This window comes from Periplaneta americana, chromosome 13, assembly GCF_040183065.1.
Source record: "Periplaneta americana isolate PAMFEO1 chromosome 13, P.americana_PAMFEO1_priV1, whole genome shotgun sequence".
Classification (NCBI taxonomy): Eukaryota; Metazoa; Arthropoda; class Insecta; order Blattodea; family Blattidae; genus Periplaneta; species Periplaneta americana.
In genome coordinates, this window is record NC_091129.1 from 86694755 (window position 1) to 86838933 (window position 144179).

The 144179-nt window shown below is 34.5% G+C and overlaps 2 protein-coding genes across 2 annotated transcripts; both read left to right on the plus strand.

Annotated features, from left to right (window-relative positions):
- Nucleotides 1-9112: 9112 nt before the first annotated feature.
- On the plus strand, nt 9113-77032 carry LOC138712087 (sodium-coupled monocarboxylate transporter 1-like). The gene is made up of 13 exons (XM_069843481.1): nt 9113-9248; nt 21041-21256; nt 28431-28590; nt 34933-35050; nt 37407-37474; nt 41183-41337; nt 46820-46960; nt 49350-49458; nt 54821-54930; nt 59165-59348; nt 62622-62708; nt 62792-62946; nt 71596-77032. Exons 2-13 carry the CDS (start codon nt 21042-21044, stop codon nt 71870-71872), a joined length of 1779 nt encoding a protein of 592 aa, XP_069699582.1. The 5' UTR covers nt 9113-9248; nt 21041; the 3' UTR covers nt 71873-77032.
- Nucleotides 77033-87723: 10691 nt separating this feature from the next.
- LOC138712088 (sodium-coupled monocarboxylate transporter 1-like) lies at nt 87724-142898 on the plus strand. The gene is made up of 13 exons (XM_069843482.1): nt 87724-88106; nt 97720-97943; nt 98476-98635; nt 101415-101532; nt 103820-103887; nt 104973-105124; nt 107660-107800; nt 110983-111091; nt 111779-111888; nt 124859-125042; nt 130423-130509; nt 132840-132997; nt 141683-142898. Exons 2-13 carry the CDS (start codon nt 97726-97728, stop codon nt 141918-141920), a joined length of 1743 nt encoding a protein of 580 aa, XP_069699583.1. The 5' UTR covers nt 87724-88106; nt 97720-97725; the 3' UTR covers nt 141921-142898.
- The last annotated feature ends 1281 nt before the right edge of the window (nt 142899-144179 follow it).

A 144179-nucleotide genomic window follows, 5' to 3' on the forward strand; every position in this document is an offset into this window, starting at 1 on the left:
TGTTATATTCGTTGGAAACCTTGTTCAATATAGCGGAACACATCAATGTATATAATACTTGGTGTTGAGTAAATAATGGATTTAATATAGCTCTGTAACTAAATACCAATCAGGTTCTAATCAGCCCACCGTGAAGAATAGACAATAAGTCCTCTATGACCAATTCAATTACACAGAAATCAATTGCCTAGTTCGTTGGCAACAATGTTCAAAAACAAGTCTATCAAAACCAATTTAATGACATGGGAATCAAAGTCTAATTCATTGGAAACCTTGTTCAACAAGAGTATTTCATCAATTCAATAATTATATGAGAATCAATTATCTAATTGTTCGGAAAATATTCTCTACAATTTGGAGTGTTTTCGCTTTCTCAAATTATGTCGAGCCCTTTCAGTCACGAGTTATGTTTTTGTTTGGAAAACTATACCGGTAATTATTTTTGTTCTTTACCCCTTTTTAAGTTTTTCAGAATTGCCCACAGTGTCATTTTTACAGCATGATGCCTGGATTTCCAGATATGAACTGTCCATTTGAGAGGACTCGCTCTCAACAACTCATTGTCCATGAAGCGGCATTGAAATTGCTGTTCTCTGTAGAGGACGCAGTGGATGAAAGGGTTAACAATGCATTTAAAATGATTTGCAAGTAAAATATTAATAAATTCAAGTTAACGGATCTTGGAGATCCTGTAATAAATGTAGGCTAATTTGGTTTATCTCATCGAATTTATTGACAACTTTGCTCAAAATATTGTTATAGGATTTAAATACAGAGTGTTACAAAACTCCACACTCAAACTTCTAGGGATGATAGAGGAAGTCCAAAACAAAGATTTTTTTATATCTCCTGCGGTACACATTGCCTGAGTTGCTCTAAGCTGTTCCTCTTGACATCCGACGTCGCACGTGGTACCAGCACGATGGCGCAACCCTTCATTTCTCTCTTCAAGTTCAAGAGCATTTACGTTGCATATTCGGTGAACATTGGATTGGCCGGGGTGGACCGATTGTATGGCCTGCTCGTTCTCCTGACCTTACCCCACTCGATTTTTTTCTGTGGGGAAATTTAAAGAGTTTAGTGTATGAAACGACAATTGTGTCAGAGGAGGACCTCGTTGCTCAGATTCTTGTAGCTGACATCAACATGGAGTATTTCATCATATGGGAGACGCATTATCACGTCGTCGTACATAATTGAAGCAGGAGGCCGCACGTTTGAACAATACCTGTAAACAAAATGTCACCAAAACCATTTTAAATGGTTACCACACTCTCAATGTCTATCAGCAATGTCCGAGTCCGAAGGTGATGACTGACATAACTATTGCTTTCCGACCTATGGTTATATAACACAAAAAAATTTGTTTTGGGCTCCTCTACCATCCCTAGACGTTTTAGTGTGGTGTTTGTTAATACCCTGAATTTGAATTTACTATTCAATAAATACTGGATTTAAGAAGAGCTAAAAATATGAAAAAGAGAATTCAGGTGCGATGAGCTTGCAGATCACACACCCTACTTATTTGGAAATCGCGCTTCGAATTCATTGACTACTTTGTTCGAAACTTTGTCGGAGTATTTCCAAGTTTTAAATTGATGTTAAGTATATAACATAACATAAGATAACATACATGTAGAATAAGATAACTTACAGACAGGCCTACACATTGAGCATATTTAGATTCAGGAAACATTCAGAAGAGAGTAGTTGTCATAATCAATCTACTTATTCGGGAATCACTTGTCGAATTCGTTGGCCACTTTGTCAAACATGTTGGTAGAAAATTTCAGTGTTTTCATAATTCGTATTGATAGAGAACGGAGGACTACAATAGCCCACTAGTGCAGGGGTTCTCAAACTGTGCGTCCCGACGCCATGGTAGGTCACGGGCTTTTTCTGGAGCGTGGAGAAACTAAAATCAAAGAGTATAATGTATAATGAAGTGCAATATGCACATTTTCAGTACATATACATATTTATTTTATTCTAATGCTGTGTCTTTAAATTTAAAATATTACAAGCTAGTAATATGAAATATTATTTTCTTAAAAATAAAAATAAAATCATCAAATCCAATTTCATTTTTTTTTTGTACAGGAGCATGGCGTCGTAAGGAAAATGTGACATGTCAAGAGAGACGTGGTCTAAAAAAGTTTAAGAACTTCTGCGCTGGTGAAAATAAGAACTTCCGAAGAGTTAGCAGGGCATACGTTGAGTCTTCCTCAACCAAATCTCGGTTTACAATCACGAGACATTAAATCAGAAATATTACTTCTGAGAAAAAGGCGTATGTGTTGTACCTACTGCTTGTGTATAACTTAGAATCAGAAAATAAAATACACTTAAAGAGAAACAACTTATTCGAAATAAGAATATTTTCAGGATTCAGTTTTGTTAGAAGAAAAGCAGCCTTTTCTCCGAAATAATATTTTTGACTTGATTTGTTCTGCTCGTAAACCAACGAAATAATTGTTTAAAATGGTTTGCACATTTATTGGAACTTTGCTTAACATGTTATCAGAACATTTAAGATTTCTCAGCTGGTGTTCAGTAAAGAGATTTAAGGTGACTTGAGGACCATACAGTGAGTTCAAGAGAGATAAATTTATTTCGATCAGAACTGAAAGCTTTCCTTGCAAAACTACAAAAATGAAACGAATCTATATTCAGCATACACTAAATGCGACGTTCAAATCAACTCACTCTTCATTCACCAACTGTTTCAGATTTTGTCTTTAAAATTTCACTATGATTACTCTATTCGTACTATTCTTCTAGCGAGAATAACAGGCAGAATTAAAATTTTATCAATTATTCTACCCATACAATAATACTGAATTCTATTTTTTGATTCTACCACAGCTCAAGAATTCTAATCGGTCAAAAGAACATTGTGAACCCTGAGAATAATAACCATAGCATGCCGTAAATATATTTAGGAGAATTTAAGAATAAAATTATATCGGTAATTTAAAATTACTTTAAATCAGGAATCCACAATGGACTGGATTCCGCACGTTACGAAACATGCTGTGCAACGTTCCACAGTTGCAGTGTTTGCAGCGTAGCATTCACGGCTACAAACGTAGACAAATTAATTTAGATTCTCAGCAGGGGGTACAGATTTATTTGTCTTCAATTCGGACCTGGAGTACGTATACATAACGCTTGCTCTTTCATATCAGCAGGTGGTCTCACGATGCACTGAATCTTGACAAGAGAGTTCCTTATATTTGAAACCCCAGCGTTTGTTAAACATCCTTACATAACTACTAAATTATTTAGTGTTCTGACCAAGGGCAGATCTTTCATTGCAAACCCAGCTTTCTCCAGGCTTTCATATTTTCTGCCTTCCTCTTTGTCTTCTCATATGATCCATATATCTTAATGTCGTCTATCACCTGATATCTTCTTCTGCCCCGAACGTTTCTCCCGTTCATCATTCCTTCCAGTCCATCCTTCAATAGGCATTTTCTTCTCAGCCAGTGACTCAACCAATTCCTTCTCCTCTTCGTGACCAGCTTCAGCATCATTCTTTCTTTACTTACTCTTTCCAACACAGCTTCATTTCTGTCTGTTCACTTCACACGTTCCATTCTTCTCCACATCCACATTTCAAATGCTTCTATTCGTTTCTCTTCACTTCGTCGTAACGTCCATGTTTCTGTCCATACAATGCCACATCCCATACAAAGCACTTCACTAATCTCTTCTTCAGTTCTTTTTCCAGAGGTCCGCAGAAGATATTCCTTTTTCTAGTAAACCCTTCCTTGGTCACTGCTATTCTCCTTTCGACTTCTTGGCAGCAGCTCATGTTACTGCGTATAGTACATCCTAAGTATTTGAAGCTTTCCCCTTGCTCTACTACCTCATTTAGAATTCTCAAGTTTATCTTCTGTATTTTTTCTTCCTATGACCATGCTCGTCTTATTTACATTTATCTTCATCCCATACTCCTCACAGCTGTTATTTAGCCCCTGTAGCATAGGGGTTAATAAATAAAATAATATAAGGCGCCGTCAACTGGGAAGACTTTGTCTACCCTGAGGTGACTCTGTCCACCCTTATTAGGTGACTCTGTCATACATTACAAAAAAAATAAAGTGGCGCTATCTCACATTTGTTTCAATGAGACAGGTTAATAATGCTTGATTCCAGTATAAACTAGTTTCAGTATCGAAATTAGATTGGAATTTATAATTCCACATCGGTTCACAGTCGCTAACAAGCAAACATTCTGATGGACGCAGATAAAGAAGTTAAATTTTTTCTTTCACCATGTTAATAATGTAAAAAGAAGTTCTTATACAAATTTTGGCCACTAGACCGCAATTACAAAGCCGTCGGGAAAGTGATTTTTCCTGGGACCGTTTACAGAAAAAAACACAATTCATGGAAAGATTTATTGAAACAGATACAGAAATTATTGAGCTATTTGTCAATATATTCCCACCGGAATTGCGACATTTGTCATACCATGGGATCAATTTTTGTATTCTTGTGTGGTAGACGTCAGCCGCCTGGGATCGGAACCACCGTTTGACAACCGTCTCCACATCTCTGTCGATCCTATATATAATAAATGTATCAATTTCGGTGGGGAATATGTTGAAAAATAGCTCAACAATTGCTGTGTCTGTTCCAATAAATTTTTCCAATAAAATTGTGTTTTCCTTCTGTTAACGGCCCTTGGCGAACTTATTTTTTACGGCCCTCGTAATTGCGATCGAGTGGCCAAAATTTGTATAAGCACTTCTTTTGACATTATTAGCACGGTGAAAGAAAAAAATGTAACTTTTTTACCTGTCCCCATCAGAATGTTTGCTTGTAAGGGGTAAGATGTGTGTGGCAGAAGATGGTGGCATTTTAGACCCTTGTCTTCAAGCAATGCTTTCCACCTGAGAGGTCATTGGACTAACCCCCTCCGCTTACCACTTGCGCGAAGGACTTGTTTCGTCTCCTATACTCTACAGATTCCAGAAACGCGCTATAGGACTTGTATACTTTTTTATCTAAGATCTAGGCATTCCAGCATGACATTTATGAGCTGCGGGTGAATTCCGCTAGGGACCGGAAATTTACCTGTTCTCAGTTAACTTTATTACTTAATGAACCTGACCTTATTTCTTAATTTAGTAATCATGAGTGACACTGTTCTCTAAACATTCCTTTTAACCCATATGTTATGAAATATAAAATGGAATATACGTAATAGAACAACTGCATTCTATTTAGAGACGAATGAAGTTGTCGGGAGATAAGATAAGTATTTCATTTCATCATGACAGCTAGTATTTCGAAAATTTCTGATCCACGAGTGATGCAATGTTACGTACAATACAAATATGTAGTACTAGCTTAACATACAGACCAAGTCAAAAGTTTAATCATTCTACGGATTTCATAATTCAAATTAAATATCCTTAGTCTTAATGTTATACAGGGACATTCTAAAACTTTTTGCAAACTCTAACATTAATAAAACATAATATACATGGTAATTCAAAAGGATTTGCTATCCCTTACGGAGCTTATTTCCGAAGACATTCTGAGCAAAATATGTCATAAATGAACATTTGTCCTAATATCAATATTTTCAGAATTACAATAACTTGAATTTCTTTGTAAAATACCATTATTCTTGAGTTTTAAGGGTAAAAGAATATTACAGATAAAGAATGAAGTATTCAGGAGTATCATTTCTTTAATTTGCTAGTATTCTGAACCTAAAAATGTGTTGTGAGTCCATAATTCCTTCGTACAGATTTTTTTTTAACTGCAAAATTATATTTTCTTACACATTTATCACAACAATTGTTACAAATCACGCCAGTCTTGTAAATTCTTTAAGACTGTACATTCGGATGCATAATTAAACTGTAAGGAATCAAGTTCATAAAGTCGTGTGATTTGTAACAATTCTTATAATAAGTACGTAAGAATGATAACATTTTAGTTAAAAGTTGAAAAAGCAATTAACAACACATTTTTAACTTCAGAACACTAGCCAATTAAAGAAATGACACTTCTGAATAGTTTATTCTCTATTTGTAATACGTTTTACCATTAAAACTGAAAAAAAAAAAAATGTATTTACTAACAACTTCAAATCAATGTACGGTAACTTTTAAAATATTGAGCTTAGAACAAATGTTTATATGACTTCTTTTTTTTTTTTTTGCTCAGAACGTCTTCGAAAATAAGCTCCACAAGTGACGGTAAATTCTCGTGACTCACCCTGTATATCATGTATTTGCTTGCAGTAATACAATGGATGAAGGTGCAGGATTTGGTCAGTTGACTGAGTGTTCATTTTCAAGTTGTTCCTGTGTAAATGGTCTCGTGGCCATTCTGGACAAATGTAATTTCGCACAATTCAATCGAAATACCTATTCTTTACAGATTAGACCTACATAAAAATCAACTACTCATAACTCAACGTGGATACAAACAACGAAGTATAGATACTGCCTTTAGTTAGTTCCAATGCTAACCACTAATAGCGCTACTGAAATGAGAAACAAAATGTTGATATTCACAGCTGCAGAAAGAGCCGTGTGTGTTTCTGTTTCACTAACAACTACTGTTTTGGACCTACAAAGGTACCTACTTGCGATCTATACTTCGTTCCATAATGTCTGACGGCAGAAGTAAACCAGCAGAGGAGGAGAGCAGTATAATTGCTACTCCACGCTTGTCTTGAAGTGGGGCAGTGGAAGAACGCTTCAAACCGCCCAACTTCAAGTCAAGAGCGGAATGAGACCTCTGTCATTGGTCGAATAGCAATTTATCCTCTGCTTCTCTGCCGACAATATTTACATCTCCTATCAGACATTATGAAACGAAGTAGGCTATAGATAACATAAACTTCTGGAAAATAAAGCTGTTGCCTGGCCTTGCTATTAAACCTTTGTTCTCCTTGTCCTTTACATTCACGAATAGTACATTAATTTGTAAAGCCACATCAGAAATGCTCTATATAATCTGACAAAATCTGATCCAGAGAAATATTAATATACTTTTCTGTATATAGAGAAAACAGTGCGATTTTTTGTGTACTACAAATTCAATTTATACATCAACCTATAAAATGAATTTTATCACAGAACGAAAAACCGCGTCGCAATTTCTCAGAGAAATAATAGCTTGAGACAATTGTCACAGATTCAGATTCCTGCCTCGGATATACAGATCTTTAAGCCATGCTATCGTGACATCATGAATGCATCTAATGGAATGCAAGTGTCATGTTCAATCTACGACGTGCTAGTCTCATCGTTTTTTTACATACATATAGTAGGCCTACTAATCAGCAAAAAAGAATCATCGTCTGTGGTTTAGTGGTAACTCGGGTGTACGTAATGTTGGATATACAGGGTGATTGACGAGGATTTACCGTCCTTTATGGAGATTATTTCTGAACACATTTTGAGCAAAAACTGCCATATTAACATAGTTCCTATTCTCAACATTTTCAGAGTTACAATAATTTAAAGTTAGTTGTAAAATACGTTTTTTCTTTAGTTTGAAGGTATAATACAACTAGAGAATTAACCATTCAGAAGTATCATTTCTTTAATTGGTAAGTACTATGACGCTAAAAATGTGCTGTGAACTCCTTAGTTGCTTCGTACAGACATCTTTTTCTATTTTTAACTAGAAAATTACAGTATTCTTACGCACTTATCACAATAATTATTACAAATCACACCACTTCCACCGACTTAATTATTTGCAATTAATATTTCGTCCTAATTTACAGTATTGGAGAGTTTACAACACATTTTAAAAAATGTCGCCATCCGCTTGAGTACACTTGGTTGCACGCTTGTGAACGGCACTCGTCACTCTACGTAACTGCATATGGCTATGTTTGATTTCCGTAGCGCTCGCGCTGGCTGCTGACTGCACGCTGACCAAGATCACGCGTTCACAGGAATTCGTTCCTATAACGGAACGTAACTCTGTAAATATTGAGAATAGGACTCTAGTTTATATGATATTTTTTGCTCATAATGTCTTTGGAAATGCGCTCCGTAAAGGACTGTAAATCTTCGTGAATCATCCTGCATATGTCCAGTATAATAATAATAATAATAATAATAATAATAATAATAATAATAATAATAATAATAAAAAGGTAAAAAGGTAAAGGTATCCCCGTAACATGCCATGAAGGCACTTGGGGGGCATGGAGGTAGAGCCCCATGCTTTCCATGACCTCGGCACTAGAATGAGGTGGTGTGGTCGGCACCACGCTCTGACCGCCTTTTACCCCCGGGAAAGACCCGGTACTCAATTTTATAGGAGGCTGAGTGAACCTCGGGGCCGTTCTGAAAGTTTGGCAACGAGAAAAAATCCTGTCACCACCTGGGATCGAACCACGGACCTTCCAGTCGTAGCCAGCTAATAATAATAATAATAATAATAATAATAATAATAATAATAATAATAATATATCTGAATACATCCAAGAATACTGTAACAATAAATACTTTATTAAATTGATATTAGTGAAATAAAGGCTATATATTAATTTATAACCTTATGGCGATAAAGGCTATAACATGACTCCCATTCGGAAAGAAACAGACCTGAGGGTCCAGTGTAATAGATTTAGAGCACATAAAGAACTCTGTCATTCGTAGTAGATTCTAGGTAAAATTGATAAGCTATTTCTCGTCCACTTTTAATTATGACGATGTGGCCTAGATTTCAGCGAGGAGTTTCGTTCTCTTCATTGGGATTTGGGTTCGCACAAAGCTTCCTCTTATTATTTGTTGGGTTTTTTTTCAATTTTTTCCAACTGTAGTACGAATATCAGGTAAAACTTTGAAGGACATTTGAACTCAATTCGCCAAAATACCATCCAGCTAATAGCAATATGGACCACGACTATATAACTAGTCAGTTGATTCAGCGTTGTTAAATAACCAGTGAGAACTTAAATAGCATTTTAAATAATGATAAGTTAATTTTCCAAACTTTCTCTCATGAATGTACAACGTACTTTGTACTTTCTTAAGAAACGTAAGTACTTAAAATTGCTATATTCATTACGTAAGGGAATTTAAATAAGTTTTCCATTGCGTATATTGTGTCAGCATAATACAAACGAAATTCATGTGAACCATTATTAATATTTCATTTGTGGAGAGAGATATCTCAAGGCAGCTCATTCTATTGTTTGTATTTCTAAAACTTTACATTGTTATTATAAACGGATCAAGAACACAAAGAAAACAGTAAGTATTAAAAAGTGAAGAAAATAAAATATATCTGCTAGAAATATTTTGATCCTAAAAGTTAAAAAATCCACTTTGTACGTCATGAAGGCGCTTGGGAGATACGGCAGTGAAGCTCAACGTTTTCTTGACCTCGACACCATACACCCATCGCCTATTAATCTCAGGTTGAATGACCAGACGTCCTTATTTTCGCGGACATGTCCTCATTTTTATGTGTCTGTCCTCCGTCCGCGAACAAATTTTTAATTTTCCAAAATGTCCTCTTTCTTACATTGATACTTCACAGTTTGCAATGTGTGCCATAAGGATAGTCTTTGCTCTTTTCGATGTATAGCATTAAGTTGGCATTGCTGTTGTTTTAATCAAGTCGAAAATTATCAACAACACAGATCAATTCCTTCTACATCAGACCTTCTCAACCTGGTGCTCTTTTAATGACGTTTGATGTTCTCGTTATGCGAGTAAAAATGTTCTCGCGAGCACGAACGATCATGAGGTCTTTCTTTCAATGTAAACTTTGTTATACGAGTCAGAAGAAATAATGTTCCTATCCAGCCATTATACTATTTTAACGTCCTAATACGCCTTTGCGTATTTCATTATGCATAACCCTTTTAAATTAAGTGTGGACCTAGTCAGAAAAATCAAGATTATCCATGAGAATAATATGGCTTTTCGTGAGGAACTGAATTGATAGATCTCCAATCCTTTTTAACGCTGAAATATTTGCTTTAAAAGGAGAAATTCATAGTCTTTCGGAAGCGAAGACATAAAAAGATTCCAAATATTTCGGAGTGTTTCTCTCAAATGTCTAGCTTTGTTCGGCACGACTTACCTATACGAAAAAACGTTCTCAGTTATGAAATATCTTAAGGGTATATGTACGTGAACGACCACAAATGCTATCAGAAAATGCAGGCTCTAAATTTCTAAAATTTGATAAGGAAATGAACTCACAATTGGACAAAAATTACAAGGTACTACAACAAGACTTATTAGAACTTAAATATCTGATAAAGGTATAAAAATGTTACTAATAATATTTTTTTACAATTCACTTTTTACTTTAAATTAAATTTTCCAAAATGTGAAAATTTTTACACATTATTTCATAACTCCACAACCATTAGAGATAGAATTCTGAAATTTTGTACACTGATTTAACATGTGTTTATGCAAAAGATAGACTACAATAATGCCCATTTCTTTGAAAATAGAAAAATTAAGTCACGAAACATTATGTAAATTTTAATATATTTTATATAGGACAAATAAAAATTAATTGCATTAAAATAAACAACTCTACATGTCTGAGAGTAGTCTGCGTTTCAGAAATAAGTGTTTATTACATGCAGGAAAAATAATAATGCTGTCAGAGAGACCATAACAATGTTATGGCTACCAAATGATGTAACTTCAGAATTTTTTTTTCTTTTTTCATATTTTGATAAAACTGGTTTGAAAAATATTATTAGTAACCTTTTTTATACTTATATCAGATATTTAAGTTCTAATACATCTTGTTGTGGTACTTTGTAATTTATGTCGAATTGTGAGTTCATTTTCTTATAAAATTTTAGAAATTTAGAGCATGGACTTTCTGATAATATTTGTGGTCGTTCACGTACATATACCCTTAAGAACAAATCACGATTAATTTATTTGTCTTCTCTTTGGACATCCTGAAATTTTGAATAACATATAAGTTCAAGTATGTCATTACTCTTGTGAGTGTTTTAAAAATTTATGTTTTACTTCTTATTTCATTTATGTATATATTTACATATTAAACCTATTCGACGTCATGGTGCTCGCTCTCTTATTATTATGTGTAGGCGGTGTTCACAATCTTAAAAAGTTTGAGAACTCCTGTTCTACATTGTGGTTTGAAGTAGGCTATTCTTATTTATTCTTACTCCTAACTTCTTCTTTGAACCTTAAATATATTTCTATAATCAAAGTTGAGACAAGTGAAGTACTACCAACTTTGGCACATTGTGCGTCATTCTTATTTATTACTATTAATTGTTAATTGTTCAATTTCCGGTTCTCTTATGTTAAGCTGTCGGCCTTCGAGTTCCGACTTCTGTTCGTCTGGCTATTTTGGTGGATTGTGCTTTGGCTTGAAGCACGTGGCGTTGTTCTGTTTATTTTTATATTACAATTGCTATTATTTTGAGTAAGTGAGTGTTTTCATTAATTTCATCTCAATGGACAGATGAACGTAATAGGTTGACAATTGAATCTATTAAAGGTCTGTTAATAATGCAATACAATTTTAAGGAATAGGCCTAATGCTGTTTGAACAGTAAAACAGGAGCAACAGTAACAAATATAAATGACACTCGGGAGGAAATTAAACGCAGAATAAATATGGGAAATGCCTGTTATTATTCGGTTGAGAAGCTTTTGTCATCTAGTCTGTTGTCAAAAAATCTGAAAGAATTTATAAAACAGTTATATTACTGGTTGTTCTGTATGGTTGTGAAACTTGGATTCTCATTTTGAGAGAGGAACAAAGATTACCGGTCTTTGAGAATAAGGTTCTTAGGGAAATATTTGGGGCTAAAAGGGATGAAGTTACAGAAGAATGGAGAAAGTTACACAACGCAGAGCTGCACGCATTGTATTCTTCACCTGACTTAATTAGGAACATTAAATCCAGACGTTTGAGATGGGCAGGGCATGTAGCACGTATGGGCTAATCCAGAAATGCATATAGAGTGTTAGTTGGGAGGCCGGAGGAAAAAGACCTTTGGGGAGGCCGAGACGTAGGTTGGAGGATAATATTAAAATGGATTTGAGGAAGGTGGGATATGATGCTAGAGACTGGATTAATCTTGCACAGGATAGGGACCGATGGCGGGCTTATGTGAGGGCGGCAGTGAAACTCCGGGTTCCTTAAAAGCCATTTGTAAATAAGTAAGTCAGTAAGTAAATAATGCTGTTAGAATTTTTATAAAATGCTTTTGAACAAACCTAAACTCCTGCAAGGAATTTCATCCTCAGGGAAATATCTGTGAACTTACTATATTTTACAAGCAATTCTCTAACTATTATAATGTTTCTTTGCAAATTTTGTAATAGCTTTTCTCTCAACATCTAGATTCATTTTCAGCTTAGTTGTTATTAGTTTTCTTTTTTATGATGCTTTGCGGTGTTTTGTTTTTATCTACTTATAAAACTTTGGCCTTAGATTATAATATCATAATATGTATGAGTTCATAGGCCACATTATGGAAGGTGAGAGAGATTCAGCAGGCTTACACCAAAAACAGACTCTTTTGATTGCTAACATCTGTAATTTGTGTAAATGTTCAAAATTTCTTATTCATATTTATAACTGTTATTAATATACAACAAAATTACTAAACTTTAGCGGTGCTATTCATAGACATTTCGCTAGCCCGCGCTACGAGCGTGCTAAACTAGCCCCAGCTATCGACTGGCAGGATTCATATCATATCGTATCATATCATATCATATCATATCATATCATATCATATCATATCATATCATATCATATCATATCATATCATATCATATCATATCATATCATATCATATCATATCATATCATATCATTTATCATATCATATCATATCGCTAACTCTGGTTTATGAATAAAAAAACGTTAGTTCGCTGATCATCCACCGGAAGCCCGCGCTAAGAATGTCTATGAATATGGCCCTAGATCTTTGTTATATATCATTTCTTCGCTGCTTCCATTAGGCATGTCCTCGTTTTTTCTACAATGTCCTCATTTCCCACCCTGCTACCCTCTTTTTCATGTCGGTGGATCTAGTCACTCTAATCCTGGAAAAAAATCGATACTTAATTTGTTAGGAGTTTGAGTGAAACTCAAACATTATTATTATTATTATTATTATCATTATCATTATTATTATTATTATTATTATTATTATTATTATTATTTCTCGAATTTTTGGCAATTCTTTTTGACAAAATATATGATAGGGTTGTATTTTATATTTAACATGACTTTGTAGAATAATGAAATAGACTCAAAATTTAAATATTATAAACATCTAGTTAGACTTCTGATCGAAGTTCTGGCTGAGATTATTTTAGTTATTATTATCAGGCAGTAATTTCCTACTAGGTTCTCATCATTTAGCCAATTATCATGACAATTCCAATTCTTTCCTTTTCTACAAGATTTACCACGTTGATCAACTTTACATATAATAAAAAATGATGGACCTTTGTTATTCGCTTGTTTTAGATTGTGTTCTACCAATGACTATTGGATCTAGAGCGATCTTTATTTACAATAGGGATAAACATATATCTAATACACTTATCTCTCACAATTATTATTCACTTAAGTCATGTCATACAGACACAATATGTAAATACGTGAAAAATGTTTTTAATCATTTCTTTTATTTTAAGACGTGGAGAATTATTGCAGTAAAAATCAATAAAACTTCGCATAAAAATACACACCTTTACATATTTCAGAAAGAACGAAAAATTAATGTTTCATGAATAGGTCTACATGAAAAATTTGTCGATTTACTTGAATATGGTATTTTTAAGTAACACTAAGAATTAAACATTTAAAATATATATTAAATATATTTACTCATCCAGAAAACTAGAGTGCAACTATTTTTTAAAGACAACAACGGAAAATTTTCGTCGATTATGTAGCTCTTTAATAATAATAACAATAATAATAATAATAATAATAATAATAATAATAATTTTATTGTTCATGCTTACTTAATATACGTTCAATTTAATATACATACATTCAGTAATTCGTTCACCTTTCAACTACGAGATAGCAGCACCAGTACTAGTTCTATTGATTCATGTTTATGTCTTCACACAATTATTTCAACTGGTGCAACTTTTCAATGATATTTGGGCACATGAAACATTATCAAAGTGTTTTGAGAACAACATTTATAATACCCATATATAAAAAGCAGACAAAGATATATGCTGCTATTACAGAGTTACTAGAAAAAATTCTTGTAGTAACAACCTCCAGGCTACAAGCAGCTCTTTGAAAAGAAAAATTAAAACAATTAATGGAAGAAACAATTAGTGAAATAAAATGTGGATTGAGAAAAGATCGTTCATATGTAGATGTCATATTTAGGCTTTAATTAAACACATATTTAATTAAAAAAGGGAAGAAATTGTTTGCGGATTATGAAAAAAAAACATACTATCGAGTTCAAGGAATATTAAAAACAATTTAGAAAATTTTCAAGTCCCCAATACCTCATTAAATATAATAAAAAGTTTATTTGCTACTATATTAATCGAAATTAAATTAAATAAAGATTAAACCATGTATGTATTTTGGAGTTAAACAAAGATTTAGAGAAGACTGTGGTCTCTCTCCACTCCTATGTATTATCTATGTGTTGGGTTTATACAGAAAGACTGGTTTACTACGGAACAACCGCCATTACAGGGTAAGGACAATGCAACCTTAACAATCATATATTAATATTGGTAATTGTTCAGTCCGACATGAACATTTTTGAGGACATAGAGACTATATCTTTTTATTAGTCACTTCATATATTTATTAATTTGATTCATAGTATTCTGCCCACGGCCAGGTCTTTCATTTCAAACCCAGCATTCTCCAATCTTTCCTATTTTCTGTCTTCATCTTAGTAGTCGCACATGATCCATATATCTTAATGTCGTCTATCATCTGATATCTTCTTCTGCCCAGAACTCTTCTCCCGTTCACCATTCCTTTCAGTGCATTCTCCTCCTCAACCAGTGACCCAACCAATTCCTTCTTCTCTCTCTGATAAGTTTCAGCATCATTCTTCCTTTACCCGCTCTTTCTAACGCAGCTTCATTTGTTATTTTGTCTGTCCATTTCACACGATCCATTTGTTTTCCATATCCACATTTCAAATTATTTTAGTTGCTGCTATTCACTTCGTCGTAATGCCCCCATACAATGCCACACTCCACAAGTAGAACTTCTATAGTCTCTTCATTAGTCCACATAAGGTGTTTTTTTTCTATTAAAAGCTTCCTTTGCTATTACTGTCCTCATTTTGTCTTCCTGGCAGCAGCTCATGTTACTGCTTATATTACTATTCCCCAAATAGGCCTATTTGAAGCTGTCCACTTGCTCTACCGCCTCATTTAGAATTCGCACGTTTACCTTCTTTATTTCTCTTCCGATAACCATGGTCTTCGTCTTGTTTGCATTTATCTTCATCCCATACTGCTCACAACTGTCATGCAGCTCCTGTACCATATCCCTTAGTACGTTTAGAGTACGTACCAGGAATCCTGACAACTTGTATTTACGTCAAAATCTTTAAATGTATTTATTTTGCACCATCACATTGGATTCTTTGCATTTCGTATAATGATAAAGAGGAAAAAAATACTGTTTGCGACAAAACACGATATTTACAGTATCAGAATTATCTCCGTGCAGCACACGCAGTGTTATTTGCATACATATCTTCTATTCTTGTTTTTCTACACGATAATTAATGAAGGAAAGATTGGAAGCTATTTGGAGTGATATTAAACCAAATTAACACTCATACCTAGAGTAAATATTATGACATCATTAGGATATAAAATGGAGTTATAGTACCACTACCAAATCAGAATTACATATTGTCTTTAAGGCACAATATTACTGCCGAAATTATTATCCTTGTATAGGCTTTATGCACTTGTTGGAATGAGATTGCTTTGGAGTCATAGTCATCTTATTCAAATACATAACGCGCAAAGTTCACGAGATATGTTGAAGGAATTTATATTGCCCATTAAGGAATTTTTGGACTAAAAACAACACAGACCACCTCTTTTGTATAAGCATTAAAAAATGAAAGGTCCCTCTTCCGATTCCTCGTTACATTCATTTTATATTTCAAGAGCATCGTGTCTGAAACAGGATCCAACCGGCATCGTGTGGATGCGATCACCTGTCGACAGGTGTATGGCTACGTAGAACCACGTATAGGCGCGATCACCTGTCAACAATTGCACAGCTTTACTATGCTGAATATCTTTACGAAGAATTACGTGTGAGTGTGATCAACTGCCAACAGGTGCAAAGCTTTACTATGCTGAATATTTTACTTAGAACTAAGTGTAGATGTGATTACTTGTCAACAGTTGCACATCGGTTGAGCTTTTCGGACTTCTTCCATTGCTAATATTCAAAAATTGTAGCACAACGTTTCGAAGAATGGATCTCTCTTCGTCGTCAGGTGAAAACCCACTGTGGGGATCGTTACAAACAGCTAGCCTGTCTGACTGATCCATCTGGCTAGCTGTTTGTAACGATCCCCACAGTAGGTTTTCACCTGACGACGAAGAGAGATTTACTTTTCGAAACGTTGTGCTACAGTTTTTGAAAATTAGCAATATAAAAAGTCCAAATAGCTCAACAATTGAACAATTCACCGTTGTTCTCCCCCCCCCTTCAGCGTCAGCACGTAGAGCTGAAAACTCGGGTTCGAGTCCCGTGCCGGAGAGAATTTTTCTCCGTTCCACCCATCCTTCATTATATGATAATGTAGAATTATTGCACGGAAATATATGTACTTCGGTACATCACAATAATATGATATCCGTAAATAATCACATCACCTAGTGATTTAACAAGGCGCTCATTCCGTCGGATCCCGACCACTTAGTCACTCGTAATGAGTGCACCTCTGTACATAGTGAGTTGGACATTGTGCCACTGTCACACATCTGTGACAGCGCAGGAGGGTTCACCATTAAAGGGAAATTAAGAGGGGAAACTTTAACTGAGTGGATTCAATCCGGCATCGGAACTGGAATCCGGTGTGGCTTAGTGGATAAAGCGTTAGTACGTAGAGCAGAAAACCCGGGTTCGAGTCCCGGTGCCGGAGAGAATTTTTCTCCGCTCCACCCATCCTTCATCATGTGCTGCATGTGCACCTAGAAACGTATGGGTGCGATCACCTGTCGACAGATGCATGGCTTTACTGGTCATTCTGAAAAAGTATAACTAAGTAAACACAGATTCATCAAGAAAAATAAATTGATAACATTAAAGTATAAATTTTGAAAACGAATTATCTCCTGAGGTATTTAAAATTCCACATATTAAAATCGCTCTAGCCCTCAGTAGTGTTACATTATTTTGGAATAGATCTGTACAGTACCTAATTGTTGTGGATGTTTATTATTTTGCGTTATTTCTTGTACGTACTATAGACATGTCTGTGTAACTGGCTCAAGTATCATTTAACACATCTTCATATTTGTAGAACCCGGTATACCCATTTTGAGCAGTTGGATATTTCGCTCTTGGATAGAACTGTTGGCGCGCTAATTAAATATCTCGTTACTTCTGCGAGCCTTGTCAAAGGACCGAAAGTTAATTGACATTCCTTCGGTCTTTCTACGTCATCCGTGACCATTTCAACTGTATTTGTAACAGGAAACGTCCTTCCCTTTCAAACGGTTACGTAGCAACCTCTGTAAAGGCAGACTTCTCAAGTTCTATTTCTATACTCCCGTATGAGTATCAAATATATAACACGGACAACTCTATTTACCAAACGACTGTTGTAGCTTTCTTGTGTTCTCTATTCAATTATTTTGTCCCAATTAAATTTTTCTCTTTATATATTTTTTCTCTTCATGCTACATTCTATATTCTTTGTTTATTAAAAATATGTTTCTTTTAAATTACTATTTTATTTTCTCCTGTTTTTATACTTCATCTCAAAGTTTTTCTTATATAATTTCGTTCATTGTATTTATTTAGTTAATATTTCCCTTTCGATTTAATTTTCTAACACAGAACTATGTTTTTCCTCGAGTATGAATCTTTCGGATGTCCCAAAAAGTGCAAAATTTGATATGCTTACTGATCGGAAACTGTAAGATCTATGTTAATTATTTATTTACAGTTGTATAGAGGACACATATCGCTTCTTAACAATATGTAAATAGATTAGACCGGATAGTCTTTCTGCATACCAACAGAGAAAAATCATCTCATCATTACCTTCACTCCATTGTTTAGGCATCATTCTCTGTTCCGACTTCACTGTAGCCTAATCCTTTCATCTCAGGCCTATGTATGATCTGCCTGTATATCTTTTACCCAAAGGTCTGTAATTGAAGATTTATTTTGGAAGTCTTGTGTCATCCATCCTGTCTAAATGTTGCAGCTATTTGAATCTGTATGGCTTCATTTATTGCAATTGCTTTGAATTTCTTCTCTGATTATATCGTTATTTATGTGGTCTAATAAAGTGCATTCCTTTGTTCTTCTCAAATATTTCATCTCTCATGCTTGTATCGAGAAAAATTGTAACACAAATAAAACCATTAGGTCTACCCTTATGGCAGTAGCGTTGATGCCACCAGTAATGTATTCATTTCTTAAAGAATTTCATTTCTTTATTCCTGACCCAAGTTATGTTTCTATTGCAACATTGATCAAATGGTATGACCGAACTGTACTTACTGTATTATGTTAGTGAACTCATCCTCATTTGTTTTTATATTTTAAATTTCTGCGACTAGGAGAAATGGCGGTGCACAACTTCTAATCACTAAACTGTGCACCAATATGCCTGGGTTAAACCCCAAATCTCTCCGCAATTCATATGAAGAGAAAGCATGTCACTGTTGATAGTGATTCGTTCATTGGATTGGGACATTAAGCTTGGCTGCCCCCTTTGTGCTATTCGACAGGAGTAGGCTACTTGCCGGCACCAGGTTTTCACTTCTCCCTTCCTCAACATCCTCATCCATTCCCTACATTACACTTACACGGACACTTACACTTACCCTGGTACACGACATAACTCTTTACAGATACATATCATGTACAGCGTGGCCCGTCGAAATGGTGTACAAAATGAAAATGGTTACAGTCCTGTCGTCTGTCTGCAATATGCGGAACCCGAATCACGCAGGTGAAGTGGGTAGGCATTTGTGCAGGATGTAAATACCGGTAGTGATAGTGTTGTAAAATAATGACAGTAATGATGTGGGCCTAAATAGGCCTTACTTACTTACAAATGGCTTTTAAGGAACCCGAAGGTTCATTGCCGCCCTCAACATATGCCCGCCAGCGGTCCCTATCCTGTGCAAGATTGTAGCGGTAATATTATAATTAGTGTAGATTTGTAAGTAAGTCAGAAACTGATGTTAATTTTTAAACGCGGTTTTCTCAAAACAACTTTGTTATGTATATATACACCTATATCACAGAAACTATTAATATTTCAGAGCTGGAATTTTGCACACTCATTGTACATCACATAATGACTTGATGGTAGCACTTTTACATTGATATATTATGAATTACTAGATTCAGATGTACTTTAGTGTTGAACATTTCATGTTTTCCTCGGTAGAATTTTTATATAAATATATTACTTTTTAAAAAAATTGATAAAATCGAGCTAGATCTATAATTTTGCTAGCAAACGTAGCTAAGTATATTGAAAATATGTATGAAAAAATTGAACCATATAGATTAACCAGTTTTCAAGAGGAAGGTGCATGGATTTAAGTTTTTTTTTCTTCTTTCATTTGAATACAATTTTTCTTAAACTCAATTATAATAGTTAATATAACAAACTAACCACCAATATAATCCTAAAAGCATGTAGAGTAATATGTGAAAATTAGAAAAAAAAAACACCTTTTATTGTTTGGGAAAAATAATCACTTAAAATCAGCATTGCGCACTATGAAAACACTTAGGGCCGTATTCATAGACATTCTCAGCGCGGGCTTTCGGTGAATGATCAGCGAACTAAGGTTTTTCGTATTCATAAATCAGTGTCAGCGATATGATATGAATCCTGTTTAGCACGCTCGTAGCCCGGGCTAGCGAAATGTCTATGAATAGCACCCTTAGGGTTCGTCCCAGGAATCTGTTAAGTAGAAAGACGAAATAAGACCTGTGCGCAAGTGGTATGTGAGAGGTTAGGACCAATGACCGCTCTGGGTGGGAGGCATTGGTTGAACGAAACTACCAATCCCTTGTGGAGAAGGGATCATTTCTATCTGACCTCTGTACTGCGAACATCTTACTCCTTAGCGGCCTCGAGTTGATGCTGCCCCCCATACACTCCGACACAGAATCCGACCCCGCATGCGCCAAGTCACTCTACAGATTCATGGGACGGATCATACACTACCTTATCCCCTTAAAAATGAAAAATCAATTTCTCTCATACTTGAACGCGTATGTCCGACAAGATGAGCTAAACAGATTGGTGGCTAGTACTGTGTTTGTATGGGAGGCCATTTTAATGCATAGCTTTGTCAGTTGTAAAGTATCTTAAAATATCTTTCATAGATATAAAGCTGAGAGAGAATTATAAAATAACATAGAAAACAAAAATATATTTTTTTACCCTCGAAGGTGTATGTGCCCCGTTAAAGTAGGATTTAATAAAATATGTAAGAATTGATATGATATAATATAAAGGACCGAAATAAAATTAAATTGAATGAAGCTTAAAAAAAATATCCTGGAGCAGAATATTACAGAAAGCGAAAGAACGTAATTGAACAAAATTAATATAAAATAACAACATGGAGTAGAGAGTAATGTAGCGGAATGAAAGAGAACAACAGAATTTATTGTAGTTTAGTGGAGTGCAATAGACTAGAAATGATATTAAAATAATAACTTGGTGCATTGCTTGCTATCGCATTGCAGAAGTTGGTTTAAATTCTTCCTTCTTCCTTTAGGATGTGAGGAATGTTTACATATGTTAGATTGCTCATTCATTGACCTTTTTATAGGATGACCATGAATGTGACGACAGATTTTGAAGAAGGAGCGAAGGCCCTTTTCTTCAGTTGGTTGGACTTCACTCTCTTCATACTGATGCTTGTTGTATCTACATTAATTGGAATCTACTTCGGGTTCTGGGGTAAAAAGGAAGATACACCGAAAGAGTACCTCCATGGTGGAAAAACAATGAACACTATGCCCGTAGCTGTATCGCTGGTATCAAGGTATATGTCGTACTTCCAATCACAAAATACCCATATTACAGTGTCTTATAAGTATGAACGTATCAAATTTAAAGTTTATATCAATGGTAGGCTAACTTATAACTAGACTCCTACGTTTGATTATATTGTACGCAAGTTAGATGCTCATGGATCATACTAGCTTGCTTTCAAAGTAGGGCTCTGACTCCTGTCCTTGCTCCGTTTCCTGTATTACATCTGCTTTTGTGCGAGATCGTGCGTATTTGCTTGGTTTCCGCACAAAAGCAATCCGCCGAAAGTCTAAAATTCCACATTCACTATTCCCAACTTAACACACATAACAATTTCCCTCTTCTTACCGCTTAAGTGACATATTGATTTTATTGCTTTAGGCTTTTAACATATTATTTTTAGAGACGTTCAATATAGTAATAATTATAAATTGGAAACTTACCACTGCAATTTCACCTAAATTGCACTGTTAATTATTGTTTTTAAATATTTGCAAAAATTAAGTAAACTCTATAACTCCACTAAAGTTACTGCATTCGTGATGCAAGTAACATTAAGGAAGCCGTGAAAAAATCAACAAGATTCCAGACTCATCATAGACTGGGGGAAAAAAAGACAAACGTATATCACGGCCTGCTGGAGTATAGTAAACACAGAAAACATTTTAAAGCAACAATGTTGAAGATAGATATTTTTGTTTTGCAAATTTTCCGTCATTGAACAGAAACCAAGATGGAGATTTCATTGCAACTAATTAGAAATTCCTCTTTCATGTATGTAATAAACGATCTTCGCACAAAATAATGTACGATACACGAGCGGTATGTTTTCTTTCAATTCTCGGAAATTAAAAAAGCTCAACTACGTTTCGATTTTTTCAAACTTTTCCTCGAAAATGAAAACTTCAACATACCGCTCTTGTAACGCATATTACTATTTCGTATTTTGCATTAGAGGCATTGAACAATGCGAATTCTACTCACGTACAGAAAATACTGTCATGTGTATTTAATAACAAACAAAATATTTATTTAAAGCCATCTTATATACAACGGAAGATTATTCTTAAAATAAGTAAAACGAATCTAGACTCTAGATAGGCTTACTTTTTTGTTTCACAATATATTTTTCAACAGTAATATCACTAGATGTTTTGTTTTATGTAGAGATAATCAAAACTCGATTGGGATTTAATTGGCTATTACAGGATTAGAAGAAAGTATATACATATTGGAATAAATAAAGTAGTCTAATACAATAAAATATTAACTGACTTAATGAAATTCTATTTCACTAATGTTAGTTTAACCAAAACGTTTGAACGGAGCCGCCATTTTTAGTTGACTGTCTGCTGTAAACAAATGACGATTGCAAAGCATGTTTTATGGTACCGTAAAGAATTTGGAGTTTGAAATGTAGATAAATAAAGAAACAAATAATAGAGAGGTAATACGAACAGAAGAAAGTACACAGAGATTAGAAGAAATAAAGTACTCTAATACAATAAAATAGATATTAATTGACTTACTAAATTCTATTTCACTAATGTTACCTTTACCAAAATTTTTGAACGGAGCCGCCATTTCCAGTCGACTATCTATGCACAAATTACGATCGCAAAGCATGTTTTATAGTACCGTAGAGAATTTGCAGTTTTAAATGTTGGCAAACAAAGAAACAAATGCGAGGGTAGTTATAAAAACAAACAAATGCTAGGGAAGCGATAAAATTGTGCGATAAGCAGCCATGATTGGTTGAAAGACGTCCTTGCGTACCGTTTTATTGGTCAAAAGTAGTATGGCGTAGTGAAAGTGTAATAGTCACTCAAAAAGTAAAAGTCAATGCTCATTATTTTTCACCTATTTACAGACTTTTGAATAAGTAAATTGCACTTTTTAAAATAAGTACAAATAGATAGATACACATTTTATCAAAGTGAAATGAGTTTAGAAGTAAATAATATGATAATTTATTGAAAGAATTGAAATTTGAATATTCACAATTAAAAAGTAGTTAACACTGAACTATATATAATAAGGTATATAAATATATAAATATATATATATATATATATATATATATATATATATATATATATATTTCGGCTTTGGTGTTTCAGCTTCTGTTCATACAGAAAAGTTTGTTGGTTGTGTCTCTAATGCCAGATTACAGAAATTAATTATGAATAGGCCTACTCGTTTTACGTGTGAACGTTGTAAGATGGCTTATGTATGTTCACTTCTTTAAATAAATATATTAACAAATGGTGAACATTACAATACACAATTACAATTCACAATGCATACAATATTATTTTCACCGACTACTTGCTTGACGAGTCTCCATTCATTACAACGAGTGACTGTAAATTTTAAGCGTCTAAAAATAAATTCTTCATCTTTCGGATAAAATAAATTTCCTTTTGCAGTGCTCGATCCTACATTATTTTATTGGAGCACTCATTTCCAACCATATAGCTTTGTTTTGTTTTGACACTGTACACTGGACAACAGCAGACCTGACGTATGTACATTTTTTTTTATTTTATTTTAGTAGGTTATTTTACGACGCTTTATCAACATCTAAGGTAATTTAGCGTCTGAATGAGATGAAAGTGATAATGCCGGTGAAATGAGTCCGGGGTCCAACACCGAAATTTACCCAGCATTTGCTCATATTAGGTTAAGGGAAAACCCCGGAAAAAACCTCAACCAGGTAACTTGCTCCGACCGGGAATCGAACCCGGGCCATCTGGTTTCGCAGCCAGACGCGCTGACCGTTACTCCACAGGTGTGGACATGTATGTACACTGTGCTATACACAATACATAGGCCTACCTACTGCACACTGTTGCGCGTATATCGGAGGCTTTAGATCAGGCTTGGGGAACTGGGCGACAATTGTGGCGTTGCGTCACCCATCGGATATGTCACTCACCCCTTCCTTCCATCCCCGCGTCATTGACTTTTTAGGGGGAGGGGACTTGTATTCAGTGTCTGTCTTATATGATTGCGTATGGGCCACATATACGTCATTCAATGCCGGTGGACTGTGGAAGGGGAACCAACGCTTTCCCTATGCTTTCCACCCCTCTCTCGGCAGTTCTGTATCCCTGTTTTAGATAATCAAACGCAGAGCTCTACTTACAACTTTTCAATATACATAGTATTTATTTCAGTAAAAGCGTGAAAAGATTTAACAGGACGTAGGGTTTGATCTACTGAATATTTTGGCACAGGAATCTAGGGCCTGAGAAGTTGGGGTGTTTCGAAACACATCATAAGAGACAAGTTTTCTTTTGTATTATGAATTGAAAATCTGTAGAAGTTAGCAGTGTTTAAGTTTTAATCCACATAGTAAATAATTGATATATACTAACAACGCCGAAGCAAGACCATCAAACTTGAAATCCAATTATCTCACTACCCTTACCCCACCCACAAATAACTGGGTCAAGCATTTGGAAACATGGAGGTGTAGAAGTACCGACCAAGAATTTAAAGCGAACATACACAAGTAAACACATCGCTCAAATTTGTGTAAATAAATCGCTTTTCTATTAGATTAGAGAAATCTTCCTACAAAGTCGAGCAACATAGTGCGAAAACAAAACAGAATCTGTAACATCTTAACGCTTGTTAGGAGATAAATGAATTACCAAGGAGATCAGATCTAGGCGAAGTCAAACAATTGAAATACGAATGAACCTAGATTCTACTCCTTCTCTTTATTCTACAACTGACGCATTCATTCACGTGCATTCTCCCTAATAACTCATTATAAGAGATTTAATTTATTTATTCCTTCGAACGGGATGAAACTGTGAAAATCGCTCCTCGTTAGGTTTCGAAGAATTATCATTTTGGAAATACATTATAGAATCCTTTTCTTTTATTCTCGAGGAAATCTTGTACCGAAAAGACAAAAGTATATTATTATCATGCCAATAATGACCATACTATAAAGGTGGACAAAATTTACAATACGTATAATTATTTATATACATTTTTGTATTTGTAGTTAAAATTGGGCATAGTTGCATGATGTGTGATTAACAATATTATACTTACTTACTGGCTTTTAAGGAACCCGGAGGTTCATTGCCGCTCTCACATAAGCCCGCCATTGATCCCTATCCTGAGCAAGATTAGTCCAGTCTCTACCAACATATCCCACCTCCCTCAAATCGGGGAAACGGCCTCCAGATATGTGGATATATTGAATAAGCAGTGGCGGACAGCCGATGAGGGGTGGTCCTCCAGCTTGGGGGTTGGGCGAAGGCCTAACAACCATCACCGTAAAAAACAGCTTGTTACGAAACCTCAAAATAAACCTTGGAATGGGACTGATTCTCTGGTACGACCACACCAAAGGTTATGAGATTTGGTACTTGGAATGTTACAAGTCTATATAAAACAGGAGGGGTAATATTAGTAGCAAAAGAACTAGCTAGATATAGAATAGACTTTGTGGGAGTACAGGAGGGTAGGTTAGATGGGAACGGCATAACACAAATAGGACATTACTTGTCGTTTATGGGGAAGGAAACGATAATTACCAATTAGGGACAGGATTCTTTATCCATAAAAGAATAAAACCAGCAGTAAAAAAGGTCGAATTTATCAGTGACAGGTTATCGTATTTAGTAATTAAGGGTAGATGGTGCGATATCGTATTTATAAATGCTCACGCCCCTACAGAAGAGAAAGACGACGATATAAAGGATAGCTTCTATGAGGAATTGGAACACACTTTTGATCAGTTACCTAGATATCACATGGAAAATTTACTGGGAGATTTCAATACTAAGTAGGACGGGAGGATATTTTGAAACCAACTACTGGAAAAGAGAGCTTACACGTAACTAGTAATGATAATGGAGATAGGTTAGTCAACTTTGCGACATAAAAAAAATTTAATTGTCAAAAGTACAACATTCCCCCATAAGGTTATACATAAATATACTTAAACTTCTCCAGATGGATTGACACATAACAATATTATACATATGAGAATTTTGTATCCATTCCTTTTGCCTCGGTAAGCATTTCAAGTCTCTTTGGTATGCTGTGTATAGGATTTCTCCAAGGTTTGGTTTTTCAGGCTTTTGTTATGCAAATAAACGTTTTTTGGTAGAAAGATAGGAAGCGAGTTTTCGTGAAGTCAAGGATCAGTGACAGGTTAGGTTTGGCTTGTTCAATCTTTTCATATGTCTTGCATTTACGTTTGTTGGTAGATAGATAGAATAAGATCGAGGATCATTAACAGGTTATGTTGATTTATTCAAGCTTTCGATATGCCTTGCATAGACGTTTTTTGTAGGTAGCTTCACATACATATTTACCCACAGAAAGGAGTATTTTCCCGTTTAATGGAACATCATGATGGCACCAATAGGTCATGTGATTATTTCGTGTAACAATGTCGGAGATTGCACCCCGCGTTAAAATATTCCTTGATTTTTATGATGTTTCTGTTCAGGAATCGAACCGCACCGAGAATGAAAGAAACCGGACTTATATGAAGTATACTTTCAAGTTCCAAAGTTATCCACCGGCGTAGTTCAGTCATCTAAGGCGCTTGCCTGCTGATCCGCAGTTGCGCTTGCGCGTGGATTCCATTCTCTCTTGGGCTGATTACCTGGTTGGGTTTTTTTCGAGGTTTCCTAAAAAAAATATGCTGAACTTCAGGTAATCTATGGCGAATCCTCGGTATCATCTTACCAAATACCAACTTATCATCTCTAATTTCATCTATGCTAAGTAACCCAGCAGTTCATATATCGTCGTTAAATAACCATTTTAAAAATCCAAAGTTGATCAAAGCACAGTTATTAGTCGATGTAAATATTGGTATGTTGGCAATGGTTGCGAGAAAACAAAAGCAATTAATATCAATGTAGCGAATATGTGTAATCAGATAGTCTGCGCTAGTGTCCCCGAAGTTCAAACCACGTCTAATATTGACCCTAGTGATCAGAATTATTCACAATCTTGACTCTTATTCTTCGTCTATGTCTCTTCGTCTGTGTATCTTGTCTTTGTGAAATATATTTTCAACCCTCATACATGATATCTTAAATTTTATGTAATTAAAATATACAGGGTAAACCATAAGTAATGTCATTAATTTCTAGAGGTATTCTTTGAGGAATTTCAAACAAAAACCTTTAATAGAAATTTTGCTCCTTTTTCTTTCCTTCTCGAGATAAAAAATTTTTATATGAAACTTTTCATGGCGTGTTTTCTGAAAGCCACCGATTGAATTCCCAATAAGGTCAGTCAGTTTAAGAGAGCAGTGTATGCAGAATTTTGATCCGAATAAATGAAGAGTTCACTGTAAGAATGATGGATGTCATTTGGAATACATTTTGCAGGAGAAGCAATTGAAAGTTTGAAATGTTTAGCGCTCAAAGCTTAACTGTGATTTTCCGATCATTACTGGACAATGACTATCAGTGTTAATGCCATATAACTCTCTATGTACATTCTATATGTCTTAAGCTATGCATTGACAGTCTTGGTTCATTTTCGACAAGAAAGTGACATCCATCATTCTTGCAGTGGATTCTTTAAATGTAACTCTGAAAAATTTCTTTGCACAACGAAAAGTTAAATTTTTTTGGATCAAATTTCTACACATTTAAAGAAGAACACTAAAATTCTTTCAATCATAAATTATAAAAAAGCACTGTTCTCTTAAATTGACTAAGCATGTCGGGAATTAATTCAACAGCTTCCCAAAACACCCTATGAAATATTTAATATAATCTTTATCTCGAAAAGGAAACAAAAACGAACGAAATTGTATCAAACCCTTTCCTTTGATATTACTAAAAGAGTAAACCCTTAAATTTAATGATAATTATTTAGTCCTGACAGTCGCCGACAATGTGCGCCTGGTTCAAGCGAGTTCATTAAGTTACGCCAAGGGGTGTTCGGGTTAGTCAGTCACTTGCATTCAGAGACAGCGGATGTCACACATGAGGTAGAGCAGTGTGTTTCCAGTATAGTTAAGCTGTATTGCATTTCTTTACTGACGGCTCGCTCTTACCTTTACTCTGAAGCTCTCCCCATTACTCCTATTACTTCCCCTCTTTCGCGTCGCTGAGCTGTCAGGACTAAATAATCAGTCTCTACTTAGGTTCATCCTGTATAAATAATATGTATCTGTTATTGTGCAGTATTATCTCAGGCATCACAGTAATGGGGGCACCATCAGAGATCTACATGTACGGAACCCTGTACTGGTTGGTATGCGTTTCAGCCGTTTTAATAGGCTTCATCAACAACTACATCTACCTGCCTGTGTTCTACGAGTTGCAGCTGACTTCCACGTACGAGGTAATCATTTTATACGACCTGATCGTATCACCAATTAAACAGTGCAGGCTAGGACACACAAAGTGCTTTGTATACGAGCTCAAGTGCCTTTACATGAACCGATTACCATGTGTTATTGGAGGCAAATAATGTACTCCCTGGACGTATGTATCACAACTTGAAGTGTTTAGAGTTACAAGCTCTCCGAACGTGAATTTGATTTCCAGTGGGATAGCTTCAGTGCCTCTCTTCTTCAATATGTTTTACGGTAACTCAATAGTTTTGTGAAAATCTGAACATATGAGTAGGGAACCACATAATATTTTTAACGTGTAATAGTGACCAAAAATATAAGTTTTTGGTATTATACTGAGTCAAGACATACATTGCTCCATCGATATAGGAGAAAGGAAATGCGTACATGCTTAGATATAACACGCGGAGCAAGTCCCCTACAGTCGGCAAGCATAATGTTTAGGTAAAGCTTGAAGAGCCAGATATAAATTATGGATAGTAAAATATCGATCATACGGGAAAGGATATTTAAGAGTTGTTAATTCATTTGTAAAAGGTGAATCTGATGCAACGTTAAGGGGTTAGGTACAGCTTACAGCAGTAAAATTTTGGAAATATTCAACATTTCTTCCCCCTTTACCGTATCTTGTACAATAATGAAAATTAGGATGTGTAAAACAATATCCTTCTACTATATGAAAAAATATTTTTACGATTTAAAAAGAAATATTTACAATTTTGTTTTCAAAATTTAGTTCACTGTGCAGTGATGAAGCGTTTCCCACATAACTAATAACTATCCAACAATCCGTGATTAAATTCTTTGTGAGAATTTATGCACGCCATATCTACAATATGATGCAAGATCACTACTCTACCTTTGATAGACTGTCTGATAAAAAATAAATTCATTAAGCAAATGGTCAAATATCAGTATTTCCTTCTAACACAAAAAAAAAAAAACAAATATTATTTATTAAGGAATGTAGTTGAAAGAGCATTTTATTGTAAAGATGAGTTTCAGAAATAAAATAAAAGAGAGTTATGAGGGAAACGCTGCATCACTGCACAGTGAATTACCATCATTTTGAATTAAAAAAAGGCGTATAAATATTTTTTTAATTATAACAATATTTGTTTCGAATAATTTCGAGGGGAAAAATTGTTCCGGAGCCGGGTATCAAACCCGGGACCTTTGGTTTAACGTACCAACGCTCTACCACTGAGCTACCCGGGAACTCTAACCGACACCGATCCAATTTTTCCCTCTATATCCACAGACCTCAAAGTGGGCTGACAACCGTCAAGCAACCAAATTCGAGTGCACACTAACTCTGTGTGACTTAAATAAATTGTGGTTTTTCTGTTAACGAACAGTGACGTGTATTATGCAAATCAAGATTTCAGGTATAACTCCCTGTAAAGTTGGTTTCAATAATTTCGAGGGAAAAATTGTTCCGGAGCCGGGTATCGAACCCGGGACCTTTGGTTTAACGTACCAACGCTCTACCACTGAGCTACCCGGGAACTCTAACCAACACCGATCCAATTTTTCCTCTATATCCACAGATCTCAAAGTGGGCTGACAACCGTCAAGCAACCAACTTCGAGTGCACACTAACTCTGTGTGACTTAAATTGTGGTTTTCTGTTAACGAACAGTGACGTGTATTATGCGAATCAAGATTTCAGGTATAACACCCTGTAAAGTTGGTTTGCATAATTTCGAGGGAAAAATTGTTCCGGAGCCGGGTATCGAACCCGGGACCTTGGGTTTAACGTACCAACGCTCTACCACTGAGCTACCCGGGAACTCTAACCGACACCGATCCAATTTTTCCCTCTATATCCACAGACCTCAAAGTGGGCTGACAACCGTCAAGCAACCAACTTCGAGTGCACACTAACTCTGTGTGACTTAAATTTTGGTTTTCTGTTAACGAACAGTGACGTGTATTATGCAAATCAAGATTTCAGGTATAACTCCCTGTAACGTTGGTTTGCATAATTTCGAGGGAAAAATTGTTCCGGAGCCGGGTATCGAACCCGGGACCTTGGGTTTAACGTACCAACGCTCTACCACTGAGCTACCCGGGAACTCTAACCGACACCGATCCAATTTTTCCCTCTACATCCACAGACCTCAAAGTGGGCTGACAACCGTCAAGCAACCAACTTCGAGTGCACACTAACTCTGTGTGACTTAAATTGTGGTTTTCTGTTAACGAACAGTGACGTGTATTATGCAAATCAAGATTTCAGGTATAACTCCCTGTAACGTTGGTTTGAATAATTTCGAGGGAAAAATTGTTCCGGGTAGCTCAGTGGTAGAGCGTTGGTACGTTAAACCAAAGGTCCCGGGTTCGATACCCGGCTCCGGAACAATTTTTCCCTCGAAATTATTCAAACCAACTTTACAGGGAGTTATACCTGAAATCTTGATTTGCATAATACACGTCACTGTTCGTTAACAGAAAACCACAATTTAAGTCACACAGAGTTAGTGTGCACTCGAAGTTGGTTGCTTGACGGTTGTCAGCCCACTTTGAGGTCTGTGGATATAGAGGGAAAAATTGGATCGGTGTCGGTTAGTGTTCCCGGGTAGCTCAGTGGTAGAGCGTTGGTACGTTAAACCCAAGGTTCGATACCCGGCTCCGGAACAATTTTTCCCTCGAAATTATTCAAACCGACTTTACAGGGATTTATACCTGAAATCTTGATTTGAATATTTGTTTCATATAGCAGAAGGACAGTTTCTTACACAAACCAATTTTCATTATTGTACAAGATACAGTAATTGAGGAAAAAAAATGTTGAGTATTTCCAAAAAATTTATTGCTGTAAGCTGTACCTAACCCTTAATGCAAATTAATTGTATTTCCTAGAATATATCTGTCTATAAAATACATTAATAAATAATAAATAAATAAGCAATTGAATAAAGAATTAAAAAGGTAAATAAATACATAAATAAATAATAATACAATAAATATATAAATAATTAAAAATAAATAAAAGTGTACATAGGTATGAATAAATGAATAAATAAATAAATAAATAAATAAATAAAAGTGAATATAAGTATAAATAAATAAATAAATGAGCTACCTTAAACTCCCCTGCAATATCTTTAATATTTGCGCCGTTTTCAAGGCGTTGAATAATATTTACTTTGTGAGAAATACTCGGACGTGAACTTGTGTTTTACTGGCTTCCTTAGACCCAAACGCATTGTACTAAATTTGGAGGAGCAGTGTAGTACTATCAGATTAAATTAGCAAGAAAATTATCTCAGCATCTATTTCCTTTAGAATGTCAAACTGCCAAATAACTACATTTAAAAACACTATTTTAAAAGTGAAAAGAGAGAAATATTGGCTGAAACTACTAATGTTTAAGTTAAATCAGTTACATAAAATAAAAATGGATTCTCTCACCACCAAACAGACTATAATTTCACGAAATCGGAAAAGTCTAAAGTCGTGTTATAAAATAATAAAAAAATTAAATGAGTAAATAATACTATAACCTAACATTGACAGCAAACTATGCATTGTGACATTAACTGCTTGCCTATGCGTGAGATTAGTACAGATCTTATTCTGCATACAATTATTATAAACAACACTCACAATTAAATTTTACTTAAAGGAACAATATTTATCTTCATCGCTCCAAAAAGGAATTGCTTTTCTTCTCTTAAACTATGTTCATCAATCTTCAATTCAGAAAAATTTTCAATTAGATCAAGATGAAATGTCCTTGGATTACAGTTAATACAACCGAAACCTAGATTCAATTTAACTGTATATTAATTTTATTGCCTCTTCGTTGATTAACCTTTTATAAAATTAGTCAGTAGAAACCCTATTCCGCGCTATGAAATACTTGTGACTGTCACTTTGGATACATTTATCAGAGCCGTCCGCTCCTCGTTCAATGCTTGTACACTGATCTTTTGATTATACACCCTCTGACACGGAAATTCGTCCTGTTAAGAGACTATGGTCCGTCCAAGGTATCTGCGGAGTAACTTCTCGCATTTGGGGGCGGAATCTATCTGTGTCGCAGTGTATTGCGGGTAGCATCATCTCGAGTCCGCTAAGGGGTAAGATGCTCGAGGTGGAAGTTAGAGAAGAGTTCAGATAGAAATTATCCCCTCCTGCAAGCGATTGCTCTTTTCGTTCAAGCAATGCCTCCCCCAGAGCAGTCATTGGCCCTATCCCTCCCACATACCACTTGCGCAGAGGTCTTGTTTCGTCTTTCTACTCCACAGAATCCTGAAACAGACCATAAGTCCCATCTCGGAATAGCTTGGGTATCATCGTGTACGCGGTGTTTACACATGTGCGTTTTACATAGAGATATTCGAAGCCCGATCTTTGTAACGAGAAGAAAGATCTCTATTGCTAAGTCATAAAAACTTCATAGAGAATAGTCGTTTAGTGACATACAGATACGTGTCTGCTACGACTTGACTTCATTCTCGGATCTCGATGCTTAATATTTCCTCGTGTGAATCTAGCCTGAATGCGGACGACACTCGAACAAATTCACGTTACAGGAGAGCGACCATTTTCCGTGTCAAAGGCTGTACATTATCATCCTTTTCACTACAAATATCAGTTTCTTCATAATCGTCATCATTCACGTCATAGCCGGTCAGGCGGACAGGAATGGAGCATGCCCTAGGTTAGGTGGACAAGTACTGGGCAGGCGTTCCTCATAATATGAGGAAGAAGGAGTTCAGTATCCACCTGTGACTTTCATAATTGTTTCGAGTTTCTTCCGAAAAATACTCACCAGTGCATTGTTCAAAATTATGTAAACTTAATTCATGTCCGCAAAAACAGACTCAGTATTTGTCATATAAAACGGTACATATGTACGTTTTTCATTAGTTCTTCAATACACTGGAATGAAATTTATTTTTGTCAAGTGATGTCGATCATAAATCAAGTATATTTATAAATCGCACGATTTTACCTCTGATTATTATTATGTTAATGTCTTGACTCTGTAAACCAGTGGTTTCCAACCTTTTTTGACTGACGGCACACTTATATGATTTTCATTAATGATAATAATAATAATAATAATAATAATAATAATAATAATAATCAGTACTTTTTTCTGGAGGGAAGGTGGTGGAACTCTGTGTAAAATACTTTATACCAGATGGGGAGATGATTACTGTTCACTGCACTGGAATTTTGTTGCTTTTAACCTCCTTTTCGTTCAAATAAGACTTTTAGGAACTAAGAGGAATTCAAAGAAAATTAATTTAAAAACATAGTTATTCACACATATTTCGATTCCATGATGAAAAATACAACAAAAAGGTGCCGGAACGTAGTTCCAGCGAGTTCCGCCAGAAAAAAAGCACTGATAACTTCTACTGTATGTAGTTTCGGATATCCAGTGTTGTAGATAATAGGTTGATGTTAACACGCAATCGAATATTGTAAAAGAACAAGCTGCAACTTGAGTGACATTAGAAGAAAATAAAAGTATATGCCAAAAATCCCAACCTATCTATGTGGATGTCCGACAAAAAATTTATTATCGTTTTTGAAAACTCGCCTATTTAAATTAATGTGAAATCTGTTCTTGGTGAGTTGCACAGACTTTCTCTGTACGTGGCCTTATGACTGAAAAACTGAACTGAGCATTGTTGCAGGTGTTCACGTTTTCATTGGTAAAGTCTGTATCATATCAAAGACTTCATTGCAAATAAAAAATGCGTTGCAAAGAGATTTTCTGGATCGCACAAAATTTATTTTCCAATTCCAACGACACACCGATTAGGAACACCTGCTATAAACTACTGCATAAAATGTTTAAGTGTTCAAAAAATATATCAGCAAGAAAGGCCAGTCTAAGAAGCTAAAGAGAATTTGAAAATAGCTTTGCATATTACAATTTCTCCTCTTGCAGGTACCTCTACAATAAAGTTGGGTGTTATCCTCCGGTTTTGAGTAATATTGTTTTCGACTTTAAAGGAATTTGTATTTTTAAAATGGGGTTCAGTACAGGTATAGGTCATTCGGTATCTCGTGAAATCTACCTGCGAATGAAAAGAAGGATATTGTGGACTGGAAAGCTTCCCTCCCGCGCTACGTTTCTACTTGTAGCTACCTAACTCACTTAACCCTTTCATAAGGTTCTTACTGTAAGCTACGGCACACGTATCACGAGATAACTAATGACCTATACGGAAGTCGGGGATCACAAACAAATGTCTCTTCCAAAAGTGGGTCGCGACGTCAGTAAGTTTGGGAACCTCTGCCATATTTCTACAATGAATGTTGAGAGACACTCCTACATAATTTTAAATTTTTATTTGCAGTACTTGCAACTCAGATTCAACAAGCAGGTGAGGGTGATGGCATCGGTGCTGTACACCATCGGATTACTCCTCAACATCCCCATAGTTGTTTACGTGCCCGCACTGGCTTTCAGTCAAGGTGAGAACTGCAAACGACCGACCCATAAAATCGCATTAATAAAGTTATGATTCACATGGTAGAAGCGAGTGCAATGAAATAGACCAGAAACCTTCTGCAATTATTCTTACAGCCATAGAAATCAATCATTATAAAGTACGCAGTAGAAATTATATACTTCAAAAAAAAAAAAATTATTACGGTGCTCCGTAACACATATTTTGAAACTGGAGATGTGACAGGTCAGATCCCTGACAGTTTTTTTTTTTTGATAAATACGTTATTGGAACAGGTTTCCTAGGAATACTCAGAAGAGGCTTCCTCGCGTTTCTTTCGTGATCAATGTATCTCCTGTCCACAATTCTGCTTATTACGGATGCTGCAAACAACTTTCATGAGGTCCAACGACGAATGTTGAGTGAAAAAATAAATAATGAGAATTTGGGTGGGAGTTTTCTACATCTAAATAAACAAAAATAGCTTGGATTCAGACTCTGAATGAACTGCAATTTTACGTAAATGTCACCCAGACAAGTTGAATGATTGCTATCTTTAGTTGCGGGCGTTTAAAAGTTTTAACTGCTTGAAATAGAGAAAAGTGACAGAAAGAAGTAAAGAAGGAAAGGAATGCTCGCAGAAAGAAACAAAGAATGGAAGGAAGAACGGAAGAAAGAAAGAAAGAAAGAAAGAAAGAAAGAAAGAAAGGAAGGAAGAAAGGAAGGAAGAAAGAACAAAAAGAAAGAAATGTTGGAAAAAAGAAACAAGAAATAAATGAAAGTAAGAAAGAAAAAAAGGATGGATGAAAGAAAGAAAAAAAGAAACAGAATTGAATGGAGAAAGAAACAAAAGAAGGAAGGAAGGAAGAAAGAAAGAATGGATGGATGAATGGATGGATGGAAGGAAGGAAGAAAGAAAGAAATGATGGAAAGCAAAAGAAAAAATGAAATAATATAAGGAAGGAAGAAATCGAAAATGAAAAAGGATGGAAGAAGGAAAGAAAGAAAGAATGGAAGGAAAAAGACAGAAAGAATGGATGGAAGAAAGAAAAAATGAATGAATGAATGAATGAATGAATGAATGAATGAATGAATGAATAAATGAATGAATGAATGAATGAATGAATGAATGAATGAATGAATGAATGAATGAATGAATGAATGAATGAAAAGTCTGCCTATTGATTATAGTAAACACATTATGTTCTCAGAAATGTTTACAAGTAGTTATATGTATGTACTTATGTCTCCGTAATGGTTATCCTTGGTTTTTCAACAATGCTTCCATCTCTGATCCCTCTTTTGCCTTCTATAGTTTTCGATACCGGTACTTTTCTCCTTTTTGCGCGGCAATTGGTCTCGCCATTGTAAAATTTTATTATTTTTTTATTACGTTCCCTATATCTTAAGAAATGTTATTTTTTCCATGTTGATAAGCATCGTTTGAACTTTCTAAGGAGTCTTTGTCCCTTAGCATAATGTTCAATGGTTCAAGAGACATTTAATGTTCAAATAGCGAGAGTGTGAAAACCATACGTGATTTTGACATGAACGCCAATTTGGTAGTTTTCAAGATTATTCGATGATATATTTTTAGCGTGTACCCATATCTCTTACCTTTCAAAGGATGTATAGTTCACTGCTCTAGTCGAATTAGACGCGGAGCATTGTGAACAAACGTACGTAACGCGAAAGTCTGGCACCGCGAGTGTCGAGGTTACCCTCCTGCATTCCAAAATGTAAGATGATTTTATGTAAAAAAAAAAAAGAGTCATATTCACATACAGTAAGTCTGGAAATTCTGGGTAGGGTATATGAGCAAATATTGAAAGATTACATTCCGCGACAAATATTATATTTCAATTCAAACTGGCGCAATAATATTTACAATAACATTTCACTGTTATCAATTTTCATGATGTACCTGATCTGTGGCAAATATATTTCTGCTTCTCTTTTCTGTCGACCAAGGTTTATGCCTCTAGGGCCCATTTCGTGACTAAAAAACCAAACATTTTCGGATATTCATATATATATATATATATATATATATATATATAAATAACTTCTTAATATGTGACGAACCCATTCCCAAAATTTATACAATCTGTGTTTCTGTGTTTACTTACTGTTTCAATAAACTGTAGCAATATCAGAAACACTTTTATTTCTTAATAATAATGACATATGCAAAGAATACAAAATGTTTATATTCGTTACAGTTGATTATTTGAACTTTTATCTGGATAGGAATCACTTTTTAGATGAAATGTAATTTTTATAATGTCTTTAATCTGATCACTGGGGAGACAACCCACAAAAGCATTCCCTGATCAGCACATTCTATTTCAGTAATGGAAATTGATTTTTTCTCTTTCCAGTGAGTGGAGTGAACATTCATATCATCACAGTGGCCGTGTCTGTTCTCTGCATTTTCTACACAATGCTGGTGAGTTACTCACGCTATAATCCCTTTTGAGGTCCATTGAAACGTCAATAATTTGCTCTTGAAAATTTTCCAATCTTTAGTACGAGAGTGACATTTTGTACATTAATGAGCGTTTTATTTATATGTTAAGGGGATAGGCTGGTCAATTTTTGATGAATTTTCATGAAAAATACAATTTTTTTTATATTTTATCTGGATACCCTAATTCTTTCTGTAGTATTGATGTAACACTCAATTGTGAGCAATGACTTTTTACCCGTCAAATCAGCTACTATATAAATGTCTGCACTGTGAACCATGTTGCCAAAAGATTAGGTACTGGATTGAAGAAATTAGTCGGAGAAAGTAGTAAGATGGGTATAACACTTCGTGGGGTGACAAAAGGTAGTCTTAAAGCCAAAACTATAGAAACTTTACAGCTTTACTGTAGAAATAGTATACTCCAAAATCTAGGCAATGTGCAGGCTATGAAGTCTAATATATATGCTACATTATACCACTGCTCCTCTACAGATGATGAACCCCGGCATATAAAGTGTCCAACAGGTGAAGAAAGTTGGTGTTTTTACAATAGGGCGATTGCAAAGGGTGAGAACCCTGGAAAATATGGTGACCGTATACATATACCAATCAATAAAAATGTACTAAAAGCAGTTATTCCTCTCTATAGTAGACTAGCATATGAATATCTTCTTGAAAGATGTGTGGAAGGAAAAACTCAAAATTCAAACGAGTCGATACACAACATAATTTGGTCAAAGTGTCCTAAGACTACATTTGTTCATAGACACCGAATTGAATTAGCTGTTCGAAAGGCAGTGGCAGAATATAATTCTGGATTATACCGTAAACTGGGGTAAAGAGGATCACACGTGGTAAAGTGAATCATATGTGTATTGCTTAGATAAGTCAACGCCACATGGATCACACATGCAAAGAAAACCTTTCTTCCATAAATGCCACTAAAAATAGTTTTCTTTGCATGTGTGATCCATGTGGCGCTGACTTATCTAACAATACACATATGATCCACTTTACCACATGTGATCCTCTTTACCCCAGTTTACGATACTCTACTGTTGTACAACTACAGAAAGAAAGTGGCCTGTCATCAGGTAGAAACGCCATAGATATAGCTAGGAGAAGAGACGAAAGAAGAACTAACCTGTACATGATTCGCACCACTGAAAAATATAAGAATTATAGACAGATTGTCAGATCAGCTAAACTGAGAGTTGAACAAAAGAAAATAGAAAAGGAAGGTACCACATACAGTGCTGGAGGATTTTAGAAGACCATAGGCCAACAGAAAATCGGTAAGTTTAAAAAGAATCAGTTACTGTATAAAAAACACTTGTAACTTTGACTTCAGTTTTCTCAATAATCATATTTTTCTATATTTATGAATTTCATTATTGAATAACTCTGAAAATATTAGAGATAAACAGCTGAAATTTTTAGCATATGTTCATCATTATATTATCTGCATTTGGGGGGGATGATGAATGTAATCTGAATGATATCAGGATGATAATCAATTATTTGTTTATAATTGTGCAACATTTTTTATTAGAATTCATTTAGACAGCATTTTGAAGTAGTAAAATGCGTCCTAGGAACATAAAAAATGCCCACAAATGTAGATTATGATACCAGCTTCACTTTAAAAAAAGATTCATGAATTTATCTCGAATACTTCCAGAGTTATTAAAAAAATTAACATAAACTCATAATGTTTATTTTTCTTTGTTTGCAACAATTATTAAATGTTAATAACAATTTATTAGTATATTGTGGGTATTATATGAATATGAAGTGCATGCTGTGAAAGTTTCACAATTCTAAATGTAAAAATGTGGAAATTACAAAATTGCCCAACCTATCCCCTTAAATCTACTGCAAGTGATTATGATTTTATGATTTGAGATTCATCACGAAACTGCTCTCGTATCTGAACGATTTGCTGGAAGAAAGGCATACATGCATAAATGACGACTGATCTATATATGTGCCCTTTCACCAGTAAATCCCTCAGTTAATGTGATAGCTAGGGTTGTAATGTTGGGGACCGATAGGGTGCGTTATGGTGGTTTCAAGTTGACTATCCATTCACCAGTCAGTACTCCATCATGCGTAAACAGTGTACCTGCTGAATAATAATACCGAAGGTTAAAGGTTCTCAAGTGCATATTCTTGCAGCGAAATTTGATGTTTTGAAGTGAATGATAGGAACAATCTTAGGCCTACATGTAAATTATGTACTAAAAACATACGAGATGGCAAGCGATATTATATATAGAGACATTGTAGTACAAGAAAAGAAAGGAGGAAACTCAAACCCACGAATAATTCTATGATAATTATTCTGCATATAACGAAAGATACGTAAAAATAGCCTATATCTTCGTAATGCTATGTAGCGTAAATTTACTTTTAGAGCTGTCCAGATTTTCATGTGCACCTTGTTATTCGCACAATCGATCGCAGAACCAAGTCAATGTCCTCATATTAGCTCACATCCCCGGCCTGTGTACCATGCTGCAGTCAACTTGTGTAATAGGTCCCCAGCATTACAAGCCTAGTGATCAACATAATAACCATTACCGTTTGAGTGAACCTCGGGACCGTTCTGGAAGTTTGGCCACGAGAAAATCCCATCACCAAACACATCGAACACTGAACCTTCCAGTCCGTAGCCAGCTGCTCTACCAACTGGGCCACCCAGTCGCAAAAATTGCTTAGCCGTTTTAAAATTTCTAGTTATCACATAGGCCATTATATAGGCCTACTTTGGAAACTGATGTTTATCTACAAAAATTAGTACATTTTAAAGTACTATATCTTTAGATTTTCTAATGGAATAAAGAGTGTACCTTTTTAGCGCAATAATAAACCTAAATCATAAAATTTTATCTAGAGAAAATCAAAACTCGAGTGGAATTTAATTGACTATTAAACGATTAGAAGAAAATATAAAAGAGTAGAAGAAATAAAGTACTCTAATACAATAAACTATTAAGTGACTATAAAATTCTATTTCACTAATGAGAGCTTCACCAAAACGTTTGAACGGAGCCGTCATTTTCAGTCGAATATCTATGCAGGAAACAAATGACGATCGCAAAAAAGTTTTATAGTGCCGCAAAGAATTCACAGTTTGAAATGTTGGCAAACAAAGAAACAAATGGTAGGGAGGTGATAAAACATAAGTAGACCTATATAAAAATTAGAAGGAATAAAGTACTCTAATACAATAAAATAGATATTAATTGACTTACTAAAACTCTATTTCACCAAAACGTTTGAACGGAGCCGCCATTTTCAGTCGACTATCTATGCGGGAAACAAATGACGATCTCAAAGCATGTTTTATAGTACCATAAAGAATTTACAGTTTGAAATGTTGGCAAACGAAAGAAACAAATGTTAGGGAAGAGATAAAAACAAGCAAATGCTAGGGAAGTGATACAATTGTAGCGCTAAGCAGCCATAAATAGTTGAAACATGTCCTTTCGTACCGTTTTACTGGTCAAAAGTACTATGACGTATTAAAAGTGTAATAGATAGAATAATATAATTATTCATTACACTTTGGCGCTCATTTGTGCAATGAAAAGTTATGCAGACAATTATGATCCCAAAAGAATAATGTCTTAGTAAAAATAGCCCAAATTTTAGTACATATTAGTAATAAGTTTACGTTCGCAGGGAGGGCTTAAAGCCGTGGTGTGGACGGACTTTCTTCAGGGGCTTGTGATGGTTGTGGCAAGCATCGCCGTCATCATCCTGGGGTTGATCCAGGAGGGTTCTTTCGGTGCTGTGTGGAATAAGAACGACATCGGGGGAAGGATAAGATTCTTCGAGTAAGTCAATCAGTGTCAGTAATCTTTTCATAAATATTTCAACTTAAAATGTAACAGACATTTGGAATTCAGAGGGAAATATCTTGCATCCTTTCCTTTCTAAAACCATTAACCAACATAAAAAGAAAGTACCATTTAATATTTTAAATAAATATCCTGTGTACAGCTCATACATTTTGTCAAGACACTCGCGATATGCAGTACGGGAACAACGTTTCTCTGAAGGGGGTAGGAATAGAATGGAAAGTCGGGCGTGTGTTTACTAGGTTCAAGACAAGACAAACCCATTCCCCTATAATTCGTAAGTAGACTCATCTGATCTCGTGCGCAGCTCTGTAGGAAGAGTGGGGGAGTGTCTGGACATAATGCTTGCGCTGTACAGGATTGAGAGCATGAAAGATTCTTCGGTAAGGAAGCGACTTATTTGCTATCGCATAACAAATGTCGAACGATAGAGGAAACTCCAACATCAGAGTATTCTATTCAATTTACAAATCCTTTCATATAAATATTGCACTATAAAGTTATGTGATAAATTATTTCTGGAAGAATAATTACAGAATTGAACGATTTAAACACGTAGATAATTTATTCGTATATTTGTAAATCAGAAAACTCTAGGGATAATACAATGGAATTAAAAACAAATACATTCACAACATACAAACATTATACCTCAGCATGTGTATATTTTCTTCCTAATGTTCCGAAAAATTCACCTCGGATGAATTTCTGTGCGTTATTTATGTGTTAATCATCTCACTGAATAAATTACGAACGCAATAAAATATTCTTATTTAATTAAACTGACTGGAATAATAAGGGAACACATCCATAAAAATAATATGTTATTGCGTTCGTCACTTATTCAGTGAGATGCTCAATTTTATTTTAGTAGGTTATTTTACGACGCTTTATCAACATCTTAGGTTATTTAGCGTCTGAATGAAATGAAGGTGATAATGCCGGTGAAATGAGTCCGGGGTCCAGCACCGAAAGTTATCCAGCAAATGCTTATATTGGGTTGAGGGAAAACCCCGGAAAAACCTCAACCAGATAACTTGTCCCGACCAGGAATCGAACCCGGGCCACCTGGTTTCACGGCCAGACGCGCTAGCCGTTACTCCACAGGTGCGGACTGAGATGCTCAATAACATAGTAATTGATATAGCGTCGTTTAATAATTCACTAAAAGTTATAAGACACAAATAATGTTACCGAATACAGATAATGCTGTGCGTTCGTGCGTGCGTGTGTGTGTGTGTGTGTGTGTGTGTGGATGTCATTGCAATAAAATTTGGTTACAATGAGAAGGCAACTAAGAAAGCTGCAATAAAGAAACTAATAATACTGGTAATATTAAAAAGAGTAATACATATTAATATCTACCCCATAGTTTGTCATGTTCGTAAAAGTATGAATATTTTTATCGATATAATTTCCTAACCCACTATTTTGCTTCAGAAACTATTATTTTAAATTTTTTCTTAAATAAATCTTTATTTCATCCAACCAATTTGATCTTTACAGACTTTAAAGACTTAGAAATAAACCAATTATAATATTTAATGTTAACTTATTTTCATAAAAACCTCGAAAATTTTGGAACGTGTTCTCACAATTATTGCATTAGTCTGAATCAAACAATACCATTAAAAGAACCAAGCTTGAAAACTACTACAGTCGTAGTAAATAATGCAAATACAGAAACAAAATCGTACAAAAATGCCCTCACCTTTTAGTAATGCTAATAAGAGAAAAATAAAATTCATCTTATTGACCAATCCATCAGAAATTTGTTTCTAACACATTTTCAAGTCTTAAATATTAGCAAAGAACTATTCCCTCCTTTCTTTTCTTTAAATTATTTTTGACACTAAATTACGGTACACGTCTGTTCTAAGATTTTTCTAAATGTATCTCTGAGCATGAGCTATGCTCATTCGGAAGGTTTATTATTATTATTATTATTATTATTATTATTATTATTATTATTATTATTATTATTATTATTATTATTATTATTATTATTGCTTTTGTCATTAATTTTTATTAAATTAGGTAGTTATAGGCTAGCAATTCATTTCAGTTATTTATTATCTATGATTAAGTTTAAGTTCTTATATAATTGTGTTATGTTTCACAACAATGTTTCTGTATATAATAATATATTTGTCACCGATTAACGTTATTGAACAAGTAATAACTGCTTTACTATGTTAATATTAAGTCATATAAATTCCAATACAGTATTACCACAATAAAGCAGTAGGCTAATTATCAGGGAAAGGATTTATATGTAAATACATATTTACTTATAAAGCTAATATAATTTATATTTTGCATTATCTTTATGTTTCACAATGTGTAGGGTTGAAAAATCCTACTTTTATTTTCCATATTTTTCCATATTTTAGAGTTTAGTACATATTTTCGTTAATTTCCATATATTTTCCATATTTCATATAAAACAGTCCATATTATATTAGGTTTAACAATAAAACAAAACAAAATTCCATTAACTTTTAAAAATACATTTCAACAATAGAGATTTAAACACATGTTCAGTAATCCCTTTAACATCAGAGTTATTTGAAAATTAGCAGTCCTATCAACAATGGGAAAGTAAGTTACAAAACTGTATTAATTTAATTTAAAATTTTTAACAGACTTCAGTTGTGCAGCTCAACAGTTAAATGCCAGTCAGAGTACACATAGGTTCAGTTTTGTAAATCATACTATAAAGACGGTAAATATGCCAAAAGTACGTCATTCAGTCAATTTAAAATCAAAACTAACAAGTTACATTTCAGAATTTAAAGAAGATGGTTTATCAACTGACAATAAAATATTATTTTGTAATTTGTGTCAGTGTGCAGTATCATCTACACAAAAGTTCCTGGTGCAACAACACATTACAACTAGTAAACATCAGGCCAACAAACAACTAAATTCCAAGCAGAGACAATTGTTTTTAACACAACCAACAACATCGAATGTAAGATCTGAGTTTAACATCGACCTGTGCCGTTCTCTCATCTCTGCTGATATTCCTCTCTACAAACTAAAGAATAAGGTCTTCAGGGAATTCCTTGAAAAATATACTCAACATACAATCCCGGATGAGTCAACACTTAGGAAGACGTATGCTCCATCCATCTACGATGAGACAATACAGAAGATAAGAGATGAAATTAAAGATAGTTCAATTTGGGTTTCCATTGATGAGACTCCCGACAAAGAAGGTAGACTTGTTGGTAATGTAGTTATCGGTTTGTTAAGTGAACAATATTCTGAACGAATTCTTTTACATTGTGATGTTCTAGAAAAGTGCAATAACAAAACTATAGTTAAACTGTTCAACGAAGCTATGGGTATCCTGTGGCCAAAGGGTATTATGTACGATAATGTGTTATTCTTTATTAGCGATGCTGCCCCTTATATGGTCAAAGCTGGACAAGCATTATCTGTTGTATATCCTAAATTGACTCATTTTACTTGTGTGGCGCATGCATTTCATCGTGTGGCAGAAGTGGTCAGAGACAATTTCCCTAAAGTAGATTTGTTGATTTCATCAGTGAAAAAAGTATTTCTCAAAGCTCCCAGTAGAGTTAACGTGTTGAAAGAAATGTACCCTGAAATTCCATTGCCACCAAAGCCAATTTTAACTAGATGGGGTACATGGCTAGAAGCAGTTGAATATTATGCCGAACATATAGACTCTATTAACAATGTTCTCCTTGCATTGGACTCTGAAGATGCAGTCTCAATTGATACTGCGAAAACAGTTACCTGTGACATAAGTGTGAAGAATGACTTAGCTCACATTCAGCATACATTTTCATGCATCATAAAAACGCTCAAAAGTCTCCAAAATAGGCACCTTTCACTATCTGAAAGTTTTGAAATTATAAATAGTACTGTGGAACAACTGAATCGTGGTAGAGGTAAAGTTGCAGATGCAGTAAGAGCTAAGGTGGACACTGTACTTTCAAAAAACCCTGGATATGAAGAACTACAAAAGGTTGTTGCTGTGATGAGTGGTGAATCAACAGTGAAGATTAACTTGGACTTATCCCCAGCAGACATTGTGAAATTGAATTATGTACCAGTTACTTCTTGTGACGTCGAACGCTCTTTTAGTCAGTATAAATCTATCCTCAGAGACAATAGAAGAAGATTCACTTTTCAGCACTTGAAAGAAATGTTTGTAACCTATTGTTATGGTAACAGACAATAAAAATTGTGTTTTGTTGAAACTACATTGGAAGATAAGGTACGTCCATTATATTTTTTGTTTAGTTTGATTAAAATGTACCAATATTTAACGTACATAGTCATTTTTTTATAATTTTAAGTCCATATTTAATTCCATATTTTGGTAAAAATCCATATTTAATTCCATATTTTGGTAAAAATAACTACATATATATTTACATATTTCATATATTTTTAGTCCATATAAATCCGTTCCCTGCTAATTATACAAGTGTTAAAAGAGTATATCTAAGAATGAAAAATATATTTGTATTTATATTTGTAAATTAATGTGTAAAAATATTATGAATGTTATTAAATAAAATTAATAAATATTAAATATCAAAATTTCAAGTAATATATAAATAACAACAATGACAAAGCTATAAAAACAGGTCAAATTTGCTAAGCCACTACTTATAGAAGTCACTCACAAGAACATGTCTTGTTTTTTAAACTAAAAACAGTTGCGGTATCTCCTTCAGACGTATTGAAGGTGACTATGGGGGATGGAGTTCCAGGTTTCATCATCTCGGTTTTGGGTGGTGGTGGGATTGTAATACACGTAGCAGCAGTAGTAGTAGTCGTAGTAGTAGTAACAGTAGTAGTAATAGCAGTAGTAGTAGTAGTAGTAGTAGTGATAGTGGTAGTAGTATTAGTGATAGTAGTAGTAGTAATAATGGTAGTAGTGGCAGTGGTAGTGATAGTGGTGGTAGTGGTAGTAGTGTTAGTGATAGTAGTAGTAGTAGTGGTAGTAGTAGTAGTAGTAGTAGTAGTGATAATAGTAGTGGTAGTGGTGTTAGTAGTAGTGGTAGTGTTAGTAATAGTGGTAGTAGTAGTAGTGGTGGTGGTCGTGGTGATGGTAGTAGCAGTAGCAGTAGTAGTGGTGGTGGTCGTGGTGATGGTAGTAGTAGCAGCAGTAGTAGTAATAGTAGTAGTAGTGATAGTAGTAGTAGTAAAAGGTAGTAGTGGTAGTAGTGGTAATGGTAGTAGTAGTAGTGATAGTGGTGGTAGTGGTAGTAGTGGTAGTGGCAGTAGTAGTAGTAGTACTGGTAGTAGTAGTGGTGGTGGTAGTGGTGTTAGTAGTAGTGGTAGTGTTAGTGATAGTGGTAGTAGTAGTAGTAGTAGTAGTAGTGGTGGTAGTAGTAGTAGTAGTAGTGGTGGTAGTAGTAGTAGTAGCCGTAGTAAGTTAACAGCTGTGTTTTGTTTTTTGTTTTCATTTCAGAATGACACCTTCGCCAACAGTCCGCATGTCGTTCTGGATTGTAATTATAGGCCACACCATCCTGTGGATCAATGTTGTTTCAGTCAATCAAGCAATGGTGCAAAAATTCATGTCCCTACCAACATATCGGCAGGCACAGAAGTGAGTCAATATAATAGCCATAGCATTTATAAAGTCAATCCTTCAGGATATCTATGCTTGTATTTATTTAATGAAGAATTTCTCAAGAATCACAACTTATTTTATAACTACGATTTATGAAAGAACTTGTTTGTGTTTTCATTTACACTATTGAGAGTATCCCCGAGCTTCTCTACGATAACAGGGAAGAAACTTAAAATCAATGTTCCTTATGTTGTCTAAACATCATGTTTATAGCTACCTATACCATAAGTTCACGATTTCAAACCTGTTCAAGGACGTACATTTTCTTAATATGTCTTCTTTCGAAAAATACCAACTGGTACATTTATGGCAAATAAAATTGAAACCTCAAAAAATGGTAATGTTTTCCTCTAATGCTGTCATTCAGGTCACTGCAAGATAAACTGCTTTATTGGAAATTCTCCCACCCATAAAAAGGTGAGTCTGTATAATTCTCATTTTCTCTCTTCCGTCCTTCATTCTTATTCTCCTTCTTCCGTCCTTCATTCTTATTCTCCTTCATCCGTCCTTCATCCCCATTCTCCCTCTTCCGTCCTTCATCCCCATTCTCCCTCTTCCGTCCTTCATCCCCATAAGTGATCTCCAATCTTGAATGTAAAAATGAGTTTGTAAGTAGTCGTCGATGTCCAAGAAACCAAGAACTTAGAATGTAATCGCAAAGAGATATAGAAACAATCTTTACAAAATAATTAATTTCTTATGGAAAATAATTTTTTCGTTCAATAGAAATTTTCGTTTACCAGTTTATTCTGCATAACAAAAAAATTCATAAGAAAAAGCTTGTCTAAAAGTTGGTTTGAACTAAATCGCCATGTGTTTATTTTCTTTCTTTTTTCATATAGATACACATAAATATTTTTAAAAATGTTCATAACCTATATGCTACCATAATTTTTGACCTGAAGGTATGAAATTCGCTCAGGTCCGACTCCGTTGACTCGCTCAGCAAAGAAGGGAAGTGGAAGGGAAGGAGAAACTACTCCCATGTCACTTTTGTTTATATCGCCTTATAAAAAAAAAACGCGCAGTAAGGCTTTGTACAGCAGTGGTGGATTTTAGGAATCAGCGACAGCCGAAAGTTCGTAAAAGCTATGATGTCCGCCTGATACAATCCGTCACTGACCTTCCTGCCTGCTTGTACCGCACCAAAATATTACTGTCTCAGCCGGGGAAGGTGGAGTGGGGAGTTAAGGGGTGGTCTGAAGTGACTGAGTTCAGTTATTAACGCCCAGACGTGGGCTAATGTGAGAAGAAATAGACAAATTAGCCCATTTTAGCACTGGTTTCAAACATATATAAGCAAAATAGATAGGCATAGCGTTCTTTTTAGACACATTTGTTTTTGTACTACAGAGAAACTCATCTAATACTACATCTACCAACATCTTGATAGTAACATATACAACTGGGAACACTAGGAACATTACAGGTACCTAAAATTGTTTTTTTTTTTTGGTGTGATCTTCCAATATTAAAAAGTTCGTTACTTTACATAGCTGAACTAATGAAATCTCGCGAAGTACAGAGTGATTCACGAGGATTTACCGTCCTTTACGTAACTTATTTCTGAAGACATTTTGAAAAAGAAAAGTCATATAAACATAGTCCCCATTCTAATATTTTCAGAGTTACACTAATTTAAACTTGTTTATGAAATACGTTTTTTCTTTAATTTTTAGGTAAAAGAATAATACAAACATAGAATGAACCATTCAGATCATTTCTTTAATTGGCATGTATTATGAAGCTAGAAAAGTGCTGTGAAGTTCTTAGTTGCTTCGTACAGACATCTTTTTCTAATTTTAATTACAAAATTACATTATTCTTACGCACTTATCACAACAATTATTACAAATCACACCACTTCCACCGACTTAATTATTTGGAGTTCAATTTTGCTTCCTAATTTACAGTCTCGGAGAGTTTACAACATATTTTTTAAAATGTCGCCGTCCGCTTAAGTACACTAGGCCGCACGCTTGTGAACGACACTTGTCACGCTACATAACTGCATACGTCTATCTTTGATTTCCATAGAGCTTGCGTTGGTTGCTGGCTGCACTCTGACCAAGATCACGCGTTCACAGCAATGTGTTTCAATAACGAAATGTAACTCTGTAAATATTGAGAGTAGGACTCATGTTATATGACTTTTTTTGCTCAGAATGTCTTCAGAAATAAGCTCCGTAAAGGACGGTAAATTCTCGTGAATCAACCTGTATATATTGGCAGATGCAAGTGCTCAGAAAAAAAATCCCAAGGTTATTGCGGCAAAAGTTTAAGTTCTTGGTTATTATTTTGTGATAGTTTACTATGATCTTAAAGTTTTTACCGATGCATATAAGGGTTTATCGTTTGCTTACAGAGCTCTGGTAATTGCAGTTGCTGGATTATTAGTTACAAAATTCATCAGTTGTTTCACTGGTCTCCTTATATACGCCGCCTACAAAGATTGTGACCCCCTAACATCAAAGGTGAGTTTACAGTATTTGGAAACTGTTGAATACATTCTGACATAATAATTTAAACTGAATTGTTAATATCGCCTCATCTAAATGAAATGCTACATTTTCCATGTCTTTATCATCATCATCATCATCATCATCATCATCATCATCATCATCATGTCACGGTTTAGGCTGAAGACCTGTCCTGGCTTCACATTTCCCATCTTTTTAGTGGGCGTCCCACATATTTTTCCTATTGTCTCGTAATCATAAGCAATTTTTGTCGTATTAAACCCTCTAATAGAAGAAGGAATTCTCCCCACTTCTGCTTAAAATTGCTGATTGCAGAGCGAGTCGATTTCTTATTATTGTCTGATCTACTAATGCGTATTGGATCAGTTTCCGTGCAGTTTTCACTGACCTAAGGTACATCGTCACTGCAACTGCTATGACTGGTTAGAACCCAAATTTCACAGCCATATAGTACAGTAGGTACATCCATGATTTGATGCAATTTATGTTATTCATCTTTGCTGGTCTGACTGTATTACAATAAACATAATCATATGAAAAGTAGACGTAAATAAAAATTTACACAAACTGTGTGGACATTGTATGATATTGTAATCTATTTATTTACATTCCATGGTATATGTACATCGCTTCAGAGTTAGAATATGGGACATGTCAAAAAATATTAATATTACCACAGTCTAGTATATACAGTCACGAAGCTTGAGGTGATGAGTGTGCTGGGAACAATAGACTGTGCCGGTATTTGAAACAGAGCTTCCGGGCTAAGATGCCGTGGTCTACTGGTGCTGACGTTACCAAACGTTTCGTCTACTTCTACGGCAGACATCTTCAGTGGTTAGGTATCCTCGGTCGAAGTCTTCTGCCGTAGAAGTAGACGAAACGTTTGGTAACGTCAGCACCAGTAGACCACGGCATCTTAGCCCGGAAGCTCTGTTTCAACTAGACACCGGCCGTGAAAGTCTGCATGCTAAGATTGTGCCGGTATTAATTCGCATTGTCTGTGATGTGGCGATAGTAGCGATCCTAGTGGTTAGCAACTATGTATGGATACATATTCCCTAACGTATTGAGCTTCTTGACTGTATACTAGACTGTGATTTACTATAAAGTCTTAATTATAGTCATAGCACAGTCTAGTTTATACAGTCACGAAGCTTGAGTTGTTGAGGACAGACAGACAGACAGACAGACAGACAGACAGACAGACAGACAGACAGACAGATAGACAGACAGATAGATAGATAGATAGATAGATAGATAGATAGATAGATAGATAGATAGATAGATAGATAGATAGATAGATAGATAGATAGATAGATAGATAGATAGATAGATAGATAGATAGATAGATAGATAGATAGATAGATAGATAGATAGATAGATAGATAGATAGATAGATAGATAGATAGATAGATAGATAGATAGATAGATAGATAGATAGATAGATAGATAGATAGATAGATAGATAGATAGATATATTGAGTAATATTATACATACAAATTTTATATTATCATAATTTTGTCTAAATTCCAATGCACGGGTCTTCTGACCGTACGTGCTTTGTATCCTAAACAATTCCTCCTTTGTAGGTTCCCACCCTACCTATGATTACATCCAACTATTCTGTAAAAGAACACACATATTAAAATGGAAATGGCACAATAAAACATATTATATAATATATCCTAACTTAAAAGACCTAAAAGTGTACAGTTGTGTGGATACTATTAACCCTTCCTCAGTTCGCGTCGCAAACTTCAACAGTTGCAGTTATAATTTTTCTCACCTTCAAGAGGGACAATCCAGTCTTTTGTTCCCATTCTCTATTCCCCATGAGGTCAAGACATGCAAGCGAACTCCTACTCTGACTTAGCATCGAGGGTGGTAATATTTTCTCCCTACATGTTCCAATTCGACACAAAGTAATAAAATATATTTATAGGAATCCTTTTCCTTTCAAAGCGGAAAAAGATGCTTCCCTTCTTCATTGACAATTTTATTACCGTTCCATGCCCCCAATCTTAGCCACGCTAAACCTGCTCTGCTGTCTTTGTTACAAGAATTTATGTAGTCAAACCTCCCCCCTAGGAACAATAGACTGTGCCAATTTTATTTCGCATTGTCTGTGATATGGCGATAGTAGCGATCCTAGTAGTTAGAAACTATGAATGGATGCATATTCCTTACGTATTGAGCTTCGTGACTGTATATACTAGACTGTGGTCATAGTCAAGTTGAAATATATACAGAAAAATTTTACAATATAGTCTACTAGTAGAACACGAAGGTTTAATCAAATAGCTTACTACTATAATAGTGGAAAGTGGCGATAAAAATTGGCTACATACTCCACGACTGCCACCTAGCGGTTCGATAAGATAACTAACAGCAGCATCCATGGCAGTAGATATGTTTTGGTAAAAACGATATTTTCCTCTTTGTTTCTTATGTCCTGTAATTTAAGGAAATGGCTGAAGAGGTGTTGTTTGTGTCATATACGACTGTTTTAAGTACCAGATTCAAATGAACGAAAATAATAATTGTCAGGTTTCCCAAAAACAAGGAATTATAAGGACCATATAATGAGGTTATGATTGATTTGAGTATTATAGCTAATGATGAGAGGAATAGATAAACTCTCTCAATCTTTAGAGCTATTGTTGACGTTCAGTATAACATGGCCCATGTAAGTTACACTGAATTTTACAAATTTATGTGGAGTGAATAAGAATCAATTTATCTTGACCAAGTAAAGTGAAAAGTGGAAATAAATTATTCTGAGATGTCAGAAATATTTGAAAACGATTTTCATAAATTTTTGTGAGAAAGTTTTCATGGACTTAGAAATAATATAACTAATTGCTTTCTAAAACACAATGTAAATATGAAAGTTCTTAGTAATGTTTGTATAAGATTACTGGTAGTCAAGTATTTCACTGTCCTTAAAAACGCACATGTAAAAAAAGCAAACAATTGATTTATGACTTTCATAAGGTACAAAAATATAAAATGAAAGAAGACAGCACACTATTAATATATTAAACAAATCATTTCTTTCAAATGACTGGATAATCATTATTTATTTTTCTAGTAATTTTTCTTGCTCCCATTTCCTATTTAAAATTCAGATTTTATTTTACAATTCATATAGATGACAAGGGTACAAAAACAAAAAGAAAGAGCTTTGAATTTATTTAGTTATTACGTTTCTTAAATATCAATCTAGCATTTTTCTCTTTAAGTTTAAATATAGCCTAGGCCTATGTATTTGTTCTCATATCGAGTCGCTAGATGGCATTGGCGTCGCTGTCGCTAACCACATGCGTGTTATTAATCATCTTTCCACTATTGTAGTAGTAAGCTATTCGGTTTAATAAAATAACAATAATTGATAGCTGTCCCAACCAGGGTTTAATAATCGGCCTCCTAATCAATTCTAAATGTATATTTATATTTAATTAATTTTTTCTTTAATAGAAAACATAGTTAGGTAGGTTATCATTGAAAAATGTATTGGAAATGCAACAAACAATTTAGGCTACAAGACAAATTACATTTTATAAAGAATATAAATGATGATTAAAATATATGCTGATGACGACTTCAGTGCAGTGGAGGATATCATGTCCAAGGTGCTGTCAGGAACTTTTAATTTTCGGAAGCCTTCTAAGAACTTTCGTGGAATTGTGCCTCTAGCTCCAATCATAATTTCCATAACGTCCCATAACCCTTAAATTGGAAGAAGTCTGTCTCCACACTGTTTTTATTAAACCGTGTCGGACTGTAAAGAAAACAATTAATACAATATCCATACTATATTTGTTTTACATTATTTTATAATTTTGCTTCAATTTATGTTTTCCTACCAATTTATTTTCTGTAATTTTTATAGCATAAATTATTAAAATCTTGTATCGTATTGGACACTTTGTCAATTTAAGGGTTAATACAAGACATAAGTCAGATGGACTAAAAATGTGGACATAAATAAAAGCGGCAATAAATGTGTGTGGACATTGGTGACAATAGATATGGTATGAATAGACGTATCGTTCTGGAAGACAAGTCTTAAAATAGCTCAAAATTATGTTAATTTTATGTTGCATGTAAATATTTTAACAGAGGTATATTTTTCCCTTGAGTAACTTGCTTGTATGCCAAGTTCAGACAAATATTTTATAGCAATATTAACTAATTTTATGTACAATATGAACATCACCATCTTCTGACCACTATCAATGATAACATAGGATCAATATGCAATCCAGTCGAAGATAGACAAGTATTTTTAACCTCTATTTCCATCTTTTCCTTGAACATCCTGCTATTACTTTAACAAACTACATGTAATTGAGTAAAATATAATGTTGTGCATTCTTCAAGTAAATTCTTTCTACTTGCACTTTCATTGTTTACGTGAAAATACCCAGAGCCTAATTTTCCTACATGTGTTTGTATTCGAAAATATATTAACTTCTAGTTGCCGTTCACGCTAGTTTTGACTAGTACGAAATTTGATCGAAACAAAAAATACTAGTAGATAATATATCTCATTTATTTTACTTAGAATAAAATTCACTAGCAATGCTCAATAAAGTCCTCTGTAGCAAACGGTATATCGCCTATAGTCTGAAACATATAACGATAATTATAGTGACAATTCTCTAAATCAAGATTACATATACTTAATAAAATAATCAAGGAAAGATCTAAAAAATGTATATTAAATACATGTATTCGATCTTACATGGCTTGTATTATTAGGAATATAGAAAGTTCTTTTGAGCATCTCTTTCCATGTAATCACTAAGGTTCCGAGAAAGTAGCTGCATCAGCATAGGCTGTATAGCTACATAGGAAAGGGCCTTGATTTGCTTCGGACTAAATAAACACTACTCCCTTCCACTAGCTAAAACTCTACCTGCTGGGAAGAGCGCTCCCCACCTCCTAGGTGAAACATCAGTGACTGGACAGTACAGCCGACAGGAACTGAAAATACATCGTCACAATTGTCGGCTGGGGACACGCGACAACTAGTTAATGTTTGTAAACAAAACGCACGGACAAGAATGCCTATCCTGATGAAGCTAGTTTATTCGAATCTTAGTAATCGTTTTCTAAATTTATTTCGAATGTAAATATATGTGTGCAACAAGTATACTCTTATTACTGAAATCTGTTCGGGGATAACACCACCGTATCGCTGTTCTGACAAATGCTCTATGCCCGTTCTGTGAGGGAGGAAACGCACTACGTTGTAAGCGGCTAGTTGGAATTCACTGTTCTAAAAGCGTAATTTTCTTTGCAAGTTCTTGACAGAGTATTCAACATAATTACTCATATCTGTTCCAGGCCATTTCGAGACCAGATCAGCTGCTTCCTTACTATGTGATGGACATTTCAAAATCTGTGCCCGGTTTGCCTGGACTGTTTGTGGCTGGAATTTTTAGTGCATCTCTGAGGTAAGACCCTTTGCGTCTGTGCAACACTCATTGGAAGATAGTGAATGTTACACTTCTCTATCTCAGAAATCTATTGGTATAAATATAATGTTGAATTTTATTTGAATTGCTAAGTATTGGGCGATTTTCTATATCTAGGGCTGGCAGCTCAGACGGAAAACACTGTCTTTAGGATAGATAGGCCTAAAGCCAGTACACAGTATAGAGAACATACAGTAAAGACACCTAAGTCTTTCGTGGGAACAAATTCTGAGTGCGCATGTCACGAAACCGGGTGTATTATCTGGAACCTCCACTAGATGGATCTCCATGTACGACAGGTCTGGCATAATTTAATATTAACTGAAAACATTAATTACTCATCTTTTAATAATTTTAAAGACATGAGGCAAAGGAATGACAATATAACCATAATAATAATTACTTCCGTATGCAATCATCGCGAAAATATTCACTAATTGACGCTAACGTCCAAGTCACTGTTTGAGGTTTATGTTGGTAAAATTGATCCAAGTACAATATAATACATCATGGCGCCCGTTGAGGTGAAGTGCGAACATGAACGTCAACAATGGATATAAGTATTTTGACTTGCTAGCGACATAATATTAATGATAGATAATATACATACAAAATTATTCGTATTACTGACCAATAAAATAAATAAATATGTAAATATTTTACCAATATTTTGATAGTGGTTTGATACTAGCGACATAGTTGGATTCATTGAGAACTAGAACTTACTGAGCTTGAATTTAGTACCAACAACATCAAAGGTGCCGACAAGAGCTGTCCCTACTGATTCTTCTTATACTGTGGCCAGTAGGCTACATTTTTATAACAATAGGCACAAGCATAGCCGGGTTAAGTAGTTATGGAATAGGGTGAGATTTTTATTGACTCATAATCTACATGGTTGTGTTGCCTGACATTGTTTAGTATGCTCTGATTGGTCTGTTTCTGCATAGTACTCTTAAACTGTATTGCTTATATAGTGAATTCCGCGTAATAGGTCCTGCGGTTAGTAAGACTAACTGCGTACTAGGACCAAGCTTAGAGGGACAAATACAGTACACGTCAACATGTCAATGTATTATGTATCCAATTCCGGTTACCACCCGCTTTATTGGACCAAAACACATTGTCCCAATGTGATCCTATTAAACAGAATCCACTTATTTAGAGACCCGAAAATAAAAATATATTACATGAAAATATAATAAGTATTTTTGTATTTTAGTAAACCTATCAGTGAAAACGATTAAACAATAACACAATAAGATAGAAGGATTCATAACTGACAATAAACAATATTTTTATATATAAATCAGGAATTTAAAACAACTTTTAGAGAAAGTGGGCATAAAAAATCCCCCGTTGTTACTATTAGAGTTAACATAGAATTGAGTAACACATCTCACTAAAAAATTCTAACAACTGTATACACACGAAACTAAAGCCAAACACACAAAGGTAATTTTAACATAGATTTGAGTAACACGTCAACTCACTAACAAATTCTATACTAAACACAATTATTATAACATTTTTAACACAGAACTTAGTAGCACTTCTTTCACTAGGCTTAGTAGTCCAGCTACCTAAAGACTGAAGTTAAAAACACATCGGGTATATAGTACTCCGGACACAGGTAATGCAACTGATAAGGATATAAACAAACAGGTCGTCGCTGCGTGTTCGTGGAGTACAGTCAACTCCCGACATTCTGAAGCTATACTAGTAAACACAAGCTTAAGCCATGATGTTCATTTTCGTCGTGATATTTACAGTGTATAGTAACGTGCACTCAGAAGTTACGGAAATTGAACATATGTGGATGTCACTTGAAATGATTTTAAATATATTGCAAGAAATTCTTCAATAGCACAAGACGTTATTGGTGCATGGTGTAGTACAAGATATTCCTATTGTCTGATATCTTTTCGTCTTTCATTAGGATATTGCATATGTCGCTCATCACTGAAAACCCACTAATTTTTTTATAAACTCTTCTAGAAATTCCCTAAAATATAGATTATTTAATTTATTAATTACGATGTTGGCGCTGAACATCATGGTAGGCTACAAAAATCCAAACTAAACGTCGAGTCAATATCTTCATAATTTTCAGACTTTCATGGTAGGCCTAGTCTACTGGTTCTATTGGATTACGTTCAACACACTTTCTGTGCCTTTTGGTATTGCGGTGTCTTTCAGTGCGCTGTTTTTGTCGCTTTTACGTTTGTTTTATACAATTTATGTGTTGTAATGTTGTCTATATTGACAGTAAAAAATAATATTTAAATATCCTCAACTATGCCCTGCAATATTACATGCTTGAGCGTCTTACCTACAGCTTTTTACCTTTGCAATGAACATTCAATCGGCCACAAAGATGTAGTTATTTAAATACTACTACTAGTAAGAGCAGTGATCGATAAGACTACTCACTATGACTGTGTCCCGGTTTTAACTTTCTAGAGCAGGCATGTCAGAAATCGGACTCTAAATGTGCAGTTATGTGCGCGGATCACCGGTCTGTGTAGGTTGCATCAATCAAGCGTTGCTCTTACCCGTTCTTAGCTGGAGGGGTGTGCAATAATCTATTCTGCGCTTCTAGGGTTGGATTAAATAGACATTTGGACATTATAAACATAGTTAGCAGAACGAAAAAAAAAACACACATTTATTATCAGTGTCTTTATTTGACAATTGTAATACAAGAAACTTTAGGCTTACTCAGTTATACTTCACAAAGTAGTGTTCTGTAAAGCATAATTTATTAATATGATTTTTATACAGTATTTGAAGGAAAAAAATGCATTAATTTCGAAATAACAAGAAACGAGCAAGTATTTCATTTTACGTAGTAGGTACTAATTATTTTAAAGTAATAGACCCTACTCGTTCATTGTTCGTCAACCATTATTATTTACTGTGACCAATGGTGCACAAATGTTGAAGAAAATATTATACTCCAAATTAATTACATGCAGTAGGACATTGTGAAGTTTTTACACTGAAATCATTTCTTTGTTGTATGTTAATATAAATTAATATTAATATTAGTATATACAAATTAAGCTTAGAATTTAAATTCACATATAGTTTATTTGAAAACGTTGAGAGCAAGTATCGAAAAGTTGGGAGCGTTACTCAAAGAAATTAAAAGTGCAGTTCACAAGCTGTGAAGCAACGATATTCTCTTTATGTCAGATTTAAAGATTTATTAATATAAGTGTATTGAATTAATATTGTGACGTGAGATGGAAAATTTGTCATATATTTTTCCAGAAAAATTTCCGCCTTGCAAATAGTTGTTTTCTTCTCTCCTTACAACCTCAAGAGCCTCACATGTATTCCTCACTATCTTCTCATCACTTACCAGTTTATGAAATGAAAGTCGTAAGTCGTCTAACCTTTGATGGCTGTGTTAGCACACTTCCAAAACAACGCCATTGTCAAGTACGTTATGCCGTGAGAGTACTGATTAAGATATAAGCACTGGCAATATCATATTTTGAGAACTTTAATAATCTGATCTAAATTGTCACCTCACAACACTATTACCTCGACGTACGCTGATGAAAGCCTTTCATTTTAAACTAATAATTATTGTTGGCTGAGGAAAACATTATAACAACTACAGTATGTTATATGATTCGTAATTTCTCTTCTCCGTTATCTGTGAATTCCTCACTTTATTTATCATAACTCATTCAAAGACACAGCCAAATCGGCACTCGTACTGAAACAAAAGCTGCTGCAGGTATTGTATAGCCTTGTCGCGTTCCCCTCCAAGGCGATTCACTCCCTCCAGGTAGGGGAATAGAGAGTGCACATCGGACAGAGACAGTTGCACAATGTGCGCGACTGCACAATGTGCAGGGTTTTGACATGCCTGTTCTAGAGGAAGAGGGAAGAGGATGCGTAAGTGCGTAACTATTTGTATACGAACGTACCTGTACTTGCGCTGTGACGTCATGTAGTCTATACTTCGAATCAGGCAACCTCATTCCAGTTTATAAGTAGCTGGAATACTGACCTATCTATCACTAAGGAATCATATAGGCCTACCAACTGACTGAAGTGACTCAGTGCCTCTCGGTGTCTAAATATTTTACATCGCGATTGCGTCTGAACTTCAACAGTAAGGAGTCGCGCTCCGAGTACCACGTACGCTACTAATCACTTTCAAATATGACAATGCATGTTCTTTCCTCTATTCTAGCACAATGTCAAGCAGTCTCAACGCTCTAGGAGCGACGTTATTCGAGGACTTCGTACGTCCCTGTATGAAGAAAACGTTATCAGACCGCACCGCCAGTAATATAATCAAATGCGTGGTTGTGGTGATTGGCGCCATCTGTGTACTAATTGTGTTCATAGTTGACAAGATGGGAAGTATTCTACAGGTATGGTACAATAAAACCTTATTTACATAGTAAGGGACTTGAAATATATTTTTTTCCGTAATCAGTTCACTTCTTCTGGAGCGTATTTGTTGACTCCTAACGTAAAATGTAGTACGTTCTCTGAGTTAAGTATTCAATACATATTACTAAGTTCCCATGTCAAATAAACGGTGATCTAAGAAAGATATTGTGGACAATAGCTGAGGAGCTCTTTTCATTTCCTCAGCTGATTTTATTCATTCTGAATCTCCACACCATATCACATCGTACAGCAAAACACAGTGTCTCAGCGTACGTTGACGTAATATACTTCGGATGGTATGTAAATTATTGCAGTTGCCGCTGCGAGCTGGTCCTCTAAAGAACCAACCTTCTTCATCAAGAGCCTTTTCATGATGTGAAATACAATTGCTGTACGTTTTGAGTAGTGAGATGATATGTCCTAATGTACAGGGACATCATTTTATTTTTACTAACATTTTTAATATCAACCTGGCTATATCTTCGGATTAAAGGTCTAGAACCGGAAACACCGCTTGCTCCCCCTTCCAAGACTGGAGTTCGATGATACTGGCGTAAAATACAAATCACTTTACTACGTATAGGAGGGAAGAAAAGTAGTTCATCCATTTATGTAAACTAGGAAATATCGCAATTTTGAGTTTTATCATTTTCATTACGTTTTTGTTTAATCAAAATACAGTACTGTATTAACACTTAGTGTTTTTACTCACAAATTGAGCTATCCATTCGGACGTATTCATTATGCAGTGTATATTGTACTGTTATAGCACATTAGCGTACAATAGAGGGAATGAAGTTAAATTGAAAAATAATCATAATATGGATATTTAAACACATTTTTGAAAATGGTGGCCGTTCATTTCCATACAGGCTTCAGTTCTTTTGGCATATTATCGCACTATAGAATATTGTACCTAATTCCAATTACCAGTTTCGTCCTTCGTACGAGTAACTCATGTTGAAATAATTCTATACCTACTCTATAAAAGAGTACCTTACGTACTGTAAATTCAATCTTCACTTCTGCCCGATCCGAAAACATAAAATGACTCAGAAATGCTATCTACTGTCCATTCAAGGGGTTTTGTTGCAGGGTCGTAGAAAGGTGGTGGGGGATCACGTGACAGTTACTTAACAAGGCCCTTTTATTTAAGTTATTTTAAACAGTTGAATAATATTACGTAAACGTCCAATTCCTAACAGAAATGAATGTTTTCAGAAACGAGCTAGGACAGCTCAGCTACTAGACTTTACAGAGGGGCGAACAGAAGCAGGTGGGGGAAACCTGGATGCGACGTAGGCAAACGGACGACAGTACCTGTGCGAAAATATGATTCAATATTGAAAGCTCTTTCGTCACTGGAAAACTCACTAACTCAGTACTGCATACGCGGCCTTGGTTCTGTGTGGAGAACGGTTCGAAGTTTACTAGTAGAGGGGGTAGAAGTGAAGTACATTTAAAAATTCAGGTACAATAAAAATTGAAGTAAAAATAAAATGATGTCCCTGTATAATAATGCACAGAGTCATGGGAAAGTGATATTTTGCCCCGGGTTTTGGTATTTTAACGGAGAGAGAGAGTGTGCTTTTGCTTTTCTCCTATAGCATTCAGCGACAGTATATACAGCTCACTATTCTATGGACGAACTTCTTACAGTGTTCGAAGATAGAATTAGAAGGATGAGTGTTTGACCCCTCTCGATCTCCTCACGTAACACAATACAGCTTTCATCGGGGTGCAAATTTAAGAAGTGAATTAAATAAATAATAATCCATATACCCTGGAAAATATGAAAAATATTATCTTCCATTTGCCAAAGGGGACTGCATCAAGATATGGGTAATTCCTGAGTCAAATGTCGCAAATATTTGTAGCATCATCTAGCACAATTGTAATTGATATTTGAATTATATAGAATTAATAATATTGTGCGTTAATAATTTGAGGACAGTCAAACCACTGACAATACATTTTATCTGTAACCAGCGAGTAGGAGCGCATCAGCCTATAGTCTAGTTGCCGCATAATGTAAAAGTACTCTACTTACCCAGTATGTTCATACAGGTTGAATAAATGTACATTTTTTTCTTGTTAAGCGGAGAATATTTCACTTTCATAAAAATTTTCATGGATTACGTAGTCTTTGATGGAAAATCCAAGAAGGCTCAAAATTTGATCCCTGTAGTCTCACTTATGTACTATGCAGTTCTCTATTCCTTTAGACATTCAGTTTATAACTTCTCTTGTCAATATAGAACTGTCAGTGTTTGATAAAATTCGAATTAAGAATCTTGTCTATTTTGTGTCGTAAAACTTCTAATTATTTTCGCTCGTGGGTTTATTTGGCAAATCTCAGAACTCGAGTAATATTTATTAGGGCTATTTCGTGAATAAAATAAAACTGTAAATAATATATCCCTAAAATTCGCTCACAAAATGTTAATACCTGTATATTTATTAATATTTAACCTATTCAGATATTGTGAAGTCAAAATAGATGAATGACGATTACTACAATAAAGAAATTGAATGTTATTCAGTAATGCCAATTGAGAAAAGCGAAATACAGGTTTAAAAATGTTAATTGCATGTACTGCACTTTTCTCCTGTTATTATAACAGAAGTACGTTTCTATTATCTCCTGAAATCATAATTTAATTTAAACATTTTATAGTAGAATTAAAATAACCTGATTAATACATTAATTAAATGAACAATTGTTATGAAGGAGTGTCATTTTCTTAAGGTACAATGGACATGGAATTAGAAGATGAAGATGTAGATGTGGAAGCAGGATTTCGCACTTTATTTAGTAAAATGGATTCATGCTCATCGATTTACGTGGAAACAGTTGGCGACACTGACTAAACAAAAGCACGACCTTGTGATAAATCGAGCTGCAGAAATTATCGCGATGTATGACTGTGGTCGGTTGCACTTCAAAATTTCATTACACTTCATTGGCCAAAAATGGAATAACGTCATATAAAAGAAATAGTATTATAACAATATTTGTCTGTAATATTTTCATTTGTTTTAAACATCTTGCAACAAAGATTAACAAATATTGACCGAGTGATGTGAAAATACAAATGAAATGAAACAAAGATCCGTACCAAAGGCTCATTACCGGAGACGTAAGGATAATTCTAACATAGTTTTGGGAAGTGTTTGTCAACAAAACATGTTATGAAATCTAAATATAATTCTGAAATAGCCTAAGTGATTCGACATTGTTATCATTACAGCTTGCATTCAGTGCCCTAGGAGTAACAGCAGGTGCCATGATAGGTTTATTCACATTCGGAATGCTGTATCCCCCAGGAAACGCCAAGGTAAGATTGAAATAAAAACAGGAGTATGTTGGGATGCGAAAAGAATGATAACAACGCAATGTAACTTCACTTATTCCTTGCAGGGAGCTCTTGCTGGAAGTATCTTCAGTCTACTGTTCATGTCCTGGATTGTGATTGGAAACAGGAAAGGAATTGCAGAAGGAAAAATCAAACTCCCATTGTTGCCAACTTCAGTGGAGGGATGTGCTTATAATTTCACTCTTCCTGAACCAACACCGTAAGTAGTGCATACATTTTCGTTATATATGACCCTGCAGATTGATCATCCCGATTATAAACATGAATAATTAGAGCAACATAGATCCCATTAAAATGTTTATTTTACCATCTTACAGAAGAATGTTTGCCATTTTGACATCACTTTGTTTTAAAGATAATATCATCCAAATTTTTTTATTTAAAATTTATTTATTTAAATCCACCACCAACAGTAGCAGGCTTCCAATTACTGGTGGCTTCCATAGATATATATATATATATATATATATATATATATATATATATATATATATATATATATATACAAAATGCATAATAAAAAAAGAACAAAACAAACAACACAAACGAAAAAAACAATACATAACGGTAAAAGATGCTAGAATATAATATTGCAGTTAATATAGTGCCATATGTCAATATCATGCTGCAAAATTATTTAAAAACTAGAGTATAAACATTATAATGCACTTCTTCATAATTTAAATATCTAAGGAAATACAATTCTTTTTAATATTGTATGAAATTTTTCAATTGTTAAACTGAAATCTAATTGAGAATCACAGTTTAAAGACAGAGAGTTGTATTACACATAAAAAACAATGGAGAGTTCTTGAAGAAAACAGTTCTAGGAATGGGAATAACAAAAGGTTGCCTATGACGTAATTCTGGTTTTTTTACCTTGAACTGAAGGAATTTGAGAAAATCACAGTTATTCAATATACCGTTAACAGTCTTATAGAGTAAAATTTGACTATTTATTAATCGTCGAGATGTTAAAGTTTTATAATTAAATTCAAAAAGTAATTGATTATATGAAATTTGCTTGTCATAAGACGACACGTGATGTTTTTTTTTAATATAAATAACGTAAAAATCTTTTCTGTATCCTTTCTATTTGCATCTGATGGGACTGGAACTGAGGTGACCATATTACAGATACATACTCTAGTTTACTCTTAACTAGAGTTTTATATAGAGTATCAATAGTATTTACATTTTTTAATTCTTTTGTATTTCTGATTATAAATCCTAATTTTCTATATGTATCAATTACCACGTGATTTAAGTGCATTTTAAAACATAAGTTGTGTGTACAAGAAATATCCAAATCCTTAAATGATTCTACTCTAGGTAACTTCACACTATTAATTTCATACGAATTTTGAGCAACTGTCTTATTTTTAGAATATGTCATAAAGCAACATTTATTAAAATTTAACAGAAGAAAATTATCGATACTCCATCTATATAGTCTGTCCAAATCATGCTATAGATCAAAAACGTCTTGTTGTTTGTCAATGACTTTATACAATTTAACATCATTAGCATATAGTAAACATTTAGAGTGGAAAATCTGTTTAGGTAAGTCATTGATATAAATTAAAAAGAACAAGGGACCAAGACTGGATCCTTGGGGTTCACCTGAAGTTACTGTGAATGGTTTTGATTTTACTTGATTGAATGAAACATACTGCTGCCTGTTTGTAAGATATGATTTTATTAACTGTAAGTATGAAAAAGATAATCCAAAACTTGAAAGTTTATTAATTAAAATTTTATGGTCAATTTTATCAAACGCTTTGGAAAACTCAAGGTATATCACGTCTAAATTTCTGCGATTGTGTAATGTATTAAATGCCTTTTGTGTAAAATTAATTAGATTTGTTGTGGCAGACCTATGCTTGCCCTCATGAGCTATACACTCTTCAAACAGTGACTGTACGTCCTCCTTCCTCAAAAAAGCATGGATCTATTATTAGAAATTGTGTAGTAGGACATCAAACAGTAACACGCCCACTGTGGAGAGGTCGCTGATGCATTTCTCGAGGGTTTTCTGGGGACCGATATGGACTGTTTTGTTTGTTGACGCAGTCCGACAAATGAAAATGATCTTAGTCATTACTAAATTAGGAAACCACTATCACGGAATTTGGATCCCTGTCACGGATTTAGGAGCGACTGTATAAAAATGAAGAATCATATATTATACATCAAACTTCTGAAACTGTTGACATAGAATGTTGTAAAAACTGTAGCTAAAGATCCAAACGTCATTTAGATGTTATTTGAAAACAAGAACATCGCCTGGAACATTTTCCAATATGGTCTCGCAAGCATCTTGGCGGTTGAATCAGTCATGTTGCCGAAGTTCCTGAACCACCATAACTTTTTAGGAACGTAACTTCAGGTCTAGGTGTAAGATTCGTCTGACACTCCGATCAGATATTCTCAATACCAGAGCATGTTTAATGGCTGAATGTCGTGGGGATGTGGTAATAGCATACCTCACTGCTGCGATATTTTCGAAAGCCAGAACGTTGCGTCATCAACCGGACGACTTCTATTTGAATCTTTTGTCTGACACTTGTCACCCATATCAGTAGGATTTTCTTATCAGGAATTCTTTCTTTTCGACCTACACTAAAATTACCACATAGTTGTAATCACAATCACCATTTTAAAAATATAATCATGAACAAAATACACGATGTTCACCTGTCCACGCCATGATGGTGACTGAAATGGCATGGTTTGTGCTGCTCAAAGATATATGCCACTCAAGCGCAACTATCAAGAAACCTGTATGGCGGCCAATTCAAATCGGGGAGACCATTCTGCCGGACTCTGTATTATGTATTTTTATTTAATATCATTGTTATTATTTTTCTTCTTCTTTCCTTTTTGCCTTCCAATGTCGGGGTAACCTCTTCCTATCCATTTCTGTCACTCCAGTCTATCCTTAAACAATCTCTTTATTTCCCCAATTGTCTTTCTACTTCTTTGTCCAATTCTCTCAATTCTGCTCTCCCACTTACCTATCAAGATCTTGATTATTTATTTTTTGTAAGGTTATCAAGGGTGATATTGATTGTGAATCCTTCTTAAGCAATATCAGTCTTCGAAATCCGACCAAAGGATTAAGATTTAAAAAAATGTTCTACACTAGAAACTCTAAATCTATCTCTCCGGTCTGCAAATGTATAAAATATGCAAATTTCCATGATTAAATTTGGATCCATTCAATGTGTAGTATTTATTTTATTTAGTTGTATGTCATTTTGTTAATAATATTTATAATTTATGTCTTTTTTAGAATTGATTTCAATATTCATTTATACTATTCATATATAATTCTGTGGCCGGGAGGAAAAAGGTCTTAAGTAAAAATTTTATACTTTTCAGGAGAGCAGTAGAAAGATTGAAATTGTTAAAAAAATTATAGAGTTTTTTAATTAAGAGTTTTTTCCTGGATATGATTTGTTTATATTTCTTCTAAAATAGGTAATGTTGCACATTTAACAATTTTATTGGTTATTTCCAAAAATAGAAGCACTTAAGCCTTTTTAAGACTAGAACCCAAACTGAGTAAAAGGGACTATTTAAACATAAGACCATTTTCATGTCAAAATAAATAAGCAATGTAAATTATTAGGAATGCAAAATGGGTCTTAAACAATTATAGGACTGTTTACCCTGGTGCTTAAAGTATTAAAAGGAAATGACATCAGTATGTGATAAACTAGCTAAAATACAATTTAGACCCTTTTAATAGGGAAGCATGGAAAGTAAACATTTAATGGTCTGTAAGGAATAAAGTATTAAATATTCTTAAGGTCTTTATTCTGTGTGTGCTCGATTCAAAGAGTGCTTAGGACATTTGGTAACGCTCTATAAATCCAGTCAGGAGTCTTATTTGACTTAAGCCATTTTACCAGACTGTAGAGAATTGTTTCCGCTTTCAGAATATCTAAAAATCTCATTTTCACAAAAAAAAAAAGAATGACTTAAGACCTTTTTCCTCCCGGCCACAGAATTAATGTCACTATTGTTTTTATTGAATTATTCTTGGTTATGTACGAGTATTTTAAAGTCATCCATTGTTCCGTCCATTCATTGTCAGTAATTGTAATTGTCTTTATGTGTAATAATTACTTTTATGCAGTTCTATTATTATTTCGCCATTATCAATTTTGTCATATTGTAATTATGCTTTGTGCTGAACTGTTATTGGGCTCTGGCTGTTGTACAGCACAATAAATCATAGTAAATAAATAAATAATTATTATTACTATAATTATTATTATTAATATTACTATTATTATTATTATTATTATTATTATTACTATTATATTATTACTATTATATTATTATTATTATTATTATTATTATTATTATTATTATTATTATTATTATTATTATTATTATATTTCGTATGATTGACTCGTGAAACTGCGAAACACACTATACAGCCACACGACTATCATAGTTATGTCAGTATGTTCCTTTATTTGTCAATGTGTACTGTGCAGTACTCCCAGGGAGTTGTAGCTGGTCGATAGCTTTGAGTAGGGACTGAGGGAGTTGCTGTCACACTTGATAGTGGCTCCTGTCAAGGGAGCAGAGGTCACCTGATGAGTGCAGATAGCATAGCGCGGTGTCCCAGTCTGGGGCATTGTTGCTTTCACCCCTTGCTGTGATTAAGCGGCCAAGATTTGTAATAACAATAATAACAACTTTATTACACATTTCGCTACTTATTTCAATCTATTACAGTTCGTGTTCTTATTAATGATAATATGCTGTACCATAAGGGAAAGTTGGAGACAAACGACCAAAAATTACATTTTTCGCTTTCAATTCAACTAATAAGCTTCTTATTTCTGAATAAGAATATATTTTATTAAGGTTATCACTTACTCCCTTTATATTGCATGTTTTACTACATGGCACCGATAACAAAATTTATGTTTACTGCTGTTTTTATTTAATCAACAGTTTGCAATTTTCAATGTGTCTTTTTTTAGAAACTGCAAGTGCATATTGATTGATATTTAGTACAGAAGTTCATTATATTGCATTGCACCAAGTAACTATGTTTCATAATTATACACTTAAGGACTAATTAATATTACATGTTAAATTTTCAGAAAAAGTATTTTTTTATAGGCCATGTCGGTATTTCAATTTCTCTGTAAGATCGTAATGAAGATATGAGAATCTTTCTTGATCACTTTGTGCCATATGACCCTTAACATGCGTAAAAAAAATTTCGCACTTCTGCCTATTACAGTTTCTTTAGTGAAGGTACATTTAAAACCAATGTTTTTAGTTACCGAAGGAAATAAATAACTAATTTAAAAGAACTCGTCAATATAGCTAAATAATTAATTCAGTCAGAATGAAATTCAGGTGACAAGACATAGATACAGATTTTTTAAAAAATTAGTCGATATTGATTGAGTAGTTTCAGGATAAAACAATTCAATAATAAACTTTCAGTTTTCGCCACTTAAGTCCTCTATCTTCCCTGAAACCAAACTTTTTACAGTAAGTATAAAGACTTCTCATAATACTACTTATTCTTCCACATTTAGCCTACGCCTATCTTTCTTCAATGATGCTTTCATAATTAAGTAGTTCTTGATGATGACCGGCTTTAGGTCCAGAACTTTGAAGACATTCCGACTTTTCGTATTCCTAAAGAACCCCAGAGATACATTTATGTCTATTATAGTTTCTGGTTAACATTACGATTTATCCTCAATCATAAATAATTTTATTTATCCTACGTAATCTTAGTTTACAAGTCTGATTACCTCAAGTAAGCAATATGATGATTGCATAACACATCTAATAGGCTACTGTATATTGTTAAATCAAATGAATGATTGAAAAATAAACAGGCGCTTAAATTTGATAAATCAAGTGTAATGACATTTAATAAGGATAATAGTACTCAGTTTTCCTATAATATTAGATTAAATGGAACTGGCCTCAAAGAATGTAAAAGCACAATGTTTCTTTGTTTTTAACTGGGTAAGTTGAACTTGAAAACACATATAGAATACCTCTAAATTGAGCTCTGCCTGTTAGCCTATGCATTAAGATCCTTACCTTCTATTTGGTGATGCAAATACTCTTATAATGTCATATTTTGCATACTGTCATTCTATAATTAAATATGAATTAATATTCTGGGGCAATTCATATGACCCTAACCACATTTTCGTTTTACATCAGAAAGCCTTATGGATTATGGCAAATGTTCATAAAAGGACAGCATGTAAAAAGATTTTCAGAAATTGAGAAACGCTGACGTCAGTTTGTGAGCATATTCTTCCTCTGATCATGTTTTATGTTAAAGACCAAGATCTATTATATTAATTCGAGACAGAAATCAGATCTCCATCTACTCTTTCTTAATTTCAGCAGTTAAGAAAATAGGAGTTTACTCTTCATGTATTACTGTCTTCAAATGTCCTGTCCAATAAATTTGTATTAAATCTCTGAAGGGCAAACATAAAAGCTTCAGAACATAATTACCTATTTTTTCCAAATTCATACGTTCTGCTCAACTATGAATTCTTTATAATTGAAGACTTGAAATAAAAAAGGCTCTAAGTGCCATAATACGGAATTTTGAAATTGTGTGCAAAATGGGATCTATATGCCAAGCCCAATAATGTATAAAAGGCTCGAACTGACACGAATGAAAATGTAGTACCAAATGCAATCGAAAGATAGCATGCGGTTTAACTAGAATGCTGTTAATATATGAAAGGCTCTATGTACCGCTCGCTTCCTCCTCATAGTTAGATTAAATGACGGAGGCGGCAGATATTAATAAGAGTTTGAGAGGAAAGAAACGACTAATTAAAGGAGAAGGTACTGCGCTGCAATGAAAAAAAAGCTGAAAAATGGAGGAAATGAGTACATAGGCCTAAGTTCAAATACCGGTAATAAAAATGTTCCTGTAAAAGCTCGTCCTGCACAGGAGGTAAGTCTCATTACTAATCGCTAACCTACACCATACCTGGACAGACTGATTATTCTTGTTCTGTTTGCATGAAAGCAACAATAAGGTCTAACTAAATTATGTTGGTTGTGACAACAGAAAAAACTGGTAGACCTAGTGAGGTACAGTGCACAAGGTTCTCCAGCTTGCTTTCTGAGTCGGTGTGCATGCAAGTATAAATGCGAGAACCTCAACTATGAACAGAAGGTCGGGCTGTTTGAAGATTTTTATGACCTGGAAGATATTGAAAAGCGAGGGAGTTACTTGATAGGGCTGATGCAAGTATCACATGTTAAAAGAAGACGTCATGGAACCTATGATGACCCTTCACAGAACAGGAGACAAACAACTATTCATTATACTGACTTAGTGCAAGTTTGCAGAGGAACATTTTCTTAAATATTTGCGTTAACTCGGAAGAAAATCCAGGTATTAACCGAGAAGAAAAAGAATTTGACTGAAATGATACAGTACCTGACAAATGATGACCACAAACAGTTTTACAGAACCATTACTGAATAAACTTTTATTTTATGAACAAAAAACTATTTTTGTTTCATTCGTTTGCCCTCTTCACTACCTTTTTGCTGATTCTGAAGTATGGAACTTAGACCCTTTCATTAAATTTCCACTTTCAGTACGTTTTTCATACTATTACAATATTACTTTTGTAAGTTCCTTTGGATACTAGCTCCATACTATGCTTATCTTTCAATTAAAACACATTAATACTGAAATTATGACCATTAATTACCTAGTACACTTAAAACTCATTTTCCTCAAATTCATGATTATGGCACTTAGAGCCTTTTTTATTTCAAGTCTTCAATTTAAATACAATAATTACTTTGCTTATTACGTAATGTGTATTTTTACATAATTTCATTTCTTCCACATACAATGCTAATTTAACCTCTATTAATCATTGTCTTCTGCAAACCCAGCATTCTCCAATCTTCCCTATCTTTCGCGTTTCTTTCACTCTCCGCATATCATCCATATATCTTAATGTTGTCTCTCATCTGGTACCTTTTGTACCTTGAACGTTTTTCCCGTTCACTATTCCTTCCAGTGCATCCTCCAATGGGCAGTTTCTTTCTAGCTAGTGACGCAGCCAATTTCTTTTTTTTCTTCCCGATCAGTTCCAGAATTATTCTTTCATCACCCATTCTTTCCACCACAGCAAAATTGCTTAATTTATCTATTTTTTCAAACTCTCCATACTTTTCCATTTCCACATTTCATTGCTTCCAGTCGTTTCTCTTCACTTCATCGTAATGCCCATGCTCCTATCCCATACAATGCCACACTCCACACGAAGCACTTCACTAGTACCTCTCTTAGTTCTTTTTCTATACGACTGAAAAATTTCTCCATTTTTCTATTAAAAGCTTCCTTTGCAATGCTATCCTCCTTTTGACTTTTTGGCAGCACCTTATTTAAGATGTATGGAATATGATTAATTAAAAGGAATGAAAATTATAATGAAACTGCCCTGGCAAGCGAACATAATGTATCTCATTACCGTGAGCGTTCATTTTGTATTTCTTTTTAACAAGTTCTGTTATATATTTTATGCCTGTATTGCACTGCTGTCTGATGCTTTCCTCTCTTTATCCCTTGAACAAGTTTTGCTGTGGAATTTAGTGTAATTTCGGCATATTGCTCAGTTCATTAAATTCTATCTAGCTGATGAAAATGGTTGAAACAAAGAAGAAATTCCAAACAAACTTCTATAGACTAATGAAATAAGTACTTTCTTCAGTTACTCTGTATCAGTTATGACAAAAATATTATGTGCATTAATGCATTCCTTCTTAAATTACGTTACAAAATGGCTCACTTTTTCAGAACCCCGGAGTTGGATGAAGAAGAAGTATTCGTGTTATACAGAGTAACCTTCATGTATTACTCTCTCATGGGCATGGTGGTGATGATGGTTGTGGGAGCTGCCGTTAGCTTCTTCACGCAGTCGAAGACAGACGAGAAAATGAATCCAGCGCTCTTCTCTCCTTTCGTCAGGAAATATTTCTTGAAGGCAGAGTCCCGCAACAAGGAACCCGCATCCAGCAAGCTGCTGGAGTTCCAAACAGCAAACGGAAACAAGTTGGAAACCATCCAGACATGAAAACAGGCCGTCCACTCGTGTTTTATTAAACTCTAGTAAATTTCTAGCCCATTATCTTTCCTGGTCCTTTAACGCACACTGCGGTATATCCAGGAAAGGCACGGTTGCATAGCAACTATGCAACTTAACTCTTTATTTAATCTACAAGCAAGTAAAGCTATACTCCGTTCATTCTTTGAATGGATTCCAATGTAAACAAAACAAATTGTATCCAACCGTCAGAAACTAGACCTGTACACACCAGACTAAGAACAAGTAGGCCTAATGATGTCTTAATATTTAATACATTATTATGGTTAGGCCTGTCTTTTAAAATACTCGTATTATTACTGTCTGGTTTAAAACTATCCTAGGACATCTTTCTGCACCAATTTTCAGGATTCTATAGCCTTTTTCCATTCTTCTCCATACTCCCATGCGCCGTCTTCCAATTTCTTTTCTCTTTTAAAAAACTGGAAGACAATAATTAGTCATATTCTACTGGGGTAATATTCTTCGCTCATAAGACAATATCAAATTACAGATGTAGGCCTATGGATGAGCAAGAAAGAAAAAATAAGAATAATAACTACTTAATAGGATGAAATATCTAATTGAAAGTGGCTGCTAGTCCAATTCGTCATTCCCACTGTAGCTTGAAGATGTCGATTCACAAGATTTGAACACTAGTTGATCAATAATATTGTTGCAGGGACCTTCCATTTTGCTAAATATATTTTCTTCTATTACCAAAACATGTTTGATGTACTTTTTTCACCTAGCATTGCCCAGATCCAAACTTTTCTCCCCAAAGGCCAATCATCGCGCAGTTTCAATATTCTTTATTTGTAGTAACATTACCTTCCGTTTTTCACTTTTTTTTTTCTCCACATCATCTCTATGAAGTTTAATATACAGTGATAAGATGAAAGTCTTATAAGTCTATGACAGTTTACCCTGTTTGTTTTTCCAAAGGATTTATTATATAGGTACAAGAGTTATGCCCTAACATAATTCGTAACTTTCAAAAGCTTGTCTTTCACCATTTCTTTACGATAGGGGATTTCTTCTCCGACGAATCAGGAAATTGTATCTTTCCTAATGGGACTCGATGGAGTTTGATACTACGATATGGCGTATTTCTATAATTATTATACTACATACATACATATATACATACATACATACATACATACATACATACATACATACATACATATATACATACATACATACATATGACATAATATATCTCGAAACATGAAGTAGGCCAAAAAGCGAAAACCAAAGGAGAGGAGTTCGATCCGGTATTGTGGATTGAGCCTCTGCGTAGCTCAGTGATAGATCTCCAGGGGGTAAAACTGTGGGTCCTGGGTTCGATCCCCAGCGCCGCAGCGAATGTTTCTCAGTTATTAATGTATAATAAGCACAACAAAGAATTCTATTGCATCAACAATTAATATATATTTCTTACTTTTACTAAAATTGTATGGATTTTGAAAATAAGGACATTTCAAATATTTACACAATCCATAATATTATTCGAATATTTTAGTTCTAAAACTACTCACATATTGTAAATTTCACAGTTCTTCAAGAATCAGAGAAATTGCTTAGGTATTTTTTTTTAATTTTATGAATCTTTAAATATTCGGACATCTTATTTCCTAAGCTCTCTTATAATTTTAGGCATATTAAATATTCTGTGATTTAATTGCTCATATTTTCTGTAATGTTATGCATCTTCAATATCCGGCCATTTAAATTGTTCATATACTTTACAATAATAAGGTACATATTTTTAAAATTTGCCCACTTAAATTGTTTATAATACTCTGTAATTATAAATAGAGTGTATGCGACCATTCAATTTGCTTTAATATCTTATAATTTTACGCACAATGAAGATTCGTTCCCAACCCAGGTCGATGGCATTTAAGTGTGCTTTAAATACGACAGGCTCATGTCAGTAGATTTACTGGCATGTAAAAGAATTCCTACGGGACAAACTTCCGGCACACCGGCGACGCTGGTATAACCTTGGCAGTTGTGAGCGTCGTTAAATAAACTATAATTTTTTGTAAGATTGGAGTATTTATATTTGTTCAAACATATCACTTATAATGTTATGAATGTTCAATAAATAAGATTTTATGCTCGACCATGCCGAAATGTAGTAATTATACACCTGGTAGCAGTCCTTTAATGCATGTCATTAAAGTACACCTACTCATTAAAGTACAGGTGTTCAGCCAATAACAACTCAGCTTACAGGTGTTCAGCCAATGACAAGTCAGCTTTGTACCGTTATAAAACCACAAGTATCGATTATTCTCGGATATGCAATCGAAAGAGAATTAGCGAAAAGTCACGGAGGCTGGAAATCCAATACTGTCGCAGAAGGTTATGTTCTGTTACTATAATAATTAGCGTTAATTGTAAATAATATTCAAATAAATTCAATTTGTCATCTCGTTTTTCAATGTTGAATTCAATAATCAAGGTTATATCAAGTTTAGCGGGATTACATCAAGGTCAATTACATTATTGTTCCTCGGAAAAAATCAATACTTTCGCGTCTGCGCAGATCTCATAATTCACGACCTAGAACAAGGTCACTTCCGATCTTGTCAGATACAAATAAAATGTATACATCGGAATAATTTCAAGTTAGAAATATGGTCGAGCATAAAAAGTCGTATGAAACTTGCCTATAATGATAATCAAGACGCTCGTATGAATATTATGAAACGAGCGCAAGCGAGTTTCATAAATATCCATACTTGCGTCTTAATTACTATCATTATAGGCTCGTTGCATAATGTACTATTACATTCTTCAAATCTCCCATAAACTATGCATCTTTTGTATGCAGTAATTTAAATTGTTTATTTTTTATATTTAAGTATCATAAATATTCAGGCATTTAAATTGATTATAGGCCTATGTTAGATAAAATTGTGAATTTTTAAAATACGGACACTTATGTTGATTGCACGTCCTAAGCTTTTGTGAATAAATAAAATGCAATCACTAATATTGCTTGTATGTGCTGTAGTTTTGTGCATATCAAAACTTCGGAGTATTAAATTGCTCAAATGTTTCGTAATGTTACTGTCCGAACAATTAAATTGCTCAAATATTATACAATTTTATGCATTATGAAAATGCGGACGCTTATGTTATTTGTCTCTTTCATATTTTATGCAACTTAAAATTTCGGACAATTGAATTTACTGAATTGCTTGTATGTTTTATAGTGCTGTGCAGCTTGAAACTAAAGATATTTATATTGCCTGTATGTTTTATAGTTTTAAAGACACTGAAAATTCGGATACTTAAATTGATTGTATACTGAGATACATTGTTTAGGTTAATAATATGAATAAAAGTTGTAACATAAAAATTTTAAAGAATAAAAAGGTGTTAATACAGTAAAATATATATTTTTTTTTTGAAAAATTAAGCAATGAGAGTTAAAATTTGCCATTAAGAACAACTCGGCATACATTCTCGATCCCACCATCAGATTTGAGACACATGCAGATCAACCGCATAAGGTGGACAGTGAAAAGAAACGGATCTATGAACCAACAATCCCGTTCTATAAAGATAAATATAGCCTGTCCCACATTGCTGTAATAGGTCTGATGGTGGGAGCACGAGGTACCATACCCTCCTTCTTTGCCAACAAATGTAAAAACCTGGGGCTAACACACAGCATTGTGAAGGAAATAGCCATTAGTGCCCTCAAAGAATGAGTTCAGATATTGAGAAATCATTTGTATGGGAGTGATAATGGAAATTTGAAGTTATCTTAACCGATGGCTGTTGATTGGTTCAGATATCAATGCCAATCAATCCGTACTATTATTTTTCTCGCGGTATATGGCACTCAAATCATTCTAACCTATCTGATGATATCCCCCCCTTTCTTAATGTGAATGAGCACAAACGCTTCTTAGGTGTAAATTTTTCTGACATTTTGCATATTCGATTCCCTAACCGTTTCAAATGTATATCATTTTACCTTTTAGGTGTGTTTCCTAATTATTTGTGGTGCGCTTTGTCAAATCTGTCAACCTTTTCATAAGAGAAGCTAAATTTATTTTTATTATTATTATTATTATTATTATTATTATTATTATTATTATTATTATTATTATATTATTATATACGGTACAAAAATTACACACTATCAGCCATTCCCCAAAGCCACAGTTAAAACTACCCCGTTCTGTCCAACTACCCTGTTTTATCCAACTCTCCCCTACTTGAAGCTTGAGTAGTTTCATTAAGAATATAAACTTTCAATACTTAAATCGCAATAGCGTCTTTGGTAAAATTCTATTTAATACATTTTGCTATTTTTAACTTTCTGGTAACATTACAAAGCCAGTTCCTTTGTACAACCAGACATTTCGTCTTTCAAATAGCTTGATGATTAACATAAGTTTCAGCAGGCATACCCTAAAGTAAATGTAGGCCTACAATGTACAGGATAAACACTGTCCAACTTTATCTTCAGATAACGGTAACATTTCGCAACAAACAATCGTAATTTACATCGAATCTCTTCTCACTTGCATAGAAATAAGGTTGAGAAAATCATTCGGCGCTAGTATTGTTTTATTCAGAAGTAAATTGATATTAAATATGTTTCATAGAAAAACATTTTATGCCACAGTAATAAGGTAAATCTTCAAGATATCCTCCTGGGTCCTGGAGTATAGTATAATATACTTCATACATGCATTTAATTTCAAATTTGCCACTAGGTAGAATAGTTATCGATCACTTCTTTTCTGTGTTTGTTAAGCTCCTGACATCTCTTGGGACTTACAGGAAGCACAAGAAGATCGATTAGATCATTGCAATGCGTGTTTCAACTATTTGTATTTGAAAATGGCGACCAGAAACTGAACGTCAAGGCACTATAGGACATGCTTTTCGAAAGGGTAAAAGAAATTATAATGTATGATGTATATGCAGAATCTCTAATAAAATGGTATAATATACCTGCATTTTTGCCCTAACTGTAACCTATAGTATTTTTTCATCATTTTTTCTCATTTCAGTTACTTTTTTTTTAGTGTAGAATTACATTGGACTTTAAAAATAAAACAAAAATTGTCTCAGAACTGAAGAGGATATGCAATGAAAAATGTAATGCAAATCCAAGACGAAAAATATTCAATGCGGATCTCAGAGACTAATGTCACTAATGCCGAGAAGCGTCCACCATTTGTTTGTCGGATACTATTTAAAACCAGGCTGTAGATCTAAACTAAACTCGTAATGAAAGAAGATCATGTTGACAATGGCGAATAAGTTGGTGATGAAGAATTGGTAGGATTTCACAGGAAAAGCTGAGTACAAAGAGAAAACTCCTATATTTTCAAATCCAGCTAACGCAAATGTTTCACGTGTTCACATACGTTTCACGCAAGAATCCGTTTCTAACGACATTTTTATTTGTCAGAGCGGATAGTCGATTTAAAATTTAGTTTCTTTCCGCTAATCATTACAATTTCTCAATACTGTTGCCATATTTCAGTGTCTATAATGTCCTGGTGTTGTTCTATAAGTTACTGTGTCTACTGTTTATCATTTTGGAGAGCATGACTTATTTTGACATTTGATATTTTTTTAATCAAAGAGAGCAATAATTGCTACCAGCTCTTCGCTGAGGTACCACAGACAGAGAGCAGTCTTGTACTGCTGGAAGTTACTCAACAGCATCAAGACAATATTAAAGTCGCAGCAGTTGGAAGTGCAGCTTGAAAACACACCTTCAAATATAATCTCACAACGAGAATTACTATGTTTATTATCCCAACTTCTTTCTTTAATCTGCAATGGAAACTCCCTTTGAACATCCATACTTTTGTAGCTTAATTGGCTTTGGTCATCCAGCGAGCATTATGCATCAAGAGGAAGAAATCCAATTCCAAGTCGAGGTTCACTTCCAATAAGTATCAAAGAGATTTCGTCATTATTAAAGAAGTTCTAGAATATTCTGGTAAGTTCAAAATTATGGCGCTGTCCGGGCAAAGGAGGTTGTCATCTTTTGTTCAAGTGGAGTTTTGCTCCTCAGGAGGATACTCAAGATAAATTCTACAAGTGGGTGTGCAAGAAACAAAATAATACTAATATTTGATGTATTTTATTTGCGTAGAAAATTATTTTCATGAAAGGTCAAGTATTTAATTTTCATTTAACTCAAAAATCATTTTTATGACTTATCTCCCTTTACCGAAATACCATCGAATTGTTCTAAAAGATTCCAGAACGATTCACATTGTTCATAAAAATTCTGTATGTTTTTCGACGTTTTGCTCTGGCTTTCTGAGGCGTAAACACGAAGGATTATGTCTGTCTATTATATCTAGACTAGAGATGGTGGAAATAATTTAAATACCGATATATTGATATTGCAAACCTAATTTCGATAAACGATACATATTGCAGAAAATATATCGGTATACCGAAACGATTCGATATATCGCTATATCGTAAGCAAATTAATAGATAGGCCTACTAATGCAATTGAGTCACTAAATTCGAAAAGGGAATAAGTCACCTTCAGTTAGTTCTGAGAAAAACACAAATAAGTTCTGCACACAGCGAAATATAAACAAATTGCATTGAAAATATTTCTATCAACCAATCATGACCACACAAGATATTTATGTAAACAAATCGTATATTTCTCAATTTTACCTGCCCTATAGAAACAATTTTTGTGTGTGGATTTATTCCCTTTTCATATCTAACGAAATGTATTGTAAAAAAATATTAAATTATCTCCATTATTCAAATCAAAAGACTTATTGTATACCGATTTATGAACAACAGTAGAGTGTAGTACATAGGGACATTGAAAGCTTTCGGTTATTACATAACTCAAAAAAACTTTGTGTGGGGACTTGTTCCCCTTTCATATCTAACGAAATATATTGTACAAATATTAAACAAAATGTATCCGACAATGTGTTGCATAGGCCTTTTCTACAGGCAGATTGGGAATAACATTTTTCCTTGACAAGAGCTCAAATGTGTGAGAGATCAAACCATCAATGTTCTCATATGCCACAATTCTGCCAGGATATGAGCTCTCACACACACATATGAAGTAATGTAAAATATTAAAATTTATCATTTTATGGGTGGGGATGGTTCGTCCAATGGACTCTATTAAAAATGGATTCTTCTTAAAGTATCGTGGCCACCAAACTTTGTAGTTGGTAGTGAAGTTCGAATCCAAGTAAGTGACTAAAATTTCCCAGAGCACTAGATTCAGCTATGAGCTTGGTGTAATCTATTGGTACGTACACTCTGTCTTCCCTTCGCAGCTTGCGCTTTATGATACCGAAATCCCTATCGCAGGGTAAGAAAGAGTGCCCACGTACTGGATAATACTGAACTATTTTACAGAACCTTCCAGTGGCAGCTAATGTTACTAAGAAACGAGCTACTCTGTGATTGCGATTTTGTTCTGGAGCACTGTCAGTAAATACATAAAGATATTTCACATTAATAGGAATATTGCTTTGAATGTAATCATTCAAGAGAGTGCAAACCTCATTGGACCCTTTTCTGCCGAGACCCTCATGATGCGTGTAGACTTGGGATTTTCCTGTTTTAAGATTTTTTTATACCAAACACAAAACACCAGAGTTGTGTAAAATAAAATATCTCTTGGACCGGAATGTGAGGCAACACTTTCTTCGTTCTGCAGGACTTGAAGAAGTACTATTTTCATCGTTTGACGCCATTTTACTCATGATACATATTTTTCCTCTATATGGCAGGAACAACAAACTTGAATTCCTTATGAGAAGGGAACAAGTCGTGGACTAAGCCCCTTTTCAAAGTAAACATGAAAACTAAAGTTTTGAAATCTAGACTAAAGAGATGCGGGACCTGTTTCCTTTTCATGCAGAATGAAAGAGCATGCCTAAATTAGTATGACTACATTCTTAACTCATTTTTGCCAAAACTGTGACTTATTCCCTTTTCATATTTAGTGATTCAATTACATTTGTAGATGTACATATATTAAAATAAACTTAAATTTTTATAGTATATTCCTTATTAGCATTGAAATTAGCATCATGACAGTCAAAAGATTAAATGTAAAAAAATTGCAACGATAAACAATACATTTTCAATACCATAATTGTTATGTAGTTCCTAACCTAAATCAAAATTATGGCGGAGGCAAGATGAGCTTAAATGATACAATGGGAAAGTGTTAAGTGAACTCTATATGCCTCAGTATTTGTCATTGAAATATTCATTCATTCATTCATTCATAGTGTTCTGCCCAAAGGCAGGTCTTCACTGCAAACAGAGCTTTCTCCAGTCTTTACTATTTTCTGTCTTCCTCTTTGATATATTTTATATATACAGTACCTATATATATATATATTCATAGTATTCTGCCCAAGGGCAGATCTTTCACTGCAAACCCAGCATTCTCCAGTCTTTCCAACTTTCTGCCTTCCTCTTTGTCTCCGCATATGATTCATATATCTTAATGTCGTCTATCATCTGATATCTTCTTCTGCCCCAAACTCTTCTCTTGTTCATCATTCCTTCCAGTGCATCCTTCAGTAGGTAAGTTCTTCTCAGCCAGTGATCCAGTTCCTTTTCCTCCTCCTGATCAGTTTCAGCATCATTCTTTCTTCATCTACTCTTTCCAACACAGCTTTGTTTCTTCCTCTTTCTGTCCATTTCACACGCTCCATCGTTCTCCATATTCACATTCCAAATGCTTCTATTCGCTTCTCTTCACTTCTTAGTAATGTCCATGTTTCCGCCCCATACAATGCTACACTCCACACAAAGCACTTCACTGGTCTCTTCCTTAGTTCTTTCTTCAGAGGTCCGCAGAAAATGCTCCTTTTTCTATTAAAAGCTTCGTTTGCCATTGCTATTCTCCTTTTGACTTCTTGGCAGCAGTTCATGTTACTGTTTACAGTACACCCCAAGTATTTGAAGCTGTCCACTTGCTCTACTGCCTCATTTAGAATTCACAAGTTTACCTTCTTTACTTTTCTTCCCATGACCATGGTTTTCGTCTTCTTGGCATTTTTATCTTCATTCCTTTCTGCTCACAGTTATTATTTAGCTCCAGTAGCTTATTCCTTAGTATTATCTAACAACGCCATATCAGAAAATCTTAAACACTTTATTCTTCTTCCTCCTACTATCTCTCTTCCCGCGTTCTGAAAACAGTTCTTCACCAAATCCTCGAAGTAGATGTTGAACAGTGTAGGTGATAAAGGGCATCCTTGTCGTACTCTTCTCCCTATTTCACTTGATTCTGACATTTCTTCTCCTTTGACTCGTTGTTTCATTTGTAGGTTACTGAAAAGCCTTCTCTCTTTCCAATCCACGTCAATTTTCTTTAGGATCCCCATCAGTTTATTCCAATCCACAATTCAATTATTCTAATTTTATATAGGATTCAATCGATTATACAAATATAATGCTCTTTTCTAGATAACAACGTAATTATTTTTAAATGTAAGTAAACCGTTCTTGTATTCATTTTTAAATGTAAGTAAACAGTAGGGCCTACTTGTATTCATTTTTAAACGTAACTAAACAGTACTTAGAATGTTACAAGTTTTAACAAACTTCTTATTGATTTGATTCAATAAACCTTCTATAGTAAGTTCCCATTGCAAGGTATTGTTACATTTCAACATTCCAAATATCAATGGTGGTGGTGGTGGTGGTGGTGGTGGTGGTGGTGGTGGTGGTGGTGGTGGTGATTATGGGGATACAACTTTTATGTACTAAAATATATAATAAGAAAACAATGTCAATGCATAGAAATCCTAGCCGTAAACAAATCTCAAACCAGTATTATATCCTCGTCTCTCTTTCCATTTAAAACATAGAAATAAAACTTTTGAAGTCAAACGGTTCCTTTTCAGAGTGGCAGTTGCTCTTGCCTTGGAGGACATTAATACTAAAACAGTAGTAGATAAACTTCCCGTCTCAATCTCATATTAAATATTAAATAGTTTGAATTCGAATTCTAGACCAGCCAATCAGAGGAAGGCATTGAATGGAATGGATATTTCAATATTGCACAATTATGTAACTGTCCACTTTCATTAACGCCATCTCTCAGGGAATTATCGGAGTTAACTAGTGTGGATTTTGTTGTTCATAGTAATTCGACAAAAACAAAAACAAATATAAAAAACCCGATAGATTTATGAGAAAACCGACATATTATACGATACATTGAATCAAATTTTCTATATCGATATATCGAAACGAAAATATCGGTATTTCGTGAAAACCGACATATCGTTCCCATCTCTAATCCAGACCATCCATTTCCAACGGCCAACATGTGACGTCGGAGAGCGTTTTCCCTTTCGGAGTAGAGGGAGTAGAGCACGTGATGAAGGGTAATGGTGTGTCTCCACTATTTAAACATCTCCATCCCTTCCATTGCCACTCCTCCTACTTTGCTCTTATGGCTATGCTTTCCTTCTCAAGGAGCTCAAGAGCAGAGACGTGTGACGTCACAGAACAAGCAGTTGGAAATGCAAGATTCAGAAAGTATTTCGCAACATTGACTACAGTTTTGCGTAACATTGACCAAAGTGTGCTCTATCACAATGTTCAATACCAATTGTCTGCAATAAAATTTGCAATTCAATTTAAATAAGTTTGAAATTGGAATTAATTTTAGAAAGTGTATAACTATGTTTAGCATTACAACATATTGCGATTTTTCAGATCTTGATAGCAAGTATATTTTAATGTGATTTTAGTAGTCGAATCTACTACATTTCTGCCATTTTAACTATTTTCCTTTTATTTAGGTTATAATGTCCATGTCTTTGCGTAAGTCACGTAACTCGCTGCTGCACCTTATTAAACACCAACCGTTTATTTTCAATTCATCATAGTATTATGCCAAAGAGCAGGTCTTTCACTGCAAATGCAGAATTCTTAAATCGTCCCTATTTTCTGTCTTCCTCTTAGTTTCCGCATACTACCCATATATCTTAATATTGCCTATCATCTGATATCTTCTTCTGCCCAAAAATTTTCTTCCGTTTACTATTCCTTCCAGTGTATCCTTCAGTAGACAATTTCTTCTTAGCCAATGGTCCAGTCAATTTCTTTTTCTCTTCCTGATCAATTTCAATATTATTCTTTCTTCGCCCACTCTTTCTAGCACAGCTTCCTTCCTGGTAACAGTAATAATTATTGTTGCTTTACTATTTTATTATTAGTAGTATTATTTTTGTTTTCTTTGAAGATTCAAATTGTGCATAGTTATAGCACAATCTAGTATATACAGTCAAGAAGCTTGAGTTGTGAGGGTGCTAGGAGCAATAGACTGTGCCGGTACTATTTCGCATTGTCTGTAATGAGGCGATATTAGCGATCCTAGTGGTTAGCAACTGTCTGTGGATGCATATTTACTCCGTATTGAGCTTCGTGACTGTATATACTAGATTATGGTTACAGCACGAATGGCCATACAGGCTAGTGCGAAGGATCTTGTGTACATGAGTTTGTATAATTGTGTATCAATAAATGCACTTCATTGATTGATTGATTGATTGATTAATTAATTAATTAATTAATTCATTCATTCATTATTCTGTCTCTCCATTTCACGCACTCCATTCTTCTCTACTTCCACATTTCAAATGCATCTACTGGTTTCTCTTCTGTTTGTCGTAATGTCCATGTTTCTACTGTATGCTCAAATATGACACTCACCATTTTCTCCCAAAAACAATTCTAAGCTTTTCACAAAAACACATACTTTAAACCCTTATATTGAGAAAAGTTTAATTACTGTGTTATGTAATATAATTTTACCTGTAATTCTTCATAAATATGATTCAAATTTGTTCCGGATTCCATAGTAACATTTGTTAACCTGTATAATACAGTATATCATTTTTTTCTGAAGAATATTATTGTTTATTAGCGAGTCTATATAGGTATTGAGTAAAACAATATACTGCTATAAATTTATAATCTGCTATAAAGTTATGCTTAATTTAACAGAAGCTAGTGGACATAGGCCGATATACTTTTTTTTCTTCGGGTTAATTTTAATTCCGTTTTTAGTAGCAAGTTCTACTGCCGTAAAGGCTTCCAGATTTGAGCGTGTTCTTTTCATAATATCAATGTCATCAGTATAGGCTAAAATACATGCTTTGTAAACATAAGGCCATTGGTTTGAATTTTTGCGTCTTGACACAGAGACTGATTTATAAGGCGAAGTTAAACAACACACATAATAGAGAATCGACCTCTCTAAGAACATTATCCTCTGTTTTTTATGTTACTTAACTTAGTATTTCAACGTGACAAGTTGTATTCTGCATAGTCATGCGTATCAATTTAATTCAACTGGGATCTCAAATATTACCAACACAGAATATATCTTTCTTCTCTCTTTCGCATCCTAGACCGACTTGAAATATATGAACAGCGAAAGTAATGTCATGTGTCTGGTATAATTTTGAAGGTGTGAGCCACTGAAAGTTTGTTACAAACGGAAGTACAGTCAATGAGGGTTTTAATTCTCAATTGATAGAACGAGTTCATGAAAGTTTGCAAGAAAAATACGCTGCACCATTTAATCTAAATAATTATCTTGCAACAGGACAATACGACACCTAATACCGCTCGAAAAATCATCCAAAATCCAGGAATTACTGCAGTGACACCCAGCATATAGCCCTGATTTGCGTCTTGCAATCTGTTCCGTTCCATGGTCCCCTTCCTGCTTGTAACAAATTTCCAAAACTTGGAAGCCATTGAAATGTGTAACAGCGAATTCTTCGCTCCAAGACCCAGACTGCAACTGTGTAAATTTTTGTATGGTTTTACTTTGTTTACGGTGTGATTTTTCTTTTTATGTCTATTATTGTATTTGTATTGCTGGTGGTGTGGAAGAGAAGGTCTGATGGTCTTAAATACACCATAATAAATAAATAAATGAACGAGCATATAAATGTATACTAATAATAAATCTGTAGCCGAAATTTTTCTGGTAATTTTCGATTTTCCAAAAATAATTGGTCCTAACATATATAATTAACCACCCTGAAACCGAAAATCGCTTTTTTGAAATTTTTGTTTGCATGTCCGTCTGTCTGTCTGTCTGTCTGTATGTTTGTTACCTTTTCACGCGATAATGGCTGAACCGATTTCGATGAAAATTGGAATATAAATTAAGTTCGTTGTAACTTAGATTTTAGGCTATATGGCATTCAAAATACATTATTTAAAAGGGGGTTATAAGGGGGCCTGAATTAAATAAATCGAAATATCTCGCTTATTATTTATTTTTGTGGGAAATGTTGCATAACAAAAGTTTCTTTAAACATTATTTCTGATAAGTTTTATTCTCTTAAAAATTTTGATAGGACTGATATTTAATGGGATAAATGAGTTTTAAAATTAAAATAACTGCCATCTAACGCGGGGTATTGAAATAAAAAATAAATGACTTCGTCTATAAGGGGCCTTGGACACAACAATCGAAAGCTATGAAAGATAGCCTACAGACAATGTTTCTGTGTTTTATGAAGTAATATCGGAAGCTAAATTAACCGATTTGTATAATTAATTATTATTTCATCATTGGAAAGTGTAGTTTCTCTGGATGGACATAATGCTATAATGTTATTACAGTAACTTGTGTGTGAATTGAGGATCGGTAAGATTAAAATAGCTTCTTATGCACAGAAAACTTGATAGGTTATTCTGTATATTCATTTCCTGTATTTCTGGAAATAATGTTTATGAACATATTCATTTCTATCTCAGAGAATTAACGAACAACGAGAGTGTATTGATTTAGTATGCAGTAATAGTACGTTAGCTTAGCAATCCATTATTGTGTACTTCAAATTTTAACTATGCTCAATTGAATCGTGTTAAAATACATAAAATATATATGCAACAAATGCAATGCAAAAAAATTGGGTAATGAGCCAAGCAGATTATGTTGCGCTGTTGTAAAAGCTGTTCCTCCTGAGATTCAAGAGCTCCCACAACAAATTAAAAACTTTCTAATTCGAGTACATCCGTTATCAACACACTTTTTGCATAATATAATATAATATAATATAATATAATATAATATAATATAATATAATATAATATAATATAATATAATATAATATAATATCATATCATAATAAATCTGTAGCCAAAATTTTTCTGTTAATTTTCGCTTTTCCAAAAATAATTGGTAATAACAATTAAGAAACATGTTAAAGGAATTGTCATTGCACCAAATGAGTGGTCTCTGGATCAAAATGATCGCATTTTAATATTTTAAATACAATGTAAATTAAGTAGCATATTAAACGATTTATCCTTCTATCAAACATGAATGAATGTTATGAATTTTATGGTTTATTTAACGACGCTCGCAACTGCAGAGGTTATATTAGCGTCGCCGGATGTGCCGGAATTTTGTCCCACAGGAGTTCTTTTACATGCCAGTAAATCTACTGACATGAGCCTGTCACATTTAAGCACACTTAAATGCCCGGGATCGAACCCGCAACCTTGGGCATAGAAGGCCAGCGCTATACCAACTCGCCAACCGGGTCGACTCAAACATGAATGTTCCCTGGATCAAATGTCCTATTTTAATTATGTAATTACTTTATATTTATTTCTAACGGGTGCAGCGGAGTGCACGGGTACGGCTAGTAAACAAATAAATAAATAAATAAGCAAATAAATAAATATATAAATAAATAAGCAAATAAATAAACAAATAAGTAAATAAACAAATGAATAAATAGATAAATGGATAAATAAGTAAATAAGCAAATAAGTAAATAAACCTGTGTATATTTTTGTATGGCCTTACTTCGTTTATGGTGTGATTTTTCTTTTTATTTATATTATTGTATTTGTATTTCAGGTAGTGTGGAAGAGAAAGTCTGATGGCCTTAACTACACCAGAATAAATAAATAAATAAATAAATAAATAAATAAATAAATAAATAAATAAATAAATAAATAAATAAATAAATAAATAAATAAATAAATAAGCAAACAAATAAACAAATAAATAATTAATCAAATAAATAAACAAATAAATAAACTGATACCGTCGATGAATAAGGAAAGACGGGTAAAGATCATAAAATCTAATTATCTTTACTTTGAAGATTAGATTATATTCGTGTCACAAAACACTCAAATAAATTTTTTCTCCAAATCGATTACATATGAGACAGTAAACACAGTGGCATGTCTCAAAGAATCTTATGGACTGATCTAATGGTATAGGAAAAGTACGAGGTGCCTTAGTTACCAGCTGCATTGTTTACCGTGAATTAAACATAAACCAAATTAAGGACTGCTTCAATAACATTCTTACCAATGCAACAGTAATTTCCCTTACACTTCTCGAGATTCGAAGTTAGATCTACAGAGAGGAAGACTAACGCCTATCAACCTGAGTTTAACAGCAGATCCACCGATAAAAGGCGTAAGAATTAACCAAATATTCAACACGAATTTGAAGCAATAGGAGGACTAAATTTCATTGAAAATATCTTCTTTAAAGAAAATCATACATAGGCTGTTTGCATTGGAACAAGGTCTGGCGAGATAAGAGAGACATGGGTCAAGGCTATTTCCTTCTGTTCATTAATTTCTAAGACAGCGAGTAACAGTATGTGTCTGTTAACATATGCTCACTAAATCAAATATTGTTACAAATGTCCTATGTAGAACAGAATTTTTAACTACGTCATTACGTAAATAAGTGATAAATTAAACCTAGATAGGCTATTCTTCTTCTGTTCTAAGACCCAATCAGTAATACCAATATAAAGCAGTTAAACTACATTCTTCACAATACAGTTCATTTCGGTGCGCACAGAAGCGATCATCAGAATTTTCATCCGTATTTTTCTAAATTCGTCTGTTTGAATAATAGGTTAAAGAACTCAAGTGACTGATAGAGTTTACTTTGTGAAAAAAATACACGATTTCAGTCATTGCCCAAGCCTGTGGATTCTAGTGAGGAGAGATTAAAGAAGTGGGCATTATTTCTCTTATTGCTCCATTATCTTTCGGATCTCTATCAACAAAGAAGTGACAAATAGTGCCATAAAATATCTTGAAATTTTATTATCTGACATAACTACATATATTTCAAATGAATAAGCATTTACAAACTATATAAAGGTTAAAGAAAAAAAAGAACGAAAGAAAGGTAAGTCCCTCTCAATATAGTTCAGATTTTAGTTAAGAAATGAATCCACCGGTGTAGCTCAGTCGGCTAAGGCTCTTGCCTGCTGATCCGGAGTTACGCTCGGGTGCGAGTTCGAATTCCGCTTGGGCTGATTACCTGGTTGGGTTTATTCCGAGGTTTTCCCCGACCGTAAAACAAATGTCAGATAATCTATGACGAAAAAAAAATTATGGTTTATTTAACGACGCTTGCAACTGCCGAGGTTATGCCAGCGTCGCCGGTGTGCCGGAATTTTGTCTCGCAGGAATTATTTTACATGCCAGTAAATCAACTGACATGAGCCTGTCGCATTTAAACACACTTAAATGTCATTGACCTGGGCCGGGATCGAACTCGTAACCTCGAGCACAGAAGACCAGCGCTATACCAACTACGCTAACCAGGCCGACTCTATGGCAAATCCTCGGCCTCATCTCGCCAAATAACATCTCGCTAACACCAATTATATCAAAGCTCAATAACCAGCGTCGTAAAATAACTAAGTAAAAAAGTTTAGAAATGAAGCGCCACTTTCTTGTTCACAGTTCCTTCTACGAGAACAGACTTTTTTTTTTTTAGTTCCTGTAAACAGCATCTGAATATAGAATATATTAAATTTAAAAGTCGGTTCCTAACACCACTGCAAAGGTTTTTAAGACTTTTCTACAAACATGAATTATGTTTTGTGGATTAATTGATACTTGATTTTTAATACAGGTAAAAATACCGTATACAGTGTGTTTAATATGTTATTTAACGACACTGTACCAACTACGTAAACACCTAGTATCAATGGTCCGACAATTCACTATAGAATTATCTCACATTCGCCTTAGAGTTGGAGAATACTTTAGTAAGTAAAGGAGACAGAGTATTAATGAAATCCCTCCGTTAGTGTGAAACTTTTTATACCTGGTACCTATATTTTAATTGGTTATTTAACGACGCTGTATCAACTATTGGTTAGTTTAGCGTCGATGGAGTTGGTGATAGCGAGATGGTATTTGGCGAGTTGAGGCTGAGAATTACCTCACATTCATCTTACGGTTGGGAAGAAGATTGGAAAAAAATCCTACCAGGTAATCGACCCAAGCGGGAATCGAACTGAGAGCAACTGCAAATCGGCAGGCAAACGCGCTACCGCCTGACCTAAACCGGTGGCTATATTCTTTGCACCGATATGTAATAAAGTTCATAGTTTTTGGAGTTTACATAAGAATAAATAGTTATGGATTCGATCCCATGCACCTTTCATTTCTTGTGATGCTGAGAGGTCATCCTCAGTGTACAAACATCTGTTTTCAAATAGGCGTATATAATAGTTTCTGATAGTACTTAAAAATTATGAATTTAATATTGATAATATAAGTTCTTAAATCAGATATTCAGGCTTAAAACCAGAATTTTAAATGAAGTCAAGATCGTTTAAAATGAAAAACCCTTCTTATAATGTACGGGTTATTCCATCTCAAATGGACCGAAATACAGAGAAAATTAACCTTGCAATTTTTAAATACAATGAAACTTTTTCTTTCCGTAGACAACTATGATACAATGCTTTTTGCAAACTTTGAGGCATCAGAACTTCAAAGTGTTTAAATTAAAAATAATTTAATTTATCGTATTTTCATAAAATTAGCAACTTTAAACTGTTGTGGCTCCGAAACCCTTTCACCCAATGATAAAAATCATGGTTTATTTTAATGCTGAAAAGTTAAAGTTTATATTGACATGTATTTTTTTTTATTATTGGGTTATTTTACGACGCTGTATCAACATCTAGGTTATTTAGCGTCTGAATGATATGCAGGTGATAATGACGGTGAAAGGAGTCCGGGGTCCAGCATCGAAAGCTACCCAGCATTTGCTCGTATTGGGTTGAGGAAAAACCCCGGAAAAACCTCAACCAGGTAATTTGCCCCGACCGGGATTCGAACCCGGGCCACCTGGTTTCGCAGCCAGACGCGCTGACCGTTACTCCACAGATGTGGGCTATATTGACATGTAAACAGTTTTTCTTACTTTTTATGGAAATGGAGAAAGTTAGATTTTTCTTAATTAAGACACCTTTGCCCACGAAAAAATACTTTTAAATATATGGTTAGATTCCGCATTGAAAGTACAAATAAACAGGTATTTTTTACTGGTGCAACGTTAATAAGAAAGTATTGAAAAATCAAATAAAGAAAATAAATAGTACGCGCGTGAGCTAACCAGCTGACTGTGAGGCGGGAGCAAAGACGTTATAATAGTATACTAGACTCACACAGAGCGCTGGTGTGCTGTCCAAAACAGAGTCCGTGGATATACAGAGTAGCGCAATCACCGAGTCGGCCGCCATTGTTAGTCCTTTTCAACACGCTAGGGATAGGAATATTTGAAGTAAAACTCAGATATTTTTAATTTGAAGGGCAAAAACGTCTAAAGGATCTTCTCACATTATAGAACATTATTATCAGTCAACATACTAATGTTTAAAAACTTCATTTAATAATTATTACAGCATAAATACGCATTTAAGTGTTCAATATACTCCTTCATAAACATCACAGTTATAGGTATTACAGCAGCATAAACTTAATAAATTACAAGTAACAAATGAAAACAACAATTTTGCAAATAAAATAACAATAAATCTAAACATTTCCAACTGCATTCCTCGTGCAAACTCTCCGGCTTCCGCATATAAGGGCACACTATACTGAAATTTCTCGAAGTTTATTAGTTTTAAGAGTTCACAACAGTGAAACCAATAACTACCATACTTACGAAGCTAGATTCACCAAATTTTGATCACTGGTATATATGCTTATTAGTGACAAGTTTACAAAATCGCATCCGCCTATGATACGTGGTTCGCAGTTTATTAATTACTTTATTAAAATATTGAACCACTTTATATAAAAAGTCGCACTACAATTGACATTATTCTTAAGTGATTTTCACTTACATGGCTCCTTACATACATGGAATCAAAGCTTACTATAAGATTTTGCTGTAAAATTAATAAGTAAATTGCTAGAATTTTTTAGTAAATAAAAAAAAATTAATAGTCATAAAAATTCTTAGTAATTTACCCATTCGCTGTACAGAAAATTCCAATAGTAATGTTTGTTCCAATGTATATAAAGAATCTTATAAGTGAATATCAATGGAAAATAATGTAAATTGGGACGCAAGGGACTTTTTGCATTAAGCAATACACTATATAATTAAGTTATTAATAAAGTGCGAACCACTTATCATAGAGAGAGATGAAAGTTTGTACATGTGTTATTATCAACCAGATATACTAGTGATAAACATTTTGTGAGTTTAGCTTTAAAAGTATGGAAGTCAGTAATTTCATTATAATGTCCCCAAGGATACACTGATGTGAGATTTTGTCATTTTTGGTAAAAAAAATCGTTTCTTTGTTTTTATCTTTAAAAATTCATTTATGATCTAAAGATGCCCTCTGCCAATTTTCATGACCATACGACCGGTATATCAGCTGTTTAGGGTCACGTTTTAAACGGCTGCGGGCTCTGACTGTTAATTTAAATTCTCCGTCCACGATCTCCACTCTGAATTCTGCGACCATTTTGGAAATTCCGCTATATTTCATACATTATTTATTATATTAGATTTCCGATTGAGCCAGTGTAGCTTCTTGACTTCTCGAAATATTTCTTCATAGAATCCAACAGGTGTTAGATCTACTTCGAAGGCTGCTTTCCTTTAAAAGATATTCAGTTACAAAGGAGAGCACAACTCTTATCTAAAGGAAAATTCCACGTGTTGCTAGTAGCCATAACAACGTGTTTTCCATGCTTGGTTTTTGTTTGTGATACAAGAAATATTTGCAAGTTTCTAACAGTTTTATTGTTAGTGTTATAATAGTGTCTATAGTCCATAGTGATTTGTAAATAATATTTATTTATTATAGTGTTTTCATAAGATTACATAATTTTTTAGTCATCTTTATTTACTAGTGTAGGTTAGGTGTGCACAGCGTGGTAGTGTATATAAGGATAAGTTCTGTATATAATATGATAGTTCTATATGTTTCAAAATGCCTAGAAAATAAAAACAGAGACCTGGTTAATTATTATTATCCCAAACTTTTGAAGTCAATTTTCTCCACTTTAATTTTCTGTAAATTTTGCATTGCTAAAAATGCTACTCTTTCTACAGATTCTGTACTACATGCATGATTTTTTGTAGAGGTTTTTGAATATGTTCTTAACAAAACTAACACTCATTTTTTTTTGTTGTTCTTGTTGTTTAGTCAATTGTCCGAAGACAGATTTGAACCTCATAAGTACCACCAATAAGGCATCACTCATGAGAAAACTAGACCAGGAGATAATGGGTTAGGGTGGCAAGTTTCTTTCCCCCTCCAATGCATACTTCGCCGATTAGCTACATATTCCACTAATCACACTTCAGATACTTACAAACAATTGTCTTCCTCTGACACATATCGTCAAGTGAGATGTACTACCTGCTTATATATTCTATGCATATCAGCCAGAAGAGGTGTTTTTTAATATTAAGTTTCTTACGCTCGAGTTGAATTTTTCTGTTTTTACACTTTTAGTGCATTAAATATGTTTAATTATTTTTTAGTAAAATAAAGAGGAAAACTGTATAGTAAGTTTCGTTTCTGAAGGTCTGACACGTATGTAGACAAAAATTCTGGCCAAAATAGTAGCAATTTTTGAAAACCTAAATTTGCACAATTTAAAATTACAAATTAAATGTACAAAATTTCATAGATCTACTTAGAATAGTTTAGAAAATTGAAATTTCACATCAGTCTAACCTTAATAGGGTTTCTAGTTTGTATGGTCTTTGTATTTTCTAATCGAGCCAAACAATACAATCTTGTCTCAAGAATAAATTCAGAACTTCACAAATATATTATGTCATTCTTGCAAATAGCAAATAGGATTAAATTCAGAAATGCTTGATTTCATAGGGAGTAGATGGTAAAAATTTGACACTGATACTAATTGATACGCGACTTTCATTTGTTTTATGTAGAAATATCATTGTTGAATCAACTTAAATTCTAGATTAGTTTTTTAAAAATTTTTTGGGGCCCAAATTTTGAAAAAATAAATATCAAAATACAGTCATTCATTAATCTCACAATGTATGCTCGCTTAGGTAGCGGATCGTTCCTTTTTATATTTATAGTCACTTCTTTCCTTTTTCCTTATTTCTTTCACCTTGTCACAGAGAAAACAAATGTGCGCTTTTTTCAGTTCTCTGTGAACAGTTCTGAACACAGTAGCATTGCATTTTTTTCGCATTTAAATTACATTCTTTCCCTATGCAACTGTATACTGCATAGCGCGCGCTGGACTAACAATGGCGGATTTGTCGGCATTTGCCGGCTCAAACGATTGCGGTACTCTGGATATCCACGGACTCTGGTCCAAAATTGAAACCAGTCTGCGCATGTTTACGCCGCCATGCTACTGGTAGAAATAGAGCGGTAAACACGATTGTCATACTTGTCCTTTGTTTTGTCTCGGGTGTTTTTAGTGAATAGTGTGAAAGTAATGGCAATATAATTTTGAAAGATGATATATTATCGCCGCGGACTCATGTTTAACATGTCGGCATCATACAATAACGTGCGGTGTGGTTTAAAAAAATAATTTTGCCGACCGATTGTTGCTCTGTAGGTTTCACTCTAAGCGTCACGTTGTCACGTTTACTTTCTCGATAAGAATAAGCACTAGTTTGTTATATTGTTAGATGGCTATTATTATTATTATTATTATTATTATTATTATTATTATTATTATTATTATTATTATTATTATTTCATATACGAGTACTTGGCTTTCTTAACTCTTAATAATAACTCTTTAATAATAATTTTTAATCACATACCTTAATGTTCGTCCTCAGCACAAGACATTGCAACCTCGGGTTTAGTCTACGTGGATTAGACAAGTAAGTGTCATTTAATAATAATTGAAGCAGCTTATTGGTTACATTATTGAAATTGAGGCGAGTGATTGGAGCGGCGACACAAGAAATTGAAAACAATAATACAATTAAATTTCAAAGACCTGCCGAACGCATGAGGCCGCTCAAAGACCTGCCGAATGTTAACCATGAGAGCGCGGCGATAATACCATCCCTGTTTAATTTTCCAAGCTATTTGCAAAAGGTATGATATAATATTATTTCTGTTGTTACAATATCAATATCATTAAAAATCAATCAGTAGTTTACGACAATAAAGAATACTTAATTGTTAGTACAGGTATATCTGACTGTAGAGAAATCCCACTGAGTGAATTATTTAGACTTACACATCAGATGTTAAAACATTAGTGGAAAGATAACTTTTTGTTTTTATTATGTAAATGAATTTATCTGCAAGATAATAAACTTTCATTCAAGATCCATATATGGATAAATAAATATACAGATAATAAATAAATAGCTATAATAGCTAAGACTCGCTTTGTGAATTTATGATTCAGAGTTCACCTATAAATAACTCTTTTACATTTTGCCGGATATATTTTATTAACAAAAGCAAGGAATGGCATCTTATTGATATTGCATATGTGCATAAAAATTATGTACCATCACTCCGCAAGCAATGATAATATATCTGTTTTATTTATTTAAAATAAAAATACAATATGTAAAAAATCCACACATAAAAAGTATGTGGTTTTTTTTTTATCTTGCATAAAGTGATTGTTTACTTTTTAGGTCTTCACGTTACCTATTGTTTGCAATGTATTAGGAACCGATACTTTTTATAATTGATAGCATTCCCTTTATTAATTGAAGAATGAATTCAATGTAATTTGGCTACCTTCGCATATTATATTTTACCGGTAATATAATTTATTTTTGATTCTCTAAAACTTAACAACAAGTCTATACTGATTATCGCATATTTATTTCACTTAGGAATTTGATTATAACAAGAACTTGTGTAATCAAGGTGCATATATTTATGTCTTGTGATCTAAGAGTTAATATGTTAATATAATTTTAGATTCTCTGAAACCTAACAATTTGCTGATTATCGTAAAATTATACAATCTATAATGTGTATTGTGTAGGCCTATTTATGGATGTATCAGTATGTTTTCTATAAATTGCTGCATACGTATTTTCTTTTCTTTAATGTTCTAACACATATAAATGAAACTTTGAATATGTTTATTTCGTCCTAATTTTACGTTAAACGTCGAAAATGGCCATAATATGTCAATTTTAGATCATCACAGCGTTAAATTGCGTGATTTACGCACTGCTATTATTTGTCTGCTCTCCAACAATATGGCGGCAAGCGCAGCGTTCAATTTGCCCCGGTTTCCTCGTTTCGCGCAGCCGAGACTGTAGGGGCTTGGGCGGGAGCTAGCCTAGGGAAGCAAGGGCAGGAGACATAAACACGTGATGTGTCGTCTAGTAGCGCATAGCTGGGCTAGCTTTATCACAGGTTTTCAGAAACACAGGAGTAAAATTACGCCTAGCGCTTGCTTATCTTCATCTCTCGGCTAGTCCGTGCTGTGTTGCGCCTTTCAAGTCCAGGCATGTGAAAATAATTTATTTAATACTCCCGAGACTTATTGCCGTGACACTAAACAAACAATGCCGAATCCCTCTTAATAATGCAAGGTTTTTTCTCAATTATTTTTTTACATTTTTACAAATGGGCAAAAAGCCTAAAACTAAGTAAAATCAGATTATCTGTCTCTCTGCATACAATAAAAATAAGGATTACTTCTTATCATAACCTACCAAATGTCAGCTTCAAAATGAGCTCTCGTTGAATGTTCTGCAGTAAATGGTTCCAGAGTTCTGAGCGCTGAAAGAGGCTTGTTTTTCTAAAATACGCTAAATTTGTCCCTCAACAATACGAAAACAGTTTGACTTTCGATAGTATATTTTTGCAAAAGCACTCTCCTCAGCACCTTGCATAAATAGGGGAAAAAATTAGAGTATAAAAAATTTCGAGGTGTTTTACTGATCATTTCATGTGGAATAGCCCATACAGACGCAAAAAGAAAATTTGGGCAAGCACAGTATATTATAACTGGAACTTGGAAAATTCAGGTGCCTCAAAGTTTGTTTCTGAGTATGTAAAGTTGTTTACACAGTTATACATTTTTCGAGGATTGCTGCCTTATTTTCAGTAACGAACAACTCTGTAAATGCAAGGAAGTTTAAGTTTATATTTTAACCTATTAAAATTATTAAAATGTAAGTGAAATAGCTATAATGAATTACAGGAATTAATATTACAACCGCAAAAAAAAAAACATATTATAGTATATGAAATGAACAAAGTACAAGCGTAAGCACGAACTATGGCAGCCATCAGTAAATTTGTAGTCACGACATCACTGGACGCAAGTCACAATACATAGGCCTATGAAGTAATACCAATCAAAGAGTACAGAGCACTCCTTTCGGATCTGAGTGGCACAAGCATCTGACGTAGATTACACGTCAATAACTTATAGATGGACAAATTATATTTATGCCACCTTAATTTTTACTGTGTCACAACAAGCTAAGAAAATACGTCACAATTTGCCATCCTTAATCATTATTCTTATTATTACAAACAGGTTTACAATGTAATGTCACATCTTCCTGTGACCAATGTCCTATATTCTTATTCTTTTCCACCAATTCTATCTTCCCAATCCCGTTCTTGCAGTCCTTTCTCTGGCAATGCTTTTTTATGTCTTGCAACCCGGTGTTTTGCGGTGTACCTCTGCCTCTCCTTCCCTCTGGAGTCCAATCTAAAACTCTTCTTGGTAGCCTAACATCTATTCACTTTACATGTCCATACCATTCTGTCTTTATTTTACGAAATCTAAAATTGAATTTTCTTTATTCATATGTTGTCTGATAATTTCTTATGTTTTAAAGTTTAGAATATCTGGCCGAACGTCGTAAAAAATCCATTTCTAATGCTAATAGTTTTGACCGCAAATTTTGATTTTAACTTCCATGTTTCCGCTCCATATGTTCTCAAACTTTGGACTATAGACAGATAAATATTTATTTTTGTTTCCTTTTAATATTCCATTTAACATTGCTTTTGCTGATCTTCCTTTATTTCTCCTATGTTTAATATCATCCTGTGTAGCATTTTTATTAATTTTGACTCCTAAATATTGAAATTAATAATGATGTCTATTCCATCTTGCAAAACCAAATCTCTCAAATCCTTAATAAAACTCGTAAATTTTCGTCTGTTATTCACGATCCATGTATAGATTTTAGAAGTTTTCGTTCAGAAGACAAAATTGTTCGAAAATATAGGCCTACTGAATGTAGAGCCAAACATAACAGCTACGTAGAGTGTCGGCAGCCCACCTAAAATAGGCCTACAGATATATTTATATTTATTTTTAAGTAAATCTAAGCCAATAGGATGTGTTATACAATGACAACATTTTATGACTTCACTTATTTCCAGCTCTCTTAAATAAAACGTTGGTGAACCTACTACAACTTTTAAAGCCCTATTTCGAGCCCTGTCTGTTACTACAGTTGCTTTACATTCAGATTCTTTTTTCACTCAAACTGAAATCTCTTTTATTTCTCTCAGATCAAGATGACCTCCAACATGACATCTGAGGGAACTTCTAGCCACTCATTTTACGTCCTTTTCGGGTGGTTGGACTTCACATTATTCTTAACTATGTTAGCAATATCGACTCTCATCGGTATCTACTTCGGCTTCTGGGGCAAGAAAGAAGAAACCCCTAAAGAATATCTTCACGGGGGAAAAACAATGAGTGCTCTACCCGTAGCTGTATCGCTTGTAACAAGGTCAGTATGTGAGTATAACCAGACTTTGAAATGTGGCAAATAACTTAGTTTATTTACTAATAACATTATCATTTTCCATTCACTCTTCTGCCTTACATCATGTTAACAATTCCAGTTATTTTGTAAACCAAAAATATATTTAGCTTCAGATTAGTTAGCCCAGCATTAGTTTAATTTTAGTTCCTATTTTTTTTAACTTTGTATATTCTCTTAGGCCTATATGCTTATTAATAATATATCTGAACTGCGACCGAACACGAGCGCTGCTCATTCGGTCCTCAAATTTTGTTAATATTACTGTATCTCCTTTTTTTATATTGATTGTATTATATTATTTCTATTTCTATAGTTGTAATTATATTCTGTATTATGTATATTAAAATTAAAATTAAATTAAATTAAATTAAATTAAATTAAATTAAATTAATCTTACGAGGTTCCATCCTGTCACCAAAATAAACAATAAATTAAAATCTACTGCTGCTCTTTTTGTGGTTTAAGAGACTTAATTTCTGGCCTCCTTCATTTTCAGCCATATATCTGGTATCACAGTAATGGGTTCGCCTTCCGAAATCTTCCGATACGGAACGCTCTATTGGTTCTTCAGTTTAACCCTCATTACGGTGGCCTTCATCAACTACTACTACTATCTGCCAGTCTTCTACGAGCTTCAACTAACGTCTACTTATGAGGTGAGTCGTAATAATCCAGACATGCCAAGCCGGGGCAAATCTAGCCTTCAAACGAGGTGCAACAGTGACGTAGTATCGCAGAATACCATGCAGGCACACGCATAAAAGATATTCTACGTCACTGTCGCATCTCGACTGACGACTACTGCGTGTTCAGTCAAAGTGTGTCATGGCTCGCTGTATGCCGTCATGTGGCTAGCCGATGAGCCTAGAGAATTCAATTTTCCTACACTTCCGCAAAGGCGTATTACCTATGTGCCAGAGAAGTTGCCTGGCAAGTACGGCGTTCATTGTGAAGAGTACGTACCGATACGAACGGTAACGCCTGTAGTGGCAGGAATGTGAACTGTTTGGAAACACGTACTGAGGTGAGTTTTTTTCTTACTGTCCGGATATGGGAGAGGTTTAAGACGATTACTTACGTATTTGTTGAAATTAATTTGGACGGTCAACATTGACACGGAGCATTTAATTTGTGTTGTGGAATGTTTCCGTACGCAACCGATGATAGCAAATACCCTGCGTACGACTTGGCCGCGCAAAACACAGTTCGAAAGAGGTTATGGTAGCATACAGGCCATACAGACCGCCATCTGTTGCTACGACGTTCAAGTTATACCGTACACGTTCTCAAGTTTAGATTGAACGCCTTGAATATTAGGCAACTTCTCTGACATAAAAGCTGAAACTCGCTTCAAATCACTGACTCACAACAGTGACGTCATAAAACACTTTGAAATGAACACCCAGTATATTTTCCCCGGCTGGACATGCCTGATCTACATAATACCATGAGTCAAACCTAGTGGAGTCGGCCTGGTTGGCGGGATTGGTATAGCGCTTGTCTTCTACGCCTGAGGTTGCGGGTTCGATCCCTGGCCAGGTCGATGACATTTAAGTGTGCTGAAATGCGACAGGCTCATGTCAATAGATTTACTGGCATGTAAAAGAACTCCTGTGGGACAAAAATTCTGGCACACCGGTGATGCTGGTATAACCTCGGCAGTAGCGAGTGTCGTTAAATAAAACATAACATTTATAACATTTCAAACCTAATGAATCGGCACTTCTGCCGCCTCACAGCACTAAAATCTATGGTCCGAGTCGACCTGGTTGGCGAGTTGGTATAGCGCTGGCCTTCTATGCCCAAGGTTGCGGGTTCGATCCCGGCCCAGGTCGATGGCATTTAAGTGTTCTTAAATGCGACAGGCTCATGTCAGTAGATTTACTGGCATGTCAAAGAACTCCTGTGGGACAAAAATTCCGGCACACCGGTGATGTTGGTATAACCACGGCAGTTGCGAGCGTCGTTAAATAAAACATAACATTTATAACATTTAAAACCTAATGAATCGGCACTTCTGCCGTCTCACGGCAATAAAATCTATGGTCCGAGTCGACCTGGTTGGCGAGTTGGTATAGCGCTGGCCTCCTATGCCCAAGGTTGCGGGTTCGATCCTGGCCCAGGTCGATGGCATTTAAGTGTGCTTAAATGCGACAGGCTCATGTCAGTAGATTTACTGGCATGTCAAAGAACTCCTGCGGGACAAAATTCCGGCACATCCGGCGACGCTGATATAACCTCTGCAGTTGCGAGCGTCGTTAAATAAAACATAACTTTATAAACCTCTATGGTCCGTCCCAGGAATCTGTAGAGTTGAAAGACGAAATACCTCTACGCAATTTCCCATATCACAATGGCAGCTTTGCTGGCAGCGCTGCTAGCGCCTATAGCTTCTGCCGCCTCTGATGCCAACTAAGATGCCAGCGTATGTCACAGTCTCAAAATGAATGTTTTTTTGGTTGGTTATTTAACGACGCTGTAACAACTACGAGGTTATTTAGCGTCGATGGGCCTAGAATTCGCCATACATCACATGGCATTCACCTTTCGGTTGGGGAAAAACCTCGGAAAACCTCAACCAGGTAATCCAAGAAATATCGACCACTCCACTTGAGGAACAGAATGGCCAAAACAAATATCGAGAATAACAGTTGTTGAGGATGAGAAAACATGGAAGGAGGTGAAGAAGCTGGTACAGAATAGAATCAGTTCCTGTCCACCGTTGTGGAGTAACGATCAACATGTCTGATCGTACGACGAGAGGTCCCGGCTTCAAATCCTGGTTGGAACAACTAACCCGGTTGTTTTTTCCGTGGTTTTCCCTCAACCCATTAAGAAACAAATGCTGGGTAGCTTTCAGAGCTGGACCCTGGCTCATGTCGCTGACATTATCAACTTCATTTCACTCAAACGCTAGATAAACCTCAGTTGTTATCATCGTAAAATATGCAAATTAAAAACTAATGGGGACTTTTTGTGAATGACGTATGTTCCTGCTAGAATATAAGCGAGATGACAATGATAATAATAAGCTGAAATACGAACAAATCATAATAAATGTAGACGTAGTCCAATAATATTGTACCTACATATCGATTCCCTGATAAAGGATCAGAAATAAAGTATATAGATTGCTGTTTCCCAGATATTGCACAAAAACCAAAGATAAATTTTTCCGTCTTCGTATTTCCTGATAATAGATTCCACCCCGTCGTTGCAATATCTGAATATTTCAGTGTCTGTGACAAACTGAATAGAAACCTAGAAATTCTTAAATCATATTCAATGAGTAATACACGTCACAGAAGGCGGCCGGTTTGGAATCCTGACTTCTTTTGTTGAGTAGTCGACAACTAAATGACTGAAATAACTATGATCAGATTTGTATGAAATGAATATTGGAATATGTAACAAATATTTTTCTTCATGTTTCAGTATCTGGAGAAAAGGTTCAACCACAGAGTGCGCGTCATGGCGTCTGTATTGTACACAATCTACCTACTGCTCTACGTTCCTATAGTTGTGTATGCACCAGCGCTGGTCCTCAGCCAAGGTAATTCAACTCTTTAAATCTAGTGTTGTATCCACTTTCTCGATGAAAACAGAAAATTAATACCTGTGTTACGCAAAACTAATAAAGGAGGATATAAAAAATATTTAGGACATCTGAAATCTCAAGAGACTACGTCAGAATTCAAGTTTACATTGAAACAACTATAATTTACTATAGAAATAATCAGAAACGTAACTTATTTTTATAAAACCTATTAATATAACATTTTAAATATGACAGAGAGATTCTTTTTACATTACGAATAATATTTTGTCAGTCCCTGTAGAGCATTCAGACGGAAATCCTACGAACTGTGTTGGGTTTATTTAGATATTAAAAATCATTTTTCATAATATAAGCAATTACACTCATTTCCATATTGTTGTTGTACGATCTAGATATTATTTTATTTATTGCTGTAATATGTAAGGCTATTATCAAATTAACAACAATGTCTTATGGAATTTCGTACATAAAAACCGAAATATATTTAATAATTTGTATTCACATAAATACAAAACCTAAAGTTCAGACAACATATGCTTAACAGACTCTAAATGTACCACAACTGTAGCATATAATCACAGTAGCAACTTCAGTCCAAGCCTTCATAACAAGATAGTAGCTAAAACATACAATTTACTAATGCTCTTTATTAAAAAAAAATAATTTAAAATTTAGTGTTTAAAGACAAAATTTTAAGTTGTAATTATTGTGATTTCTGTCTTTTTTTCTCTTTTTCTCGCACTTTATTCTATTATTTAATAAAATGCCTTAAGATTATGTGGAATGCCCCCTGAGCACGAATAAGTAACTTACTCTTTCTGGGAGTGCTAGAGTGATTATTGTATTAAAACAATATGCCTATGTATAGTTTTTCTACCAGTAAAATATGATTATTATTATTATTATTATTATTATTATTATTATTATTATTGTATTCAATTAGAGGCTGGGTGGGCGGAAGAGAACACCTGCTGGCCTTAGCTCTGCCGGATTAAATAGTGAACGTACTTGAAGTAAATCACATGCAAAACTAACAGACAGAAACAAACAATACTAAAAACGTATTACGATTTCTATCCCTTAAGTTAGAAGATATGTTAAAAAAGCCTAATAATAAAGTATTTACGCATAATTATTCCAAGTATTAGCATATACAGACTGTTTGGCAATGAGTAGTTGGATTACAATTCTGTGGTTCAATGCAATAAATCTGTAACCCTTAAAAAGTCAGATAAGAATAATAATATGAATGTACACCATTTCTCTTAGTATGACTATTGTGTAGGTCTAAGTATCCACATTAGAGATAGAAGAGAGATAACAATCTACTGCATTACCATTATGCATAACGCTTACAATTTTCTTTAACTCTGATTTACTGACAACAGACTTTGTACGTGTTGCAAGGTACCTACTTGCGCTGAACAGAATTGTAACTCTAACCCAGTATTCCCTAAATAAAATATGCTAGTATCATCACTGTTTAATATACTGGGTGAACAGTATAGAGCAGAACAGAAGCCTCGCGCGGCCTTGAGTCCCCCATCTCTGCGCGTATAGCCGCCGGCTAGCCGTGAAACCTGTTCTGCTCTATCCTGTTCACCCAGTAAAAGATAACTTTGTGCTGCACTAGTATTTTCAATTACAAGTAATGTAATGAAAATAATAACCCCTGCGGTGGCTCAGTGGTCAGACCTTAGTCTGTCACACAGGCGGTCAGGGTTCGAGTCGCGTTCATACCTGGGATTTTGCAATGAAAAATCCATATAAACACTTCGGGCGGACAAACTTGCATTTCTGGTTTTTCTCGAGGTTCTCCCGTTTCCCCATATTAGGCATCTTCTACACCATTCCGTCATCATTTTTCCATTTCGTCATCATTCCATAGCATTTCCTGAGTTCCGGGTGGCAACACACGGAGGGAGCTGGCCTAGGGACCAGTGTGGTTGCCTGCTCGAAACCTGGGTACGCAGCGAACCTTAGTACAGTCAGCCGGTATGGGTCTGGAAATGCGCCTAGCTTGAGAGCTAGCGCAATATATCGTATAAGGTCGCAGTGCTGGATTATAGTGTCCTTTCCCTAAAATTCCATTCCATTCCAACGAAAATAATAATGTGTATTGTTTTCTGTCCTTCCTTCCACTTTGACATGAATGTAATACACCGTGTTTGTCAGTCGGGTGCATTTAACTCAACAGATGAAATTTAAACACGAATACTATATTGGAGTAATGAAATGAAGCGTGTTAAATCGTATTTGTCCATGTTGACTCTCATTTCAGTTAGCGGTGTCAATCTGCATTACATAACCATGGGAACGTCAATTCTCTGCATTTTCTATACTATGCTGGTACGTAAGTAAGTGTCTTTAAATCTTTTACAATAATACAATAATGGATTTCGGAATGAAACAAAGAATGAATGAATGAATGCATTAATCAATTAATTGATTAATTAAGAGTAAATAATATTAGTGTTCGGTATTAACTTTAAGGCCATAGAATAGTTTAAATTTATGAAATATGTTGTGTATAGTTAACTGTCCGAAGACGGGTCTCAACCTCATAAGCGATACCAAGAAGGCACCACTTATGAGGCAACTAGGCCAGATGAAGGACTGAAAAAAGTGGTTGTAATAGCCTAAATTTAAAAATATTATTTCCTTCGACGGTGTTATTCAAGCTGATAGAGGCACAACTCAGAACTAAGTTTTTCGAAGTCATCTGAATTCTGAATAGGCCGGTTTAGATAATCTATCAAAGAAATCATCAAAGATATAGACAATACTTAACACTAACAAATTTATTTGTAGTAGTATCTTATATTCTTTTCACTATTAGAATAACCCCAATTTAAATAAAATTAAGTGGCTAGCATACCCCTTAATTAGCTCCTAGTCGAAACACACGACCAAGAAAATCTCGTTACCTATTTTAGGACCATCACCTTTCATTTATTTTAAAAGAAAAAAAAAAGCGGTTGGATATAAAGAATAATACCAAGGTAGTCCGTTCTGGTAACAAGTTAGCATCACTTGACCTTGAGTTTGTTGTCCACGTGATATTATAGTTTCTGCATTCTCAAGTGAGTGTGGTTAAACATAAGAGAGGAAAGACACCTTAGTCCGACAACGATTGACCTTTCACGAAAGATGAAAATAACTTAATTAATTGGAAAGTAACTCCTTTTCTAAGTAAGCAAAAGCACCGTTGTGAGGTTAGACCTACTATGACGAGTAACAGGAAATGTTTAACATGAAACAGAAAGTACAACAGTGAACGGGATTACTTACTGAGAACCGGTGGCGCGAATATGCGACCAATCAAGTCTCATTTCAGCGACGTGCTATGGTTTACTGAAGAATTATTCTAAGAACGAAAAGATTATAGAATGGCTGAATTGTGACTTGCTTTAATTTTATTCTGATTGTCGCAGGGAGGATTGAAGGCAGTAGTTTGGACAGACTTCCTGCAGGGGATCGTGATGATGTCGTCCAGCCTAACCGTGATGGTGCTGGGCATCATGTACGCAGGAGGAATGGGCACTGTTCTGGAGAGAAATATCGACGGAGGAAGATTCCGCTTCCAGTGAGTGCAATACCTATTGAATGTAGTACATTTAGTACTTGCAGAACGCGACTTTTCAAACCCCATCCTGTAGTTCACCTGTACAGGCAAGGTTGTTTGACGTGTAGCTTACGCGTTGAGTGAGGTACAGACGGATTATTTAGTCTTGACAGCTCAGCGACGCGAAAGAAGAGAAGAAATAGGAATAGTGGGGAGAGTTTCGGAATAGAGATAGGAGCCAGCCGTCAGTAAAGAAATGCAGTACAGCTGAACTGTACTGGAAAAATACCGCTCTACCTCATGCGTGACATCCGATCGCTCTGAATGCAAGCGCCTGATTAAACCGAACACCCCAGGCGTAACTTAATGGACTCGACTGACCCAGGCGCACATTGTCGGCGACTGTCAGGACTAAATAATCGTACTCTATGTAGGTTTGTAGAGATCACTGTAGAACGGTTGAAGATATAAAATGCCGATCACTGTACTAAATGTGTTACATTTTCCGACCCCTGGCCTACTGTCAAGAATTGATGATGATGATGATGATGATGATGATGATTAGCCTAAAAATGTCCCGTTAAGGGCAAAGGCCTCCTCCTATAGAGGGAGAGCTCTATTTGTCTCACGCGGTGAGCTACTCCGCGTAAGAGTGGAATTGTTCACTTGGTTCACATTCTACACAGTTTGGTATTGTTCGCTTGTTTCTGTCGCACTGGTTTTAGTCGCTGTTCACTTGTCTTCTTATATTTTCCCAGTCTTCCCTATGTCTTGCTCTGCTTGACCAATGGCTTCCTACTCGTTCACTGAAGAGGTCGGCCCATCTTCGTCTTGGTCTTCCGGGTGATCTCTTGCCAATGCGGGGATCCCATAGTGTGACTTTCTGCGTCCATCTTCCGTCTCTAAGTCGTGCAACATGGCCTCCCCACTTCCATTTAGCGTTGGTGGCTTGCAGTGCTGGATCTTTAATTGCTGCCATCTTTTGTAGCACTTCGTTTGGAACTCTGTCCCTCAGTGATAAGCCTAGTATCTTTCTCAGCATCTTTCTTTGGCATATTTGGAGACTGTTAGGAAGTTTGGCAGTAAGAGATCACGTCTGGCACCCATATAACAGTACAGGAGTTACGCAGGTCTCCTGTCAAGAATTGCTTGGCAAAAACACGGCTTTCAGCGAGTTTAAAGGAAACCGGAGTAGGGAATCTATTTTTATAATAATTTGTCATTATAATGCTTCAACATAATGCCCCCAGTAATACAAGGATGGAATAGACAGACATAATGAACCTAACAGAGTAGGCGATCCCTCTAATCACACCTATCTATCCTGATGATGGAACCTGTATGTAGTTCCGAAACGTTGAAAAACATTAAGTTGTAGGACAAGGTGAAATACCCAAACCCTAATTTCGATAGAAACCAAATATTTTATTATTACCAGGCTTAGGATCCGAGACAAATTAAGAATGAAGTGAAGTTACAGTGCAAAGGAGTACAGCTGGAGTGAGGTGGCGCTCTGAGTTTTGTTTACCTGTGCGTTGGTGTACAATCCGGTTCGTGATCAGAGGTACAGTATTCTTCCGTCTCTCCCTACGAAATGAACTCAGGCCATCACAGTGCATTTTCAATTCATAGTGAATAGTATGTACAGTAGTGGAAAAAAAAACCGGACCGACCCTTGTAGCTGATTTCAGAGCCTTCTTCACTCCAGAGCACGATAGACTGGTAACTAAGACTTTCGTGGTTCGAATACTGCTTTGGAAGGAAACATTTTTTTTGTTCCTTATTCAAATTTATTCCCAATACTTTTCGATTGCAGCAATATTTTACTACTTAATTACTTTTTTTTATTTTAGTAGGTTATTTTTCGACGCTTTATCAACATCTTTGGTTATTTAGCGTCTGAATGAGATGAAGGTGATAATGCCGGTGAAATGAGTCTGGGGTCCAGCACCGAAAGTTACCCAGCATTTGCTCATATTGGGTTGAGGGGAAACCTCGGAAAAAAAACTCAACCAGGTAACTTGCCTCGACCAGGAATCGAACCCGGGCACTACTTAATTAACTTATTATTCTCACAACATAAATTTTACCAGCAATCGTAAAGTATTGGGAATAAATTTGAATAAGGAACAAAAAACGTTTCCTTCCCAGGCAGGATTCGAACCACGAAAGTCTTAGTTACCAGTCTATAGTGCTCTGAAGTGAAAAAGGCTCTGAAATCAGCTACAAGGGTCGGTTCGGTTTTTTTTGCCACTTATGTACATGATTGTTCATTGCAACTCTAACGCCTTCGACGTCGCCGAGGGACATGAATGGTTGTGAGGTATGTATCCTACTTCATTTTCCACCGTCACTAGATTGTACTATTAACAGCAGAATATAACGAAACACATTGACATTGTTGTTTACATTCACAGTATGTCTGTCTACTATGATGAAGGAACTCTATAGTCAAGTTGTGCGTACATTGGTTGCTAAAATGTCCCGGATCCTAAGCCTCGTTATTATGATGTCAAGCAATTAATGAATCTCTTTATATTTTAACTTCTCTCTTAGGTTCGGCCTTTCGCCCCTGGAAAGGATGTCACTTTGTACTGTAATCATAGGCGGTACTGCCCAAAGAATGGGAACCGCCGGTGTAAACCAAGCCATAGTACAGAAATTTATGGCGCTGCCGACTTATGCAAAAGCCAAACAGTGAGTACAACATCAAATCACATTACAAATATTGTAACAATAAGTGTGCAATTATATTTTAGTATTTTAACTTCTTATTTAAATCGCATATAAATGAATATAATAAAATATTTTTGAAAATTTGACAGAACTAGATGTAAATTTCCATCAGAACATTAATTCAATTTCGGGGATTTATTAAATGTGGGGAAAATGAAAGAGCTCTGTTTTCCCTTATAATTCTCACTTCTGTATCACCACTATATCATCATTATCATCATCGTCATCACCATCACCACGATCATGATGCAAACATTGATTAACCTCAAAGACCAGTTTCGTTGTTAGCACATGTCAAATAGTCGTCTAAAGGATCTGCCCTGATCTTGTCTCACCCAAGTCGATACTGTATTTGACCATTAAATTTCGTAGTTAATTTCTTACTATTCTTCGTGTGTATTGTATCCATTTCTCCCAATAGCTCTTAATTTGATCTGGTATTGGGCTGAGAGAATTTTCATAAATACCCCCTACTCTTCATCTTTCACCGTCTCTGCAGTTCATCTCTGGAACTCTCTACCACAACATGTCAGGAACTGTCGGGCATTATCTAGTTTCAAAAATAAACTGAAACTGCAATTTTTCCATTCAGATTCCTTTCACTTGTAAGTCCTTTTCTCTGCGATAGTTTTGTAATAATATATCTATGTTTCTTTTTCTTCCTTTTCCTTTTTTTGTTCTCTTGATCGCCAGATGAATTTACTACCGAACCCTTTTTTTATTGTTGATTCTATTTAAATTTCGCATTTTTTATTATTTCATTACATTCTATTTGTTGTATCCTTCCTTACATTTTTCCCTGTTAACTATCTGTACTAACTGAGTTGCTTTTATTATATTCCAATCTTTTGATCTGTATTTTACTTTCTTTTTTCGATTACGGTATTATTTTCATATTGTTTAGTGTCGATTTTGTTATGATATTATTTTTTGTAATGTGTTAGTATCCTGTTCTTTAACTTTTTGTTAAATTTTCACTCCTTGTATACTTTGTCAGCTGGTAGAGTGTAAGAGGAAGCCCTATGGCCTTAACTCTGCCAGTATAAATATATTATTATTATTATTATTATTATTATTATTATTATTTTATCCACAAAAGTCGCCAGTAAGGCAATCGGGACTTTATGTCAGAATTAGAGTTACCGCCTTCAAGATTGAAGGGGTTTGGCTGTACCTAACCGTGTTAAAGTTAAATTTATTTTAATTGATAGTCCATTTTCTTAGAATATACTATGTGAAGAAATCTGCAATTTTTGTCAAATGTTGTAAGAATATTTTTCCAAACTCTAACATCAGCATTTCTTAATTTTACTAAAATTGAGTGACATACAAAGTTTGAGTTAAATACCGAAAGTAAAAAATAGGATTATGCAAATTGTAATTTGAAAACAGCGAGAAAACCATTGTCATAAATGAATAACAATAAGTTACAAGTATTAACATTTCTTTATTCTATGTTTTACAGACTGAGAAATGGGATAAAATTTTATAATACATGAATAGAAAATTTCGAACAACCTTAAAAACTAAGTGCATCACATAAAGAATTGCCAGAGCATTTCCATAAAACTATTAATTATCTCAGAATATTCTTTCTCGTTTGCCGTACTTCAAAACCGACTTGCTATTGAACTTTAAAAAACAGTGCAATCTCTATCTTTTACTTCCGTTCTTGTAATTTCTATTTCCCTGCTTTGTCCATCAGAGATTCCTGTTGTTTTACAAGACTTCCTGCGGCGATTGTACAGAGAGACATACGTTTGCAAAGAAGTAAAGGAACAATATTCTTTCACGTGTTGTAAATCTCTTATCAAATAGAAAAGTTTCTACGTCATTTCATTTCGAACAAATCAATGTTACTTATGTATTATAGACCTTAAAATTAATGGAATACGGCCGGATTTGAACTAATGGACAGTGGATACAATTTAAAGAATGGTAACAACTAATACAGGGTGTCTCAAAACTAGACAGACAAATTAACTCTGGTAGTAGCCACAGAATAAAGAATTATGCCAGTGAAAACCCCACAGTTATACTTTTAATATCTCTTAATATCATTCTGTGGATTTGTTAAAGCCCTCTCCCAATAATTTAAGTCAGAAAATCTCTGTAATGCTCAACGAAGTGAAAGGGTATGCTTTATGTGTAGGAAAGACATTCCCGATATTTTGTTCCTTTTCACTCAAATGATTTCCACTTTACAAACTAAACCTTACTTAGAGTGATTAGGCAGTGTGTAAGCAGCTGTTGTCAGATTCCGCAGCGAGCTAGAAATTAATAGTTCTATGCCAGGTATGGTCCGTCCCAGGTATATGTGGAGTAATTGTGCGCATGTGGGGGCCAAGTCTATCTGTGCCGAGTGTATTGCGGGCAGCATCAGCCAGAGTCAGCTGAAGGGTAAGATGCTCCTGGTAGAAAGTAGGGTAGAGTTCAGATAGAAATTACCCCCTCCTGCAAGCGATTGCTCGCTTCGTGCAAGCCATACCTCCCCCAGAGCAGTCATTGACCCTAGCCCTCCCACATACCACTTGCGCAGAGGTTTTGTTTCATTTTTCTATTTCACAGATTCCTGAGACGGATCATAGTAAAGAAATATTCAATAGTCAATCAAACATTATGTTTATTTGATATCTCAAGAACTATTTCAGTTTGAAGATTAAAACCTTTTGTCTTTGTGTTCTTTTCCATTAAAGAACATTCCAGACAATTTTGTCAGTTTATTCCTGGGACATTCTGTAGCTATACAAAAATGACAAGAGGAATATAAAGACAGAGAACATATTATATAACATCTAGAAAAACTACCTTGTGAATTCGGATGACTTTCCATGAATGTATCAAACAGATTAGGTACACTTCATATTGAAAGTAGGAACGGCATAGATCGAGAGGCGAGATCTGACATGTGAGGTACTCAAGAGGAGAAAGAATTGGAGATCAGAAACAAAGTTTGTTTCGGCTTGGTTAGTATAAGACGAATCTACCGACACGGGAATTCAATTCAGACTAAACCTTATTTTCTCCCTCCACACCCACTGGTGGTATAGCCACATGCGTGGTAAGATCACAGAACAGGTCTTGCCTCTTCTACTATACATCTCTACAGGGCATTATAATGTTATATAAACAATGTGTTTCAGAGCGCTGATCATGTTCGCCATTGGTGTGATAGCGATTGAAGCAGTCAGCTGTTTCACAGGCATAGTGATATATGCAATATACTACGATTGTGATCCTCTCGCAGCTCAGGTATGTAAAAGACAAAATAAGACAGATTTTACTTATAAATAATATATACAAAAGTAGTATATCCATTTATGTAAACTAGGCAATATTACGATTTTGAGTTTTATAATTTTCGTTAGCTTTTTATTTGATCAAAATATTAATAATAACTGCTTTTACTCACTAACTGAGCTATGCAGAATGACATATTCATTATGCAGTGTATAGTACTGTCTACAGCACATTAGCATACAACATAAAGAGTGCATTTAAAATGAAAAATAATCAAAATCTGAATATTTAAACAAATTTTGCTGCACAGTATATGATGAGGATAACTCTCTTCGAAAATCATTCCAAAGTTTGCTTACAGTTTTATTCCTCGAACATTGTTGAAATGGGTAGTGAGTTCTGATCCACTTTGTATAATACTTTTGTAGAAGATAAATTCTCAAAAACTGATTTAGGCCTATTGTAAATTTAATGCTTATGAAAATATATCCATCATATTGAGTTCTGAAGATTTAGGCTAAGTTCATTCCAATGACGAAATAATCTCAGACTATGCTGATTGTATCCAAAAGACAAGCCAACTCTTCTACCTGGTAATTCCCAAAGACTGGTCCGATTATTATTGTAGTATCAAACCTATTGTTATATTATTATAATGTAAGACGAATTCTGACGAGTCTTTCCTTGTGTAATAAATAGATCATAACAAAACCCGATCAACTGGCCACGCTCTACGTAATGGAAGTCGCTGGTTCGGTGCCTGGTTTACCGGGACTCTTCGTCGCCGGCATTTTCAGTGCAGCCCTCAGGTGACAAACACAATAAAGTTTTATTTTAAAAATAATTTTAAGTAGGCCTACTTCATTCTACGTTTGAAATGGTATACGAGTATTATTTTTAAAATTTCTACTTAAAAATATGTTACGCAAAGGTACCAATTTGAAAATCGTGAATATGTCAAAGTAATTTCAGATTACAATTGTTAAATTATTCTCTTGTCACGAAAAATTTTACATGCTGTCATTCTCTTCCATTCAGAAACATTAACATAGGATTTCTTTTAATGATAGATTTCCAGATGAAAATTATTATACACTGTAATGTGCAAAATAATTCTTACTTCTTTCTTTACCTGTAAGGTATTCGTACAATTTTTCTTATATATTAAGAAATGACAAACATATATTTTATAGTGATTTGGGCTATTGTGATAGCGAAGTGTGTTGTGGCAATGATATTGCAGCGTTATGTTAGCAATGAAAAGTTTTTAAAGTGACAGTGAAAAGTGTTTTAGTAACAGTGAAAGGCATCACAGTGCCAGTGCAGTAAGTGAGGTGAGAAAAATGAGTGTAGCGAATGAATATCTGTGTTAAAATATACGTACATACGTATGCATATGTATATATTGTATTGTATGTTATGTTATGTTATGTTATGTTATGTTATGTTATGTTATGTTATGTTATGTTATGTTATGTTATGGTATGTATGTATGTATGTATGTATGTATGTATGTATGTATGTATGTATGTATGTATGCATGTCCTGGAGAAAGAGTACCTTGAAATTAGGAGGTGCGGGCTTCAATCCCCTGACATTTGAGCTATTGTGACAGCGAAGTGTGTTGTGGCAGTGAAGTTATAGTCTTACAGCGGCAATTTCTTTTTTTAGTGACAGTGAAAAGTGATCTAGCGACAGTGAAAAAGGTGTCACAGTATAGTGTAGTGAGGTGAGTAAAATGTGTGTGGAGAACGATTATCTATTTTAATTCATACGTGTGCATATATGACTAATGTAGTACCTGTAAGTCTGATTTGTGTATATATGTATTGAGATCTATCTAGCGTGGTAGCCCTGGAGACAGAGTTCCTTGAAATCTAGGGATCGATCTCTCGAGACCGGCAATCCTAGCTGAAGTTTCTCGGGGTCTCTCTCAGTGACACTAGACAAACGGCGGGATTATTCCTTAAACCTTGGGCGACGACAGCAAAGTTTTCGTTTTTAAACTTTCTAAGTATTTGGATTTGTACTAAAATATTTATGTACAGATAAACGTTTAGATTTGTAGCGTATTTTCATTCTTACAATATTTCTGTTTTACTGATATTCTCTGCTTATTTGTCTTTTTTTTTTTGTTTTAATATTAAGATATATGGATCATATGCGGAGAATAAAAGGACAGCAGAAAATAGGAAAGTTTGGGGAGTATTGGGTTTGCACCTGCCAGGAGAGGCTCGATTGCTCGACACTTAAATCCAATCGATGCGATGCTTGGATAAACCGACAACGACTAGCCGACAGCACGAACGCTGTACGGCGGTTATGCCCGACTCATTCACTTGGCGGCAGTGTATACAACGTTAAAGGCAGACGACGGCGTGGACGCGGAAGATCGCACACATTATGTCCTCCATCGTTTTGGTTAGTGGCTGATCTAATGGACACAGGACTTCCAAGAACTCAAAATAAAGTTGAGGCTTCGCATAGAAGACTCGAATCCCTGGTTGGTAAACCGTTGTTAGCGTAACAATGGTAAATTAAATTAGAAAAGAACAAATTCAGGTGAAAAGGGGAACCGAAGACATTATTCGCGGAATGCCTGCTACGCCACCAAAAAAAAAAAAACCAATATGGCGATCGTGAAAAGAGAATTCTTAACCCATTAATTCCCATGGCAGGTTTTCCTACTAATCAAGTTTTAAATTTTTAACAATGTATAAATAAATTATTTTGTTATGAATATTGCAACAATAGATTCTAAGATATACTCCGCATGGTATTCTCGAATTTTAACAACATTATTTAATTGATTGCATCGGTACATGGGTTCGAAGTCGCGGTTCAACTTCTCTTCAAAAGATGGCTTGCAACGAGAGAGAAAGTGTGTAAGTAGTACACATTTTTAAAGTAACAAATGACACCTGATTATGAAAATACATAGTCAATAAACCATACTACTTGAATAATTTGTGACTGACATCATTTCATAATTTATAACGTACTTTATTGTAGTCTAAACTTAGATGGCAGGTTTTCCTACCACTGGGATATAACCAAGTCATTTATATTATACCTATACTGATTTGAATATTTTTGCAGTTCAGACTGACATTGTCAATGAAATGTGTGATATGATGCAAATACGGGGTAATGAGAATCGCAGACGACTGAATGTTGTCATTCGTCCTCCACGGGAGCAACCTGAGGCCGAAACAAATGAGGACTCTGTCATTTACCTTGGCGTATGCTGCAGAGTGACGCCCAATTTGATTCTGATTCTGATAACGAAAGTAATGCACCACCACCACCGCCACCACCACCACAACCACCACCACCACCGCCACCACCACCACCACCACCGAGCTCATTGACTCGATCTTGGACCTAAGTAAGATCTACTTTATTCAGAAAAATTTATCTACTTATTCTACTGACTCTACAACAAAAGATAATGTTTTAGTTTTTCTTGGCATTCTTTTGATTTCTGGCTATATAAACTCCCAAACAAGCGACTTTATTGGAGAAAATTACCAGATTTACATAGCATTTTGATTTCTGATTCAATGAGGTGGAATACTTTTGACGATATTATGAGACGACTGCATTTTGCTGATAATATGGCAATTTCTAATGATCGCTAAGTTAGACCAATTTTCGATATACTAAGTAAGTCATTCAAAGTCTTGGACATTCCAGAACACCTGAATATTGATGAAACAATTGTCCCGTATTATGGCAAACATGGAACCAGACAGTTCATTCGAGCGAAACCAATAAGGTTTGGTTTCAAGCTCTGGTCTCTTTGTACTGCAGATGACTATATGCTGCATGCGGAGCATGTGACAATAGTACGAACTTACGAACTTCAGGGAAAGGACAGGGGTTTGATGTTGTTTTTGGACTTATAAAGAAGACTGATATCCAAAAGGGCAGTCATGTATTTTTGATACCTATTTCACATCCATTGATCTTATGCATGACCTAGCTGCTGAAGACATTGGAGCAACAGGAACAATTCGCAACAGGGTGCATAAGGCTCCTCCTACAAATAAATTAAAAATGCCAAAGAAACAGAGAGGAGCTATGGAGACTGTTATTGCAGATGATGTAATTTTAGTGCAAAGGAATGACAATAGTGTAGTTACAGTCGCCAGCAATGTTGGTAAAACAACTTGGATTTGAAAAGCTAAACGTTGGAGTTCCAAGACAAAGAGGACGATTCAAATAAGCCAATAACATTCAGTTGCACTGTATAATAGATATATGGGTGATGTGCAGGGAAAGGATTTATATGTAAATACATATTTACTTATAAAGCTAATATAATTTATATTTTGCATTATCTTTATGTTTCACAATGTGTAGGGTTGAAAAATCCTACTTTTATTTTCCATATTTAAATTCAAATATACAGAATAAAGAAATATAATTACAAAAACAAACAAAGAGAAATACAAATAAAATAATACAAGCAATATAAAAAGAAGATACAGTAGTATTAACAAAATTTGAGACCGAATGAGCAGCGCTCGTGCTCGGTCGCAGTTCAGATATATTATTAAAATAAAAAAAAAAATAAATAAAAATAAAAAAATAAAATAAAATAATAATAATACTAATAATATAAATAAATAAGTAAAATAAAATAGGAACTAAAATATAATTACAGCGGCAATGGAATTAAGTATATAATATAATATTAACACTAGAGAAGAATAATATCGCACGTGAAAAGTAGGACTAATATATATTTCAAAATTATAGAATACAAATATAATGTAGGTTGATTAATTCATACACATAGGCTATAAATTTATTTAATCAAATTGAAGATATTAACACGTTTCTAATTTTCTTGTTATATGTTAGTGGGTTACATGTTAGAAGTTCTGGGTGTAATTTAGTTAAAGCATTGTACAACCGAGGGCCAAAATTTATGCTATGCTTTAGACCAGCAGATGTGAGACATTTAGGTTCTACTAATGTTGAATTAATATTTCGTCTTGTGTCATAATTGTGTGTCTGTAATACAAACTTATTACGATTTTTATGATAAAATTTTAAGAGCGTATACTTATAAATTTGTTCAATATTAAATACATTAAATTCAGAATAAATTAATTTAGTTGGATAATCGAAACGTTTCTTCAAACAAATTTTAATTATTCGTTTTTGTAGTAAATTTAACGGACTAAGATTAATTTTTGTACTTCCACCCCAAACAATTATACCATATTGAATGATAGACTGAATAATGGCCAAATAAACATTTCGTAGAACTCTAATAGGTAAGTAGCATCGAAGATTAACGAATTTATAAATTGTTTTACGAAGCCTCTTACAAAGATAAGTAATGTGATGAGGCCATTTTAAATTCTGATCAATAATGATACCCAGATATTTGACATACGTGGCTTCTTTCAAAGGTGGACATTTACAACTTTTGGGATCTAAACAATTTTCACTGTGTATTATTAGTCTATATTTATCGCTAAATTTAAAATTTTGAACACTGGCAGCTGTTAACGAAAAAGGAACTAAAGTTGATTTAGATATATTTAAAGAAAGGAAGTTGGAATTAAGCCATTTTTTAACAATGTTAGCACCTATATTAGCATTTCTATATGCTTCCTGCCAAGAAAAACCACTGAAAATAACTACTGTATCATCCGCATATGAATATATAGATCCATTAAATTTTTCTAAATTTATATTTAGCAGATCATTAACATATATTAGAAATAAAATAGGTCCCAAAATTGTTCCTTGCGGTACACCTATATCAATATATTTGTATTCGCTAAATTGATCTTCAATTTTGGTCATTTGCCTTCTGTTACTAAAATATGATTGGAATAATTTTAAAACTATACCTCTAACTCCAATAGTATGTAGTTTGTCCAAAAGTAAATTATGATTGATAGTGTCAAAAGCTTTCCGTAGATCCAAGAAAATACCCAAACATTTGTTTCCGATATCTAGTTCATTGATAATTTTTCCAGTAACATTAATAAGAGCATCATCAGTAGAAATATTATTGCGGAAACCAAACTGATTTTTAGAGAGGATTTTATGTTTTTCTAAATAATTTATTAATCTATTCTTTAAACATTTTTCAAGCAATTTGGAAAATGTTGGAAGTAAAGATATAGGTCTATAGTTATTTAAATTATTTTTATCTCCAGATTTGTATATTGGAATTACTATGGCACATTTCAGAACATCTGGGAATATACCTTGCACAAAACATAAGTTAAAAGTATGAACCATGGGTTTTAATATATATTTGATAATAATTTTGAAAGTATTATTCTTAATTCCATCTATACCAGGAGCAACATTATTTTTTAACTTCTTAACCAAAATAATAATTTCATCTTCAGTTACAGGGAAAAGAAACATGGAGGAAGCTAAATGTTCATCTTGTGTCTCATTTTGTAGAGAAGAGTTAAAATTTGACTTATTAATGTTAGAAGTAACATTGTGTCCTATCTCTGAAAAATAATTATTAAATTCGTTTGCAATCTCTTTTCTGCAATTTAATATTTCGCCCTTATCGTTTTTTAACTCCTTGATTGGCTGTTTATTTTGTACATTTACATCTGTAGCTTCATTTATAACTTGCCAGAATTTTTTAGGTTCATTTTTGTATCTATCAAATTTGGATTCATAATATTTAATTTTCGTTTTTCGAATGATAAGAGTTAACATATTTCTATATGCTCTGTAGTAATTTTTTAGTTGTACGTTACTTGAATTCTTTTTAACTTTTAAAGCAAGTTTGTCTCTTGTACGAATAGAATTAATAATGCCGGCCGTGATCCAGGGTTTTATTTTCTTGGATTTATTAGAAATTTTCTGATTACTGTTTATAATAGTATGTTTATCTATATACTTTATGATTAAATTGTAGAAAATTTGAAAACAGGCATTGGCATCATTACAATTATAGACCGACTCCCAGGTTTCTTTTAGAAAATCTGTAATCAAATCAGGATAATTAATTTTTTGCATATTTTGTGATGAGAGAGTAACAGACGGCCTGGAATTGTATTCATTGTTAGACATTTTTAATAAACTAAAAACAATATAGTGATCGGTAATAGCACTAGATAGAACGCCAGGTATGAAGCTATAATTATTTTGAGTTTTTAGAAATATATGGTCGATGCATGTGCCAGAAGTTATTGAAGGCCTAGTGATGGCATTTAAATAATTTACAAAACCATATTCATGGAGAACATTCATATATTTACTGCCAATTAAATCTATACTATTTTCTAATATGTCTATGTTTATGTCTCCAACAATAATATGGTTGCGACAACCTTCTAAATTGGATAAATACTGTTCTAAATTGTCTATGAAATCATTTTTATTGTTTTTAGGGGATCTATAAATGGCGGTGAAAAAAATTTCACTCTTATCAAGCTTAATCTTAAAATGAAGTGAATTACAGTGCTCAATTTCAGCTTCTATTACACTAATATCAATGCTATTTTTAAAGTATATTACTATTCCATCGCATTTATTGTATTTATTAACTTTTACCAATTTATTGTATCCATTAATATCATAGCCAAAATCGTGACATAACCAAGTTTCCGTTAAAATGATAATGTCAAAATCATGAGTGAAGCTTTGTAATAATGCACATAATTCCAGGAAATTTCTGTTTATGCTACGTATGTTTAAATGAATAAATTTGAAATCATGAAACGAGTTACAAATGTAATTGTTGCAAGAGGTGATATCGTTAAAGACAGCTGTTTTTAAATCGTTATTGTCACAGTATAAATTAAGTTGTTCTAAATGACCGTTTACTTCCATTATTGCAAGTAATATTACAAAGCATTACTACAATTAGCATGACAGTTTTTTTTTTTAATTATTTGTGAATTGTAATTATTATTGGGTACTGGATTCACAGTCTTTCTAAGTCAGAGACTGAATTTATTTTACTTACAGAACTGCTTTCATTTTCACGTACAAAGATATTACAATCCTTGGTCCATACAAACTTGTATCCCTTCATCTTGGCGACGTCCCTGGTTTTACGCAGCAGATCTCTGGTAGCCACGGTCAAATGGTCTGCTGCAGTGAATCTCCCTAGTCCCGCATGGTTTGGAAGCCGTTGTAGAGGGATTCCCGGACCATCACCTTCCTTCTTCGACTCCACCTTGTAGCACTGAAGCCAGGCATCCCGGCTGCACCTTTTGGAGAATCGGATGACAATAGGTCTCACTTTCCCCGGTGATCCTGATGGTAATCTATGGGCCACGCTGACATCATTGACTAAATTTAAGGCTCCAATTGAATCAGAAATTTGGTTCACTACTTCGTAAATTTTTTCAGATCTCGCTTCAGGAATTCCGAATATTATTACATTGTCTCTTCTTGAGTATTGCTGGATTTCTTTTATTTCGTAATACAAATTGTCGTTTTCATACTTGAGGTCTTTTATTTCTTTTTGTGCTGCCTTCAGTTCTTCTTGTGTTTGAGAGAGGTCTTGATAAAAAGAGTCGAATTTAGACGAAATGTAGTTTACTGACTTTTTAAGTTCCTCTACTTCTCCTTGTATAGATAGCTTGAAATTTTCAAACATGCTTCTTATTTCTGAAATAACTTGCCCGTTGCTGATTTCTTGTTCATTTATTACTATCCCATTTTCATTGTTTCTAATGGTATTGTCTGTTTCCTTCTCTTTCATCTTCTTTTCAACTTCCCCTTTCTCCGCCGTCTTCGTCGATTTATTCTTTCCCATTTTACGCCAACGGTTTTGTATAAGAGCTGCTCAACAATACGTCCTACTTCTTTGCTGTCTAAAACTGAACTGATTTTTTAGATATTTTAGAGTTTAGTACATATTTTCGTTAATTTCCATATATTTTCCATATTTCATATAAAACAGTCCATATTATATTAGGTTTAACAATAAAACAAAACAAAATTCCATTAACTTTTAAAAATACATTTCAACAATAGAGATTTAAACACATGTTCAGTAATCCCTTTAACATCAGAGTTATTTGAAAATTAGCAGTCCTATCAACAATGGGAAAGTAAGTTACAAAACTGTATTAATTTAATTTAAAATTTTTAACAGACTTCAGTTGTGCAGCTCAACAGTTAAATGCCAGTCAGAGTACACATAGGTTCAGTTTTGTAAATCATACTATAAAGACGGTAAATATGCCAAAAGTACGTCATTCAGTCAATTTAAAATCAAAACTAACAAGTTACATTTCAGAATTTAAAGAAGATGGTTTATCAACTGACAATAAAATATTATTTTGTAATTTGTGTCAGTGTGCAGTATCATCTACACAAAAGTTCCTGGTGCAACAACACATTACAACTAGTAAACATCAGGCCAACAAACAACTAAATTCCAAGCAGAGACAATTGTTTTTAACACAACCAACAACATCGAATGTAAGATCTGAGTTTAACATCGACCTGTGCCGTTCTCTCATCTCTGCTGATATTCCTCTCTACAAACTAAAGAATAAGGTCTTCAGGGAATTCCTTGAAAAATATACTCAACATACAATCCCGGATGAGTCAACACTTAGGAAGACGTATGCTCCATCCATCTACGATGAGACAATACAGAAGATAAGAGATGAAATTAAAGATAGTTCAATTTGGGTTTCCATTGATGAGACTCCCGACAAAGAAGGTAGACTTGTTGGTAATGTAGTTATCGGTTTGTTAAGTGAACAATATTCTGAACGAATTCTTTTACATTGTGATGTTCTAGAAAAGTGCAATAACAAAACTATAGTTAAACTGTTCAACGAAGCTATGGGTATCCTGTGGCCAAAGGGTATTATGTACGATAATGTGTTATTCTTTATTAGCGATGCTGCCCCTTATATGGTCAAAGCTGGACAAGCATTATCTGTTGTATATCCTAAATTGACTCATTTTACTTGTGTGGCGCATGCATTTCATCGTGTGGCAGAAGTGGTCAGAGACAATTTCCCTAAAGTAGATTTGTTGATTTCATCAGTGAAAAAAGTATTTCTCAAAGCTCCCAGTAGAGTTAACGTGTTGAAAGAAATGTACCCTGAAATTCCATTGCCACCAAAGCCAATTTTAACTAGATGGGGTACATGGCTAGAAGCAGTTGAATATTATGCCGAACATATAGACTCTATTAACAATGTTCTCCTTGCATTGGACTCTGAAGATGCAGTCTCAATTGATACTGCGAAAACAGTTACCTGTGACATAAGTGTGAAGAATGACTTAGCTCACATTCAGCATACATTTTCATGCATCATAAAAACGCTCAAAAGTCTCCAAAATAGGCACCTTTCACTATCTGAAAGTTTTGAAATTATAAATAGTACTGTGGAACAACTGAATCGTGGTAGAGGTAAAGTTGCAGATGCAGTAAGAGCTAAGGTGGACACTGTACTTTCAAAAAACCCTGGATATGAAGAACTACAAAAGGTTGTTGCTGTGATGAGTGGTGAATCAACAGTGAAGATTAACTTGGACTTATCCCCAGCAGACATTGTGAAATTGAATTATGTACCAGTTACTTCTTGTGACGTCGAACGCTCTTTTAGTCAGTATAAATCTATCCTCAGAGACAATAGAAGAAGATTCACTTTTCAGCACTTGAAAGAAATGTTTGTAACCTATTGTTATGGTAACAGACAATAAAAATTGTGTTTTGTTGAAACTACATTGGAAGATAAGGTACGTCCATTATATTTTTTGTTTAGTTTGATTAAAATGTACCAATATTTAACGTACATAGTCATTTTTTTATAATTTTAAGTCCATATTTAATTCCATATTTTGGTAAAAATCCATATTTAATTCCATATTTTGGTAAAAATAACTACATATATATTTACATATTTCATATATTTTTAGTCCATATAAATCCGTTCCCTGGTGATGTGCATTCCAATGAGTAATTTGTAGCAACCTACAGAAATGGTGGTGGACCCTGTTTGCATGGGGTCTAAATGCGTGGAGGGTTCATCGCACTCTGGGACATCACTACTAACTTTCTAACAGCAATGCAATCCGCAACTCCTAGTCCAGTACGGGAAACCTAGAAATTCTCCTCGCTCAGCACTTCAAATTCGAGAAGTACCTCATGATAATATTCGTTTCGACAGGATTGATCACTGGATCATCCATAGTGAACATTCTAATGCACGATGCAAGCAGTGTGGACGTCGTACAACATTCGTATGTGGAAAATGTAGTGTACCATTGCATCCAGAATGTCAGAAAATCTATCACACTGAAAATTGAGCAGCACATTGTAAAATGTATTGTTTTTTTAAATATATTTTTCCTATGTAAACAGTTATTTCAACATCTGTAGACTTTGTGCGCTGTATAAATTATGTGAAAGAAGTGAAAAGTTCATAACATGTATGATTTGCAAACATATTACGAGGTTTTGAATATGATAACTCAATAAGTATATTTTTGATGTCTTTATTTCCCAGTGGCAGGATTTCCTGCCACATCAATAATAGGCCTATAAAAGACTAATAATGTCCGGATTTTCTGGAAAAATATTCAGATGTTCATTTCATACCACTGTGATGGTAGAATATGAATATAAGTAATTTTATATTATTTCTGTGAATTGTTAGTTGTAAATTTCTTTTAACATTTTGATTTTCAAGTTTTGATAACGTGTAGTGTAATAATAATAATAATAATAATAATAATAATAATAATAATAATAATAATAATAATAATAGTAATAATAATAGTAATAATAATAATAATCATATATCAGTTACTTTGCAAGTTATAATTAAGGAGCGGATTCCTATGTAATTAAATATTTTTCTTGCTTGTGATAAAACACAATTAACAAAGTTAAAAATTCCGAATGTCAAGTTTCAACTTCAAAACTCGAATTTTATTTCACAAAAAAAAAAAAACATATTTTCACATAAAATTTATGTATATACATATTTTCAGGAAATCTATTATAAACACATAAATCTTGGATTTTTTTACTTAAATAATTTTTTTACAAGAACTTTTAAATATTTTAAAAGTAAATCAATTAATTATATCACTCAGAAATACGTTATCTTTTTAAGAATTCTTGGTTGCTTCGTGTTTCTATGGGCTGTGTGGTGTATCCGTTCTGAGAACTGCTAGGTAGCATATCAGTGTTATTATATGAGAATAAATTAAAATGGACAAGATGGAGAGATTTTGCAATACATAATTAGGAATGTTTATTGTTGCTGAAGATGATTTCATTCCGCGCTTTGTTTGTGAAACACAACGGATAAGAGCTCGGGTATAAACATTATTTAATTTAAACAAATCTCTCGCCTCTCGTTCATGCATATGAAGTGAGAAAATACGTCTTGTTGTGATTCCCCGTTATCGGACCATACGCATAAACTGCGTAGTGTAGACGTGGTGGCGTCGCTATAAGAAGCTTTTCTCCGACATTGTCAGTCAGTAGCTAGAAACATTTCTTTTACGTTAAGACGTGTGTATTTCAGCCTCTTAAGATGTCTAAAATCAAATCGAGTTTAAGATCGCGTCTACAGCAATATATAGATGAATTTAAAAACATTTTTACTACCGACGGAAAAGTGTTATTTTGCCAACCATGAGATAAATCAGTAAGTGCAGATCAGAGCTCTCAGGTAGCCGAATATTTGTCTGGAAACAAGCACATTGCCGCTGCTTCACGTGTGCATTCACGGCAAAACAGTGGATATAAAAAAATGTGTAAAGTTGCTCAAGTATTGCAGGGTGTGCCAGGTGAAATTGACTGTGTAGGTGTTTGTGACATTCGTCTCTTTAAATATGCACGTCTGACGTCCTGTGATGTGGAAAGATCGTTTTCACAGTATAAGTCGTTCAGAGATAATGGGCATACATTTTTGATGGAGAATTTGAAAAAGACCTTTGTTGTTCACTGCAATTCTCGGACAACTACTAGCAACTGATACTCAAGTGTGATTGGTGAGTACCTAGTAACAATTTTTTTTTCAAGCTATGTAAGGTATTTTTGTCATATTTAAAAAAAAATATATATATATATATATATATATATTTTATTTTTAGTAAATATTTTCGTACTTTTTAGCACATAAAAAATAAATGTATTTAAGTTTTTAGCACATAAAAATCCGCTCCCTAGCTATAATACACAACGTACCTGAAGTTCATTATTGTCGGGTTTAAGGCGTAGGCTGGTACACAATAAACCGGGAACGGAAACGACAACGAGAACGGAAATGTTATTAAAATAAATGTATTTAAATGTGAGCATTCACAATTAACGAGAAGCTTTCCGGAATCCGGGAACGGGAACGTGAAAATTAATTGTGAATGCTCACATTTAAATACATTTATTTTAACAATATTTCCGTTCTCGTTATCGTTTCTATTTCCGGATTATTATGAACCAGCCTTTATCGGGAAATTCTGTTGTCGAGCAACTGTGATGTCTGACAGTTATTAGTGTCTAGTAAACGAGTCGTCAAGCAAAGTTGTGTCGTGCAATAGAACCAAACCTCACCTGCCCTGTAACAGTTACAGGGTGAAAATCCATTCGTAGAGCATAAATATTCATTCAAGTGTCTAGCCATCTGTTATTTATACCGACATTCACGTTCTGTATCGATCATTAATTTCTCCTTCTTTCTATCTCACCCATCTGCAAAACACCTGTATAATGAATATTCTGTCTCTATTTATGGTCTATTCTTGAAGTATTCACAAGCTGTGTGTTGAATTTCAAAACTTCTGTGCACCTAGCACTATGTCAAGCAGTCTTAACTCACTGGGGGCTACACTCTTCGAGGACTTCGTGAAGCCATGTTTCAAGACCAACCTCTCCGATGCCACTACCAACAAGATCATCAAGTGTGTCGTCATAGGCATCGGAGGAGCCTGCCTCTGCGTTGTGTTACTGGTCGACAAACTAGGCAGCATTCTGCAGGTACCGTAACGTAGTTATTATACTGGATATCGCTGTGAAGATGAGACTTGGGTGTGTAAGACAGAAAAAAAAAATTGTTCTGAAGAAAAGAAAAATTTAAACGATTTTGAAGTATTATCAAGCATTAAAAGTGACTACAAGACCTCATGCAGGGATAATTGGATAAACCCTTAGGGAAGCTGAAAAGTATAGAATTCGTCGTCGTCACTGAATAGAGTAGGCAATGCTACCTGTTTCGACGCCACAGGTCACTCCATCTTTTCCTTGGTCTATCCTTGTCACGTCTGCCACGAGGTTTATATTTATGAGCAAACTTAGGTAACATCGTCCTTCATATCAGCGACAGGGAACAACCTCTCTCAGAGAGCTTAACATCTTCTGCTACCTTAGTTGCTGTTGTATACAGATACACATGCTGACTACTCTGTTTACAATACGAGTTCCCCGTCTCTAATCCATATGATGTTAATGCGATCTCCAAATACTGCTTTTGTACTCTTCGTGTTGCTCATTTAATGAATATACCGATAAGTTCTTTTCCAATATCTTCATTCTTGGTCCTGTCTAATTTTGGCCAGACTTCTATTCTCTTCAATAAATTCTTTTTGCTGCTGCTTGTTTTTTTATAAATGTTTTATTTTTATTCAATTTTCATTCTCACATTCTAGAACTGGTATTTCCATGACCATATAAAAATTACATTTCGCTTCCCTTCTTGTTTTATTCCTTCACATCATTTGTTTGTCACACAATTTTTTGGAACTTAGTAGTTTTCTGTATTATGTATGTATGTATATGGTAACTAATTACACTCAATAATGATAATTAATAATAAACACAACTAATAAAAAGCAATAATTAATAATAATAATAATAATAATAATAATATTAATAATAATAATAACAAGGAGCATCCTAAATTAAATTAAGCATGGTCACTTAAAACAACATTTAAAGTAAATCTAACTTGTATCTTAAACCTAAGTTCGAACTAAGACCAACGAGTGTGACAGGTTCATACCTGCACAAGTACCTTTCGGCACTACACTTATTTCGCTGTCAACTCACTCACTGCACTGATTCTACCTGATTTCACTAACACTTCTAACCATTTCACTGTTCAAATACTTTGCACAGCCACTTCACTGACACCAACACGCTTCACTTACACAATAGACTTCACTGACACTACACACTTCACTGACGCAACACACTTCCTCACTGATAGAACAATTCAAATAACAAGATATCAATTACACCCTTTAAATAGCGTGCATAATATACTACCGTCTATTAGTAAAGTCCTTAAGCCTATTTTTAAATACATTTTTGGTTATTGGTAAAGCCTTTAGTAAGTCTGCAGGTAAAGCATTCAAGTCCCTGATAGTACGATTGAGAAAAGAAAACTTTCCAGTGTCCGTCCTCTGTCTTCTTTCCCTCAATTTACATGAGTGGTCGTTCCTTGAAGAGTAATTTGGCGGCTGCAACCTATTTTTTTATTTCTCTCCAGGCAGGCTAATTATACATGTTCCCTCTTTATTTATACAATGTTTGAAACATCCAAGGTATTTGAAATGTGTTATCTGTTCAAGTATTTGATTATTTACCACAATACGTTTCAAAGTATGAATTTATATTAGCATGCTAATTTAAACTTCAAGGATTTCATTGTAATTTATTGAGTTCAAAGCAAAAAACTTCATAGTTCTTCACAGTATCCCAAATCACACTCATTATGCTATATTTGATGACACCGTGCTGATTTCATTTCAAAGGAGAGGAATTATTAATATCTGATTAATTATATTAATTAATTGAAATGTAAGTTACATGAATGATATATTGTCAACTTGTGGGACTTTTATCTTGCAACGACTTTATGAATGGAGGGTCATTGAATTCCATTGAGTTGGTACGATTTCATAAATCAATATTAATACAGGCAGTATATTAATTCTGAATATCCAATTAGCAGCCATCTGTAGGTCTTCAATTCATAGATTTTATACCCTTTTGTGAAACTGTGCTGCATTATTTACTGTAATTCCTTGGTTTTCGTGAGGGTAATTAACTAAGTCGGTGAGGTCACATAACTTCAAATATTTTGGTAAAATCTTTGCTGAAAATGTACTATACAGGATGTTTCAGAATTCCTGTTACAAACTTCTAGGGGATGTAGAGAGGACTAAGTAGATACAGTTTTAATTAGGGCCCCATGTCCGAAAATGTATCGTTTCGATGCAAAATAAGTTTGAAGATCGATTTGATTTAAAATCTCCCGCTTCACGGTACGCAAACAAAATGGGCTGAGGGCGACTTCTGCAGCCCCCTGATATCGTGTGTCTTCTGTTTACAATTAGTTCTACGGAGTCGGCTGTCACATCAGTTGAGATTCAGTCATTGAGCAGTACAGGACGAAACAGCAGTCCCCTGATATCGTCTGTCTCGTCCTGTACTATAGCGATTATGAAACACTCTGTATACGTATTAAAATTGCATTATTAGGAAAAATAATATTGAAGTCCCCTCCGTCTTTTAAGTCATCAAAAATCGTTTATTAGAATTGAATGAATATTACTACCAATGAGTTTTCACACGGTGGCAGTTAAACAAACAAAAAAGATGTATATAAATATACATAGTCTACTTATTGGCAGTAATGTGTAATCATCAGCAAGGTTTACTGCAAGACGCAAATAATCATCTATAAGTAAAGGGATTTATGATTAAATGCTATCTTCTAAACACGCTGTTAAACATGAAAAATGTGATTTCAAATGAAATAAGAAAACGCATTACTTTCTATTGATGTCGCCTAACAGTTAACAGCAAATACAAATCTAAATTTTGTGTGTTAGATAGGTACCGTTGGAATTATTGAAAATATAAACAGTATTACCAATATGACACACATTTTATATGACACATTATTACATTTTATTCGAACTAGCTCTCATTCCGTCACGTAATCCAAAGCATAATGCCTTAGATAACGCATCTACGAGGCGGGAACTTTTGAAAGGATATTTACAAATCTATATCATCATGCTTGAGATCTAACCTGATTTATATGTACATACAGTACTTAATAGAGTGACGAATTGCATGGAAAATTGTCCTGCGCCGATAGAAGGATAGGATTGGTGTAATCACATAGCCCAGTCCGTTCCTGAAATCTATTAAAAATTGTATAAAATAATTTCTACTTCTCTTTGGAGAAACCAGACAATATAAGAAGCACAACAAGGTAGGCAATACGTCTTGTCATATTTCCCATCTTAAGTTTCAGGACACGGTGAAATATTGAAAGTCTCTTTCTGATCTAACAGCATATAACTAGTTGTTTTTTTTAATATTTGACAAACGATGTCTCGCCTACCTTCAGCATTGTAAAAAGTAAATATATCGCTACTACAGGTTATGGAGACCTACAAGGTAGCGTAAGATAATGGCATTAATAGCAGTAAGGATATCTGTTCTATGTGCCTGCCATTTGTACCACAAAAGGAAATACCTCTGGTATCCATTACGTATTTTTTGTTATTTTTTCTCTTATTTCACGATGCTGTATCAGCTAACAGATTATTTAACATCGATGAAACTGGTGGTAGCGAGATGGTATTCGGCGAGACGAGGCCAAAGATTCACCTCAGGTTACCTGACATTCTTCCTGCGGTTAGGGAAAACCTCGGAAAATACAACACTTAACAGCAATGTTAACGCTCGCCCAGCATTCTGCAATGGCTGTCTTGAAAATAGTATATAATTTATAAACGTGTCAAAAGTGATTTTATCTTGATCGTTGATAAATAATAAATTGTACAGACGCAGAAATAAAATTCAGGTGGCTCAAATTTTGTTTCTGGATCTGTACAAATTGAAATATTCATGTACATGTTGCTTAAAAGTAATTATTAATTAAATTGGTATAAATTAATAATTGAGAAATTTGATGTATCCGTTGCAAAGGGAAAATGGAATTACATTTTGGATGAACATATTTAATTTTTATTTTTTCAATATAGGCTATTAATTGATTTTTCCTCTTTAAAATAATGCATCGCAAACATAATATGCTTATGCTAAAATTATATCCATGTTATCTTTCCGTTTTTCTAAGAAGAAACCGTAGTATATGTACTACATGTGTTATTTTAAATTTTACACAAGTTTCGTTTTTTTCATAAAAACAAGTTTTTCCTCATTTTCTATTTAATCCACAAAGCTTAAATTTTCAGGCATTTGTTTACTTGGACGTTTACATGTACTAAAACAATTATTTTGAAATTTGTTAAATTTTGGAGATGTTACAGGTGGTATTGTACTGAAAATCGTTGAGATAAATATAAATATGGGGGAAAATTACTTCTCAATAAATAAATAAATTAAAGAAAACTACCGTCATTTCCCTTCACTATTGACCTCGAACACAACTATGGTCCACGATACAACTATTTAAAGAACTTTGTAGAAGTAACATAGACCGTTCGTAGATTGCTGCAGTGACTTGACTTCAAACTACAGTACAGCAAAAATATAGACAAACGAAGTATTACGTTATGGAGTACAAAATTTGAATGGACCATAGTTGAGTTCCAGGACCATAGTTATGCGAAATGCGGTACTGTCTCAGCATGAAATCAATTCGTGGTGTACATGAGCTGTAAAAAATTATCAGTCTAGCTTCAATAGTTTTTGTGAAAAAGTTCCTTTTGTAAGACATATTTACATTGTCAATATAGGCAATTCCGTGTCCCTGAAGAGTAGGTCTTGCGTCGTTTATAATCTTTTTGAAAAGATCTTATTTGTTTATTTTTGACACTAATATTAAAAGCAGGTACTAATAATACGCTTCCCATAAAACTAAGGCTATTGTATGAAAATATGGAAAATTGGATAATACTGTGTTTGCAGAAAAAGATGTACCCTTGAGCAGAATACTGTTGACGAATGTAGGCCTAGTTATAAAAAGCTTACGTCTATCAATAATAAGTAATAAAATAACAAAATTATATCTGGACAGTTTTTAAAGAAAGGGCACTTCTATAGAATGTAGATCAATTTTAGATAGGATATTTCTGGTTCTTACCTTTAAGTATCTTTTTCCGTAAGTATATGTCAAATGTTACAACTTTATATAATGTCATTGCTATTCACGGTTTATATATTATTTATATTTGCAAGTTTGCATTGAAAAACTAACCAAATAAATTCAAATTGGTCAGATATTGGCTGAACTACAATCATATGGCACATTCACAGCAAATATTGACACAACGGGAAGCTATGCACTCCAAAAATATCATTATGAAGCTCTAGGGTTTTAATAGAATTATTATTGAAATATATAACCAAAACTGTATTTTGTGAATTTTCACAGCTGACCTTCGTGGTTGGGGGTGTGACAACTGGTGCCATGCTGGGTCTGTTTACTTTCGGGATATTTATCCCTAGAGGAAACTCTAAAGTAAGTAGTTTTAGAAATTTCTAACACAAAATAAGTGTTAAAATGTTGTATATAGAATTGAATATGAAATCAGAAGTAAGAACACATTTTAAATTACATGATAGGTATAATTACGAATTTCAAATGAATACATAGAGTCCGCGAAATGCCGTCCAGAATGAACAAGATGTGACAGATATGATCAAGATGTGTGAATGAGAACAAGCAGTTACTTCCTAACATGCAATTTTATTCAAATGTCTAATGGAGCACATTGCATTTCTACAGCGTTGGCTATTGCACACCATAATGTGACTTTGGCACTATGCAGTAATTTCTATTGCATTTAAGGTGAATCGGTTGTTCTTCTGCACAGAAAATTATGTTTATCAACATATCCAGGCAGGTAGAAGTGTGCTTCATCACTATGACTAGGATTTTGATGAAATTGCATCTTTTTTCTATTAAGTCAGAAACATAGCTGCTTTAGTATTTATATGTTATGTGATAAACTGAGTGTTTGAAGACACATTTGTTAAGGCATTTTTTGCATTTTGTGCCTGTTTCAACTCATAAGAGCATTTTTTTGTTTTATTCGGTCATTTTTTAGGCATTTTCATTTAATTTTGGCCATAAATCCCCATTATTAAAGTAAAATAATGTTTATTTCCTTTGACATTTTCTCTACATATTTTGTGCATTAATACCCATTATTTTGTATAATATTTTAATCGTTTTTCTACACAAAAATGTTGTCATTTTAACGTAGTACACCCCATGTAATGAGTCTATCCAGCCACCCCTTCAATAAAGACTCCTCTGTACCTGTTAGTTCGGGATAAGAGTGGCCTTGTGGTGGATTACATGGAAACTACATTAGGTAAAATAATTATTATTTTGTACTACTTAGAAAAATTGTGTAAAATTAAGTAAACTTAAATGTTAGTATTAGAATTTAATTTAATTACTAGTCTAAATATTAAGTAGTACAAAACCTCTTTTCCTACTAAGCCAATTATGTAAGATCAATTTTAGGTCTTTTTTTTTTGTATTTTTAGGTTATAAATGCATTGTTTTAGCACATTTTTTTAATGATTTATATGTTATCAGAATCCTAGCCCTATTCATCACTCATACTGTGAATGGCGTCCTTAACATTTTTAATATCCAAGAGCTTACCACAAAAAGTCATACAATTGACTTAATCGGCTTCCTCTAATGCATGGAGGCATGTTTAAACTCTTATGAAGAATCCTTCGGACAATGGTATTCGACTAGCATGAAGACGGGCAGAATGTTTAGAGATAAGCAACTTAATAGCTTTTGTCGAGATAATGTTTACAGGCGTGCGTACTGCAGTTTGTGTACCTATATGCTTCTCTTTCAAGCAGACCAGCAAACGCACGTTGTTCATCCGTCCAACGTTCCATCATAACCAAATTCTATAGACTGAAGAATAGATTTTTATTGGCATCTATTAAAATACTACAATGTAACCGGAAACAACCACATTTATATTCATCCGTTTCATTTTCTCAACTTATTTTTGTTACACAAACTTCCATTTCACTGTAACGAAGAGAGACCCTCTCAAAGCTTCATCCATAATTCGCTCAAGCGCATGCGCAAGATTGTGACCTTGACCGAGCTCAGTAAACGAAGATGACTGGAGGAGAAGGTATCATGCGTGTTGGACTAGATAAATTAGTGTGTCACGGTTATCAAGCGTAATTTTAGAGCAAAATATATAAATGAGCCTCCAACACGGAAAAGGCATCCGGTACTAGCACATCGAATTTGAGATGGCAAAATATCTTATATTTACTTTGGATTCTTTTGAACATTTTTATCAGTATGTCCCTATGTTGCTTTCCTCACTAGCCCCGGGGCTTTCTCTTAACCAATAGAGGCAGAATTGCTGGCTAACTTTTGAAGTTGGACCTCGGACTCATTTCGCCATCATCAATTCACATACTGTAGCCCAGGTTAAGTTCATGATGCGGCGTGCTGTACTTGTACAAGAGCGCGGTCTTTCGGCTACCCAATCATTCACAGAATAAGATTAGTAAGCACAATAAGCCTCAGGCTGCAGTGTAAGCCTTCGCATCCCTACTCCGTACAAGAGAAAAAAAATACTATTTATTCTTGTAACAGTAATCCTGAAAATAAGGAATAGAAATGAAATATTCGCGAATTACAATAACGAATACTAAAATTTATTAATTTATGAAAGTTATATTTGCTCGTATTGTCCATATTGGTAGTGTGGCATTAAAATGTTTTATGTGCACATGTTTCTGTTATTGTTTCGAAAATGAAATTTTTTTGACTCTTGGATTGTTTGTCTTAAGGGAGCGCTAGCAGGAAGCATCTGCAGTCTGCTTTACATGAGCTGGATTGTTGTCGGATCCCAGTGGGCAATGTCGGATGGGAGAATCCAAATGCCAGTATTACCAACTTCAGTAGAAGGCTGTGATTTCAACGTCACAATACCAGAGCCACCGCCAAGGTACGTCAATGAATGTATGCAAATAAATACAGTATTATTTCATTGTTGTTGTAAGTACATTTTTTTCTTTCCGTCCATTATTAAAATTAGACCCACTGTGCTCTAGATTTTACATTATATTGTTGTGATTTTGCCTTTATGAAATTACTATGTTGACGATATTTCCATTCAAATATTCCTGTGCTGCAGACAGGGTAAACTGTATAGTGATTGACCACTTAAGCTAATGAATAATAAAACAATGAAATAGCGGAAAACAGTGGTAACTTATTGAGAGAATTTTAAAGGCATTGGGTCAAGTGAAGATTCAGAAACAAATCAAAATCAATAAACAAAAGAAAAAATAAAATTTTAATGCAAAGATAAATTAAATAAACACAACAAGTCCACTTTTACTACAAAAGGTTGTTGCTGTGATGAGTGGTGAATCAACAGTGAAGATTAACTTGGACTTATCCCCAGCAGACATTGTGAAATTGAATTATGTACCAGTTACTTCTTGTGACGTCGAACGCTCTTTTAGTCAGTATAAATCTATCCTCAGAGACAATAGAAGAAGATTCACTTTTCAGCACTTGAAAGAAATGTTTGTAACCTATTGTTATGGTAACAGACAATAAAAATTGTGTTTTGTTGAAACTACATTGGAAGATAAGGTACGTCCATTATATTTTTTGTTTAGTTTGATTAAAATGTACCAATATTTAACGTACATAGTCATTTTTTTATAATTTTAAGTCCATATTTAATTCCATATTTTGGTAAAAATCCATATTTAATTCCATATTTTGGTAAAAATAACTACATATATATTTACATATTTCATATATTTTTAGTCCATATAAATCCGTTCCCTGCTTATAAGTGATTGACCGTCTACTGCACAGTTATTGACCACACGCTTATTAGTGATTGACCGTCTACTGCACAGTTATTGAATACTCATTTATTAGTGATTGAACAACACATTTTCACAATTTTCACTTTTTTCTTGTCTGTTTCGTTTCTCTTCTTCTGATCTTTTTCATTAAGAACTATTCGCCACCGGCGTAGCTCTGTCGGCAAAGGTGTTTGCCTGCCGATCCGAAGTTTCGTTCGGGCGCTGGTTCAATTCCCGCTTGGGCTGATTACCTGGTTGGGTTTTTCCGAGGTTTTGCCCAACCGTAAGGCAAATTTCAGGTAATCTATGACGAATCCTCGGCCTCATCTCGCCAAATACCATCTCCCTATCATCAATCCCATCGACGCTAAATAACCTCGTAGTTGATACAGTGTCGTTAAATAACCAAGTTAAAAAAAAATAAGAAAAGAACTCTTCTCGCTGCCTTTTCTTTCATTTCTTATTCGCTTCCTTTCTTCTCTTGCCTCTTCTTCCATTTTTCTCTTTTGTGCCTTATCAGAAGCAAGTGTGTGTCATTTCTCTGATGTTATTACAAATGGCTTCACCCAGCACTGGACGAGGACCAAAGAACACTTTTCCTTCAACGGGATATTTGTTTCTGGACGCTAAGGTTGCTTTTAGGACACCAAACTTCTTGGCAGCTTCATTTAAATCAAATCCACTGCGGACAGGTTCTGTAGCGTTTCGTAAAGCTTCCCCTGTATAATGCACTTTACCTGGCTTAGGAATTATAATATAGTATCAGTCTTGTAAAAATCCCCATCATTTAACCGATAACATATATAGAATTGAAGCACATTGGTCATTATTCTAACAAATAATTTATGAACGACCAATCACTGTAGTTTGCGGACATAAGGTAAAGGTTCCAAATATGAGACCCATTTTATTAAACTCTGATATCTACGGAACTAAGAGTTCAAAATAATAACTGAAATGTCTTTACAAACAATAAGTTATTAATCTTTTATATATTTCAGTTCAAAATAACACAAAAAATTAATTTTGAAAGTTATTTGAAAAGAAGTTGAACATTGCAAATCTTAATATTCTAAAGTGCTGCTCCTAATATGAGACCCTTCAATTTTTCGTCTTCTTTACGCACCGAGGACACACAAATGTTTTGTCACTAGCTCCACAGTACTCGTGAGCCCAGCGATAACACACAGTGCACTGTACCCACTGTTCCCCATGCACATCAGCTGAAAACATACTGCCACAAAATAAACACTCTGCGTCGTTGTCTTCACCATCAGAAGAGTCTGAGTATTTTGGGTCAAATTCTTCTTCGCTGGTTTCTTCTTGGTCTGGTCTCGTCGCCTTCTTTTTCTTTCCAATGAACGATCTCCTGGCCGCACCGTTTCCCTTTCCATTTACAGCTCCATCTCCTGATTTCTTCTTTCCTCTGATCTTTGCCTGACTTTCGAGCAGAGAAGCTTTGTATGGAGAGGAGGTAACCACACTTGCAGAACCTCTTCTACTTGATGATGCTGCTGGTTGGATACGTGGTAGAGGTCTGATGTCAGACGGAGACACCCCAGCTTGAGGACACTCTGTAGATTCTACAGCATCATCTGTATCAGGTGGTGTAGTGCCATTTTCTTCTTGAAGTGGTTCATGTCTATGGGCAGGGAAATCCTGATCTCTAAAAATGTTTTTATTTAAAGGATAGAGACCTGTTTTCTGAAAGCATTAACAGATGTTTCCATGGTTGCAGCTCTGTTGTAGGCTGTACAAAATAGTCCTGCGACCACAAATGGAGTGACACCTCTGTGAGGGTGATTTCGCAACCAAGTTTCAATTTCTGCTGCACAGTAGGTCTTCAGAGGCTTCATAAAGCAAGCATTGAGGGATTGCATTCGGTGGGAACTATGCGGTGGCAAGCAAATTATGATTATGTGATTTTCCCTAGCCTTGTTGATCAAATCAATGTTCCTCGTATGGGAATAATGTCCATCAAGCACAAGGAGGACAGGATCTTCAGCAGTTGGTTTAGTGAAGTTAATGAAATGATCAAACCACATTGTAAACAAATCTGCCTGTATCCACCCGCTAGAATGGCAACCCCAAATGGCCCCAGCTGATGCACCGTCCATTAATTCCATTTTCATATTCTTCCTAGGCCATACAATAAGCGGAGGCACATAGGTTCCCACTGCATTCGATCGTTGTCAGTGCTCCTCTTTCACCAGAAGTCAACGTCGCTTTCTGCTTCTTACCTTTCAGTGACAAAACTTTTTCTGTTTTGTGTTGGACAACGGTAATGTCAGTTTCATCTACGTTGAATAGACGATGCGGCTGACCACTAATTTTGAGAAATTCAGCCTCGTACAAATTAAAGAATGTAGCTACGCTCTCAGGGTTGAAACCCTTCACTCGGGCTTGGGAAATTCCTTGCGGGACCCGAACACACAATTGCGGGTGACGCCTCAGAAAACCTGCTAGCCACTTTTTCCCTGCTGATCCTGTTTTCTCAGAAAAAGGATGCTTAATTCCATTTCTAATAGCCAGCTGGAATTCCATTATTTTTACATCTGTTCTCCTTAACCCATAAAATCTGTTGTCCATCTCCAAACAATATAAATAAAGTTCTCTTTCTAATGTTTCTCCTAATACCGGTTTGCGGCCCAATGAGACATTGACCAAATCGTCAATAGGTTTATTCTTAGCTCTAACATATCTTTCAAGCGTGCCCTTAGGGACACCAAATTGTCTAATTGCCAGTTTGTACCCCAGTTCTCCAGCTCGTACACATTTCGCTGCACGGGTCATTTTTTCCTTATCCCACGTTTCCCTTCTCTTAAGAGTTACATTCATTCTGCATCTAAAATAAATATTAAATATGTTGAATTAAAATTAAATTATTAATATTTATAATTAAAAATACCTTGTTAAATAATATTAAAACTATGAGTTTGGAATTTCAACAACGTTATTTACATTTTTATGAGCATTAATGTATTTTATATTATTCATTTGAAACTAAAATTAATATAATAATTATTTTTGAATTATCATCATTTTAATTGATTGGTGTTAAATTTATATTAATATTTAGTAACTCCGTAAATTTGGTAATGGGATTAATTCTAACTTATTATTTCAGCAAACAATAAGTAAATATATTTACCAATTTTAACAGTTTGATTAAAAATGCAATTAACTTACATTTAATTGTTATAACTGTTTAATATTTATTAAACTCCATTATTTTATTTAAAAAAATACTCTATTTTTAGCAACAAACGCAATGCTAATTAAATTTGCAATAATTTTATTAATGTTTCAAAAGCATTTTAAAGACACAAGTTGGCCTGCAAAAATTGCACAAAGGTCTCCTAATATGAGACAGGTCTCATATTTGGGGACCCCTGGTATCTCATAATAGGAGAACCTAGCAGACATTACTAAATAGTCCTCTGGGGATAACGAATATGGTAGAATATTTTTTTTCACTGACTAGTTTGTAGAGTATTCTTATATAAATAAAATACCATGCAAGAATTAAGAAATAAACATACCTTTTCTTGAAATAATTACTTGCTAAATGATTCTTCTGAAAAATTTTGCACTAGCTATATTGCAATAACTTCACTCAACACGTGTCAGCAGTCCAGAACTTAATGGCGATTTCACAGATACTCATTCGCATAGAGAACACCTATTTTCATCAAATTCCACCAGAGTACATCACATACTGGACGAGAAAATGAAGGGTCTCATATTAGGAGAGGTCTCATAATCGGAGCCTTTACCTTACACTTTATAGTGATTGACCACGGGGCATTTTTATGTCATATAAAAACTTTTACAAAATAATATTCTGTGGACGGAAACCTTATACCTTTTCTCACACTGTGAGTGTAAAAACGAGCACCGGAATTTATGTATCCTTTGCAGAATAAATAAATTATTGCGTGCATTATTCTTAGCAATTTCTCTAGTTACTTACACTTGTTTAAGTTCAGTTGCATTTCCAATCGATTTCAGTCCTCTCAGACAACAGACACTAACTCAGTGGGATGAACAGCGACAACTAACCACAAATAAGGGTTGTAACTAGAGGTATATGCAGCAAAAAGTGAAATCACGATCGTGGTTTATTCACAATATACTTGAAAAAAGGAACCGGTCAATCACCGTATACTGGTCAATAACTACCTAGTTTACCCTATATTCATTCACATATCAGTGTTGTACCTGTTCCCATTATAATACTGGTATCGTACTTTTCTCTGCCGTTGTATATTGATGTGGTTTTTTCCAGTAAAATATGATGTAGTTGTTCCCATTATCGTGTAACTGTTGTCTTGCATTTTGTTGTGTTATTTTCTCAGTCATATCTATGTTGTACTTGTTCCAATTTTAATATTACTGTGCTATTGTTTCTGATTATAGTTCTTTCAATTATAATGTTCCGGTGTTGTTGTTTCTGATTACACTTGTTCCTTTATACTATTACTGTTGTGTTGTTTCTGATTATACTTGTTCCTCTTATAATATTACTGAATTGTAGCCTCCTACTGTATTTGTTTTCATTATAATATGGTTCACTGATCTCTTTTCCAGACATTATCACAAAAATAAAACTCAGTACTTGTCAATTTATTATATTTATTCTGCAAGATGATTTTCCTTTTCTTCCACTTATTGAACCTAAGAGTAATATTGAATCTTGTTTGAGGCATAGCTCTAATTTCGGCCCAATACTATGTAATTCGTTTATTCATAATTATACTTACCTAACATCAATGATTGATTTTGGACTTAAACTGGAAATGTACAAACTATTTTTTCATTTTATCTAACAGAAATATGGATTCTTCAGAATAATTCCTGCATTTTTACATTATATTAATACAATTTCGATTTGTAATATACGCCCTTTTCTATTTGTATATTATCTTAATGTGCTTAATGTATATCATTTTAGTTTTACGTTTCCAAGAATATTCCCGAACACAGGTTTTGGACTCTTCGGGAGTGAGCTACTTATAAATTAGGCGTATATGTTGTGTAAACGATCTCAGTAAATTATTTACCACAGCCACAACAACCATCAACACAAACAATCACCACCAACAGAACAACCACCACCACAACAATCACCACCATCACTACAACAATCACCACCACCAACAACCACCACAATAACAACCACCACCACGACAACCATCACCACAACAAGAACAACCACCACAACAACAAACACCACCACCACAACAACCACCATCACAACAACCACCACAACAACCACCACCACCACAACCACCACCACAACAACCACCACCACAACAATCATCACCACCATCACTACAACAATCACCACCACCAACAAACACCACGAACAACCACCACCACCAACAAACACCACCACCAACAACCAAAACCACCACAGCAACCCCCACCACAACAATCACCACAACAACCACCACCACCACAACAACCACCACCACAACAATCATCACCACCATCACTACAACAATCACCACCAACAACAATCACCACCACCAACAACCACCACCACCACAACAACAACCACCAACACCACAACAGTCACCACCACAACAACCGCCACAACAATCACCACAACAATCATCACCACCATCACTACAACAATCACCACCACCAACAACCACCACCACCACAACAACCACCACCACAACAACCACCACCACATCATCACCACCACTACCACAACAATCATCACAACAACAACCACCACCACAACAACAACCACCACCACAACAATCACCACAACAACCACCACAACAATAACTACAACAACCACCACCACTACCATAACAATCACCACCACCACCACCACAACAATAACAACCACCACCACAACAACCACCACCTCCACCACAACAACCACAACAACCACTACCACCAACACAACAACCACCACAACAACAACCACCACAAGAATCACCACCAGTACCTCTACCGCCACCACTGCTACTGGTACATTGTACATTCTGACTGAACGAAACGAGAAAATTCCGGGACTTTCACTCAAACAAGCATCAAGACTGCTGCTCTGATAGTCTAGTTGGGAGGGTATTCGCTCAAAATTTCAGCTTTACTCCATAGCTGTTTCCGATGTTTTGACGAATAAAATCGGAGCTCTATTAATAAGAAGAAACATTTATCTTTTTTTATCTCTTTTTTACTGATCTTTATCTCTTTCGCGGAGTGATGTTCGTTGCGTTTAATTTCCCGGATGAAAAGTCAAGCATTGCGTTTTGTTCATCACATTCCTACCTCTTGAAGTTTTATGCATAAAGCACCTGTCTGTATGGTGTAAATATAAATGAACTTCAGTCTGCCTGCTCCGTACACAGACATCATTGGAGTAGTCCATTATATTTGCCAACCTGACTAGAAGTACAGCAACATAATGCGTGTTTGAGGTTTCCTGTAGCACGAGACACTGAAGGTTCTTTGAAGGAAAAATTATAAAAACTGTCTAATTTTCAGAGAGAAGGTAGTTTTGAATGTGAAAAATTCATATAGGGCATCAGTTGACTTTAAAACATATTAGAAAATAGCTAAAACTTGGAAAAAATTTATCGGTATAGATAACCTAAAAGTGATTATTTAACACGTGAAATAAATAGTTAGGACACTTAAGGTATTCATGACCCTTTAAATGATTGTTTTGGTCAAAATGATGGGTTCTTCAATTTTGGTATTTTCTGATTCCTTGTTATTTCTACTTTACACACACACACACACACACACACACACACACACACACACACACACACACACACACACACACACACACACACACACACACATATATATATATATATATATATATATATATATATATGTATATATAATATATGATAGGTTAATTAAATTTCCCTTTATTAGCATTTTTCTAACCGGAATCAGTCATTCCTTCAACCAGAAGTAACTGTCTGCAAATGCACAACTGTTATTTTTAGTTCTTTTCTGTGACAAATAAGTTAAATTTGGCGCTATTTGTTTGCAAGAAATTTTTCTCATATTATAAAGTTACTATTTCTTCCACTAGATAGCAATGTTCTTCATCTATTCAAAGTTTGTTTCTCGTTTTCTCATATATTGATTTTTATTCATTTGTTTAATTTCCAAAAATAATAATACCCATAAAACAGTATCTTAAATGCCTGTGTTATATATCAAATTAAATGAAATTAAATACTTTGTGTTATGAAACAAAGATAATTTAGTAAATTGCATAACTAAAAATGTTGTGGAATAAATAAAATATATTGAAAAAAATTCACCCTCGCTAAAAGAAAAAAAAATCACATTCGAAAATCTATATTACTTAACTTTCTGAGCTTCAATACATACTTAAGAATGTTCTGAATCAAAGAAAATCAGTTTAAAATAATTCATGAAGAAGTTATAATTTAAACAAATGTAAATTTATTTTGTGAAATAATTTCTGTGCTGCTCCCCAAATATTTTTCCCCACCAGAACACTTAGTATTGGTCCACCAATGGATCAGTAAAAGGTTGAAAAAGATTTCTCAATAATTGAAGATTTTTATTCAAAAAGATCGTGAATATCTTAAAAATAAACACGAAACGCACATTTCACTTCATTTAAGACATGCAAGTTAGAACAAAAGCTTAACCTAACCTAACCTAACCTGTCACCTTTAACTAGCTTAACCCAACTAACCTGTTACATATTGCCGCATCGTAGAACTTAGAATAATGTAAGTTGGAAGTTTGAGTGTCGCGTGCTATAAAAAGCCCATGTTTGTTATTTTTCGCAGACCGGAGGGTGCAGATGAAGGAGTCTTCGTGTTGTTCAGGGTGTCTTTCGTGTACTACACATTCATGGGCATTCTCGTGGTGGTCGGAGTGGGAACCATAGTGAGTTTACTGACAGAAGCTCCAGGACTGGACAAAATGAACCCGGCCTTCTTTAGTCCCATTGTCAGGAGATATGTCAAGAAACACAAGAAGGCTGCGGACGAGATGGCAGAAGCAAAATTAATGCATATGTACTGAAAGGAAGAGATCGAGTCAAATTCACTGCACCATTAACATTTTTATTCGCCAGTTGGAGCGCTACTTAACATCCCCTAACCATCTCCTCTACAGGGTATTTGTAAGTAAGGAATAAATTAAATTATAGCGAAATGAAGAAAAAAAATAGAAAATCCTCGGAATAATGTTATGAGAACTAAATATTTTTTGCGGTAATGGTGCGAGTTATGATGTCGTCGATAGTATTTTAAACGACAGTCTATGTTCTAAATATAAAAATATTATCGATATAAAAATTCGCATAAAACTGGACGCTGAAATAATTTGTTTCTATAAAAGTTTGACTTTAAAATTACAGAGTAACTATCGGCGAACTCAGACGGTAGCGCGCTTGTCTGTTCATTGAAAGTTGAGCTCGGGGGTGGGTTCGATTCCCGCTTGGGCTGATTACCTGGTTGGAATTTTCCGAGGTTTTTCTCAAACCGTAAGGCGAATGTCAGGTAACCTATGGCGAATGTCAGGTAATCTATGGCGAATCCTCAGCTTCATCTCACCAAGTACCATCTCGCTATCATTAATTCCATAGACACTAAATAACCTAGTAGTTGAAACTGCGGCATAAAATTACATAGTAAAAAAAATAGTCATGTTTTCAAGTGTTTCTGACAAGAACTTTGATTTAAAATTTCAATATCTTGCAAAGTACCTTACTTATGAAAAACCATGGATCTGTATTACAGTTATTTTATAGCCTCCATTACCATAAGTATCGTCCTCAATATAGGCATCACCATTATTATTATCATCATAATATTACCACCAACATCACCATTATCATAATTAATATCTATTCGCCTGTTCCACTTATAAGTAATTTTTGTTTCTTTTTAAGTAAGTGCTTTTTGTATAATGAAGAACAGAAAATATAATTTTGTAAAGTGTAACTGGTGAAATTACAAATCTGCAATGCACTAAATGTAAACAATACAGATTAAAGAAATAAATACATTTTTACAATTTTATAGTTCTCTCTTTCATTGGAAGTCCTCGAACCATCGTCTCCCTAATTAGCTAGTATTATCTATGTGATTTACTACTTATGATATAATTCGTCAGTAATTCAAGTACTTCAAGTCGAGACAGCTTAGAATCTCTGCCGTTCGACCATAGCGACAGACATCTTTCTCGAAAGAGTGCATCTTTCCCCTACTTTTAAGACATCGGTGAACTTCCTAGGAAGATACTCAACTCCGTGACATTCAGTGAAAAAACGTATCACGGAATTAGGATTAACACGGATTTTGGCAACTTTACATTAGTAAAGTAGTAGCAGTAGTAGTAGTAGTAGTAGTAGTAGTAGTAGTAGCAGTAGTAGTAGTAGTAGTAGTAGCAGCAGCAGTAGTAGTAGTAGTAGTAGTAGTAGTAATAGTAGTAGTAGTAGTAGTAGTAGTAATAGTAGTAGTAGTAGTAGTAGTAGATGCAACACTAGAAGTGCAGCAACAGTGGAAGTGCAGCAGGAATAATAATAAAAATAATAATAATAATAATAATAATAATAATAATAATAATAATAATACTAATGATAATAATAATAATAATAATAATAATAATAGTAGCAGTTGTAGTAGTAGATGATGTAACACAAGAAGTGCAGCAACAGTGGAAGTGCACCAGAAATAATAATAATAATAATAATAATAATAATAATAATAATAACAATAATAGCAGTGGTAGTAGTAGTAGTAGTAGTAGTAGTAGTAGTAGTAGTAGTAGATGCAACACTAGAAGTGCAGCAACAGTGGAAGTGCAGCAGGAATAATAATGATAATAATAATAATAATAATAATAATAATAATAGCAGCAGCAGTAGTAGTAGTAGTAGTAGTAGTAGTAGTAGATGCAACACTAGAAGTGCAGCAGGAATAATAATAATAATAATAATAATAATAATAATAGCAGCAGCAGTAGTGGTGGTAGTAGTAGTAGTAGTAATAGTAGTAGTAGTAGTAGTAGTAGTAGTAGTAGTAGTAGTAGTAAATGCAACACTAGAAGTGCAGCAACAGTGGAAGTGCAGCAGGAATAATAATAATAATAATAATAATAATAATAATAATAATAATAATAATAGCAGCAGCAGTAGTGGTGGTGGTAGTAGTAGTAGTAGTAGTAGTAGTAGTAGTAGTAGTAGTAGTAGTAGTAGTAGTAGTAGATGCAACACTAGAAGTGCAGCAAAGTAGAAGTGCAGCAGGAATAATAATTTATTTATTTATTTATTTATTT

Bases quoted from the DNA above. Each gene is read 5' to 3' on its own strand.
- LOC138712087 (XM_069843481.1), top strand. From the start codon at position 21,042: ATGACCATGAATGTGACGACAGATTTTGAAGAAGGAGCGAAGGCCCTT. The intron at 46,961-49,349 runs GTGAGTCAATAT...GTTTGCTTACAG, and splicing joins ACATATCGGCAGGCACAGAA to AGCTCTGGTAATTGCAGTTG. The intron at 54,931-59,164 runs GTAAGACCCTTT...CCTCTATTCTAG, and splicing joins ATTTTTAGTGCATCTCTGAG to CACAATGTCAAGCAGTCTCA.
- LOC138712088 (XM_069843482.1), top strand. From the start codon at position 97,726: ATGACCTCCAACATGACATCTGAGGGAACTTCTAGCCACTCATTTTAC. The intron at 98,636-101,414 runs GTGAGTCGTAAT...TTCATGTTTCAG, and splicing joins AACTAACGTCTACTTATGAG to TATCTGGAGAAAAGGTTCAA. The intron at 132,998-141,682 runs GTACGTCAATGA...TATTTTTCGCAG, and splicing joins ATACCAGAGCCACCGCCAAG to ACCGGAGGGTGCAGATGAAG.